Source organism: Watersipora subatra, chromosome 7, assembly GCF_963576615.1.
Source record: "Watersipora subatra chromosome 7, tzWatSuba1.1, whole genome shotgun sequence".
Lineage (NCBI taxonomy): Eukaryota > Metazoa > Bryozoa > Gymnolaemata > Cheilostomatida > Watersiporidae > Watersipora > Watersipora subatra.
In genome coordinates this window covers 53,254,293-53,398,471 of record NC_088714.1, presented here as the reverse complement: position 1 = coordinate 53,398,471, position 144,179 = coordinate 53,254,293, and the positions used below count along the sequence as shown (strand labels likewise).

Genomic DNA, 144,179 nt, shown 5'->3' with positions numbered 1-144,179 from the left:
AAAATTAAAAATTGTGGACTATCAAAGAGTTATCACATAATAAAAATGATAAAGCGAGATAAATACTAACATTGTTGTATGTGTTAGCACTTGTACCAGCCAACAGTCTAAAGGAGGTGTTCAATTATATCTGTGATAGATAAGAAAGAGACATAGAGGAACAGGACTATAAAATGTTTAGCCTACTGGACTACTCTGAAAGATTTTAGTTAAGTGGCTACAACCAAAGATGGACCCCAAAAGCTATTGTCCTTATGGTTTAGACATCAGAACTAACAGTGACTTAGAAAAATGACACGGAAAACTAAATGGGCAGGTACCACATTCACACCCAGATATGTATTCACTTTTGTTCATCTTACATAGTGAAACGGAAAATATAAACTATGTAGCACAAATGATACAAAACGAGCATCAACTAAGAAAACAGACACAAAGCGCAAAATATAGAAACAAAATATTACCAAATTCACTGACAGCTTACAGAACCCCAACATTTAATAGATTATGAGTTTGCTACTTCGACCACATTTTGTTTAATTTTCGTACATAAAACTTGATGTATAATGGCAATATACCGGGAATTGTTATTTTTAGCTATTTATCATAGTAATAAAGCTGTTCTTATTAATACCATAGATTATGAAATAAATTAAAATTGACAGGTCATTACTGAATAAACTATTTAAAAAATCAATTTTGATGATTTTCATTTATTTTTGAATGCTTTTACTATAATTTTAATATACAAATTTGATGGTTAAATCTCAACAATATATAAACAAATATTCCAGAAGCTGTTAGGTTAACAAAAGTCCTAAAGCGCTACATTGTAAAAGTAAAACATTATTTTTTGGAGGAATGGCTACAATGAATCGATGCTCTTCTATGAATATTAATTATGCAGTTACAAGTATACATGCACAATGTGTATATGCATGTACAATATACATGTATGCAATTAGTTTGGATGATTGCACAGCTACCCGGATGAGTAGATCCACAAGCTTAAAAAGTTTATGGGATTTTACCACAGCTACACATAAAAAGACTTGCATTATAACACTGTTATTGTGCTATAATTCGTAAAAGTTATATACATATAGTCATAACTTGAAAATTAGGTATACAATTTCTAAATATTTCACTAAATATAGCCTGTAAAACTTCAATGGAGTTGTTTTAATTTTCAACAGAGTAAGTTTTGCCTCGTAATTTTGATCTTGTAATTAACGAACACACAATACGTTGTACATGCATATGAAATTCATGGCAAAAGTATGGAGCTGCCTGTAAAGTCTTTACAATTTCAAACTTCAAACTGTTGTTATGCAGCTTAGAATATACGTACAATGAATATATTAGTATCATTCTAATGCTGCAAGTGTCCTCTATCTCAAAATTTTGCGTATCAACCTGCTAATTAATTAATTAAAACAATGGGCTGCCCTAGACTGGAGGTGATTACTGCAGCCTGATAGTCTCTGTACTGGATTGGCCAGCCTTTGTTGTCTATGATAAGATGATAGTGATTGGGCATTGATGCAACCAACTTTTTTTTTGGCTCTATTACTTTGTGCCAAGCTCTCACAAGGCCTTACATCAATTCTTTCTTAGTCTTGAGCTTAGTCTTGTTTAGTAAAGCTGCCAAAAGCTGCCACAGATTTTCAATTGGATTGAAATTTGGTCTCTGAGCAGTCCATGGCAGTGTGCTGACTCTCTCTTGTTGCATACACTCTTTGACTTTCTTAGCACGATGGCCGGGGGCATTGTTATACTGAAACCACTAGTCAGTTGAAACTTTTCCAAACAATGCCCAAGCATTTAGTAACATCTTACTTAGTATGGTTCTGATATACTTTCCTCCATTCATCGTGCCAAGTACAAAGTCGAGCAGTCCAACTCCTGATGTCGCCATACAGCCTCCAACCATCATTGATGCAGGGTGCTTCACCGTGGAAGTAAAACATTGTGGCTTGAAAGCTTCTCTTGGCCTTTTTCTAGCATACTGCAAACCAGATTGGTTAGTAACAGAAAAAAGTAGATTCATCAGAAAAAAGCACTCTCTTCCGCTGATCCACACTGCATGTCTTGTGTTGGACCGCTCACTTTAATCGATTGCGCCATTGTTTCTCTGTCACCAGTGGCTTTTTTCTTGCTTTGCAGCTCTTCCATCCAGCAACAATTAGGCGTCTTCTAATGGTAGATGGATGCATTTCAATATTGCTTGTACTCTGTCAGTCTCAGGTTAGTTCACTGCTAGACTTTCTATGGTCTGTCAAGGAAAGTCGCACCAGAATTCTATCTTCTCTACAAGTGCTCTTTCTTGGGCGACCAGAGTGTGGTTTATGTTTAGTAGTGCCAGTCTTGTTGAATCTCTGGATGACACCAGATACTTTTTTTCTTGAACAACCTACTCTTTTGGCAATTTCTCGCATAGAATTTCCTTCTTTAACAAGGAAAATAATGGCTGCTCGCTGTTCTGAGGTAGCTTTCAAAGGAATATGTTACTAATAAAAATAATGTACAACGTACGCACAAAATGTCAAGAATTCCTATTTTTATATCTTCAGATATAAAATATATATATATCTTCAGATCTTCAGATCTTCTATATGGTTTCAAGAGTAAGAATTTGTTTAATGACTTGTACTCACTTCCTGGTATTATTTATTAAATACTAAACTTATTTGAGTGAGAGCGCCATGTCCTTTAGGAAATTACACATGGGGAGTAAAATTTGTAACTATGCTTTAAATGACACCATTTCAAAAAGGATACTCTGAGAATTAAAATGACACCTTGCTTTGTTATATTTGAAATAGTTATCTTTATTTTATTAGGAATTGAACTCCGAGTTCATGCATATTCATAGGGCGGCTCCATACTTTTGCTCATGACTTATTATTGCACGGAAATGTCACAAAACTCTATAAAAAATCAGTTGCATACATATCACAAGTGCTGATACAAAGTATATCTGTGATAGAACAGCTATAGGATAGCATATAGGCTATTTAGCTGATGGAGCAAATATTAATTCTGAATTTAAAAAAAGAATTTCCTACACTAATTGACATCGACATTTGACTTTGGATGCATTTTAGGAGTGTCAGCCACAATATAAAATATGCACCCTGTTGCAGCTAAAAGCACAAGAGACTAATATAGAAAATTTGGAGCTGCGCGACAATTTTTTTGTAGCAAGTGAACTCATCAGCTACGAAAATTTGGGAGTAGTGCAACCACACCTTCATATCAAGTAAATACGTTCTCTTTATTCCTACAATTAAGCCACACTTTCGAAGCTCAAAAATTTGTAGCATGTAACACTAGTGTACGTTAAGGTCAATCAAACCACCCAATCCACAAATAGTGGTTTGATTGCCAGTTTATGTGTGGTAAATGTTGATAGGGTATTTTTCACCTAGTGAAAAGAGCTATTTCTGGTGGTCTCAGAAGTATGAAATTTTGGGACATGTTAGATCTCTAACCTAACTTACATATCTACACAAAAAAATCAATTTTGAAAAAATAGTCAGATAGGGTGTTTTGTTTGCTCAGGGCAATATAGTTACCTATAAGTACACTGTGAATACCTATAACTACCCTACAAGTACTATTTAGGTACCTATAAGTACACTGTAGATACTAATAAGTACAATACAGGTACCTATAAGTACAATACAGGTACCTAGAACTTTTGGGTTTAAATAGTCATACATGCAAAAAGATTTTAATTATAGCTAGACTGTCTTTGAACCAAGTTGAGCCTTTAGTTCTGACAATAACAATAATGGTAAACATGACAAGAATAATAACTATATTCATATTCAATATCAGCGAATAGACTAATTTATTCATAACAATTCAATGTTAGACATCTCTGCAACTCTATTATCTGAATATCGGTCAGATCTAAAAAAGATAACGATTTGTGAGTTTCTAGCTGCAATTCCTAACTCGGTTGCGGAATGTACACAGAAATAAATTTTGGCGCTTACAATATAACTGCACGTTGACAAGGTCGTTTCTACGAAACAACAAAACTGCTAATGCTAGTTGTACAGCGTAGTTGTAGTAGGCCGTTGTTGTAAATGGTTTTTAGTATACTCTTGAATAGAGCTTGTACATTGATAATATTATTACAAACTATTACGTATGTACTACATTGCAAAGCGGTTATTTTATATGACTACAGCAGGTTTTTGCTTGCCCACAAAACAGTTATACTTTTTCTTCTAATTACAATACAGATTAGAACCTGACTTTTCAGCAATTATAAGCCTAGCTACAAAACAGTTATATTTCTATTAAATACACATTGGAACCTGACTTTTCAGCAATTATTAGCCCAGCTACAAAACAGTTATATTTCTATTAAATACATATTGGAACCTGACTTTTCAGCAAATTTTAGCCTAGCTACAAAACAGTTATCTTATTTCAACTTCGTGGACTTGAACAGCAAGTAGGCCTATTAGTCTGGCTACATAAAAGTTTTATGACTTAATACAAACTCAAGCTTAGAGTTATGAGAAGGTATTATCATTGTATGTTTTATGTAAAAGTTATATATTATTTAGGTTTACATCGCATGTCTCAACGAAATATAATATGTACCAAATAGAAAAACCGTTGAAAAATTTGAATACACTAAGTTGCAAAATTGTATAAAGAAAAAGTACACACTGAGTACAGCTGAGTACACACTGCCTTGATGCATATTCCACTAATGCAAACAAACTGACTAGAAATACAGGATGGCTAAACTATATAAATGTATGCAACATAAAAGTTAATAAAACAGTAGTTACTACTGAATCAGGGCATCAAATAACAGGTAGTACACGATAATAGTCTGGTGTGAACAAACAATAAAATTTTGTTTTAAAACATATTGAAGATATGCCCTTTATCCGCATACATGTGTACATTGGAAAGCATAACAGGAAAACATATGTTTAGCTATGCGTAATGGATTTTTCCATACCATTATATGCGGGAGATGGCCTACTATTGTCATCTTCTGGAGTCAACTTCTTACACCATGACTCGTAAGCTTCTAGCACAGCTGGACTCAGTCTAATAAGTTGCCGACTAATGACCTGATAGTCAGAGCTACTCTCTTTAAGATAATATAAAATGGTTTCATTTACCATCTGAATACCATAATATGTTTCAGATATATGCTCCTGTCGACAATGTTTGTAATCTTCGGCTGGAACTACATTAAATACACCGTAACTAGTATGGTGTGTTTTATAGCGCTTCAGGTACTTGATTTTATAATACATAAGCTGAGCATCTAGTGAGACAGCAGGAAATTCCACAGGGTTTTCTGTAAGCTCCTTGCCATTCCAGTTGGTAGCTTCATGATCTTCTGTTGTCGTGAAACACTTCACTGCTCCTTCTCTGGTGGATTCTTCCTTGGCTATTACACAAATAAATAAATAAATAGAAAACGTTACAGACTACTCCACAAAGTTTTGATCTAGTTAACCCTTTGCTTACAAAATCCGTAAAAGCCCGAAATACGAGCATTGTCTCAGCGTACGGTTCTCGAAATAATTCGGCCTTCGATAGACCTTTTTTAAAATACAGTCAAACATGGATAACTCGGCCACGGATAGCTCAAAAACATGGTTAATTCGAATGGTTTCTTTGGTCCGTTCCCACGTAATGATAAATTACTATAGATAACTCGAACTCAACACTGTTAATTCGAACTGTTTTTTTGCCCAACGGCTACCGAAACGGTTGTTATCGCTTTAGAAAATCACTTTATTCAAAGCCATAGAGGTAAACCTCATCTTTTCGTAATTCATAAGCGTTGTTATTACCACCATCGGCAAAATAATTTTGTCAACGACTTTTCTAAAGGTTTGGTCAAATTTTATTTATACTGCTATACGATTAATAGCACGGGCTTGCCGGGTCACGCGCGCAAGGATTTTCGCCACGCACATACAAAACAAAAACAGCATGTTGTTTTGTATGTGCGTGGCAAAAATCCTTGAGCGCGTGACCCGGCTAGCCTGTGACGAATAGTTTTCCGACGTTGATTCCGTGTTGAATCAACGTCGGAATGTTGAATGTTTAAAACGTCTTAAAAATTGTTTTTATTAAACGTATACGTTGTCTTAGCTAAAAAAACTATTCATCGTTTGACCTAAACACAGAATACGTGTGTACATTCAATAAGTATCCATTCAAAAAGCGTGAGTGATATACAATGTACCGTTAAACCTCGTAAAACTTTTAATTGAACTGCCTCGGAGTGTTGCTCTTAACGAATCCCAGGTAAAGTAAGGGATTTTTCTTTGGTAACTTTTTCTTGAAGTTGCATAAACTTCAAGAAAAGTCGGCAAAATTGATCGTGGGTAAAACGCTCAAAAGAAAAAGATGTCTTTTCTTTTGAGCATTTCAACAACGATCAAGTTTTTCCAATGTCAATCTAAAAAAACGTCCTGGCAATAACATCACCTCAAACAACAAACCAATCTCAAGTGATAGAAAAATCTCTATACTTTTTCATGAAAACGTTTTAAACTTTACATTAGAAGCATTTAATTTGAAACAAGCCATTTGTGCTTTTGATTTATATTATAGTTTGTATATGTACATGTATCTACTAATAAATAAGTAAATATATGGACTTGTGACAGTGCTCTGATAACTTGAACGCTCTGATAATTCGAACACTTTTGCTCGGTCCCTTGAAGTTCGAGTTATCCATGTTTGACTGTATATTATTTATTAAAAAACAGCATTAAAATGAGTAATTTGATCAATTTCCGTTGGCTTTGTAAAACTGTTTTGAGGTTATAAATAATACCTAATACGCATGTGCAAGCAATACACTTTGCAAAGATGTGATCTTTTATGGAAATCTATTCATCATGAACGCACGCGGTTGTTCAAGCTCTGCTAAAAAAGTTTGTTTAGAGGAAGACATCGACTGGTTTGGAAATGAAGAAAAGGATATCAGGTCGGAATAATGTGGGGTAGATGATGAAAGTGAAAAATAAGATCAACAGGGTGAATTGGATTGCGAACGTGAGAGTGAAACGGCCGGCGATGAAACCGGGAGTATTTACGGATTTCAAAGAGAAGCTGACTTAAAACAAAAAAAATTACATTTTGCTGACAGCTTGGCAGGAGTAAGTTCGAATTTTTAAACAGGTAAGTATTTTTAATATTTAAAGCTTTTTATAACATCGGCCATTATAAATGTTATATTCAACGAAACAAATAAATATGGCCCCCAAAAACATTGCGATGCTTCGGAGCCTGTTGATGGTAAAGATATTTGGCGAGTTATTTATTTAGTTTTGCATATAAGTATTTTCAAAAAGCCTACTCTGTTGTCTTACTGGTCCACAATCCTTTATTATCTACGCTGATTTTTAATAAAATTAAAAATAGAAGCAAGTTTACTTTCTACTGTGCATTTTGCTGACAATTTAGAACAGCCTGCAAGCAATAGATTTTTCAAGTTAGAAGATCTTTTTGCCATGATATGCGACCGGTTATATTCTGTTTCGCTGCCTGGTAAATTCATATCTATAGATGAAAGCTTGCTGGCTTGGAAAGGACGACTTGGACAACCAGTTTCTTTGCAAACTCTTGCAAACATATGACACCGTGCAGATGCTTATCATAAACCACTTTCACAGAGTTATTGCCTCCAAAAATGTATTTGTTATCGATGTTTTATGATAGAAAGGTGGCAACATTGACACATCACAATGTTGATAGAAATATTCACAGACGAATAACTTTGCAGGGACGATTAACAGGGAATAAATGGCTGCCTGTTGAGAAATTTCTAAGCTTTCAAATGCATATTCATGTATAGCTCTATTCATGTAAGTTATAGCGAAGTTTAGGCGACATTGTCAGGCCTCCATTTTTCGCTGGTCTTTTGGGTAATGCACTGAGAATTTCGAGTGGTGCTCCCGCAATGCATCAGAGCTCATAACTCCACTTTCAATGCTCTTTGACGACCAATTTTTTTGCAAATTGTTGAGAACCTATGAATCCGTGCATGCATTATTTATACAACATTGTCAATTACCTTTATTAATTAGGAAAATACATTTGAAAATGGTGTATAAAAAAAATTAATAGCTTTAACAAATTGAGACTTTTGCTGGAAAGCATTTGCAAGCTATCTGCATAGAAAAAATATCAGCTTGTAGAGAAATTTCTCAGCTTTCCTATGCATATTAATTTATGTAACTATCAGAATAGTGATGTAAGTTACTGCAGTTTTTATGCAGTCATGCCGAAGGCTCAAATTGCCCTAGTAATTGCCTCCGTACGCTGGTATTTTCTTGGCCGTAAGCGCGCCGTAACCAAAGGGTTAAGAACATACATTAGATATATATAAAGCAGGTAATGTCCGTAGATACCAACACTATACTATTTAAAGATACCAGAATAGTATTCTCATGCTCTAGATTGGTGAACACAGTAAAATAATTTTTATGTATTATTATGATACAAATATAAAACTTGTTAGCATGTATGTGACTTACATCTTCAACCTACCTGCTTCAATAGAGAGCTTGATATCCGCCAATGCTCGACCATCTTCCTAACACAAATAAAGACAACTGGTTAAAAACGAAATTCAATGCAAAAATGTTAAAAAGTTGTTAGTTCAGGTTGAGAAAATTAAACCAAATAAGTGAGGAAGTATCTTAACATATATTTACATACAAGATATACAGATGTGCTAAATCTGCTGGGCATAGTTATTGTTTCACATACCTTTATACTTGCCAATAATTCTTTACGGTACGTGGAAGGATTTAAAGACATATCACCATCTTTTCTATTTTCTAGCTCAAACGATTCAACATATCGTTGCGCATGCTGAAAATATTAATAATATTATAAAAATGGAGATTCTTAGAATTATTCTTTAATAAGTTTACAACAACAACAATGTGCCGAATATCTAGAAAGTTCAAGATTATTGCATAACCCCCTACAAGGAATCACACTAATTTTGGTGAAAAAACATTGTGGTTAACAGTGAAAATTGACAGAATAGAACTAGGTTCCTTAGTAAGAGTTACTGTGTAGATAAATAATCCAACCAGACGTTTCCTACTGATAATTGTTGAAGTCTTGAGACCTCTACAAATGAGAGTGTCACTCACCTTGATAACATACAGTCCACAGCTTCACCTTGGTAACATACAGTCCACAGCTTACACAATCTTTCTGTTGCATAGCCGCCATCTCACTATCTGTCACAGCATAATCAGCAAACCTCTCATCAACAGAAACAAGCTTCCTGCAAATATTGTTGCTAACAGTGAGCTTTTGGATTAAACCATTTATGCTAGAATGCAAAGGCAATAACTGTTGCTTTTTGTAAGATTTACCGACAAACCTAGTGAAGAATTTCATGTTCACCTTTCTTCAATGGTCTGTTGTCCTTTGTAAGAAAGACAGTCCATTGAATGAGTTTTTCAAAGTTTCCTATCTACCAGCTGCAAACAGAGTACCATATACAACTTGTATATAAAGCTATGCAAGCTAATGCAAGTTGCATGTTATAGATACACACAGAGAAAGTATTTCCGTGCCTACAAAACAGTTATCTTATTCAAGTTACACGCTATATAAAAGATGTGCTGTTTTAAATTTTTAAAACAATTATTACAACTATGCACAGCCATGCAACACTAATTGTTCTCAAAATTAATATCTTGACATAGTCTTTTATTATAAAAGTGCAGCATAAGAATACTAACCATTAGGGAGTAGTGACTTCGCTCAGAATCATGTCTTGGTACTACAATAATGTCAGCAGGCTGGTCTAATGCGTTAGTGAGACTATCATACGTACAGAACCAAGCTATCAGGTTTATTGCAAACCTGAAAGGTACAAGAGGCATAAGCGAGGCTATGGACAAGCTAGGAGTGATCCCACTACAACAAAGAAGACAACAACAAAGAATGAGGCTACTTATGAGAGTACTAAGCAAAGAAGATATACATCCTGCACTCACAGAATCTTATGACAAGCTCATTACCATACCAACAAACTTTATACAAACCAGATCTCAAAGACACGGAGTTCCAATCACTCTACAAACAAACAGGTCGCTCTCCCACAATAGCTTTTTACCAAAGACAATACGAGACCTTAAATTGCAGACCTCTATGTAACATTAATTCATAGATTCTAATTATGAAACCAATTACTGGAACACTGTTTTACAAAGAAAAAATCCACTTGGGTCTAATTGAGGCACGCCCCTTACATCCCTAGGTGGTTTAGCGTAAAGAATCCTACGAGGTAATCATGGATTAGTAGAGCATGAAACTGAAAATAAACATTTGATGAAGATAAAAAAAAGTTAACAAATAATACAATATGGCAAAATCTTTTCTGCTCTGTTAAGCGTTGCATAATAAGTTTATAAAATACATATTTTGCTGATGTAGCAAAAATTATGATAAAATTAATCCCATGATGAACTTTTACCGCTGATTAAATGAAATAGAGATATTTGACAGCATCACGTCACATCAACTTTAGATCACAACCTCAGAAAGACATACCTTGATTGTTGATTTCGACTTGGAAATCGCCAGTTTTATGCCAACATCTACCACCTAAAATAAGTAAAATAAAATCTAAAACTTGGTCCAATATTTCTAAAGAAAATTACAATTAGACATTTAACAGACTGCACTAGAAGACACTGCTGCAACACAAACTGTCATCAAGAACATAGTTGCTTATAAAACATCTGTCTAGGATCTATTTTTAGCAGCGTAACATTTTATTAAGAACAGTAAACCTTTTTGGTATTTTTTCAATGTATTATGTTTTTATCACTCTTTTATATATATACCTTATATTTCTAGTATCTAGAATAAATCTAGGCATTTCCAGCACCAGCAAAACACCAGTAACCATTCTTTAATGCCAGTAATCATTCTTAATTTTCAAGAAGAGTTTTGACTGCAAGCATGCAGCACCATGCTGGTCCCACGATGCCGCTCGCTTTAGAAATGCAAAAAAAGAAACAAATATTGCCCGCTAGAGCAGGACGTTTAACACTGATGTCAAAGGTTTCTTTTAAAAGCTATACAAAACTATTTTCTTACGTCCATGGTACTACTGATTACATATAATCGCCAACACAGCTACACAGTTTTCAAACCGAGTTAGGAACTGCGGTCTAGAAACTCACAAATCGTTATCTTTTTTAGATCTGACCCTGAATATCAATGTGGGCAGTTTACAAGAACAATGGGTTTCTTGTTTTTTGTAGTTTTTGCTGACTTTGTTGTATTGCAGATGAGCTTCTCTATTAATCAGTTATTATCAGGTTGCATCCTGTTATATTAGTAAACATATACAAAGGCCAAATGGAAGTAATAGTAGTCAGAAACTTACTGATGTCAATAATACGTTGACATCAGTTGACTGCAGTTGGTGTTTGATAAGAACAACGAGTTCCTTATTTCTATAGTTCTTGTTGACTTTGCTGTACTGAAGATGAGCTTCTCTATTAATCAGTTATTATCAGGTTGCATCCTGTTATATTAGTAAACACATACAGAGGCCAAATGGAATTTCTTTGAAAGCAGTAGGAGTCGAAAACCTGCCGGTATGGATAAAATGTTGCATTACTTTAAAATATAATAAAATATAAGAAATATGTAGAGTGGAATTATATTTCTTTAAATAATGACAGAAACAATAATAATAATAACAACAAGGAAAGATAACTTGTTATTATTTGAACAAACAAGCTCTTATTAAGCTGTACTCTCTGCTCCGAAAAACTATGAATGACTCTTACAATTTTGAAGTCATAAAGGCTTCTATAATTTCCAGCAAATGCGTTTTTGGTATATATTTGAGTTATTTTTAGCTATAGGGTGTCTGTTCAGTAGATTATTATATCATAACTGGAATAGAATACTCCAAAATAAACTCCTAAACCTATAATGACTTGAGCGCCAATCGCAGTTCCAATAATATTCAGGATTAGAGCTTGTTTGCTTCTCTCTTTTGCTTCTTCAGCATTGCCTAGAAAAGGAGAATATTTGACTGATGATACTAAGCCAGGAGTATTAGGAAAAAACTATAATGAACATGAGAACTTAAACAACGATATTTTCAAACTCTGAGAAGTGCAATAATACAGTTTGCTGTTAAAGGAAACATTTATAGGCTGATTTGCTGACCCGCTTGACTAAAACAGGTTGAGAAAAGTCAGCATTGGTGTGCTGAGGACTGCTGCGGTTAGAGGAAAGCGTATGTGAAGCAAAACACATATATATTACTACATCATAGTTTTTATTTATTTAATGCTGTAAAAATTTTCAAAATTCTGAAACATCACTGCACTTATATAAATAAATTTAATATAAATTTTTTATATAAGTGTATATAAATAAAAATATATAATACTACATCATAGTTTCTGCATGTGTATGTAATTAATGCTTTGAAAATTTTCAAAAATTCTATTCTGAAACACCATTGTACATATAAACAACTATATTCTCTTAACTGACAACTAAAATTATAATTTATACTTACCAAATTAACATTTTCAAAACAGAAAAATCTCTGAATACCGATCACTTTTGGAAGCTATTGAAGCTTCTAAAAGGGATCTACATTGTCTTTTTACATCCTGTGCTGTATGAATATTTCGTTTTTTCCCAAAGGCAGGCATTATATCCCGCAGCATACGTATTTCCATCATTTACACTATACCACACAACTGAGTAACGCAACATACCACAACGGTTTAGCTCCTCAACTCTGCTTGACGACATGATTGCACAAATACCCAATAGAAAACAGCAAAACAAGCACATGAAGATTGACCAGCCAAGGTACGTTCTCTCATATGCAGCCGGTCGCGCTTCTATGGCAGGTTGATGTGCTGTTGGACTGGCATAAACCTTCTAAGGCCCGTAATCTGTAAACATGGGAGAATTTGAACAAGCAGTAAAGTTACAGGGACTTGAACTAAAAATATTTTAGATTTAAAGCATTATTTCTTCTAAAATAATAAAAAAAAACTTTTTTCTAAGATTTTTTTCAATATTATTGAAAAATAATTATTGTGCTTCTTTACGTAATTTAAAGTTTCACTCAGCTAGAACTGTTGATTCATTACTTATGTTTATGTAATACTACACAATATGAAAAAAAGCGTGAAGAAAGGCTAAATTTCATTACAAAATCTAAACTTGATTTTGCTAGTTTGAGCTGTAAAATTTAACCATGCTTTAAAATAAATAAAAATACTGCTTTAAAACAAGTTCAATCTTCTGATATATCGTCTAAGACCCGCCAATGTGGTTGCATATTTATATTATGAACAAAGTAGCCCTGAATTATCTGAAACTGTAGTCTTGCAGGTCTTTTAAATTATAATATATGGATGAATTCTAATCTCATCACCTTATCATGGACAACTAACCAACTGGGTTTGTAACATATTAACTAACATTTAATAAACTCCCACCTCTCTATTTCACTAAAGAGTGTTTCATTTGGTCATAGCCACAGCAGCTTACAGACTACTCCGCAAAATCCAGGTTCAAAGGTTCTCTCATATAAAAAATTATATTCTCTTAACTGAAAGCTAAAACTATAATTTTAGTTACCATGTTAAAAGTTTTATAACTAGTATAGCTTCTTAAAGTAATCTTTATTCTCTTTCTACATCCTGCTCTGTATAAATATTCTGTTCTTTCCCAAAAACATATATTACCGTAGATGGTGAACAGGTTTGTTACAAGCATAAGTGTAACAAATAAAAGCTATGTTTTTACCCCTTACAAAATACTATAAAACTAGCAAAAGTGGAGTCTCTAAATATATACAACCAGCCAATAATAACTTACCAGGTGGTGTTGATGCTTGTATTTCCATGCTTTTGTATACAAAGCATTAGCAGAAGCTATGGCAGTTGATGTACAGATGACAGTCTACCATGGTACTCATGCTCTATATATTTACTATATATGCTTATTCATGCATAGTTATTCTTAATTGGCTTATGAGTTTTGCAGTACTCAAAAGTGAAGGTCTATAGATTGGCAGTGTGTAGGCTTTTACTTACTCAAATTAGAAAAAAGGATAGAAACCTTATCTTTTGAATCCATCAAGTTCGATCAATAAGCCTTCAGCCCCTAACTTGCATGAAACTTGTTTACTAAATCTTTCATTGAGTCAAGAGTAACAATGTTTCAACCTACTATAAAAATTATGCATTAAGGGTGCTAATTTCTCGACATATGAAGTTAACTTGGTCTAATATTTGTTTTAGCTTGTCAAAACTTTTTCCACTCCCTATAAGTGAGTATCATTTAATCTCAGCATTATTTTAATAATAATAATAATTGATAATTGATTATTATGATCAACTCTTTATTAATTTACCCAAAAGAATGCGAAGCAGAAATAATTCTCTATTTGCGAGCAAGATGAAGTGCATATATATTATACAGTTTTTTCATGTTCATAATGCATATAATACAAAATGTATAAAATTTTGTAAATTTACGTAAGAATTTCCAAAAACAAAAACTGTTCAAATTTATAATTAATACATGAATTTCCTAATCTGTTCTAAAATCTTCCTGAAATCACGCCTTTGACCTTTTCAGAAGGAAAACCCAAATTATTTTTTTAAGTTTGAAAACTGTATAGTAACTGAAGTATTATTGGTTTATACCGACAAGTTTTTTACTTTTTCTGATCAATTTCACTCAATCTATAATTGTTCATGGTAACGGTAAGTTTACCAGAAGTTAAGAGAAGCGCAAGCCATTAATGTCTCTTTAACTTTTTTTGGTAATTTTTTCATACTTTTCCAAGCAAGCTTTTTTAAAAAGCAAGGTTATATGTGATTCATTTACCTAAAACCTAAAAAAGTTAAGTCAGAGTTTTCCCTTATAAATACATGTAGGTTACATGAGTGAATTAAAAAAGATCTTAGAACATATTAGGCAATTTACATGTATTTTAATTTTTGTATACCATAAAACACCCATAATATAAGCATCCCCAGAAATGATTATTTACTTTGTAAAAGTGTCTACTGTATAATTATAAAAAACTACTAAATTATTATTTAAGCTCTATTCAATACTTCTATCTAGTTTCACCATTTCATTAAAATGGTCTGTTGTAAGTTGAACATGGTAAGTATTAAACATATTTATTAAAGACTAATATTTTAATTCTTTGATTGTTTTCAGTTTTATTTGTGAGCTTCTAGATTAAGGCATATTTAGTCTTAAAACAGGTTTGTTTCAATATGAAAAAATCTTTGCACGTTTCTTTGATCTAATCGACAGATAATTTAAATTCAGCTGCTCCTGATCTTCCTCTCAATTAAGATTTTTTCAATTCACCACTAACATTATGAGACTAACCTAGCACTTCAGATAGTGAAATGCTTTGATTTGTTACATTGACAAACATGGCACATACCATCCTGTTTATAACAACTGACCTAAAATTTGCTGAGTCAAGAGTAATTACTCAATTACCACTAATCATCTGTCATGCTATATCATCTTCTCCTAATCAACTTTCCTTCAGACGCTAAATGATAAGGAAGTTTCTTGTCACTTTGACAAAATTCCGCAATGATGAGATGTTTTCCCTTTAAACCTGAGACTAAATAGAAGGCAATTAAGTTGTTTCATTCAATATTTTTTCGGAATTAGGCATGCATGGCTCACAAAATGCTTTGGGTTGCAGCTTATTGTAATTTTATAGGTTACGGTTGCTCAGTGCCTATCTCATCTAAAATCAGTAGCTATAAAATGTGTAAGCTCCCATAATTACCATTCTTGTATAGCTTTTCCTGAAAAGCAAGTATATTACTAACTGAATGACTACTATGATAGAAATAACAAGTCTTTTCTATAGCTAAAATGTCCCATACTAGCCAATAACCAATTTAGTTTATCTCGAAAATTACAAACTAGTGGTTGTCTGTGATACAATGCAATGGTATAGATGAAAGAGAAATCATCAACCATCTACATAGAATTTGAGCTCAACTGCATTAATAAAGTACATTACATATTGCATATGTATATATGAATATATATATGTATATATATTCATATATATATACAAATATAAAAAAAACTGATTCCTTACCCCGGTTAAGCCTTATGGGTGGTAGTTTCTGCTCTAACTCGGGTCTCCTACCAGAGACCTGAGAGTTTGAGCACTCGCCTCAAGATCTTCGCTGTTCTCAGTAGCGCACTTTTGTGCAACTCACCTGAGTTGATTGCTGTTGGTATTTGGGCAAGCCACATTTTATGTGCCGGTGTTATTGCGCCTAGTGCCCCAATGACTACTGGGATTACAGTTGTTCTTACATCCCAGCATTTTTCAATTTCTTCTACAACAGGGAGATATTTCTCTACTTTTTCTTTTTCTTTGCTGTCTATATTGTAGTCAATGGCTACTGCTATATCTATTACCGTAGCTCTCTTGTTCTCCTTGTCCACCACCACTATATCTGGTTGGTTTGCTAGGACATGCTTGTCAGTCCGGATGTAGAAGTCCCAGAGGATCTTAGCTCGATCATTTTCATTGACCTTACCAGGAGTTTCCCACCAGTGTTGTGGTTTATTAAGGCCATACTCGTCACATAGACTCCTATACACAACACCTGCGACATGATTATGCCGCTCAATGTATGCATTTCCTGCTAGCTGCTTGCATCCACTGATGATGTGTTGGATGGTCTCAAGTGCATCTTTGCACAGTCTGCATCTAGGATCCTCTCTAGTGTGATAGATTTTTGTTTGGAGTTGCCTTGTTGGGAGCACTTGCTCCTGGGCTGCCATAATTAGCAACTCTGTATCGGCCGTTAGGTTTCCTTTGTTCAGCCACATATATGTCTGGTGAAGATCGCCAACCTTAGATATTTGTTGGTGGTAAGCACCATGAAGAGGTTCCGTGTGCCAGTCAATTTCCTCATCATCAGGGCGAAGGTCCATTGTAAGAGCAGCCGATTGAAATTCAGCTAGAAACTTATCTGAAGTGGCCATAGAGGCTGCATAGGCTTTGATGCTTTGCTCTTCCTCCTTCACTGTCTGCTGTACACTTTTGAGTCTTCTATCGCCATCTTTCCTATCGAGATACAGTCTAGTAGTATCAGATTTTGGGTGGAATGCTCCATGCATGGTCAGCAGTTTACGAGTTGCTATATCTGTTTCCTTGATGGCTTCCTCAGTCCACTTTATTATGCCTGCTGAATATCTTATTACTGGCAGTGCGTAGGTATTTATTGCCATGACTTGGTTCTTGGCATTGAGCTGGCTCCGTAAGACCTGCCGAAGGCATTTCTTGTATTTAGCAATGGCTTTGTGACGTACCTCAGCTTCGTGGTTGATGTTGCTTTGCATAATCCTCGAGCGCGTGTACTCTTCTTCTATATTTTTGATAGTATCATTTGGCATTCTTAGGCCATCTGTGAGCATAGAATGGTTTTTCTTAAGAATTAGCCTTCCACATTTCTCAATACCGAAGGTCCTCCCGATGTCCTTGCTTTATACCTGAGTGAGGTGTATTAGCAAATCAATGTTCCTTTTTTTGTTAGCGTACAACTTGATGTCATCCATGTAGAAGAGGTGGTTTATCTTGGTGCCACTTTTAAACTGGTACACATGTTTAGTCTTTTCAACATATTGCTTAGAGGGTTCAGGCATATGCAGAAGAGCAGCAGTGATAAGAACTCACCTTGATAGATGCCTAGCTTAATTTTTACACTCGCCAGCTTTTTGCCATTAGCCTTCACTAGACAGTGATGCCCTCAAATGTTCGGGGCTGCACGCACGCTACACTCTTTGCATCAGCATGTTTCTCCCACGTCGTTCGGCATGGGCAGCCCGTTGAACCGCAAACATGCTAGAGATATGATATTGCATTTGTTCTCCTTGAACGAGGAATTCCTTGTACTGGCGAGTCATCAGCTTCTAGGGAATTTGTCTCTGCCCTTTTTAAACACCGCCCGTTGCTAATACCAGTTGAGTGGTTTAGTGAGGCTCACAGACTGCACGCGGCACACGGCGCTAACGGCCGTCGCTTAGTGAGGCGGAAAGTGAGACGAACTTGATCACTTCTAGAAAGTAAAAGTCGCAATAAGGTGGTCATAATATATACATATATTGTATATGTATATACAATGTATATATATATTGTATATATATATAAATATAAATATAAATATATATATATATATATATATATTCAGTACATTATCAATGTATACTTATAAATAAGTGTAAGTAAACCATAGATACTGTACATGTTCTCAAAGATTATACACAGTATCTATGATATACTTATCAATCTAAAGTAACTATCATTTACTTCCACATATGTGCACAGTATCTACACTATAGATACTGTTCATGGATCTATAACTACATTACACATACCTAAAAGCACACTATAGGTACATACAGTATAGATAACTACAAGTAGACTATAGTTTCCTTTGATCTTACTACAAATACTTATAATTTCACTATAGTTACTTTTAAGGACATTATAGTTACTTATAATTAAATTATAGATAGCTATAAGTACGCTATAATAGTTTCATATAAGTATTCTATATGTATACCAATAAGTACACCCTAGATTAGATACCAATGAATACACTTTAGATACCTCTAAGTACACTTTAGATACTTACTAATAGTGTCATGTGGATAGCTATAACTTCACTGTAGTTACCTATATGTACGCTATAGTTACCATAGTGCACTATAAGTGCACCATAGATACCTATAACTAAACTAGAGATATTTATAACTACACTATAGATACCAATAATTACACAATAAATAGCTAAAAGTACACTGTGGATAGTTTTAGGTACCAAAGAATTACTTATAAAAACATTATAGCTACCTATACATACAATAGTTATAAGTACACTATAGATAACTTTAAGTACACTATTATAGGTACCTATAAGTACACTATATAAGTATAAGTATACTTCTATAAATACACTATATAGAGATACCAATGAGTACGATATAGTTACCTATAAACCAATAACCTTTAGGTTTAAATAGCAATTTATATGCAAAGAGATTTGGATTATAGCTGGACTGCCTTTAAAGCAAGTTGAGCCTTCAGTTATGACTATAATAAGAATGGTGAACATGAGAAGATTAGTATTTATATTTACACATTATTATAGCAAATAGAATTGATGCATTCATTCAAAAAGTTCAAGATTATATATCTCTGCAATCATATTATCTGAATATCAATATGTGCAGTTTACAGTTAACAAGAACAACGGGTTTCTTATTTGTGTAGTTGGTGTTAAATTTGCTGTACTGCAGATATATTCTTTATTAATCAGTTATTATCAGGTTGCATCCTGTTATATTAGTAAAAATATACAGAGACCAAAAGGAAGTAGTAGTAGTTGGAAACCTGCTGGTGTAGATAATATTTTGCACTATTTTTAAATAAAAGTAAATACTAGGTAGAGTGGAGTTACATCTCTTTGAAAAATGGCAGAAACAATTTTATTAACAAGGCGAATGTTTGCTTAAGCAAACCAAGTCTGCTCTGAAAAGCTCTGAATGATTCTTACAGTTTTAAAATCATAAGAGTTTCTATAATCACCAGGAAATGTATTTATGGAATATATTCAAGTTATTTTTAGCCATAGCGTGTCAGTTTAGTACATGTAACTAGAATAATGTACTCCATAATAAGCTCCCAAAATTATAATGCCTATACTACCAATCAGTGTTCCAGCATTGTTCACGATTAGAACTTCTTTGCTTTTCTGTTTTGCTTGCTCAGCATTTCCAAAAAAAACAGAATATTTGACCGATGATACTAAAGACAGTAGTAATAAGAAGACAACTCCAATAAAAATGACAAGCTCAACACAAAACTTGCTAACTATGAAAAGCACAATAGTGCAGTTCTCTATTGAAAGAAAAGTTAAAGAAACTTGTATAAGCTGATTTGCAGACTCGCAGCCTAAAAAAGTTAGGCAAAGTTGGCATCTGTGTGCTGAAGACATTGCAGTTGGAAGCAGGTGTATGTGAAGCAAAACACATATATATTACAACATCATAGTTTCTATGTACTTAATGCTGTAGAAATTTTCAAAATTCTGAAACATCAGTGCACTTATAAAAAACTACATGCATATTTTCTTAACTGGTAACTCCAAACTAGGGTAGCTTCTATTTGTGTCTTTTAATCTCTTCTGCTATCTTATTCTGTATAAATATTTTAGTTTTTCTCAAAGGCAGACGGTATATTAACTGTTATACATAAACTATGCCATACGACTGAGGAACATAACATACGTTAATGGTTTAGTTTCATAACTTCGCATGACATGATGATTGCAACAATACCCAACGCACAACCGCAAAACAGTAAGTTGAAGATTGACCAGAACAGGTATGTTTTTGCATTTGCAGTTGACCGTACTTCTATGTCAGGTTGATATGTTGTTGGAATGGCATAAACCTTCTGAGGCTCATAATCTGTAAACATGCGAAAATATGAACAGATGGTAAAAGTTTCACCATTTGAATTAAAAATCTGTGTTTAAAAACATTATCCCTTTTAAAACAATAATAAAAACTTTATTATTATTCAGTATTATTATTCTTTTATTATTCATATTCTCTATTTTTATTGAAGACCAGTTATCGTACATTTTTATATTTTTCAAAGTTTAAGTTAGCTGGAACTGTTACTTCATTACTTGTTTTTATGTAATACTACTAGAGGAATGCCAGAGTTGCTCGGGTAACAAATAAGTGTTTGAATAGAAAAGTTATTTTTATTTAACATATACAACATTTAAAATTCTAACTTCTTAATTTTATATCATGAGTAAAGTTTTTTGTCTAGTGAAAATAAATTAGGAGACAAAATTAATTAAACAAAAAAATAAAACATTTGTAAAAGTGTTTAAATGTGAAATAACTAGGAAGTAATGGCTAGATAATCTGTTTTTTAACAGGTTATCTACGATTATCTATGATTACAACGGAAAATCGTTTGCTATTAATACAAACTAAGAAAAGTAGATAAAAATTTGATTAAGGAAATTATTGTATCAATTAATATATCTCCTAGCGTTTGAAATCGGGAAAAGGGTAAACAGCGTATAGTAAGAACCATGAATTTGCAAGAGCCTCCGTAGACTTGTGGTGGGATGATTTGCTTGCAATCATGTAGTAGCAATATTTGTGAGTTGAAACCCAGCACAATGTGCGCTTTCATTCCAAGATTTTAAAAGCTATGGCTAGACACACAAATCACAGACGACACACGTATTTTGAGGTTGATACATAGAGATTACACAAATCTTTAAAAAAATTGTGATGAGGATAGATTTAATTTTAGGAAAAAATCTAAAATTTTGCTACTTTGAGCTGTAAAATTTAGCTACGCTTTAAAATAAAAATAAAAACTGTTTTAAAACAAGTTTAACTCGCTGATATTTCACCTAAGACCTGGGAAAACTGTTGTATATTTATGTTATGAAGAAAGTAGCCCTGAATTACCTAAAACTGTAGTCTTGCAGGTCTTTTAAATTATAATATATGAATGAACTCTAATATCATCACCTTATCATAGTCAACTAACCAACAGGGTTTGTAACATTTAATAAACTCCCTTCTCTCTATATGTATTTCAATAAAGAGTGTTTCCTTTGGTCATAGCCACAGCAGCTTACAAATTGCTTTGCAATTAGCAGTTTTAAAATTTCTGTCATATAAAAAATTCTCTTAACTGATAATTGGCTCAATGGTTTTTAGTTACTGAGTTAAAAATTTCATAACTGGATTCGCTTCAAATAGTGATCTTTTTTCTCTCTTTACATCCTGCTCTGTATAAATATTATGTTCTTACCCAAAGTCAGGTGGTATTCTAAGCCTCTTACCTATAGATATATAACCTAGATTGGCCAATAATAGTTATTCCCTTCGGTTGCCTTGTCAGACTTAAATAGCACGACGTAACGTCATTGTATTGTACCTCATGCTTGACTGCACTATTGTTTACAATGGAGCTAATGAAAGGAAAGTGACAAAATTACATTTATTTTCACATAAAAACCTTCTTGGATACATAATCCAGTAAACTAAAGCAATTCTGTGATAATATCTGATAACCACCATAGATTAATATTATAGAAGCTATGAATTGTTGTACACAAACCATGAGCCATCAGGGTTTTATTTGCCACCCTTTCCTATCCCCATTCTCTTTTTTTCCCTTCTCCAAAGAAGAAGTTAGAAGGGGAATAGAGAGAAGGGGGAAATGAGAGGGTTTGGGCAAATAGCCCAACCACTTAAAGAGCCAGACCCTGGCTAGCTAAATAGACTAATATCATGCTGAACTAAACATGACTAAATGTGATGGGTATGCAAGTATGTCTTAAGTCAGAAATGAGACAGAATGATTATTTTACAGCTGGCTATATAGCTGGCTAGGTCACCAAAGCTGAAGTGTAATGATTGTATCACTAGTATCATGGATGTTACCAACTTTAATGTGAACCAAGCAACGAATTCTCTAATCACAATTAAGAATTGTGGTGGCTTGACTTTGTCTTCGCCTGTGGTGATTGAGGTTTGCAACCAGTGAGAAAGCGACGAAAGTGCTGCTTAGTAGTGCTGGATTGGTGAAAGACTTTCCCAGGCTAGCACTAATTGCCACCATGGAGAAGTTGCTGGGGTTCAACATCGTGCTATTTTTTAATTGTAATCATCAAGCTAGTAGCATAGCTCGTGAGATAGCAAGAAGATATATTTCGATTAGGGCGCATTATGAAGCTAAGAATAGAGCTGGCACGGGTAGCTCGTCTGGTCTTGACCCACTGGGTCAGAGGTGCCCGGGTCGGGCCACCCAACCCTCGGGTCTTCCTATACAAAGACACGGGTAGGTTTATGGCTAAACAACAGCGGTTGTATATCGCTTTTTAAGTGCGATTGAAATGAAGTTGCAGATAGTCCTAGCACGGAAAGACCAGGCGAAATAAAACAAGGTGAGTCAAGACTATATTTTACGTCTGCGACAATAGTCTTTTGACTATAGGTTTCACAACGTTTTTCGGCAAGAAATAATCAACATGTCGGTGGTCTGGGAGTTCATGAAGAAGCCAGTCACGAAAGGAAAATACCAAGTTATTTGTACAATATGCAAAAGCAAGCTAAAGGTTGACTTGCAACAAAATTCACATTACAGTTATTTGGTATCATAAGATTCATCATGTCTTACTCTGTTGTGTTGTAGGTGTGAAATATATGGGAATGAGATAATAAGCTCTTAAAAGCTAAAAAACGAACAGTTAATCGCAGCCACACGAGACCGCTGTAGTTTGGATTCGCTTTCCAAAACGGCTCAAATGGAACGTAGTCGTTACAGGATGGTTTCTGCTTACACTTTTATGCAACTTTATTTGTCGAAATATTTTTACAAATATACTTCACGCATTCAATAAAACCATGTCTATTGTTCTTAGGCGTCTGTTTTATCGTCATTGTAATGCTGTCACTTTTAGCACTGATATCCTATAACTTACCGTAAAAAATCGTTAAACTTTTTAACCTTAGCTCGAAGGAGTACATATCCTTGTCTGATAATCATGACAAGCCTGTTGGTCACCTGTGATAATCGAAAAGTGCTGCAAAAATTATTTTTAAGTATTGGGTCACGTGATCAGATTACGACTTGACGATTGAATAATGCCGAAACAAAACTGTAAAGTAGCGAGCATCTATATTTGATACGGACTATTCAGTAAAACCCAAAGTTTTTTCATAAACTAGTGCTACGATAAGTTTTATATTGAGCTTTTTAATGGCCTTTCAATTCATGTGAGAACATTATGTGACAAGACGATAACCAAACTGTAATGACTACGTCAGAGAAATAAACAGATTCCAATCTACGGCGGCTTTTCGTTTTTAAGCTTTTAAGAGCTTGTAATCACATTTTCGCGTATTTGGCACCTACAACACAACAGAGTAAGACATGGTGAATCTTTTGATACCAAATAACTGTAATGTGAATTTTGTTGCAAGTCAACCTTTAAGCTACAAAGAACGGTCTACCTCAATACTATTGAGGCATTTACAACGAGGGCATCCTGAAGAACTTAAAAGCGCGTCTAAGAACCTTCAATCCAGCAAATCTATTTTTATTTTAGTTTCTTTCACTAATACCAGAAGTTTTAGGGAAGTGATGGATTTTTGCTGTCCACTATGCTGGGTTATTTATTTCTATATTTGTAAAGTATTTCTTAACTAATCTCTTGTTGATTATAATAGCAGTTGAAAATATAATCTGTAATAAAAACACTAGCCAAATCATGCCATTAATCTATCACCCATTGAATAGCATTGATCCACCAATGTCTAGCCATAAATTGTAGATTGCATCTATAAACCAAGCCACAGAATATAATGATTGGTGTGATAATTGTTTCTTTTATCTTAGTTTAATGATGTCACAAAATTAGGCTGTAATAGAACTATCTCTTAAACTTAAATGAATAAAAAATTGGCGTGCTGACCCGGTCCGACCCCATCTTGGCCCTCATTACTGACCCTGAGTCTGGTCCGATCCTGCATTCCTTGGTCTCGTTGCAGCTCTAGCTAAGAAAGCCATTGATTCCATTTCCCTGATCAGATCAAAACTTCACAGGCTCATCATATTTAGTCATGTTTAGTTCAACATGATATTAGTCTTTCACCTAGCCAGGGTCTGGCTCATCGGCTGGGTTGGCTATTTGCCCCCCTCTCCTTTCCCCCTTCTCTCTTTTTCCCTTCTCACTTCTTCTTTGGAGAAGGGGAAAAGCGAGAATGGGGATAGGAGAGGGTAGCAAATAAAGCCCTGGTGGCTCATGATCTGTGTGCAACATTTCATAGCTTTTATAATATTAATCTATGGTGGTTATCATATATTATCACAGAATTGCTTTAGTTTACTAGATTATGTATACAAGAAGGTTTTTATGTGAAAAAAATTTGATTTTGTCACCTCCTAATTAGTTCCACAGTGCAGTCAAGCATGAGGTACAATACAATGACGTTGCGTCATGCTATTTACGTCTGACAGGCTTTTTCCCTATTGGCCAATCTAGGTTTATATATCTATGCTCCTACTGTACATGGTAACATGTTTGTTAAAAGCATACATGTAACAAATACACGCTATGTTTTTATTCCTTACATAATACCATACAACTAGCAAAAGCGGAGTCTTTAAATGTATACAACCAACCAATTATAACTCACCAGGTGGTGTTGATGCTTGTACCTCCATGCTTTGCTAAACAAATTGTGAGAAGCAATTTTGCCCTATACATATGTATCCACGCTTATTCACCCATAGTTGTTACAGATGACGCGCACTACGGTACTCATGCCCTATATATTCACTATCTATGCTTATTCATGCATATTGGTTTTAATTGGGTTCTCACTTTTACAGTCCTCAGAAATTAAGGTCTATAGAGTAGAAGTCTGTAGGGTTTTACTTACTCAAATTAGAGAGGAGGGTAGAAACTTTTGTCACCTGAATGATTATTTCTTGCATCATATTCCATCAAATTCAATCAATAAGCCTTAAGGGCATAATCAACCTTCACAAGCATAATATTGGTGCCATAAGGCATATTCTCATTTTATATGAAATGTTATTGAATTCTGACTCAACTTTTGCACCTTTTAGTATTAAAGATTCAACAAAATTGCAAAATAACCTTTAGGCTTTTTTATCTTTGAAACTTAAAAATGTTCATTAAAAATGTAAGCTTTGTTATTCAAATATGCAACCTTCATTTTACTTGATTTTAAATTTGATACTGATAAATGTTTCTCACAAAATGACAAGTTACCTGAAGAGATTGCCATGACTTTAAAAACACGTTCATAAGTCCACAAAGTTTTGTAAATATTTAAAAGGACTCGTATCTTCTAAGCCATGTAACGTCATTCTGCGGCTCAACGGCTTATCTAAATTAGTTTCTCTGCTATTGTGAGCTTTTAACTTGGCAAACAATAAGTGGTTTTATTGTCAAGAAACTATGCAAGAAGTAGTGTTTCATTTATTTGCATAAAATATTATATTTGTATCACTAGCTGTGAGCAGGGTATTGTCTGAGATTTATTTTACTTCTAATCAGAAAGCCCGCAACATGCATGCAGATTTTAAACTAAAATCACTACACTGTTTTCCCGACAGCATTTGATGAACACATTCATTAAGGGCAGTTGTACTTAACACATTTTGGAGTTTATTATATGGATGGATGTTGAAGAAGCTTGTCGTCTGTAATCAGAAGAAAGAGTTAAAATCAAATATTTTAGTGACTTGGAGGAAGACTTGAATCATTTGCGTGTGAAGTTTGAATGAAATTGGTCAGAAAATGTGGAAATGACAAATGTACATACAATGGCAATTTGGCTTTCTTTATACAAATAGGTTCATATTATATGTGGATGGTTGATGATTTCTCTTTCATTTATATCATTGCATTTCATCACGGATAGACACTAGTTTGTAATTCGTGAGATAAACTAAATTGGTTATTGGCTACTATGTGACATTTTAGCTATAGAACAGTTTTGTTATCCCTATCATGGTAGTGATTCAGGTAATAAGATGCTTGCTTTTTAACAAAGCTATACAAGAATGCTAGTTCTGAGAGCTTACGCATTTTATAGCTACTGATTTCAGATTAGATAGGCACTGAGCATCCATAACCTATAAAATTATAAGCTGCAACCCAAAACGTTTTATGAGCCACGCATGCATGGTTGCCAAAACATTGAATGAAACAACTTGACTTCTCTCTATTTAGTCTCAGGTTTAACTGTAAAACATCTCATCATTGCGGAATTTTATCAACATGGCAAGAAATTTCCTTTCCCTTTAGCATCTATTAGAAAGTTAATAAAAAGAAGATGATATAGCATGACAGATGATTAGTGATAGCTGAGTAGGTAATTATTCTTGATTCAGTAAATTTTAGGTCAATTTATATAAGCAGGATGGTATATGCCATGCTTGTCAATCTAACAAATCAAAGCAGTTTGCTATCTGAAGTGCTAAGTTAGCCTTGTAATGTTAGTGCTGAACTGAAGAAAACTTAATTGAGAGGAAGATCAGGAGCAGCTAAATTTAGACCATCTCTCAATCAGCTCAAAGAAACTTATAAAAAAGAGTTTCTTATATAGAAACACATCTATTTTAAAGCTAAATATGCCTTAAAACTCTGCATTATAACCAGAGCAGTGTCGTATTAGGAAAAAATAAAATAGCTCTTTGTTCAAGTAGGGCAGATCTTGATTCAGCAATTATCTTTACTGTGCTGACCGCAGACAGTTGTTGAAAGATCAACGTATATGTAGGTATTGTTATAGATCTTGGTTTACTGTTTGTAACTTTAGCATAAAAAATACACAGCAGGTGCCACTAAGGACATCATAAACTGCACTACCACTATGTAGACATAAGCATGCAACAACAAAAACCATGCAAAGAACTTCATGCATATGCAACAGTAATGACGGCAAAAACATTTTTTGCCGATAATGATTAATTTGACAGTATAATAACATCATAATGTGTGCATGTATTTACAATTAGTAACCATTCTGAGCTTTGAAGAAGTTATTGCTACGTTCTTGGTAGATGGTAACTGCTATTAATGTAGCCTTAGATAAATATTTAATAGATCTTATAAGAAAGTATCAGTATTTGTTATCATTTGTTTTTATTTTTATGCTGGAGGTAATCTGACTCTGAGGATGACTCAGGATTAAAACTGATAAAAATTGATCACGGTTTAACCGCGATCATCAGTAACCGCTCAGAAAAAAAAATGCAAAAATGTGTTTGTAATTGTTACCGCGGCGACAGTTGGTATCAGCTATTACGTTCAGATTGCAGCGTAACGTTACTTTCAATACATTATTGGTAAATATTGAAAATTTAATAAGTATGTTGGAACAGAAATGATGTTCTCCCTCAGCCTTTGTATGGCTAGATATCTATTTATTCTGTAACTAGGTGAGTGCCCGACTTTGCTCGGGTAATAAAAGTCTTTGCACATATAACAACAGTTACCATTCTAACTTTCAAAATTCATATCCTGAGAAAAGCTTTTTGTGCAGTTAAATTAAATTAACAGAAAAGATAAAATAATTGTAAAGGTTTTCAAACTTTGTCAAACAACTGTAACTTCCAAACTTCATATTTTAAGAAAAATGTTTTGTGCAGGTCAAATAAATTAAGAAACTAAATAAAACCACCATAAAAGTGTTTATATGTAAATGTGAAACAATTAGCAAGTAACAGCTACATTAAGTCTGTTTTGCTACAATTACAGTAAAATATGCTGGGTGTGTGTGTGTGTGTGTGTGTGCGTGCGTGCGTGCGTGCGTGCGTGCGTGCGTGCGTGCGTGCGTGCGTGCGTGCGTGCGTGCGTGCGTGCGTGCGTGCGTGCGTGCGTGCATGTGTGTGTGTGTGTGCGTGTGTGCATGCATGTGTGTGTGCGTGTGCGTGTGTACGTGCATGTGAGTGTGTGTGAGCGCGCGCATGCGGGCGTGTGTGTTAGTCCACCTAATAGAGCGGTCTTTCCTTTATTCCATTTGGTCGTACGGTGGAATTTATAAACAATTTATTGGTAAACCGAAACAGTCATGCTTTGCCAAAATATCTATGCCAAAATAGATTGTTTATAAATTTTGCCACAGTCGTACAAAGCCAATGGAAGGTCACGTGAGCGTTTTCGCTTAAAAAATTACCTACTAACTCTCTACTTCAAAAAAGTAAGTACTTATCATTTTATGTTGTACTGTCTATGAATCGCCACATCTACGCTAACATGTTCCTTTCCTTTTGCAGCTGAGTTACCTATATTTTTTTCTAGCTATGAGTACTACAGCTACTACAGAACTTGCACAGGTACTGCTACTGCATTTTACCTACTAAATTTCTACTTCAAAAGGGTAAGTACTTCTCAATCAATGTTGTATTGTTTATGAATTGTGACATTTCCACTACTAAAAAATGTTGCATTTGTCGTACTGTTGGAGATTGTAAACATGTTCATTTTCTTCCGCCACCGAATTACTTTAATTTTTTTCCAGCTACGAGCACTACAGTTACTACAGAAAATGCACGAGTAATGCTACTGCGTTTTCCTTACTAAATTTCTACTTTAAAAAGGTAAGTACTTATCATTCAATGTTGTATTGTCTATGAATCGCCACATCTCCACTACCCAAAAACGTTGCATTTGCCACTGGTGGTGATAGTAAACATGTTCCTTTCCTTTTGCAGCTGAGTTACCTAGATTTTTTTCCAGCTACGAGTACTGTAACTTACTACTACAGAACTTTCACGGGTACTCCAAGCTTGGGAATGGCGACGGTGAGGAAAAAGAGAGCAGCTGGTATCGACTTCCTGTCACTCTGCTTTAGCCATGGCAGCTGCACGTTGCCTGCTCAAAAGTAAGCACAAGCCGAAAACTGTTTGTTCATACACCCGACAGACAAACAAAAAATGTCGTCTATCTGCAAGTGTTGCGTTGAATTAACATTGTGTTACTGTTATGTCATGCTATGTTCTTCACGTTCTGCTATACTTACATATTATCCACATGCAGCATTTTCTAAACATATTTTTCAGTAGGCCTATATATTTTTTTTCATGCATTCGTTTTTCTTATTGTGTCTCATAAAAGGTTATCATGTTGGCATTATGTTTTATTATTGTAAGGTGCTAATGCATTGTAGACTAGCTGTAAAACACATTGCAGATTTCCGTTGTTCTTCCCAACATTATTGACATGTATGACTGCATATGCGTATGCATATTCTGATCAGGCCAACAATTTCAGTAGACTGCATATTTGGAGTTGTTTTACAGTATGACAGACAACTCTCAATAAACTTCTTGCTGTACGTGAATCTGTTCCTGTGGGCGGGTAATGTAACTAGCGGTTTAGGGCTGTGGCATCACTCGGGAATGCACATGAGACCTTTTTCACCCGGAGTGCAGTGGGAGTCTCCAGGCACAGTGCTCCGGATGAACGAATTTGCTAGTGCTAGGCGATTGATTGCAAGGCAAGTGCAAGGCGAGTGCGAGGCGATTGATTGAAAAGCGAGTGGGAGGCGAGTGCGAAGCAACTGATTGCAAAGCGATTGAGTCAGAGGCGATCAATTGCGAGTGCGAGGCAATTGATTGTGAGTGCGAGGCGATTGATTGCGAGTGCGAGGTGATTGATTGCGAGTGCAAGTCGGTTGAGTATGAGGCAATTGCAAGGTGAGTGCGAGAAGATTGCAAAGCAAGTGTGAGGCAATTTCAAGACAAGTGTGAGGCAATTGGTTGCAAGGCAATTGAGTGCGAGGCAAGTGCGAGACGATTGATTGCGAGGCGATTGATTGTGAGGCGATTGATTGCAAACTGAGTGCAAGCGCATGATTGTCAACTGTTCGGCAGGTAAAGACTGGTCGGCCAAATCGGGGAATCTGTGGCAAAAGCTCGCGATCGTTCACTGCAAATATAGACGGGTATGACAGATGCATGAATCTAGACGCATGAATCTAGAATATTTATTAGGTTTTACACACATCTACTAACATGTAGCTCTAACACACATCGCAGATTTTCATTGTTCTCCCCAACATTATTGACATGTATGACTGCATATGTGCATGCATAGTCTGATCAAGGTAACAATTTCAGTAGGCCGCATATTTAGAGTTGTTTTACAGTATGAAAGACAACTCTCAATAAACCTATTGCTGTACGTGAATCTTTTCCCATAGACGGTAATGCAGCTAGTCTATATGTATATATATAAATCTCAATGTTTGTCTGTTTTCTGTCATCTGTCTGTCGTTTGTCTGTCATCTGTCTGTCGTTTGTCTGTCATTCGTCTGTTCAGTTATTGCGATAAAGTATTAATAATTATCTTCATTAACTAATGATTAAAGCATTAAATCACCTTCGTACTAGATTTGAACTCACGGCATTCAAGTCGCAAGTCTACTAACAAGTATGCGTAGCCACATGGCTAAGCCATTTTTCTCAGAATGGTTACTCTTATCATATACTGCATATCCTATTTGCGACTGCACACGCAAAATTATCAATTATTACAGTGTGGTCACAAATTATGATGCCCATGTTATAAGATTTCTTTTCCGTACTTTATGAAACACGGTGCTTTTTTGTCCTCACCACACAAAGATGAGTTTTTTCGACTCGTTTTCTGCCATACAATATCAACAAAAGTTCATCTCGAAATTAAAATTTGCCAGTAGGTGTACTGATTACAACGAAAAAATTGCCGATATGCTATTTGCCAAGATCTCTCCCATAATGCCTGAAAGAGATATGATGCTCGCTATATGTCAGCTCAGCATTATTCGTTATAAATCGTAGTGGAAACGAAACCGAAAACAGATAAGTCATAAAATTTTAGCCTATGACAAAGTTGAAGTTTAGTTCAGTAAAATACATACTACTTGTAAAGCTTAGCTTTAAGCATGTGTTTAGTCGGCTAAATTCATTTAAGTTAAATTCAATGTTTATGTTATATGTCTGTCTCGAAGGTAAGAACTCTCTACGGTACGTACTGCACATAGTACATTGTAATGTTACATTTTAGTCCAAATGCATAACCACTAAATACACTAAAATTACTGGAGGTAACTTGTTACTAAGGTTAGCATATTGTTTTGTTACTGATTTTTAATATGTACAGTACATACATAAAATTTTGATGACTTTTACCAGAGGGTGTCCGCATTAGATAATTACTATAGGTTTCTATACCACTCTACAAAAAATTTTCACCTTATGATGCCAACTCTACAACTAATTAAATTAATATGGTTGTATACCAAATAATTGTCCATTGTGACCGTTGCAAGACAGACATTATTTAGCCATTACTTGCTAATTATTCCACAATTACATGTACATTTAAACACTTTTCTTGTTGTTTTATTTTTTTTCTTAATTTAGCTCAACTCTGCAAAACACTTTTTATGATAAAAAATTTAAACGTTACAGTTATTTTAAAAAGATTGAAAACCTTAACAGTTGTTTTATTTTTTATCTTAATTTATTTGAACTGCACAAATAAATTTTTTCTCATGATATTAGGTTATCATATATTATTAGGTTATTATGTAAGCTAATATCATGTTATTACATGATATTAGCTTACATGTGATTTTATTGGCTCGCTATAGCTCTGCTCCTGACCGGAAGCAGAGGGAAAATGCGAGACCGTGAGGGAAGATCTTCTAGACACTCTCTTACGGCTTGCAGCACGGTAAGTAAAGACGTACCTACTTTTGTCTCCTGTTAAGTAACTACTTGTTGAGAACCCACCAAACTAAAGCCTCTTTAGTTCACAATGAAGTTTGAAAGTTAGAATGGTAAATATTGTTATATATTAAATAAAAATAAGTTTTCTATGCAAAGACTTATTTATTACCCGAACAACGCCGAGCATTCAGTTAGTCTATATCATAATAAGAAAAGTGTCTGTCTGTCTGTCCAGAGCCACACCAAAAGCATTAAGAATAAAATTGACTTCTCAGGGAATTGAGCTGGGGTTCACAGTTCACTACTTCACAATTCACAGTTTGTTTCTTCAACCGCTAGCCACTAGACTACCCCATCGCAACTGTTCTTAAAGGTTGACTTGCAACAAAAATCACATTACAGTTATTCGGTATCAAAGTATTTACTATGTTTTACTCTGCTGTATTGTAGGTGCAAACTACATGTATGTGGAAATGTGATGACAAGCTCTTAAAATCTAAAAAAACAAACAATTAATTGCAGCCATCACGAAAACGCCGTAGTTTGGAATCCTTTTCCAAACGGCTCAAATGGGACGTATTTGAACGCAATTGCTTCTGTTTACAGTTTTAAGCCATTAAATTACCTCATCGCAACTGTTCTTAAACAAAAAGAAGCAATTATCTGCATGCGTTACTTGAACCAATAAAAATATGGCCCATCCTGAGCATAGTTTCGCTTTGTAAAACTTTTATCGCAATTTATTCCTAGCGACCAACCAGTTGAGCTAGACACATTGCAGATCAGAGACTTTGCTAATTTTAAATCTACGAACTAGGGGGCTTTTATTGAACAATAATACTACTGAGAGGTATTATTCACATCTTATCAATAATAATAATGCCTTAAACTGTAACAGTATTGATAAATCGTCCGACTTAAATCGTCCGATAAATCGTCCAACATGCACACAGTTTTTTCAAAAATGGCCAAAAGAATGTTCATTTGCATTTTTGGTATTTTTAAAGACATTAACTGATGTAAAATTTAATGATAGTTAATTTGATATTAAGGTATTGTTTATATACTGTGATCCAAAAGTAATGACTATTTATATGTGCTCCAGTCAAATGTTAGGCTTTACGGAATACGTAATTATGTCATTATAAAAAAATTGATTTGATAGGGAATGAGGTAATTATCTGCCCAATTACTCATGACGATTTATTGCAGAAGAGTGAAAGAGCGAGAGAGCAAGTGAGAAAGCATGGGAGAAAGAGCGAGTGCGGGAGAGAGCGAGAAAGCAAAAGAGTGAGTGAGAGAGCAAGCGAAAGAGAGAGAAACAGAATGCTAAAGAGCAAAAGAGATTGATAGAGATAAAAAAAGCAGTTTAAAGATTCAATATATTTCTGTCACCACAAGTAGCCATTTTGCGAATGGAACTCCAACTTGTTCCACCTTGTTCAAGTAGTGAGTAGTAACAAAGTTGAACATACTGACGGTCAACAGAAGCTAAATGAATAAGTATTTTGATTCTAATGTTGCATAGCATTTAAAACTTTTTATCAGTGTTCAGCGTTTATATTATTGCCTTGAGCATCACAACAAGACATGGAGACCACACACTAATCGTGTACAAGATGCCAGTGTATGGCAATCTTGACAACTAATTTTGTTTGTCTCAATACGCGGTATGAGGCTTGAGCAGAGGTTTCTATTTGTAAGTCCATAAATGACTTTCAAATTTTTATAGCATATAGGAGTGAGAATAATTGTTTAATTTCCATCATGCATTCTTAGTAATATATATTTTCATTTGGTAGCGAAATGACTAACTATATACATAATATAGGTCTTTTTTATGAAGCTATCTGAGCTTCCAGTCTTAGTCAACTTTATAAAAGTCAGATATGAGTTTAGCTGGAATTAGAGCATAGATTTCAGGAGATTTTAGATGTCTATGGAGCATCCTTACGGTCGCCCCTTTACTGTCTTTCCAAAAGGTAAGAACTTGCTCCATTGTATTTTTCAGGTTGAGTCTCCTCCAAAATAGTATTGTCTCAGTCGATACTCCTATCCTTTGTGCGAAGGCCCTCCAATCACCCCCTTCAAACACAATCATTATAAGAAAAAGCACAACTAGCAAGAATCTACAACCATTTTAAAAATGTAACTTTCTTGTCAAAAAACTCTTGATAGCAGGTTCGCTAAAATCAGTTTCTACTATTCTAAGCATTGAGGTGCGTTAACGCCAGGACGATTTATTGGAATTGCTTCAACCCTGAGATAGTTGGAGTTGGAAAATGTTCTAGTTTGTTTACGAATCGAATAAATTTTTACGAAGACTTTACATAAAACCAAATTTTATACCAAATGGAGCACCCTTTTTAACCAATAAAATACAACTCATACTATTTTTAACTTATCCTTAGGGTGAACCAGATACATCACCATTTTTCGATGTTAGTATTTTTTGGCGCTATTTCAAGATATGATTGGTCAATCACTTGTTGTACTCCAATAATGACAGCCGACAAACACGAAGAAACGCGGTATTTTAATGATCTTGTGTCAGCGACTCAGACAAAGCAGTCTTTACAACATGTAACTAACAGCCTAAAACTAAGCGCCTTCAGATGCACTGCATGTAAAACAGCCACCATGTAATCACATTAGGCCAGTTTCCGGCAGCATATCATACAAACTCTCACAAATAGTTTTCTCACTCAGCATTGATTCAAAGTCTAAACAAGCTTCTTGACACAAAATCTTAGACTCGTTAAAATTTTTACTTTTTAGATAATCATAGACATCTACAAGTTTGTTACAATTTAATTCACACATTCTTTAAAAAGTCTTTACCAAATATTAGGGTTAACATAAAGCAATGCTTTTATCATGAAAAGTGATGCAAATAAATACATACCTATTCACATATACATATCTACACGTATATACCTACATACTCAATAACAAGTTCACTCAAGTACATATAATTACACATAAACTTGTATGTACATACATACATACATACATACATACATACATACATACATACATACATACATACATACATACATACATACATACATACATACATACATACATACATACATACATACATACATACATACATACATACATACATACATACATACATACATACATAAGGCCTACATTTGTACATACACACATCTGTGATTAGATACGTACATACAAGATATACAACGGCAATTAGCAGGCTGATGAGAATGTTGAATGGCACAGAATATAAAAGGCTCTCAATTTTATGAGCTACTAAATGTCATATAGAAAGTGTACATATGGGCAAACCAGGAACTCATTCCTGTAGTCATCACACCCAATTTAACAAAGCTTTTAGTGGTTGTCTCCTATTCTTTTGTCTAGTCATTTAGAGAGAGCAACTCCTACTAACAATTTTATCCACATTTTTTTATTTGAGTTGCAATAAGATTACTGGTTAATGGTGAACTAACATTCGATACATTTGATGTCTTTGTAATATAATATAGGATATTTCATCATATGTATATATCTAAATTATGTGTATGATCTGTATATTTTAAATAATTTTTATGATTGTTTTAAATAAAAACACCTCATTAATTCTTTCAGTTTCAAACAGCTGTAAAAATTGTTCATTACCTGATTTTAACAGATAGTATAATCATACAAGATACCATGCTGTATATAATACATTCTTTTGTGACATACGTAAACAGGTCAGTTTTACCTGCATTAAACATATTATGCTGCAAGTATATGCTATCAGTATGGCCAGACCTATTTTTTATGCAAAATTTTATATGATAAAAAACAGCTAAAAGGTCATTATCTGTGTTTGTATGTTTTATCAATAATGACAGATGTAGAGATTGTTTCATTAGCTCAGATCACTGAAAAGAATGCACCCATACCACACTAAAAGAGCGGTCCAATTTACAGCTGATATAATACCAATTTGAAAGATATAACTATTTAGTAGGTTACATCAAAAATTAGAAAACGCATGCTACATATATATGTAGTATACAAAGATGTAGGCCTAAGTGATACTAAGGCCACTGTTTGTCTCTGTATTCATTGATCTCTAAACATCATAGCAAGAGTGATTTGCTAATTAGAGAAACACTCAGGTCAAAGTTCAAGGTCGGTGAAAACACTTTGTCTCACGATTGGACAATGTTAGTTTGAACCACCAATAAAAATAATCAGCATAAGATTAAAATACCTTTGTGTATCTTCATGTTTACCAATAAAACTGTTTCTAGATCTCACCCTCTCAGCACTTTAGTAAACATATACCTTGAAGAACATTGTTCAGCAAAATAGATTTTTGGTTACATGTACTTTTAGGTAAGCATTTTGTCACTTAGTTATGTTATTACAGGAGATATATATATTTTTAGGTCCACTATAGCAATATATTTTATATTGCCAACAAAGTAATACAGTATATATATCCACCAATATCCAGTGTTCAGTCATTCACGTCAGCAGTTAACAGCGTGTACTGTTTGTGGGGGACCTATAGATCACCAGTAACTTAGTGCTGCTCAGTCAGAGGAAGTATGCTAGCGGAGTATAACATTTCAAAGAGACGCCATCAAATTAAGCTTTAAAAAAGTTCAGTAAACAATTTGGAAGGCATGTTGAGCGAGCATGAATTAATTAACTGCAGTTTCATAGATTGAATGCCACTATTGTTTACTTTTAGCTGTAAAAACAAACATTATTTTAAGATTGTGGTTTGTGCTAGATCAGCGCTTATCAAATCATGCTACCAGGCGAGACTTTTCGCTAAGCTCCCAAAGTGCTCGTGCCAGCTGTTTTACAAAGGCAGTCGCCGACTTGCCAATTCTTTTCATATTTTCTTATTAGCCATGATGGCAATGTGTGTTTGCTCTTAACTGGATGGTTAGAGTCTTCCTTGTGAATAGTTTTTCTAAGAGTTGGTCATGTATTTTATATTGATTTACAGATGCTGAGGAAAGATGAACATAGATGTATTGGCCAAGAGTGAGCAGTCGTACTGACTTCAGGAAACTGAATAGTTCTATTATCAGGAAGATAAACCAGTAGCTTAAGACCATATGTGAATTTTCGCATTAGTTGTACAGCAATCGTAAATTCGAACCTCGTCAATGGCTGTCATCTGTTTAAATAATTATTGACTGCTTTTTTAACCAAAAATTATTTATGTAAAATATTTAAAATAAAAACTGCATCTTTAAAACTAACACACTTCATGGCTGCTGACAATAAAGATACCGGAAAAAATCATCCAATCACTAGGCTTCTTATTTTAAGTCTTTGGCAACTTGCCAATTCATTGACACTCTGTCTACTCGCTTTTTATGGCTGACTGATCCTTAAATTTCAGAAGAGAATCAAGTTGACTTTTCTACCAGCTTTTTTAACACACGCTATAGCATGTCACCGCATGTCAGAAAATGTCACCACAAGTCGCTGCAGCACCACAAGCTGTAATGCTAATACGCAATAGTAGAAAAGATGCAAACCTACCTGTCTTTTTTTCTAAGCTTAGTTCATTGCATACAGCTTGCTTAATTTCTGGCAATAGGTATCGGATGTGGGTGTCTCCACTTTGTTTACGTAGAGGCTGAAATACATTCTTAGTTTAATATTTGTTTACGAAGCATGCAATGCATAACAACAATGTTCACACATTGCTTACACCTAGAAAGCAAACAATGATATGAATTATTGCCGAGGCTATATAGTTACATGTGCACATATGATATACGTTCCTATCTTGATTGCCTACCATGCTTTTGGCTAGTGAATGAGTTACACGAAGAGCCAAAGCAGTGGAGTTGATATGAAGAAAGATCATAATCAGATGCCTGCAAGTTTTAACCCAGGTGAATGCAGAACCAAAAACTAATTTTCTCAGTAGCTGAGGATGCAACTCTCGTTGTCAAGACTCCCAGGAAGCTGAACAAACATAGTAATCAAAAATTAAAAGTCAAGATTTAAACTAATGGAATGTCTTTGAACTTTCTATTCGCATCTTGATGGACTCAAACAGTTGAACTCGAGTATCGTCCTTTTGTAGTAAAAAACCAACGGTACTGTGTCATAGCTAAGTTCACATAAGCCATACTGATAGAAGATACCATCACGTCATTGAGAAACTACGTTATATTAATAAGAGAGACCAACATGAACTAGCACGACAGCCGGTAAATACCAGCAAGTCATACGAGAGCACTTAGTGCAGTGAGGGTACTATGAATTAACAAGAATTCTTAGTTGCTAGGCAACGTAACTAGTAGCATGCCGGTGGAGGAAAAGATTAATAGACATACAAGGTGTCAAGGTAATTCCAATTGTAGATTTAATGAGATAGAAAGGTCTACCTTTGTTAGAGGGAAGAGCCTACCTTTCTTAGATGAAGGGGGTTTGCCGTTGTAAGAGGAAAGGGTTTACCTTTATTAGAAGAATGGGTTCCCTTAGTTAGAAGAAAAGGTCTACCTTCGTTAGAGGAAAAGGTCTAAATTTTTTAAAGGAACGAGCCTACCATTGTTAAAGGAATGGTTTCCTTTTTTTAGAGAAAAAGTATCTACCTTTGTTAGAAGAAAGGATCTACCTTTGTTAGTAGAAAAGGTCTACCTTTGTTAGAGGGAAGAGCCTACCTTTCTTAGATGAAGGGGGTTTACCGTTGTAAGAGGAAAGGGTTTACCTTTATTAGAAGAATGGGTTCCCTTAGTTAGAAGAAAAGGTCTACCTTCGTTAGAGGAAAAGGTCTAAATTTTTTAAAGGAACGAGCCTACCATTGTTAAAGGAATGGTTTCCTTTTTTTAGAGAAAAAGTATCTACCTTTGTTAGAAGAAAGGATCTACCTTTGTTAGTAGAAAAGGTCTACCTTTGTTAGTGGAAAAGGTGTGTTCTCCATCTCATGTATGATATCCATGGTGTGACTAGACTTGGATGGACGTGTGTAGCTATCAGATGGTGGTGTGCCTTTTAGCTTAGTTTGTGGAACTGGTTTTTCTGTAGACAAAATCAAATTGTTTAGCCAAGATTTAATTTTGGCTTAGCTGTTGCACACGCTTTACATGCTGTACTGGTATTTTGTCTGATTTCCACAATTATAATATATGTGAGATTAAACGTAGTCTAAGAATTACTTGTATTTTTATAATTCCATGTAGACACAGTAATAATATTACACTAACAATAATAATAAATACTAACAATAACAAAAATAATGTACTAACGGTAACAGTAATAATCATAGACTAACAATAATAATATGCTGATAATAAACATAATATACTAATAATACTACATCGGCAATAATAAAAATGTACTAACAATAATATTATATCGACCACAAAAATAATGGGCTAGCAATGATTTATGATAGTAACAATAAAAATAGTATATTAACAATAAAAATAGTATACTGACAATAATAATAACTATTATTAATAATCAGCTTAGTGAATGTTTGAAAGAAGAGAACCAACAAAGTGGATGACAATTGGTAGAGCGGTGCAAATCTTCAAGGATCTCAAAAAGGAAATGCACTACCTAATTACAGACCAACAACACGCTTGCCCTCAATGTAGAAATTGCTGACTGCAATGATCTCAGAAAGATATAGAATCACCTAAAGCACCAGAACATCATACCATGAGAACAAAAGTTCTGCAGACGTAGGAGCAATCTGTGAGAAACATAACCTTCCACACACAGAGAAATGGTATGACCATAGGGTGGAGCCAGTGGCGGAGAATGACCAAGTGAAGCTGTTATGGGACTCCAACATTCATACTGACATGATACTAGAGGCCAGGAGAGCAGATTTAATACTAATTACCAAAAAAACAACAGAGAGTAAAATTATTGAAATAGCAAACCTAGGAGACACCAGAGTAAAAAAGAAAATGATAAAAGTAGAAGTATGAAGAACTGGGATTTCCGCTTTAAAAGCTGTGGAATATCCAACAAAAAGTCATACATATAGTGATTGGAGCGCTTGGGACAATATCAAGCCAGCATATTCTATATCTGATGATGGCGCTGAACCGTCTTTTAAAATAATTCGAAAAAAGCGTTACTAGGAACTGTCCAGATTCTAAGGAAGACGTTTCGGTCGAAGGAAGTATTAAAGTGATAAACCTTTGGCTTTAAGCTAAGGCCTGATCTCACTTACTACTAACCACTGTGTTGTGAAGACAGCTTTTATAATAATAATAACAATGATAATAATATATTAACAATAATAATGCTAGTAATAGTGGGAACAACAATAATGATGACGATAATAACAACATTTGTATTATGAATGATAAGAGAAATAGCTAAAATACTAATATTTATAAATTAATAACAGTAAATATTGTAGTCTATTATGTAATGCCTTTTATTATTAAGATGATGCTATAAACAGCTGCTAGCAGTAAATCAGGGTTATGATAGGAGGTGCATGCGCGTCATGTAAAGAAATAGTCATTTCGGATGTTGTCTGCAGTGAGAAAGCTAAATTTAACAAGCTTCAGTCTGTGAAATGTCTAAAGCTCAAGCAAACTATCAGTGCAATAGTTGCATTGTAAATTCCTTTAGCCAGCGATATCAGTTACATAAACAAACCTCTGCTTTACCTATAAAGCAATAGCCTACATGCTGCCTCAGGCCATGTTGACCGAATGCATAATGACTAAATTGTATATCCAAATATCTACAGAAAAACTGACAGCATGACATAAAATGTTTTTTTAGTATTTGGCGTGTTAAAGAGGTCGAATAACCTTTGTCCAGAAATAATTAGTCATTATAAACATAAAAACATTTTGACGAGACCCTTGTATGGAGTTTTCATTAGAACCTATACAACCGATGTCAGGTATCACACACTCAGAGCTTATGTTGAGGCGAATTTGTTTTTGTTAGTGTCAACAATGTTGTAGACAAACTGCTGCCAATACAAATGATCAGTTTTTTAATGCAATTTGATCTTAAAGCTGCCTTTGGGGTTAATATTATTGCAAACAGATTAATATACTTAGATACGTTGAACGATGTTATTGGTTTGTGTCGTTGCATTTTCTGATCAATCTCTTACCTAAGAGTAGCTCTTTCTTTAGATTGCGCAGTATTCTCTGCATGTCAGCCGGAGTCTTTGCTTCTAGAGCCTCTTCTATGCTAGCCATGCTTGACAGGTTCTTTCGAACTATATGCTACAAGTAGTTAACAATAGGCAACAAGTGACAGGCATGACATGTGGCACGTTAGAAACAAGGTGCTTAGCAAACTGTCTTGTTTGCTATTCAGGCAGACACCGAACTCCTTCCACATAATCAACTCAAGTCAAGCTTTGTTTAACATGCTTTATAATGCATAGCGGAGTAACTCGCATCTTGATATTTGTTAACTTGTACTAGCAAACATATTACTAGCTACTATGTTTACACTAGCTATTGAAATCTTTTGTCATACTATATGGTCTTGATCAAAAACCCTATATGGTAAACGTCCATATAATGTAAACCTCTTTTTATGTAAACTCCACTGAAAGTAAAGAATTTATGTAATGTTTTTGCATCGAGTTATGTAAGAAATTCCACAAAATATAAGGTGTTCAGTGAGTTCTCAAACTTGATTTGAATAATGAGAGCCTCATAGCTAACCATAAAAAAACATTTTCACTCCTGTCGCACATTAGAGAAAATTATGTAAAGGAATGCCTGGGTTATTCGGGCTATCTATTATTATATTCTTTTCCTTTAACTTTATTGTGGACGTATACAACCTTTTTTCATTTTTGCAGCTTAGACCATAGTACAGAAAAAAGTATAAAAAACTATTCAAACTTTACAAAACGTAAAATTACTGTAATCATGGACCCTAAAGCTAGTGTTAATGATAAGAAGAGAGAAAGTTTTTTGATACAAACCAATAATACCACAGTTACTGCACACAACCAATAATATCACAGTTACTGCACACAACCAATAATACCACAGTTACTGCACACAACTAATAATACCACAGTTACTGCACACAACCAATAATACCACAGTTACTGCACACAACCAATAATACCACAGTTACTGCACACAACCAATAATACCACAGTTACTGTACACAACCAATAATACCACAGTTACTGCACACAACCAATAATACCACAGTTACTGCACACAACTAATAATACCACAGTTACTGTACACAACCAATAATACCACAGTTACTGCACACAACCAATAATACCACAGTTACTGTACACAACCAATAATACCACAGTTACTGTACACAACTAATAATACCACAGTTACTGCACACAACCAATAATACCACAGTTACTGCACACAACTAATAATACCACAGTTACTGCACACAACCAGTAATACCACAGTTACTGTACACAACTAATAATACCACAGTTACTGCACACAACTAATAATACCACAGTTACTGTACACAACTAATAATACCACAGTTACTGCACACAACTAATAATACCACAGTTACTGCACATTCATTAAATTAAGAAGTGATGTTTAGTTTTCTTATTTTGATGGACCAAAGGCGTGATTTTGCGAAGATATTGAAACGAATTAGGCACTTAATATGTATTTTATGCTTTATATATTGTAAAATCCCTACAACATAAAGGGTCCCAAAACGGATTATTTATGTTGCTGCCTGTCTCTTGTAAACATTTCTGTTTAGCTCATATTAAGTATATGTTTATTAATATACTATTATAGAAAGATTTAGCTAGCTATGATAATTTCTTATGTTCTCCTACCATGAGTAAGAGACTATATTAAGATACAGTTTTGTCTATAAACCTATGTCAATAATGGCTGATAAATCTATAGGTAAAAATTATAGAGTATGGCTCAGCATTATAAACTTAGCATATATTTATTTTAAATTAACTGAAGTGATAATATAAGTTTTTAATTTTAAAAGAATTTTTTCAAATTATTTAAAATTTTTTTAAAGACTATTAAAAGGTCATTAACATTTAAAAAGTTTATTTTGTAGTGTACCCATTATTCTCATTTTCTACCTAACTCATGCTTTTGTTTTTGTAAATTATCACATGGTATTTCACGACTGCAACTTCTAGCAAATTGTCAGTATTTTGGATATTCTACAAGTACTCTATTGGGTTGCTCGTGACAAAATGTCAGTAAAATGATTTAGTATGGAATGAGGTGAGTTATGAGGACTCATTTAGTGTTAACTATCTCTATAAACTTAAGGCTGGTTCACACTGTATTGCAGGGTTGTCCTCTCGGCGATTATTAGTAGACTATGTGCACCGTAAACTGATGACATCATCGAAACGGCGCGGATATGTCAAGAAACATTGCAGCTGTCAAACCTTTCCAATATTTTCTTCCACAACAGTCTGTGCAATGTACACTACTTCAACGATGGTGATTGGCTGTTGCAAGCTACTTAATCTATATTTCCCTTCATGGTATTTGCTGCGAGACTAGTATTTCATGTTTCAGAAGTTGCATGGTGTAATGCGAACACTGTGTCGGGGACTATTTGCTGATGTAAATTCAAATGAGTTTGTGCGTGAAAAATGTTATACTTGACGATCGTCGAAGTATTATGGGACTAACGCCAACCTACTGCGACATTGTGTACCAGCCTTTAGAGTTATCTTCCACCGCTGCTTTTAGCGAATTGTGTTTGACACAGTAATCCCTGCACTGAATAGCCGAAACCGAGTCTATCAAAGATTTGTAACCCACACTGAATGCGTCGGCTATAATGAAGCAAGTGTTTGATTACCCTAAACTGAAAACATTAAAATATTTATAAGGATCTCGGGCTACAACATTTACTGAGGCATCTTCGTTCATGTACTTATTCCCTGTTTATTAACTTTACTCGACTCGGTAAAGACTGGTGCACATTACATCGGCGTATGTCGGCGTTAATCCCACAATACATCGGTGATCGTCTGCGATAACATTGTTCACATTATCACAAACCCGTCTACTTTTACATCAGCAAATAGGCTATGGTATAGAGTTCTTAAATAATGTGGTCACTAAAATAATGAAATACTAGTCCCGCAGCAACTGTTATGAAAGGAAATATAGATCAAGTAATCCGTGACAGCCAATCACAGTCACCGAAGTGGTGTGCATTGCACACACTATCATGGGGGTATATTGGGCAAGTTTGAGAGCTGCAATGTTTCCCGACATATTCGCTTGGCCTTGGCGATACTGTCGGTTTACGGTGAACATAGTCGACGAATAATTGCCGATAGGCAACCCTAGCGTACAGTGTGAACCAGCCTTAAGCGTGTAGCAGTGTGTATTTCAATCAAGGCTATAAACTTGAACATTCCGAGCATACCTGCAGGTGGGGAATTCGCAAGCTCCCCAAATAGCAACCTAACAAGCAACGGCTCACAAGCACATCACAGACCCATTTCTACACATTCTGTCCCGCAATCAATGTATGGTTATACTTTGACTGTACATCGAATAACATTCATATATAAAAGTTTGATGTGTTAGTCCACTTCACATTGCTGATCAACTTTTTGAGACGACATTCTCGATATAAACTTAGAATGACCTAAATCTACATTTTCGCTGACACTTACATGTACCATGTATAAAATTTTTTAGCTGAGCTAACAATAACATTTCTACATGTTGACGGAAAACTGCATTGTTGCTTGCAAAGTTACTGATTCCACAAACCTGATAATTTAAGCTTTGCTCAGTTACTCTCGTCTCAAGGTCCTCTATTCGCTGTTCAACCATTGATCTCTTGTCTCTCCGAATGTAGAGGTCATCTACTAGCATATATATCATCTCTCTCACATACTCAGCATCTACATCTGTAAAATATGGAGGAATCAAGACCATAGAGAAATCATGACAGTAGAAGTTGACTTCTAATAGAGATTTGATCACTGGAGTGATTTTATTCAGTAGCTTGTGTTTACTAGAAGATAATAGGTCATATGACCTCCTTATAAGGTATGACATGATTGATGGTGAAATGACAAAATCACATGAGCCATTTTGTGAGCATGTCAATAGCAAATGGCACACAAGGAAAAGTATGCTATGATTAGCATTCTGTTCAAGTCAGAGCTTTTAAATACATATGCAGCTTAAAAACAATGAACTTACCCAATTTTTATAGATTTTATCAGAAAGTATCGGTATTTTTTATCATTTGTGATTGTTTTAACGTTCGAGGTTATCTGACTGCCAGAATGTTTCAAGGTTAAAATTAACAAAATTCGATTGTGGCTCAAATGTTCAGGAGAAAAATACGTGTGAAATGACATCACTAGTTGTTATTGCTGCGATAGTTGATATCGGCTATTATGTTCAAGCTGCAGTGTTACGCGTCTCTATTCTGTCGATCTCTTTGTAACTATAGATGTTATAATCAAACTTTCGCTTGACCTGAAATCTAAATCAGCTTTTAATCGCTATCAAGTTTTATTGATTTTAATTTTGACACATTCTGGCAGTTAGATCACCGCAAATATAAAAAACAATCACAAATGATAGCAAAGTACAGATACTATCTTACTAAAAATTTTGGGCAAGTTCATTTTTAACTGCAAATTTTTATCAAAAAGCAGACATGACAACAAAACTTATTCATTGGTGATCAACACAAACAGTTATGCACTCACACACATGCACACACCCACACACCATAGAAACACTATTAATCTGATGGAACCTTTTTGTAATGCAATTTAAGTAACACGTTATTTTATAAGCCAATAGCACTAGCGCATCAGCATTTTTGAGTGAATAGAAAAATATTGCATGTAATTTACTTTTGAAAAAACAAAGCAGCGCATTAGCAAAAGATCTATTTGAAAATATTTTCGCAAAAAAACCAGCTAGCCTCACATTTTAATGTAGTATAACAACGTTGAAGTTGGAATCTTGTCAGTCCAGTCAGCATAGCATAGACATACATGGAGAAGACTGTTCTAGTGGGGTTTTGTAACTTCTTTTTTACTGTTATGAATACTTGTAACTTTATACTAAACAATTTTTAACTTTAAAGTTAGCTCTAAAGACAGTAAAATTTAAGTGAATAGTAAAAATATTAGGTGTAAAATACCAGTTTTAATCATAAGTGATATTGCCTCTACAATCAAACCTCTTCATGCAAATTTTCTTAGCAGTAAGTAGGAGACACAGCTAACAGAATGCTGAAGGACTAGCTCATCAGTACAAAACAGAGTGCGATATACCATTCAACCTGGCTAGTGAAGCTATTATCTAATATTTATAATATGCTTAACATGTATATTTTATTTTTAAATATTTTATACTATTTTTAAATATTGCATACTATTTTGAAATATTTTATACTAATGTTCATTTTTACTTAATATCAATTACTCGCTATTAATTACAAATAATGCTTTATTAATATCTGTTTGATTCTACATTCTTTATCATTTTCTATTGTTTATTATACCAGTTATCAAATATTAGTTACTATATTAGTGATAATAGTTTATAATATTAATTTTAATCAACCTTTTTATAATATTTTCTACTATTATTAGTACTAATTATTTGCTATTAATCGCTGATAATACTTTATAATGTTTGTTTTATTCTATACTTTATTTTAATTCCTATTATTTATTTACATAAAATACTAGATTAATGCCTAGCGTTGTTCGGGTAATAAAAATTTATTTTGTATTAAATACTCTATTAGTACTGATGATACTCTGCAATATTCATTTTGTGCTATGTTTACTACTGTTATATTTTTAAAAGCTTTATAAAATTTTTACGTTGTCTTATACAGTATTGATCATGTTTTTGTCAAAGCGTTCAAGACTAACAACATAAATAGATGCCAATTTTATCCTCACTTGAAGCAATTACAAGCCGGCAGCATTAAAGCTCCAAATCAAAAAATTGTTATGTTACAAAACTTACTACTGTCCTCAAAGTTAACTATTGACAGCGATAGAATATCGATATTTTATATTATTTTTGGTTGTTGTCCATCTGTCTGTTTGTTTAGTTTTTCTCTTCAATCACTTTTTCTCAATTTTTATCTAGAATATTCCCAATTATTCAAAAATGTTGTAAGATGGCTGATTAGCTCAGTTGGTGAGAGTGTCAGTCTAATAAGCCGAATGTTATGGGTTCAAACCGCATATTGGTCAACATTTTCATCATCTCATTAGTTGCATGTACAGAACTTTGTGATCAAGTGAAAGTAGGTACAGCAATGCCAAAATAAAGGGCTTTGACATTCGTACTGCATTTTGTCATTGCTGACAATTTATCATTGATTCAAAAGTCACTTTTTATTAACGACATATCTGTGAGTTCTCTTAAGTGGATCCCAAATGAAGCTGACTTCAGATAAAAAGAAATACAATAAAAATTGTAACCTGTACAATGAGAGCCACTTATTTCAATGAATAAAATATATATACATAAATTATTTCTCATTTATGGATTACGAAAGCTTATGAATAGAGAGAGTGGCAGCGATCATTTAGCTTGATTTTAATGATTAAAAAAGTGCAACTAAAATTGCTTTTACCTATAGGGTCATCGACTGGCTCGAGAGGGAATTTTTCTCGATCTCGATGTGAAAGGATTTCTGGGAGTATTGTATGCAACTTTTTCCTTAGCCTCTCCACCTCAGCTGATCTCACATCCAACTCTTCACGCAACACTTTTAGCTGTTCTGTCAGTTCTTCTATTTGGGTCTGTTTTTTAGCGGCTTCCTCCTTAGCTATGTCGAGTGGTGATAACTTCTTTGCCGATTTGCTCCTTCCTCCAGCAGGCATCCTGATGGCATTCGATAAAAAACAAGGAAAAGGAAAGTGAAAAGAAACGTACTAGCAGAGGCAACTAACTTTGTTGAAAAGCAAAATTAGTTTGGAAAGAGTTTTGTTACAGTTTCACAATGAATGCTGTGGTAAAATGTAAATCATACACCCCAGCTATGTAACCTGGCAAAGTAACCTTTGACCAAATCGCTATGCATCCTAGCAATGCTTCCTAGCTGTATACCCTAGTTACATGCATACACCTCGGCTATATATCATAAATATGTACTCTAGCTATACTGATCTAACAGTGACACTTAGCCAGACACCTTAGTCATATATCTTAACCATGTACCTTAGTCTCATATCCAAGCTATATACTATATAAGCTATATAATCATGTACCCTAGTCATGCAATCTAACTCTGTTAAGGCTAATATGTATAATATTTTGAGCCGAATTTTCTCCAAATTCAGCGAACTTAGCAGAAACACAGAAGTTGCTCATTTGTCTCTAGATGGTCGTGGAAAGTACAGGAAGTACTTTGTAGCAAACTACTGCAGGCAACAAGAAGTACTTCTATACAGCAACTACATTAACAAAGTTTACTGCATTAGCTACATGTATTTACTATAATGATGTAATAGCGGTCAATGAGCAACGGAATACATAAGGAAAGCAGCGCCATTAATCAATATTCATCCATAGAAAGAGAAGCTTCACATCTGCTATGGACTTTTATCAAGTTTATTTCAATGTTAGTATTTGGCTGACTTTATAAAAATTTATTGATTCGTAAAGATATGGGAGAGGTATAGAACAACTAATACTAAACCAATCTGTTGTACCAGGCTTAAATAACGTAAGAAAATAAATTTACAGAATGCTATGGTCTGATAATGTACATTATCAGACCATAGCATTATGGTCTGATAATGTACATTATCAGACCATAATATATATATATATGTATATCTATTTTATACGTATATATTTCTCAAAGTCTGTGTGTTCGAAATCCGTCTGTCAGAAATCCGGCTATAGATCTTAAAACCTTGGAATAAATATTCCATACCGAAGAGGACTCGATCTCGGACCAAGCCGTTCACCAGTCTTACGGCTAGCCCACTAGACTACAAAAGTCGAATTGCTAGCCTGCCAATATAAGTCATTATATCAGAGCAATACCTAACTGCTTTACGTATGACGAGGGTCATAGCATAACGTCACGAAAACCTGTTCGCTCACATTTTTAAACTGCCTAATAGCAAAACTCTCACTACTTCTCATTGTTTATAAGACAAAACACTTTTCTCATGATATGTAGTTTGAAAGTTAGAATGGCAAATGTTGTTATATGTTAAATACAAATCAATTTTCTGTCCAAAGACTTTTCTGTTGCCCGGGCAACGCCGGGTGGCACAGCTAGTTGTTTATAAGACAAAACACTTTTCTCATGATATGTAGTTTGAAAGTTAGAATGGCAAATGTTGTAATGTGTTAAATACAAATCAATTTTCTGTCCAAATACTCGTCTATTACACGGGCAACGCCGGGTGGCACAGCTAGTATTATGTATATAACTTATATAGATAGGTAACATATATAGATATAGTCTGATAATATATATTATCAGACTATAGTATATATATATTTATATATATTATATATAGGTTATATATACTATGTATAACCTATATACATGTATATAGGTTATATAGATAAATATACATTATATTTAACCTATATACTTGTATATAGGTTATAAATTTAACCTATATATTTATAGGTTATACATTTAACCTATATGCTGAGCTCACAAAGCTCTATGGCATAAGCTTCAAAAATGTGTAGCCCAGACTTAGAAGCATGTAGCCTGGGATCACAGATTTTCACGCTTTGGTGTCAAGTTCAGTTTGACCTCAAGAGCCACAATGCCAAGTATTATGTGTTTAGGTAATCGCGATTTTGAATAGAAAATTTGAACTTCAAAGATCAGCTCGTGGGAACAGTACGAATGATGTATTACTTTAGTATGGCCCGCAGGTACCTGGTTTCTATAGCAGCTATCTGTTCACAGCTCATGCTATTCATGTAGGAAAATATTGACTTTTCCTAATCAACTTGAGTCAGATGCCATCTTAGATAATCTTTGATGAAGTCAAAATAGATTTCCAGAAAAAAAGTTTTATGCATTGTTGATTTGGAAGAGAGAGTAGTGTTAGGGTCGGACCAGAAATAATCTTTCTGGCAATCGAACTCCAGCCTGTCATATACAAGATGGGCCTTTTGTATAACTAGACTATTATTCCTAGCTGCATTTATATGGACTCTGGCAATAAAATGATCAACTGTACAATCACAAGCAATGCATTTACTTCAAGGAATGAACTGCGGCTGACTATAGAAGTGTACATACAATAAAGGAATGTAGACATCAAGTAATAGTGTATTCTAGAGGGTCAAACATGCATTTCCATTATTACATGATTATAATCTTCATACATCTTTTAATTCTCATAGATAAAATTCCCATAGATCTCATAATAGAACAATTCCTTAGAGGCAGACTTTTTAAAATGGAATAAAAATCAATGATTTTCGACACCTTAACTAATTTTAAAGAGTTTGTATGTAACATTGTTTCAAACTAACCCTGAAGATAAACTTAGGGGTGCAGAGCAATGAAGACTCTAGAATAGACTGGCCAAAAAGTTTCAACGTTTCTGAACAGAGAGGACAACACTCAATGCCAACATACCATATTTTCTCAATAAGATATAGTACTGGTGTGAGTAAAGGTACTTAAGAAGGAAAAGCAATTACATCAATAGCATGGATGAAAACAACTAATCAACATTCTCTATATAGACTATTTGATTAGGATGGTGATGCAACCCCTCTTTTTTGCAGTAGAGGTTTTCAACAATAAAACTGGCCACTGCATTTAAATTCAAAACTACAAACTTAGTACAAATGAACTTCAGGTATATCACACAACCCTGCGGGCGAACTCATCTCAGAGCTGTGTCATAACTCTTAACCAGACACAATGGCATCGCTGACAAATGAATGAGTCATTTATAAAAGACCAAGAAATGCGCAATTGCATATTGTTATGCATTATGATTCAGTTCTACAGCTACTAGCAGCCAGATGTTCCGCCATCAAATGTAATACCTGCTACCTAGCATTTGAGACATTGCTAGCTAGCAGTCTCAGCTTGGACTGCTAGCTAGCAATGTCCAAGTTGCTTACATCGGATGCTTCATTCGTAGACATACAGACCATATGATGGAACAAAAGCTATTCTGAGGAACACAAATTATAAGCATTACAAATACATGAAATTTGGCTATGACCTTGCACTGGGTTTGCTTACCTGGTATATATTCAAGGGTTAGCTGTCCAGGCACTGTTCCTTCTTAGTACATGCTTGTTCGCACCTTACTCCTGATCATAAGTAGGCAGTGGTTTTGAGTACTAGCCAAGCATGCCCTCTAGTTAGTATAACAGTAGCCTAGTAACAATCACCTGTATCGAAACTCTCCTATCACCTTTCAATAGTTAGCCTACTAGTTAACAACCTTCCGCTAGGTGCTATTGTTTGAGGCGGTCACTCTAGATGTCACGAAACTTAGCCTATTCAATGGTATTATTGAAATCACGCGCATAAAGGCAATTATGTACTTGGTTAATTACAAGTTACTGCTCGACTTGAATTATATAATAGAGCAATTACAGAACATCATGCGCTAAGTAGAGTTAAGATTTTAGGATAACACGAGATAATGAAAGGTTTATGTAATGCGAATGAAGTCTTAAAATTTTCCAAGCCATTTAGCTAATGGCTGATAATGGACATACGGCCTGAGAAGTGATATTCATTGATATCATGACTTTGTCATACCTAACACCAAATTCATATGTGATATGAAGCTCACCAGGGACTATGTCATATTAAAAGATGCTCTAAGTATCCTAAAACATAGAGGGAATGCTTGGCATGAGTGAAATGAGCAATTTGAGAACAATGCAGTAAACTAGTTTTTGGAATTTGTCAAATTCTTTTAGGTCTTTTCTAGTGAAATACCTACCAAGCATTTTATTACATTACCAAAATAAATGTTTGTCAGTCAGCTTTTCCATTAAGGCAGCAAAAATAAACATACATGCCTGGCACAGCTGTTTTTTTCACACGGCCTTAAATTTTGAAGGATAATTATGGCAAAAATGCTGTTGCAAGGTTAGGGAACCAACCTGTTGCAAGTACCAGAGAACACTAGACAACCTTCCGAATAACAGTTATCATTCGCTACTACTCACACTGATTGGAACCACAGGCTAAGCTCTGATCTACAGTAGTACCATGCCTAAGACTATCAGAACGGTCTCATTTTTCCTTCTACATTTCTTTTCTGCTTTACCAACCATTGCTCTGTATGAAGGCATGACGTGCATTCACAGCCATCTTCCTAACATTTATATTGTAGCCTCAATCTTTTTTCAGAATCCAGTAAATTGCTAAAATAATCTGCCACAAAGAAAACAAACGCATATTAAGCCATCTATAAACACCAATGCAATGGTGGGGTCAGTGGTAGCTCAAAAATTAGCATTAATAGCAGCCAGGAATCTGAACAGTTTTGTGGTCACCTTGGGCACCAACGAATCTCCGACCGGTTCCCAGATGGATTCAGGCAAGTATAAACATAAATAGCAAAGACGCTTCATCATAAGAAGTCATGTATTTCACATAAATAATGTTATAAAACTGTCTAGTGATCAGTGAATAATTTCTGATCCAAGCAGGGCAACTGTGCGACGCTATAATTGTGAGAAGAACAATGGGCGAGTCTGCCCAAAAAAGTAAGTTAGGTATCTACACTTGTAGAGGGTAAGTATAAAGCCAGTCAGGTGATGCTGTAGAACCGTGACTGATCTTCATTTATCCTAATCAATCTCTCATCCGCAGGTACATAGAAGCGTTTGTTAGCTAAATTTTGTGATGCAAGTAATTGTCAGATAAAGAGGAAAAACATTAAAAATCTCTGGTTGACCTGATACATAGAATAGAAATAAATGCCTAAAAGAGCAAAGTGTGCCGAGTCCAATGTGTCGTGGGAAGACAATTTGGCGAAGGCGCGAATTAATGGGCCTCATCTTCACCTGCTCTGCCAGGAATCATCAATGAAGAATGTCTGCCTGAAAAAAGATGGAGGCAACAAGCTGATCATGAAGGAGAAGAGCAAAACTATAACAGCATTAACGGTGAGAATAACTTGAAAACAGCAACCATGAAGATGTTAGGGGTTTAAGGCAAAACGGTGAGAATAAATTGAAAACAGCAACCATGAAGATGTTAGGGGTTTAAGGCAAAACGGTGAGAATAACTTGAAAACAGTAACCATGAAGATGTTAGGGGTTTTAGGCAAAAAGGTGAGAATAACTTGAAAACAGTAACCATGAAGATGTTAGGGGTTTTAGGCAAAAAAGTGGGAATAACTTGAAAACAGTAACCATGAAGATGTTAATGGTTTTAGGCAAAAAGGTGAGAATAACTTGAAAACAGTAACCTTGAAGATGTTAGGAGTTCTAGGCAAAAAGGTGACAACTCTGTTATACTGAAACAAATTGAGCCAAAATCTAAACACTAATAGAAGGTTTGAATGTTTTGCATTAGAGATGCAACCTTTTATAGAAGATCTAAAGGGGGAGAGGGAGACGGAGGCTGAGAGGGAGGGAAGGGTGGGAGAGGGGGTGGGAGAGGGGGTGGGAGAGGGGGATGGGAGAGAGGGGTGGGAGAAGGGAGAGAGAGGGGCGGGAGAGGGGGAAAGAAAGGAGTGGATAAAGGGAGAGGGGAGGAAGGGGGGAGAGGAAGGGGGGGGGGGAGAGGAAGGGGGGGGGGAGGAAGGGGGGAGAGGAAGGGGGGGAGGAAGGGGGGATGAGGGAAAGAGATGAAGATAGAGAGAATCTAGAGGGGGAGAGGGGGGGGAGAAGGGGGATGGGAAGAGAATGAGGGGGAGAAAGAGGAAAGAGAGGGGGGAAGGGAAGAGGGAAAGAGATGGAGATAAGAAAACAAGATGGAGATAGAAACGAGGTAGAGAGAGATCTAATGATGAAAATATTCGTCTCAAAATTTCATGAAACTTGTTTGCTAAGCGTATGGAGTTGTTTTGAGAGAAATGCGAGTCTTTAAAGTTTATCATCAACTATCACTGCGTTTCCATGACCCGCATAATTCGCAAATTAGAGCCAATCCGCAAGATATCCGCGTCATGGAAACGGCATAAATCCGCAAGCTATCCGCATAAATTCGCAAGCTAAGCGAGTTTTGCGATCCGCAAAACTTTATCGAATCCATCGTGCTTGCGAATCATGGAAACAGTACTTGCGATTAATGCGCATTACAATACCGTTGGCTATTACATTAAAAACATTTTCACGCTTCAGTCGTTTTTATTTCGATTTCAACAGTCTCAATGCACCAACGTTCCGAACGATCGCTGCTAAGCTAAGCTGACAAGACTGCTTAGCTATTTATAGAGTCATTAATTAGGCTAATACTTGACCTACGGGGTCAAGTGCTAGTGTTAAATCCGCATCGCCAGGTGTTCATTGAAACGCTCGATTGCTAAGTAACTCAACTTGCGGAGGATCGTTCGAATTATGTGAATCATGCGGATTAAGCGAGTCATGGAAACATAGTGTATGTGTAATATGACATTACACAATTATCTTTTGTTGATAGCAGCTGAATGCATTGGTCGACTTCAAGCGCGTGAATGGTAAATGTTGAATGGTGAACAGTTGAATTTCAAACAATGAAAGATTAGTTTCTAGACTGGGATTCACAGAGAATTAGGAGGAGCTAACTTTGTTGACTAAAATGTTCTTAGTTGAGCATGACTATAGCTTGCCACATTGAACAGACAAATCCGAATTATGGGTAAAGTCAACCACAGAAATGTGTCTATGTAGATATAGTGTATAGAAACATATGCCTCCATGAGTATTCACCGTATTCATGATACAGAAGATATGGCTCTTCCCACTTTTAGAGAGTAAGGATAAAACACTGAGGACATACTGTGGAATGGAACAGAATACAGTCATACCTTGACATACGAGTGTAGCAACATAATAGGAGAAATTTTACCTTGACATACGAGTGTACCAACATAATAGGAGAAATTTTACCTTGACATATGAGTGTACCAACATAATAGGAGAAATTTTAGAGGCGATCCACATTTTGCCTTGAATTTCGAGACAAATTTGAGGTGCGAGCATACGAGTTCTCGATGTAGCTAGGTAGCCTTGAGAGGACACGAATGAAAACGGCATCACTGGGTCTTTCTCATCGGATCAGTTTAAAGTTTTAAAAATAATGGCTAAAAGTGAAAGCGAGTCAGAAAGTGAAGCAAAAAGCGCCAAACCGGAAGAAAAAAAGTAAAAAACTTGAAACGAAAACCCAAGTAGAATGAAGTTTAGTGTAACATAAGATTAAAACATATTTTTAAGTAGGTTCAAAGTAAGCTAAGTTCATTTAAGTAGGTTCAAAGTAAGCTAAGTTCATTTAAGTAGGTTCAAAGTAAGCTAAGTTCATTTAAGATAAATTAACAGTTTGTTATGTTACGTAGTCACAAAAGTGTAGTGTACCGAAAGTGCTGCCGTCAAGCGTTTCTCAGACTGCCATTAGTTGCTACCGTCTGTCTCGAAGGTGATAACTCGGGCAGTACTATGCATAATAATGTTACATTTTATTGCAGACCATAACCATTAGTTAAGTATCTGTTACTTTGTGTCAAAATTAGGTAGTAAATTAGAACAATTAAAAACTAGTTAATTTTCCATCGTAATATCCTGTTTTTAGGTAGTTAGTTAGTTTAGGTAGTGCTCAAGTGGGCAATTCATATTTAGTTACGTTATATAGGAAAAATGATTTGAGATATGAGAGAATTGACATACGAGCTCGGTGCCGGAATGTATTAAGCTCATATGTTGAGGTATGACTGCGCTGCTTGACTGAAGTCATCACTTACATATCAATGCCGTACAAAAGTAATAAAGTGGAGGAAGAGTTATTTAACGCCGAGTTTCTCGAGGCATCTAAGACCCTTCTCCTGGTACTCCTCACGAGAGATCCAAAACGACTCTTTGTCCTTCATAATATCAGCAAGAACGGCGCCACCGAGGAAGACCATGTGCTTTCTTCTTGGGGGGTCCTCTATTCTGATCTTAAACTTCTGAAAAAACGAAAACAAAACAGACTTTAAACACGATGATAACAAGAACCATCACTGATCCAAAGTCGAACAGAGAGGGTAAAGAATACAAGCTTATTCATTACCCTTTTCGCTACTAGCCTCATGCGACTCAGAGTTGACCAGCATGCCGACCCAATTGATAGTGCAATTTGAACTTTATATAAAGAAGCAAGAAAGCTGCTATAACTTACCTTCAACTTGACATAGATCCCTAAATTAATATGCATTGAGAAGCTGAAAAAATTATCTAATTGATATCCATTGCTTGCAATTAACATGCGTATATTTCATAGCCTGTGTTGCAATTTGTTGGAGCTTAAAATGAAAGGATTTTAACATGGTCTATGAAAAAGCGAAACCACACAGGCTGGCACAGGTTTGGTACGCAAGGGCAAGTCCCTTATTACGATATTGTCTGCTATGGTACAGAAAAGATTAAGTTCTTTTGTAAAAATGATAACACAGTGAACAACTTCCTTTTAAATAAAAATTAATTTGCTCAGGTAACAAATTATAATGGTTCGACATGCTATTCTGCAAATACGAGCACGGATCAATGACAAAAGACAAATATAATTATTATGGCTATATATATATATATATATATATATATATATATATATATATATATATATATATTTGACTAGACTCAACCAACCCACCTGCAGCTTCTCAGTGTCACCCTTTAGGACCCGTTCCAAGTACAGCTGTTTAATCTCTCTTTCGAGACGAGAAGGGAGGCCGGGGTACATAGTAGAGCCACCGCTTAGGACTATGTGCTTGTAGAACTCAGGCCTAGATAATCAAGTAACAGCTGATTATTGCTGCCTCCAGTTATAGCAGCTACTTCACAGTATCACTGCACTCTTTACGGACAGAAACTCTGAGCATATAATACACCTTGACAAATGATAAAAACTACACCTAGAATACTCAAGCAGCACAGCCAGTTCCAGTTCCTGATCATACCAAGGGTGAGAAGGATTTTACTGTCAAAACTAAACTTGTTGAAAGTGGACCTTTGCAACTTAAAATGCTTTAAACAACAGTCTAGCTTGCTACGCAGACCAAGCATCTTCACAATATCTCGTACCAAGTCACTATTTTCTATCAAGTGCTTGGTTCCACATAATACCTGTGCTAGTACTACATAATACCTGTGCTAGTACTACATAATACCTGTGCTAGTACTACATAATACCTGTGCTAGTACTACATAATACCTGTGCTAGTACTAAATAATACCTGTGCTAGTACTACATAATACCTGTGCTAGTACTACATAATACCTGTGCTAGTACTACATAATGCCTGTGCTAGTACTACATAATACCTGTGCTAGTACTACATAATACTTGTGCTAGTACTACATAATACCTGTGCTAGTACTACATAATACCTGTGCTAATACTACATGAAATTAAAAGTATATATTCTCACTAATATGATTAACCAATGAGCAGTGGACATCCCTACAACCACCAATTGGCTAAATGTAGACATCGTGTCATCAGGACCCATACCAATAAAATTACCCGGTGAAGTGTACCCTTTCAAATTATTTTTGCTCAATGCAACTAATAAAGTCACAAAAAACAAGCAGATCAAACTACCTACCATAAGTATAGTTATAATCGTGGAACTAGATTACATTACACACCCTAAATCTTTTGGGCAGTCAACGAAATCACGACAATTTTCAAATTAGACATGACCACATGGAAATTACAACATTATAAAAAGCGCTTTCAATAAAGTTCATTGCCAGGCTAAGTAAGGTGCCAGGAGTTGGTCGACCCTTGTGATAACCATGAAGGAACAAGCCTGCGCCTACCTGGTGTCAATGTCCGCAGCCTGAATTGTATTAAAGAGAAGCTCAGCTATGCCAACACTGTCGACGTTAATGAGATGAGGTTGAAAGAGGGCCTCTGGAGCTCCAAACCTCTCACCTCCTACTTTGATAGTCCTACCATCTGGCAACTGCAAGAGAGCGAGCGGTGCACAAGTGAATTAATTGGTTAAAAGAAAATCGCACGAAGTGTTAGTACCTGAGAAGAATTATCTTTTGAAAGATCTGAAAGTTTACTTTGTGAGCAAAGAAATCAACAGTTACTCTAAATCTGTGGTTGTTTTCTTCATGTGGTTTAGACAACTCCTAGTGTAACTGTTTTTATGCTTTTAATTTTTAATTATGTTAATTTGGTGCTTTTCATATTTGTATATGACCCTGCCAATATACTAAATATTTTCAGGTGACAAACTTCTGCAGTTTTAATGCTTATAAACACAGACAACTTTACATAAACATGTTCCAATACAATCCAAAAACAACACTATGAAAAATGGCCATTTCAATTTTTCCTCATAAACTTTGATATACAGTAGACGCTCATACAACGTAAATGATCTGTTCCGAGACTGTTTATGTTATAGCGATTTTACGTCATACAGAGCGTTAAATACAAGTAAACTGCCTGGCCAATTCCATAATCTTGCCAAACTCATTCATTTGGCCCTTCAAATATAAAAAACTAAACCTAACTTTTTAATTTAATGACTGCACCGTAAGTGTGATATGGTTTGCATCAACAACTTGTCTCTTTTTTTTTCTCACTCTAACTTGGTTTAGGGTCCAGGAGTATAGTAATTTAACGTTAAGTTAAGGGGAGCACACACCTTCAATGTCACTTTTAAATTGATGTTTTCACATTTTGTTATAGAAAGCAAGGTATGTTGGAAAGAAAGACATGGAGTGACATTCAGATTGGTAGACTGACACTCTAAGACCTGCACCAAAAAACAGTCTTCAAGTATTTCTGAATAATTATGCAGATAGTTATTCTCTTTCCTTTATCAATGCACCTGATGATCTCTCATGGTGAACTAGACTGCCAGCGTACTAGTATGTATGATAGAGATATGCCTACACGATGTTTTTTTCTACCATGTGCGACAAGAGAGAAAACGATATTGTCAAGGGTAGCTATAGGACTGGCTATTCAAATTGAATTTGAGAACTTCACCGACTTTCCACTTTTTGTTATATAAAATTTCTTACAAAATATGAGGCAAAAGGCTTCACATAAATTTTTACGTTATGGGAGTTTACTTATAAAATGTCTACCTTGTAGGAGCGTCTATTGGTCGACTGCATTAACAACAAAAGAATTACCTTTTAAAATCAAATAATACCTTTGAAAATTTGTATTTCAAAACCACTTTTGCTGCAAGAATAATAACTCAACTTGCTTGGTACTCTTTTACAAAACATCTACATGTAGGCCTACTATAGCGACTATGAACTATTTTGTAGATCTGAAGTAACAAGCACTTTGATGTGTAACACGACACTTGAAACTATAATTAATAGCTTTTCATTACTTTAAAATATTCTATACTTTTGCTCGTGTAAAAAAAAATGAGTGCCTTTTACTTTTCATAGCAGAAACAGTTGAAAGGCAATTAAAGGAAGTAGGAAATTGGCAATCTATGCATTTTTTGGAAATGGCGAGGGAGCAGTAAATTTTAATCAGATGCAATTTTCTCCTATAATCGGCCGGCTTCTTTGCCTGTGAGTATAAAGGCAAGTCAACAACAAGCAAGATTAATCAACTATCTACTTGCCTAATTGTAAAACACATGTAATGTTATTATTAGATTCATTTCTTAGACCCAAATTGTTGGCAGAACTTTGTGTACAATAGGCAAACATTCACTTCATCAACCGAATTGGCTGACAACATAATTATTAATGCGTTGTTATTGAACTTAAGTTTTTAAGTATTGCTAAGAAAATCAAGTTTATTTTGTACTGCTGTCTATCACAAATATTACATCGGCGCTGCAATACCTCCATAGTCAGCAAAGTTAATTACTACATGATTTCAAAAGAGTGTTTTATCAGATTTGTTTAAATGGTAACAAAACAGCACATGCATAACTTTCAATTTTTAGCTGCATTACGAATCTGAAAACAGCCTTTTTCAATTTCTCGCTATAGACTCATATAGGAAGTAATTGTAAGCAGCAGTAAAAAGGTACAGTTGACAGTATCTGGCATATCGTTGCATAGAGAACGGATCGGAGCAAATTTCCTAAAATAAAAAACAATCACAATAAAAATGCCCTGCCTTAAAATTTGTGAAATTCTTTTGCCAGACAACTGATACAGTTTGTGATTTCGAATTTGACTTCCTACTGTTTGAAAGTAAACCAAGGCTATGTCCCCAGCCAAGTTTGTTATTCAAGTTGTTTAGTGAAAAGTGAAAGATTATCAGAGTTGTTTTCTCTTGAAATAAAAATACTCTAGGAAAATTAGCTTCGCTACTTACTGTGTATGACTCGACTAGGACTGTAGTTTCTAAAGCTAACTTTTCCTCTTGTTCAATATCATAGGCTACATATGCCAACTGTTCCTTCATCATCCTGATGGTCTCAAAGTCAGCTGAGTGATTGAAGGCGTATCCCCGGAGCAGAAGGAGCTGTGAGAAAGAGAGATGTCAACAAGAGGTTATATATACAAAAACAGTCATCTGTACACAGCATCTGGTGGTGGTACGAAGCATAAGAGACTGACACTGAACTATCTTGGCAGACATTTCTGTGAATCGCGAGCTTATATTAAGGTAACGCAGCACAGCTCTGCAAAAAATTCTTTGTGTATTATGGACAAAAAAATTTTTTCAGAAGAGGATCTTGCGATTTAGAGCAGATTTGAGGAATAAGGAGTTGTCCTACTTTAAAATATGGGAACTATTGTATATGAGACGTATATATAATACTATTATATTATATGATGCACCGCATCCACACAAAAAATACATGACACCATGGAACTACCATAGCCTCTGTACTTCTAGCTTTCCAGTCATAACTCTAGGCAATGACTAATGAGAATGTTAAAAATATTGCTGAATTTTTAGACTTGAAAGATGCGCAACATTTTTTATCATTAAAATGATGCAAAAAATTATGTTATCAACTTCCAAGAGTAGTTTTTTTTAGCATTTGTTCCTCATACAACATGTCCAACGAAGGGTCCATCAACTCAAAAAATCGGTAACATGCAAACATTTTTTTTATTCCGACTCAAGAAAACAGATCGCTTCATGACAGCTACTATGATCCTTCTGTTAGGACGGTAATATTTTCCTACCAAACTCCAACTAGAGAATTGCTTGTTAGAGTGGAGACTAGACTGCATGAGTTGATTTGGCAAGGGGAGAGAGAGCACTTTGGGTCACATGACCTTCCGGCCACCACCAACCTAAACTTGCTGCTCACAGGTCAGGTGTTCCGGACCGCTAGGTCATGTCTAATTCCTGGCCGTACAGGAAGCCTATAGTAGCTATAATTCCATGACGGACATAATATTTTTTACAAAGTGTGATGGAGATGAAAAATGTGACAGAGATGCACTCAAAAACTTCCAATTGTGTTAGCCTCATGCTAAAATATTCACTTCAGAATAATTGTGAATACGGACAGTGGGCAGCATTTTTATAGGTCCTTCTTGTCAATGATAAGCATCTATGGAGAACACTTGCTATCTCATTCTGAACAACACAGACACAGGACACTAAAAGCTAGGCATAGTCTAATAGCTGTCATAAAAATTTGAAGCTTGGACAAATGTTATCCATGAATAGAAGCGCCAATTAGGCAGCCTGTTTATCTCGCCCACCAAGCACAAATAAATCAGCAGGAAACCATAAATTACAGGCCTACTGCCTCTAATGAACCGTATTTAGCTAGTCATAAGTTGGGTCGGAAATAGGAAAATGAGATGTAATAGGTACAAAAGATAGGATCAGCAAGTCTGTACACAAAAAAACATTGTAAACCCTTTTTATTTTGTGATCCAAAAACTGATTTTGTTGATTAGTAGGTAGGCGCTATAAAGTTGTGTCTCTTTAGAACACTTCAATATGCATTTCCTTACATTCATACATTCTCCAATGCGCATAAATGCATAGACAGGTCATACATATCACATCTAGGTACAACTAGTATACTTGTCAATATCAACCTACCGGTATATAGCATATACTTAGTAATTATTAGTAATAATCTATATGCTATGAAACAAAAGTTGTATGCAGCGACATAGAAAAACCTACTAGTAAAACTGAATTAAACACCTGATTCCTCATGCTGTTTCAGCTCATAACAATGGCCTAAACTGATTTGCTTGTTCATCTTTTGGACAGTAAAAAAGCGAAACTATTGGAGTTTGAGCCAAAGTCATCAGGTTTTTTCGGATGACTTTCCCACTTGTAGAAGTCATTGACAGACAAAACTAGTCAAGAAACATTCCTTTCGAAATCTAGTTTTCAATCTAAGAGGCTCTCTTAGTCTTAGACTAATATCTCTATTTTATTTACCTGAATCACTCTAATTTAAGTTTTTAATGAAAAGGCAAGGTAAAAAGTAACAAAAGATCATCGAGTGTGCTTGTTTATTGTGCACTCACAATCCTTAGAGATAGCCTATTCTATGACCAGGATAAGTTCTAATATACAGCTGCACACATTCGTGTACACATTAAAGGCTACAGAATAATGGTTTTAGAGTGCTTAGGTTGCAAAGTGAATGCGCTTAACAACAGCACAGCAGCACAGGCTAGGCTTAGAACAATTTTACAAGCAGTTTGTTCTAGATAACTAGTAGCCGTAGGAGTTTCTAAAAACAGTCAGTTTCCTCAGACAATTACACTAGGGAGGTCTTCTGGGTTATCTGGATAGATTACATGAGATAGCACACAATATGAGTAAGTACACAAAAGAGCCCTGTATGTCTGATAACATCATCAGCGAGTGTAACACCATATCAGCTGTAGTCATAGGGTAACTCTCATTGAGAAAAACAGCCAAATGTAATATAATAAAATGTAATAATAGTATATATACTATTATTACGTGGCCATGGAGCAGTGCTAGAAATGCGCTAGCTGTGGAGGGAGCTACAGGAAAATAAATTTTTCAGGACGGTTCCGAACTAAGCTGGCTTGTACTAAAACAGGTGTCAACACTGGTGGACCGCTCAAGGCTGGTCCACACTATATCGCCACGTCAGCGTTAATCCCATAATGGTTCGGTGATCGTCTGGAATAACAGTATTTACACTATTACAAACCCATCCACATTTACCTCAGCAAATAGTCTGTGGCATAGTGTTCTCATACAATGCGGTAAGTAAAACTAGCAAATACTCATAATTTAAGGTAACTGAGAGTTGTGGCAACTATAATAAAGCAAATGTGGGCCCATATTCATTTGATCATTTGCCAAAATTAGATGACGTTGAGAAAAAAACTTCAGAAAGCTGCTTGATAAATTTAGAAGTACCCTAACAAAAACCTAATTAAAAGCTTGTTTCACAGAGGCAACATTTCAGTATACATAAAAACTTCCATTATAATCATATGAAGAATAAAATGAACTCTCAATTCTAATGTCAAGTTAAGGAAACCCTCGGCAACAATTATACGACAAACGTTTACCAAAGGACTGCTGCAGATCAAGACAGTATTTTCGTTTAAGACTTATGTCGCAAAACTACATAAACGTTAGCAGCAGACATGCTTAATCATATGTCCTTTGCAGGGTCGGCTCGGTTTAAACCAATGGTTTAAACCGAGCGGTTTGAAAAATAGAAACGATAGAAATGCAATTATATGTAATTATCAGCTGTGAAAGTTTATGTAGGACACAGTAGTAAATTGATGGCAGAGCTCAAGTTGAAACTACATAAAATCCTAGCCCAACAATGAATTGGTGAATTTCGTTTTCAATTGCTTTTATCAAGTGATATAATTATCTCTGCAATGATGAAATATAAAAATCCAATCAACATCTCTAATAATGAATGGATACTTTCTCAAGTCTGGCCAGTGAGAAAGGATTGCTTATAATTAGAAATTAAAACAATAAAATCTTTTTGGGCAAAAGCTTTAAGTTTGCAAACTAATATTTCATTTATTCGGCACAAGCCAAAATAGTTGGAGTACTAGAATTCAGTTTATCAAGTTTTTTGCGTTTTGAAAAGTTAAAGTTGTGTCCAAGTTTCTAACAGGCCTAGCAAACAGGATCCCGTTTGGCAGTTTTTCACTCGAACTGCAAAAGGCAAAGGTTTTAAGGCAAAATGTAATAGGTGTGCTGTTGTAACGCAAGGTCACGCAGATAGGCTTGAAGCTCACATAGCAAAATGTCAAGCTGAAAACACCAATTTAGACAGTGATGCTAGTATTCAGGTGATAGAAGTTGAGTCACCAGCCACTGCTCCAAACAGTAGCAATGCATCTACATTATGCTCTACCCTACACTACCACACGACTAAACACTTGGATTAAAAATTCCTACTTATACATAGAGCTGTATGTAAAATAATCACTTTATGTCATAAGATTTCTGCTCTGTATTTCATCAATCATGTTTGATTTAAGACTCATTCCAAAATTTCCATGTTTTCTCTTTTTTCCCATAACAACACGAGCAGTACCATTTTTAACTGATGATTTCAAATATGCATGTTCAATACTCAATCATGCAGCTATAGTAAGTGATGTTAATTAGACTTAAAATTGCAAAAACCTTGGTACAAATATAAAAAAAAAAAAAAAACCGGTTTAAACCAAAAAACCTGGTTTTTTGGTTTAAACTGTGGTTTTTTCCAACGCTGGTCCTTTGCCATGTTAACCATTAACCTGTTAGCTGATCTTCACCCTAAATTCATGTCTACAAAAACACAGTGATGGGAGATCATATGACACAGATGTGACCACTAGTAACTGCAGAAATGAATGAGAATGGTGCTACAGAATAGTTAAACACTGTCGATAATAGACACCAACTCACTTCAATGAAGAATACAAACAAACCCAAACAGATTGGATATGATAGTATTGAAGCCCAAACAGATTGGATATGATAGTAATGAAGCCCAAACAGATTGGATATGATAGTATTGAAGCCCAAACAGATTGGATATGATAGTATTGAAGCCCAAACAGATTGGATATGATAGTATTGAAGCTCAAATAGAGAGAAAAGAAGATGCAATAAAAAAGTTCAGATCAAACCATTTACTTCGATCGTCAGCTTTTATGTAAATGCATAAACTTGTACTCAATAAAGACAGAAAAAACTTGTTCGAGATGAATGAGAAAAAACTTACCTTGATGAGGTAGCGTGTGATGTCTCTACCGGCGATATCAAGCCTTCTTGTGAGATGAGGCAAAGCGAAGCCTTCATACACCGGACATATGTGAGTGACACCATCACCACTGTCCACCACAACACCTGTGAGCAGCCCTTGTGCATAGAGGGTTAGCACTGCCTGGATAGCTATGTAGACACCAGAGAAACCATATTTCTCAAACATGACCTGCAACAAAACAACAAGCAATAGCTTAACAGAACCCATACTGTAGTGGCTGAAACAACCGCCACAAGCAGACATCGTTGACTAGTTATTGTACTTCTGATACAGCAAGTTGAGGTGTACATTGGTTGGAAGAGTTATAGTGATTTTTTCGCAAAAGCATGATTATGTTGACAAACTACATCAACTCTGTAGCGAGGTTAGGTTAATGCTTAGACAGAGCGGTCCTTGAGAGCGCCATTGCAATATTGTATGCAATTCTAGAAGGATACAAGTATCTCGACTGCGCAAAACAACCGCATATTTTGAATAGTTGTCCCGTAGCAGATAGTGTGAACCAGTCACAAAGATGAATGTAGGTACCCGCAGGTAGATGTTTCACACTAAGTCTGACACCAAAGTAAGTACAGATGCTTTCAACTTGCTAGTTAAATAACATGAGTGATGGTATAACACGCTGATGTCTGTTGTGAAAGCTTTCGCATCACCCTTACTTTGTCCTTTCGCGCCACCCATCACCCTTCTGTCTCGAGCAAACTTTTTGATCATTGGAAAGTTACAAGAAATCCATTGTGCTAACTATTTTGTCATGTTAGCAAAATATGAAAAGATCTTAGAAAGGAAACATTGGGGAATAACTTTACTGACAATATACACAGCACAGATATTACATATCATGATGTCAACCTGATGCATAGCAATAAACAGCCTAATGCTTTCAACGAAATGTGATAAACGAGATGCAATAACCACAGTAGTAAATGTTTCTTACTAGCACATAGCTAATAATTGTAGAACTATCGTAATTCTCCTCCAACTGCCAGCGGTATGAGAATGGAATCACAACACCCTATATTTGCCAATATGCACACCTCCTACCCGCAGGAAATCTTTACTGTTGAGTTTAGCCAATGTGATATTCATTTCTACTACATGAGCAATTATAATGCATTACAATTACAATTATAATATTATACAATTATAATATTATATATTATAATATTATACAATTATAATGCATAACCTGAACACTTGATGATTAATTTACACAAAATTTTAATAGATTTTATTAGAGAGTATCAGTATTTCTCTATGGTTTGCGATTGTTTCTGATGTTTGATATGATCTGAGTGCCATGATGGTTCGAAATGAAAAACTTTATCGCGGTTAAAAGGCTCAGAAGGAAAAATACATGCAAAATGACACCACTAGTTGATATCGTTGCTATAGTAGATAATGGTTATTGCTTTTAAGTAGCAGCATTACGCGTCTCTATTCTGTCGGTCTCTTTGCAACTATAGATGTTATAATTGTACCTTCACTCGATCTGAGCGTTTTAACCATGATGAAGTTTTGTCAATTTTAATCTTGAAACATCCTGGCAGTCAGATCACCTCAGATATCAAACACAGTCGCAGATGATAGAAAAATATCAATACTGATAAAATCTACAATATTGTCCAAGTTCACTTTTAGGTTATAAAAATCCCAGTATGAAACAGCGTTTTCTGCCATATGATTGCCTGACAAGCCAAATTCAGACAATCTGGAGAATAAAGACATTCATTGGTAAGATCTTTCAAGTGTATAAAATGTCAAGAACTTGCTAAAATCGGAGGCCTATGAAGAGCTCTCACCTCAACCATCTTCTCCCTGTTCTTGTTTGGGTTCATAGGGGGCTCAGTAAGAAGGATCTTGCATTCCTTGGGATCAACGTTAAGTTTTTCCTCACCAAATGTGTAATCCCAAATGTGTAGCATGTCTTCCCAACTTCTTACTATTCCATTATCCATTGGATAGTTGACCTAGCGGAAGGAACAAATGAAAGAAAAATTTGATGTTTTTAAAACTTAGAAACAGTCTATGTAGAAGAGGCAACAAACTTGTAAAAAAATGAAGGAATGGCACCAATTGGTCCAGTGAACAGAAAACGTTACAAAATCAAACATAAAACAGCCACAACCCATTTCTGCACCACATTATGCTTTTTATGATTTTAATCGGACAACAAATTTAATCCTAAAATATTTCAGCATCACTGCTCCAGCCTTTTCATCGCTCATGCAGAATAACGAAAAGGCAAACAGGCAACTGTGAATGCAATTAACAGACTAGATACAACTAGGAAACATCTAGAAAAAACTGATACTGATATTTTGGGCCACTTCTGATTTACTCAGATGTCACACGCCATTAGTTTCTCCTAATTTTTGCAATGAAGGCGCTATATTATTAGCGTTTAGACAAAAGAAACTAGAGACTTGGCGGTAAGTCTGTCAACACAATACAGAGCATGAGCGGCGGTCTCATCTAATAACTCCCTTTCTTCACTGTAGACTGAGTTTTCATAAAACTTATTAGCCGCTACTTTTTTCTGACGATTTGAGCCATGGCTCAAATCGTGCATCAAAGCTGCATGGATGCAGCTTATATAAAGGTGCGGCTATTCTGTGGCTTTTTCTTTCACTGCTAGGGCACATTAACCAGAATCTCCGGTTAGTGTGTCTCTAGCGGTGATGGAAAAAGCGAAACAATGCCTCACAGTACTGTTCCGTTAGGCACTGGGTTAAAAAGTGTCGGTTAATACGAAACAGTGCCGTTAGGCACTGTTCCGTTTTAAACAGCAAAGTTGCCGCCGCGTTAAAAAGCACCGACCTGTGTTCTGCGGCCTATACAAAGGTGCGGCCTATGTATTGTTTTATTATCATTTTTTGGAAAATAAAGCAGATGCGGCTTATATAGGGGTGCGGTTTATAGTCCGAAAAGTACGGTAGTAAGTCAAAAGAAATTAGGGTCTTTAAAGCGTTATAAAGTTGAAAAAGAGTATTTCCCATGAAAAGTAAATGCATAAGGTTGTTGTATATTTAACTTTCGTCTTCATCGAATAAGCCAAGCGCTGCAGAAGATCTTGTCAAACCAACGGTTTTTGGAAACCATGAAATATGTGAGTCAACTTGTCTATTTAATCTGAGGATATCATTGTTGAATGATAAACTTGTGAAAATACCTATCAGTTTTTAAGACTAAATCAGAACTGATCACTGGCATGCATACAACTTATGTACAGCAGCAGCAAACAATTTTTGGATGACTTATAAAACAGCCATAAGCATTGCAGAGCTGCAAAGTGCAAATGCTGTTTCCACAGAGAAAGAAAAAGCATTCTGCAATCAGCAGAGCCAAATCATTGCAAAACTTAGAATCCAACCCTTCAGAGATCTGTCATAAAGATAAAAACAGCCTCAGAACGGAAATTCAATAAACGTTGACTGATAAAACTGAATGGTGACTAGAAAACTGTAAGCAGAGTCTGTAACTTAGTCATAGCTTACCAAACACAGTTAAAAATTGAAGAGTAGATAAGCCATTCATTAACAACCTACCTCCAACATTGAGCGTAGTTTTGAAGCATCATCTCCAACCATAAGATCTTTGATTTGTATGTCTCCGACTTTGGTGGTAGACCTGATGACTGGTCGACCAACGAGAGATGGAAATATATGAGCAGGAAAATTTGAGCCAGCAAATCCACATTTTACAAACTGAAAATATCAGAAACTATTTCGTGTATGTATAACAGCAAACACGCTAGCTCAGCAAAATCAGAAGCAGTTTGACTAGAGGTAAACGCAGTTTGATTTATGCTTACCACTACATCCAAATACAACGCGGCGTACAGACGCGGCGTACAGACGCGGCGTACAGACGCGGCGTACAGACGCGGCGTACAGACGCGGCGTACAGACGCGGCGTACAGACGCGGCGTACAGACGCGGCGTACAGACGCGGCGTACAGACGCGGCGTACAGACGCGGCGTACAGACGCGGCGTACAGACGCGGCGTACAGACGCGGCGTACAGACGCGGCGTACAGACGCGGCGTACAGACGCGGCGTACAGACGCGGCGTACAGACGCGGCGTACAGACGCGGCGTACAGACGCGGCGTACAGACATGCACGCGCAGCAATTTTTTCACATATATACTGTCAAACATGGATAACTCGAACTTCACGGGACCTAGCGAAAGTGTTCGAGTTATCAGAGCGTTCAGGTTATCAGAGCACTGTCACAAGTCCAGGTATTTATTTATTTGTAGATACATGTATATATACAAACTATAATATAAATCAAAAGCATAAATGGCCTGTTTCGAATTAAATGCTTCTAATGTAAGTTTAAAATTTTTTTATCAAAAAGTATAGATTTTTCTATCTCTTGAGATTGGTTTGTTGTTTGAAGTGATGTTATTGCGAGGACGTTTTTTAGATTAAAATTGGCAAAACTTGATCGCTGTTGAAATGCTCAGAAGAAAAGACATCTTTTTCTTTTGAGCGTTTTAACCAAGATTAATTTTGCAGACTTTTTTTAAAGTTTATGCGAAGATTACCTCACATTTCCTTGCTTCCGAAGGGCCATCGCTAAGCGGATGTTTGGTAAAAATCAAAGTTCACAAAACCTTTGGAAAAGTCGTAGACAAAAATATTTTGCCGATGATGGTAATAACGATGCTTATGAACTACGAAAAGTTGAGGTTTACCTCTATGGCTTGGAATAAAGTGATTTTCTAAAGCGATAACAACCGTTTCGGCAGCCATTGGGCAAAAAATTGTTCGAGTTTACCAATTTGAGGTCGAGTTATCTAAAGCAATTTATCATTACGTGGGAACGGACCAAAAAGCATTCGAGTTAACCATGTGTTCGAGCTATCCGAGGGCGAGTTATCTGTTTAACTGTATATATATATATAAAATGCATATAATATTATTAGTTTGAATGATTTATTCTTTGGAGAATAAACTGACAAAACTATGTACATATATATAATATTATATATACATACAATAATACCTCCATTATTATATACAGTTTACATATAGTTTTATATGTAATACTATATATAACATATTATATATAATAGCATAATTAATATTATGAACAAAATATTATATATATAACAGTATAGGTAATATAATATAAAATATTATACAAACATAATTACAAAATGAATAAATAATAAATACTAACTACATAATACTACTACATAATAAATACATAATTATTCACACTTCACCATGGATAATGAAGCTTGACAATATAAATAACAAGTTTTATTTATTGTTATACATTATTTTGTGAAATAATTTGATAACAAAATTGTTGCTTCACACAAATTTGGGACATTTCAGTATGAATAATGCACCTTGTTAGCATATATCTTTGAATGTAAATGGGGAAACAAACAACGGTAAGCAAAGAATATGAAATGCAGATATACTTGACTAAAATACAGTTTTGTATGTGACAATAAAATGATACAAAAAATAGTTGCAGTTTTAACAAATTATTTGTTTATTTAAATAAGATAACTTCTGGTGAATAATATTTCCAATACACAAATAACTAGTGGCAAAAATATTCTTCCTGATTTAATAACATAAAAGATTGCGATGAGATTATTTTAAACAATTTTAGGAAATTTATTTATGCTGTCTGATTATTTGAAAAGACGAACTGGCAAATGTGTATAATATCAACCCTTGAAAAACTAAGAGAAAAATCATGGGTTAGCTAGCAAAAGAATCAAAAGAATTCAGCATGTCAAATGTTCTCAATTCTATTCGTTCACACATGAGATAGTGTTCGCACTCGCGAACAATGAAGACAGGGTGAATGGTGGTAAGTCAATACAGGTTCTACATTTGTTTGCAAAATACTTTCTTTCAAAGAGTCTAAAACTCAGAGATGGACACTTCAGTTAACATGCTTGCTCAAGTAAGCCATAAGGCTCATTTCGCAAATGAATTGAAAAGAATCGATTCCCTGGTATCTCTTACTTACTGTAGAATTGTATAGACTCGGAGCATCTTACCAGTAAAGATTGAATCTTTACTGTCAAAATAGAGGAATTAACTTGATTCTCCGATTTCAATAAGCAAAATGGCTCGAGTCAAAATGCACCAATGTTTTCCTTAATCACTGAGTTGACAGAACATCCATTATGAACAGTGATGTCCTAAGTTGCCCAATCTGTTATTGACGTGCGCAAAAGCAAAGATTTCAGTGCAGTCAAATGTTGCCAGCAGCAGTTTTTTACAACACATCAATATCACTGCATATATTTTATTGGTCAATAATATGTAATACACACCAACATAATATAGCTCTATGGGTTGTCTGTGCCCTGACAATAAGCTTATGTATTTACAAGCTTTATAATTGCTCGCGAATACATGTATTGTTCATTTTTCGGAAAGCCTTCATAACGACTTGCCTTTGTATGTTTACAAAAACATCGCTCATGGATCGAAGTGTTAACAGATCCACCCAAAAACTTTGCCATAACACATTTAGGAAGTATATCATTTTGCCAAAAATGAACCAGCTACATTACGTAGCTTTTTTCACTCACAAAACAGTATAAAATTGCAGGTTCAGTCTTTTTTAAATTTCCAGCTTAGGATGAATGAAAAGAAATAATGCAAACAGTGACCTAAACGTATTTTTGCCAGTGAAATTCTTCAGCATTATATCAAATATATTTTTGACTACTACATTTTTATATTTGATAATGTGTGTTTGCGTTTAGGTCAAACTGCAAAAAAACGATAATATTTCCTTTTGCACCCGGTTTCACTAAATTCCAAAATAGTAAACATTCCTTTTGGTTTTCAAATGCATAGATTTTTGTGCAGATCTTTTTGCTGATTTAAAAAACTACAAATTGATGTTATAGGACATTGTATGACAGAAACTCGGCTTTTACACCAATATTACTGAGTGTTATTACAATATTAGCCTACTGCCAGCAAAAAATGGTAGGCAAGACTTAATTCCACCGGAAAAACAATAAAACCCCTAGTGAAACAGTATATATTTGCTATAAAACCAGTCAAAAACACTGAGCTCATGTGTGTAGCTAAATTAGTGATCATGCGTTATTGTTATTTCGGTATATTGTCATAGGTCAATTTTTGTAAGAACTTATTTTGATTATTTGAGAGAATTGACTTGAATCGAGACATTGAATTTAGGATAGCTTCAAGGTTGACTTGCAACAGAATTCACATTACAGTTATTTGGTATCAAAAGATTCGCAATGTCGTACCCTGTTGTGTTGTATGTGCCAAATATGTAGAAATGTGATTACAAGCTCTTAATAGCTCAAAAACGAAAAGTCGCCGTAGATTGGAATCTGTTTTTATCTGACGCAGTCATTATAGTTTGGTTATTGTCTTGTCACGTGATGTAAATGCACATAAATGTACGATGTGTAAAAATAAGAATAAACCCATTGACGATAAAGCCGACAAACCAGCTCTTGTCCAACGAATAGGCAGTTGTTGCAATGAATATCTACGAAAGTAGATTGCGTTTTACCGGATACTAACTAACACATCTCCTTTGAAACGTGTTAACTAAAAAAACATTTCATCCTATGGCAGCCAGCCATCAGGGAAGGAAAGAGTGACGTGAGGGTAAAAGGTGAAGGAAAAGCTTACGACGACTGTGCGAGATACACCGTCGCAAAAAGCTTAATTCTGTTTGGCAAAAGGATTAAGTCGCAATGCTAGACATATACCCTATAAACCGTACAACACACCGCTGCTTTAGTAATAAGTTTACGTAAAGTGAAAAAATTCAAAGTCTTATTAATTAAAGGTTTGGTAGTACCAACAAGTAAAGAATATACAAGACAAAGTTCCGGCTTTTCACTTCCTAGTTCATGAATAAAATATTGATCAAAGGGTAGATTCAAAAATTATTAAAACAGCTGGAGTAGCTAGTATGTAAAACTTAAACATACAAGAAAAAATACAATACAAACCCCTGTTCCGTTATCACAAACTACAATCTGTTTTCCATGGCTATCCATCCCGATGATAGCGGATAGATCAGGATAAAACCCAGAAACTATATGAAAATGTAGAAGTTTTGCGACCTTGACATTGCAAATGACAGAGGCAATACCGTATTCAAAGATGAATCGCTAATGTAGCTCGTGTTTATGAAAATAAATAGTTATTTCCGTGCAAAGTTCCTTGCAATCGGGTAAGCGTCTGCGCCTCCGCATTCTTTGCAGGTGTTCACAGCGCATGTCACGGAATCGGGTAAACAATTTGCATTACTTCACCAATTATGTAACTGTTTACGCCTAATCAGATTAGTTAGATTGTACCAAAATACGTTAGTGAGGCAACAATTAGCATAGTGGATATTTTTTTGCAAAATTTACACTTAGCCTAAATTGCTGGCAACTTGTATTAGTGCTTTTCCTCACACTTTACGCGTTGATGCCTTTCGCCAAATATGACCCTATAACTTTTGATGTGGCTATTAACTAGTATAATGCAGCATCATTTAGACACTTGAGTAAAGAAAAAAACGCAAAATTTTATTTGTTACCCGATAAACTGCTCTATTCACAAGATTTCGAGCCGTGTACTTCGATAGAACTGTCACTTGTTCAGCTTTCTTGCACAGAATGGCAAATTTAGCAAATTTGATCTAAGACATGCTTTCAGGTTTGGAACGAAGGCTGTATCGGTCTAAACACTAACTGTACTGTTTTGAACCAAATGTCAGACCATCTACCTTAGACCAAAAGCTGACTTAACTAGCTTGAATTGAATCATGGCTATCTGTCTCTCCACAAATGTGCTCAATAAAACTTTTGAAGTGCTAAACATTCACTCACTTTAGCAATGTGGGCGCATTGCTAGACTTTTGACTATTAGATTCCTTTTGCGGTTACGAACTTTACTGGTTCGATGTAAGTGTCAACTTTATTTATCTTTACTTTAATGACGCCACACGACAACCGTGAAGTCTAAAATAAAACAGGGCAACTAAAAATAGAACGAAGTAGTCTTAATTAGCAAGCGTAAAACAATGTAACATTATTTGACAGAAATGAAATGATACAAATTGATACATATTATAATAGGGAACAGTGGTAAATACCTTTTGCCTCCTGTAGTTTCCTTTGATTATAAAACAAGCTCCAGTGATTTGCTTACAACATTAAGACTGGTTCGATTTTACTAAACTGGCTGACTGGGTGACCGGCTAGAAGCAAGTTACAAAAATCGCATGCCATCAACACAGATATCGCGTCATTGGCTGACAGAAATGGCCCCACAAACGCAAACCAATCTCACGGCAGCCCACCGATTCAAACCAAGCCATCAGTAACTGATATGCTACCAAGGCAGCCTGAAGGCTGAAACAAGCAACAATTGTATCTAACATTTTATAAACTGCATAGGAAGTACACATAATCCTTACACTCCCACCAAATTTACACTATAAATTTCAAAAGTTACAAGGTACGCTGAGGCGTTTACCTACTCTATATGACAGGACAGGAACCAAGTTGTGCATACATTGATAATTAGAAGCATAAAAGCTAAAATAATATACACAGCATACATGAATATGAAAACAAACTAAACACAGAATGCGCAAGCTGCATTATACATAACCAAATATTTACAAAAGCTTAACCAGTTTCTGAACTGGTCTCTGAAGCACAGTAGATTTCTCTATAGGTTTGCCTTTGCTATCCAGCATTTTTGTGGCTACCTTTACCGTTGCCTTTCTCACGAGACCGTCTTGTCCATGAAAAACTTCTTCGATAACTGCCAGTCTCCAACAGTTCCTAGGCTGATCTGATTCCACAATCATAACTATGTCTCCTTTCAAATTACCTTGTGATGTTGTCCATTTCTGTCGCTTCGTTACGTTGTCCAAATATTCCACCTTCCAGCAGTTCCAGAAATCTTCAGCAATGGCCTGAACCTTTTTCCATCGCCATTTGCAATACCTTTCCTCACTGTCAAAGTCTCCAGGAGGGGGAGGTGTTGACTCAACTTTTCCTGTCAGTAATACATTTGGAGTCAGTGGCACCTCTTCCTGATTGTTGAGGTGCATGGTAGAGAGAGGTCGGTGGTTTACGATAGATGCAACTTCGAAAAGGATCGTTCTGAGTGATGCTGTATCTATTTGACCTTGATATTTCGACATGGCTTGATTTAACACGGAATGCACAGTTCTGATCTGGCGCTCCCACACTCCACCTTGGTGACTAGCTGTAAGAGTTGTGGTGATGAACTCTATACGTCTGTTGATGAGATACCTTTTCGCTTCCTCATTAGTCATTGTTGTGAACTGTCTGTTCATCTCATTTATTCCTCCGATAAAATTCGTGCCGTGATTGCAGTATATTCTCTTGACAGAGCCTCTGATAGCTAGGAAACATCTAAGGGCATTTATGAATGCGTCTGTGGTGAGATTATCAACCACTTCAATGTGTATGGCTCGACTATAGAAGCAAGTGAACAGCAAGCCATAACGCTTGAGCATTGTACGCCGTTCTTTTACCGTGAAAGTCCCAGAACAGTCGATTCCAGTCATAGTGAAGGGTGGTGTTTGTTGTAGTCTATCTTCTGGTAATTCGCCCATCTGCTGCTGCATGGAGCTTCCTCTCAACTCTTTGCACACCATACAATTTTTTACAATGTCTTTGGTTATCCTTGTGCCTGAGATCACCCAGTACCCACTTTGTCTCACCATGTTGAGGGTGTAACCCATGCCTAGGTGAGCTTTGTTATGGACATCTCTAATGAGTAACTTGGCTAGATGACAATTCTTAGGAACAATTATAGGATGCTTTTCTTCAAAGCTCAGAGTTGTTGATTTCGTAGCCCTCCCACCAATCCGAAGTATGCCTTTCTTGTCAATGTAAGGATTGAGACCGATAATGCTACTAGCGGCGGGTCATTTTTGTCCTTTATGTAGTGCATCCAATTCTGTCCAGAAGTGCTTTCTTTGTGTAATCTTTATGACCAATTGCTCTGCATCTTCCAGCTGTGTCACTGTGGGGGTAGAGATCGCACACCATGATTTCTTCCGTGCAATCTGTTGCAGATATGCGAAAGACGTTATTAGTCTTTTTAGGCTGCTGAACTTGGGGAGTTTATCATATATTGCCGTACTATACTGAGTTTTGGTCAACTTGGCCTCTTTAATTTTCTTTACCTCAGGGTCATCGTCTGCGATACACTTGGCTAATTTGCGGTCATTTTGCAGTCTACTCTGTATGTTACGCTGCATGAGAAACGTGGGTCCAGTAAACCACATAGAATTTGGTAGCTTACTGCAATCTAGGCCTCTCGAGGCAATGTCAGCGGGATTTTCAGAGCTGCTAACATGGTGCCATTGTTCAGCTTTAGTTGTCATCTTTATTTCACGCACTCTATTCACCACATAAACATGAAACTTCTTCTCGTTAGATAGGTATGCTAGAACAATCTCTGAGTCCGTCCAGAAATGCTCTTGGTTAACTTTGATATTGAGCTCTTTTTTCAGAATAGAGTGCAGCTGAGTGGCCACAACTGCACCTTGAAGCTCCAAGTGTGGCACTGTAACGATGCCTTTACTAGGAACGACTGGATTTTGCCAAAAGCAAACATGTGTGCACTTTACCATTTATATCTATCAGTCTCATATAAGAACAAGCTCCTATCCCACTAAGGCTTGCATCACAAAAGTGGTGAAGCTCTGCTTGTGCAGTGGGTCCAAAGTCAGTCGGTTTGATGCATCGTGGTATAAGCGCATCATTTAGGCTGCCTAACTAATTCACCCATTCTTTCCATGGCTGAATCATACCAGGTGGAATCTCTTTGTTCCAGTCGTCATCTACTTTGTTGATTTTCTGCAAGATATTCTTTCCTTTTAGAGAGAATGGAGCCAAAAAACCTAACGGGTCATATAGCTGGCTTACAGTTGACAGCACTCCTCTCCGTGTCATAGGCTTTGGTTGAAACTCCTTGGCTGTAAATTTCAATACATCTTCTTTCATCGGCCATTCTAGGCCTAGCGTTCTTTGAGTGAGGAAGCATCCATTGTACAAATCTACATCTTTGACTGATCTCTCTGATTCAGGTATTCCTTTCAGTACTTGTGCATTATTTGAAACAAATTTGTGCAGTCTCAAGTTTCCCTTTTGACAAAGTTTTCGCGAACTTTCAATGAGCTCAAGCGCTTCTTCCACTGTAGGTACGCTTGTAATGCCGTCGTCTACGTAAAAGTTTTTTTGAATAAATTGAGAAGCCGTAGGGTAGGTTTTTTATGACTTTCTGCTAGTGTTTGAAGGCCATAGGTTGCCACTGCTGGCGATGAAGTAGCCCCAAACAAGTGGACTGTCATACGATACTGTTTTATCTCTCTGCTGTTTCCAAACCAAAGGAATCGCAAGTAGTTTCTATCATCTGCGTTGACTTGGAAGTTATAGAACATCTTCTCAACGTTGCATGCTATTGCCACAGGCTCTTCTCTAAATCTCAACAATATTCCCAGCATGTTGTTAAAAAGATCTGGGCCCTGCAGTAGGTGATCGTTCAGTGATGTGCCGTCGAACTTTGCGCTGCAGTCGAAGACCACCCTTATCTTGTTTTTCTTCGGATGCACAACGGCAAAATGGGGGATGTACCACACTTCGCCTGTACAGATTTTCTCTCCTGATGAAAGAACCTCTTCAGCATGACCTTTTTCTATCAAATCAGCCATGGATGTTGTGTATTCCTTGCGGAATGTTTCATTTGTACCAAACTTCTTCAAACCCATCAGCCTTTTTTCGGCCTGCACTTTGTTGTTGGGCATGATCGGTCGTTGTCTAAATGGCAGTGGCATCTCATATGATCCATTTTCTCTGCTGAGAGCCTTTTCATGTATTATATTCATGAATTTCATGTCTTCTTGTGAGATCAATGTGGTTTCATCATGATCCTTAAAGCACACTGATGTGGCGTTGACTTAAGTCTTTTGATTCAGTTTGCCTTCAACTGTTGTTAGCTGTTCTTTCCCACCTAAAACTGTCCATCCCAGAATGGTTCGTTGCGCAAATGGTTGTCCCTTGTCTCCTGGTATACATCCCAGAGGCTCAAAAGCTTCTACACAGTCCGCGCCTATCAACATACCCATTGGTATATCTAAAGGAGGGGGCAGTTTATGGGCGTGTTCTTTGAGATGGGGTAGATGTTGAACATTGACACTGTTGGGTATTTGTTGACCACTATACAAAAGCTCGCTCCATTCATACGCTTCTAGGGTTGTAGACTCAATCTGCTGGTAACCCCGGATTCGCAAATTGCTGTACCTTTTCACCCAATCTGTAGTTTCACCCGTAAGGGTGCTAATAGTTACTGTTTCGGTAGAATAAGCTGGCTTAACAATGTGAGCGATTTCTTTACTGAGATAGGACGAATCGGATTGTGTGTCCAGCATAGCGTAAATGAGGGTTTCTTCAGAAGGATTTTGTAAGGTTGATACGTACACAGGTATAACCATGCTTAGCATCATCTTTCCAGCCCTAGTTGTCTTTGTAGTTAGTTTCCTTGTTTCTTCCTTTGGAAGTGCTCCTTTCTCTACCACTTTTGTTTCTTCTTTCTCTGGTGGATTACCAGCGGACTTCCTAGGTTTCCATTCGAACTGATTCTTATGGAATACAGTTGGATGCCGTTTAGTGCAGCTCTTACAGGTAGCCTTTTGAGGACACTGCTTCGATTGATGACCTGTGTCTAAACATCCATAGCGCAGCCTGTTTCCTTTCACAAACGCATCCTCATCTTCATCAGATAACTTAGCTAGGGAAAAACACTCTGTTGTGAGGTGAATTTTCTTGCAATATTTACATTGCTCTTTCGCCTTAGCTGACAATGTAGTAGTAAAAACTTTAGTGTTGGAGCTAGGTGCTGTTTTCTGTTTGCGTGGGTTATCTCTATTCCCACCCAAAATTTTCATTAGAGGTTCGTCCATTACTTCTGCTTGATCTACCACGAAATGTACGAACTCTGCAAATGTGGGGTAGCGGTACTCATCTTGCCTGCGCTCTTTTACTTTTCTTGCCCAGTTCCTGATCATCCAGTCTGGAAGTTTTGCAGCCATTTTTTCATTTTCTTGACTAAGATCAAGGGACTGTAGCTCCGGAACATCTGACATTGCTGCCCTCAAGTGTGACAGGAAATCAGCGTAATCCCGTAGCGCTTTCGCGTCTTTTGCACCTACTCGCGGCCATTCATCAAGCTTTTTTTGCAGTGCTCTGTTAACAGTATGCTTACTTCCAAACCTCTCTTTTAGGTCACATCTTGCTGCTTTGTATGCAGCTTCTGTGTTGGTCATCAAATGCCCACTGATAGCATCTTTTGCTTTACCCGTCACAAATTTTTTCAAATATCGAAGTGGTTCTTTTCCAACAAGTCCCTCTGACTCAATGTAGGCCTTGAAATCCTGTTCCCAACCTTGGAAGTTGATAGGATTGCCGTCATAGATTGTTGGCGCTGGTGTTGAACGCTTGGTTGCCTTCATAGCAGTTACCAGACTTTGTGTCAACTCCCTTACAGCACTCATGCCATCATCTTGTCTTTGAATGGGCATCCTTCCATCTTGATTGGTGACTGTAGCTCCTTGTATAGGTGTAAGTTGAGGTGGTTGATGCGACAAAACTTCATCGAAGTTATTCCTTTGTCGTTCGAAAGCTAAACTATGTAACTGTGAGTGTCGCTTATGTGAGAAAACTTCCTCAGAGTTATCCCTTTGGGGATCCAGAACAGAACTTCTCCGTTGAGAGCCTACCGAAGTGGACAACTCTTTGGAATGGCTGAAGGCCCTCCGTTGTGTTGCTGCTCTGTCAGCTTTCTTGCTTTCATAGATTCTATTCTGCTCTTCAAGTTCTTCCTTCATTTTCGCTACTGATTCTTCCAGTCTTGTGATCTCTTGCTCTTCTGCTATTTCTTCAGCCTTGGTATCCATTAATAGCTTTATTCTGGCATTTACTTGGTCTTTTAGTACAGAAACTTCTTCCATATACTCATCAAATTGTTTTGAGATGGACAAATAAACTTTATTATCAGAAAGTTCATATAACTCATCATACAGCTCATTGACATATTGTACAGCTGCATCAACTGTTTCGAGTGTGTTATTTGCAACATCAAGCCCTGTGAGCTGCTCAAAATTGTTATATACTGTGTCAAAATACATTTGGTCCTTGTTAATCTGCTTGTACAGAGCAGTATTTAATTCCAAGCACTTGTTTTGTTTGGCCACACTGCTTAGCGTTTTGGTTCTAGTTGATTTCCTAACACTAACCTCAATGTTTGAGACACTCTCAGAAACTGGGCTATGTACAGCATTAGACGCAGAAAGTATACTGTCATTTACTAAATCAGCATCTGCTGATTGGCTTTCAGCAGGCTCTGATTCGCTCTCTGACATTATTGACGGTCAAAAATAAGGCATACAGTAAAATATGAAACTACTAAGGCTATATGTCTATGCTCGAGTGAGCTTCAAAGCCTAGCTACCTGGTGAAAGCAAACCAAAACTGCAAGCTAACACCCAAACGTGAACAGCAGTGAGACTGGATGTGCAGGGGACCAGTCTGTCAGCCAAAATGACGCGCGATACCAGTGAAAACTAAGTATTAGAAATTTCCACTGCCTTGAATTATACACACAGTCAGCCTGTTTAGTTTACAAACAGATGAAAAGAAAAACGGTGTGAAAGCAAAAGTTATTTTTACAAAAAGGCTATGGAGGAAAGGTATGCTAAAACTGTAAACCTTTTAATATAATTTATCCAGAATTAACTAGAGCAGTATTCCTTTCTAGTTAGCGATGAACAACAGTGAATATTGAATACACGCATATACAGTTTGACCAGACCATACAATATGATGACACAAGCAAAAGCACAACGCGTTTACTTAGCTGTGATGTTGACCTCTGTTCGTTGACTTGGAATTGTTTAGCCGATAATAGCCTTGGGGTCGAAAATGTTAAGGAATAATAAAGTTAACTGTCTCCGAGTATTTCCTTAGCGAATGTAACAAATGGGGTTGTGTCTCTGTAACTTAGTTGGCTGATATTCTTTTAGCTTTCGGTTACTTGGTAGATTAACTGTAGACTTCAGTTCTGTTGAATGACTTTGTTGCAAACGGATTGCATAACTCTTAAACGAACTTTAATCTTTGCTCCAGTCTTTAGCGGAGAAAGACTTCACTTTAGCAATGTGGGAGCATTGCTAGACTTTTGACTATTAGATTCCTTTTGCGATTACGAACTTTACTGGTTCGATGTAAGTGTCAACTTTATTTATCCTTACTTTAATGACGCCACACGACAACCGTGAAGTCTAAAATAAAACAGTGCAACTAAAAATAGAACGAAGTAGTCTTAATTAGCAAGCGTAACACAATGTAACATTATTTGACAGAAAAGAAATGATACAAATTGATACATATTATAATAGGGAACAGTGGTAAATACCTTTTGCCTCCTGTAGTTTTCTTTGATTATAAAACAAGCTCCAGTGATTTGCTTACAACATTAAGACTGGTTCGATTTTACTAAACTGGCTGACTGGGTGACCGGCTAGAAGCAAGTTACAAAAATCGTATGCCATCAACACAGATATCGCGTCATTGGCTGACAGAAATGGCCCCACAAACGCAAACCAATCACACGGCAGCCCACCGATTCAAACCAAGCCATCAGTAACTGATATGCTACCAAGGCAGCCTGAAGGCTGAAACAAGCTAAAATTGTATCTAACATTTTATAAACTGCATAGGAAGTACACATAATCCTTACACTCACTTTGCCTGGTAACCTTTGAAAACTAAAATTTGAGTGTTTCATTGCAAAGGTGTGGCATATGAGAACATTCTATGATTACGTAATTCAATAACATCAATTCGGAACACTCGTGTGCTAGGATTGTTTAAAGATATGAATGCAGTGTATATAGACCTGTCGTCGACCACCGCGAGCGTTATATGACTGCAGCTATGTGTATCGAAATATCTTGCTTTACTACCTTAAACAGAAAACAAATATAACGAGTGTTGTAAGCTTAATAAAATGTTATCATAAAATGGTCACCGCCAATGGTCTGTGACCTGACAGACTGTTAACAAGCCTCCATGATGTTACAGAATCTTTTTTTTATTTTTGTTGTGATGAGGCCTTCGACTCCTCTCAAAAGTATTCACCTTTTAAGGTGAATACTTTTGAGAGTGTCTCATTTTTGAGGATATCTCAGTTTTGGTGAATACTGTTGGGGATGTTGCACATTCGGTACTGTGGGACATCTTCACATACCCTCCCATCTCTCAGGCTGACCTTGTTTGCTTTCTGCAAGCATGGCGAGGCCTTGCTCAGAGCCAGCTGAAACTTCTGCAGTTGTACAGATCAGGGTTAAAGTAATCTCTTTGAAATAACTTGTCTGATGCTTCGTTTTGAATTTTTATTAATGACCCTTTTCAGTGCCACCACTTTGAGCCCAATTTATGTTTCTTGGTTCTTGATGTTTATTTTTGCTGTACATATTGTAATGCATCATAAACGCTTGTACAGTTTTGCCTCTCCAATTGATTTAGTTATGGTTTGCTGACTTATACCACGTGTCAAAGGTAATGACGTGATAAACCTGATGCTGTCTCAAACTATACATGACTGTTGCTGTGAGTTATTCTCTTAGGCTACAGCTTATTAAAAACAACCAGTATTTCCAGTTTTTTATACTAGGCATTCTGCCAACTTCAATTAAAATTGACAGCAACTCAAAACACATTGATTCCTTAGACCTTATACCAATAAAGATTTACAAACAATAATGATAATTATGTGTGAAAATATGTAGGCCAAATTTAATCAGTAGAGATGGCCATTTGTATGTGCAGTGAATATAAGCATATAAAAATACGTCTGAGCGGAACTGATATTAATTATTTCTCCCAGGTTCCATGACAGCTATTCTCTTTAGTTGCAACCGTTGCATAACGTTGCATAGAATGTTCCTTTGAGACAACCGGCTTCATAGATAAAGAAGCGCAAGTTTTTTGTCGATGGCCTGCAAGATGCTACCAATATGACATGAACTGTTTTCATAGTACAACACAAGAAAACTGAGACGTTGTCCTCTTTTCTCTGCGCACTTGATGATGTCTCACAAAACAGCAGACTAATATTAATTCTTGAGTAGGTTCAATAGATGTGCAATCAAGCTTCGCACAAGGTATTTTCAACTCTGACCAAAGTTTAGTTCGCATCAGTGCTTTCAAAATAGCCCTTTTCAGGGTGACTTCTTGTCAGAGACCCTTTCCATCATTTAGTAATGATTACCTCAAACATAAGCATGTTATATTGTATAGGCCTGACTTTGGTAGCTGGGTCTGCTTTACCACACTAACAGGTGGATGTAACCTTAACTCCTGGTACACCTTATCTGAGGCCTGTCTGATGCGCCCAAAGGGTCAGGCCAGTCCATGACAAGTATTCAGCAGTCAGGCTTACTCAGAACCCAAATTATCCTGCCCTCTGTTTCTCTATAGTCGACTAGTCTAGGTCTACTAGCAGCTTGCTTTAGGGCCTGATCTCTTATGCCATTGCATATTTGATCAAGTCTAGTTGAAGGGTAGACCAATCCCTAGCCTTATAGATCCACCCCGGCAGTTCTGTCTTGTGTTGGATCGAAGCTTGCTCTCTACAATCTTTAAGCCACCTAGACAGGCGTCAACTGGATCAGTTCTTTTAAGTATAGTTATTCCGTTTATTATGATAATCTTGAGTACATGTGTATAACAGCATAAAATGGTACCAAGCGCGCCAGTGCAACTCGTGCACTGGCTGATATAGCAGTGTTGACTCTGCCCACTGTTCTATCTATGCCCATTAAACGAAAATCTTTTGATACATACGTGACCTAAGTAATGGATAATATACAAAGATTTACATAAGTGCATGCAGGCAAGCTCGGGCATGCTACCCTATTATTCTACACAAGAGTCTAACTATAATGGATACAATATATGAGCAGCAAATAACGAGTACACAATACGCCAGTTCTCCACAATATATCAATAATGCAAGCGATCATATTGCATTTTTCATAGTTATAAATGCCTAGTATACATGGTGCTTTGTTTTTAACTTTGTCATTTCTCAAACAATTATTAGTTGTATGTCTCCATGAGTACCTCAGTATTTGTGCTACAACCAGGCTCTTCCCACTTTCTCATTCATGCAAGCGATACTTCTTTGCACCTTTTTTCGTTTTTTTTTAGATCAATGCTAATGAAATACAGCTCTTTATACCAAAATGCCACTGAAGCCTCATTTAAAAAACATTGCTAGACTGGTGGATATGTAATGTTGAAATGGTCATAATGTTTTAAAGCCTATTGCGCTCACAAATACTTTAAATGCTAAAGTGGCATAGTTACAAATGGAGCATAGGCAAGTCGATATCAAAGTAGGTTTTTGTACAGCTCTTGATATGAGATCTATACACCATTATTTCAAAATTTTACCTTGTACCTTTTATGTGTTACATTGTTCAAAGCTAAATTGAGAAAAAACATCTAATATACAATCTATTAGGCCTTCATTTGTAAGTGGCATGCTGGTACCTTCTTTGACTGAAATCAGTTAAAACAAAATAGCGTCAGTTGTTTGTATTAGAAACTGTTGGGCACTGACTGGGTAAAGTTACCGATAGATGCTTGAGCTGAATGAGTCTCAATGAAGTGTAGCAAGCCTAAACAGGCTGTTCTAGGCAGTATCTTATTCTACAAATCAAAAAGGTTGAACTTACGAAAGAATAGTAGTACAAGTGTGTTTCTCGATCAAATGCTAAACAATTATAGATTGATTGAATAGATTAATAAATTTCATGAGGCAATAAGTGACATAAATAATAAAGCATAGAAGAGTCGCAGTAAAGTGTTTAGGGCGTCTTTATTTGTCATATTTTATTCAGGATTTTTGATTTGATCATTTTTGATCAAAATGGGCTTTTGAGCAAAAGATAATCTAGTATTGAACTGTTACCTCATCTCCTTAAGTTTTCACAAGTCTTTTTGTTTACCACTTTCTTTATTACAACTAAAGTGTGAAGAGTTCACCAGCCACAAGCTGCTCGGTCAGTGTTGAGGGTATAAAACCGCTCAATTGTTTTGCCATATATGTTTTGTCTCAGATGACTGCCCTGATCTAAAACAACATCTTCTGGTTTTTTGTTTGAATTTTTGCTTCAACAAGCAATTTTTTCTTGATGCATTGAGCTTTTAATAGTTGGTTTATTGACCTGTTTCCATGCACGATGGGCAACCTACAGAAGTTTGAGCAATGTGCATTGTAAGTCACTTTCCTCATCTATGGTCTGAAAGTGGTAGAACATCAAAAACGTTTGTGTAATGATCGTTTAAGTTACATACAGTTATTTGTTTCATTGGTTAAGACATTGTTGGAGTGTAAGGTAGGAAAATGAGGCTAGGCACTTTTAACTAATGAGCAGAAGTGTGGTTAAAAAATTAGTCAAGAAAAATACATTTCCTCAAAAAAGTCTGTTGTGATCTACTTTTTTGATTTAGTTTATACTTTACAGCAATCTTCTTTATGTTGAAATTCTTTTCTTGGAATTTCTACAGAACGCCGCCTTCTGGCTGTTGCTAACATTTTCTCCTCAGCAGTGTAATCTTTAGCAAAATGTGGCATTTTGTAAAAGCATTTGTCAAAATTATCTGGTTTATCTTGTTATCTTTAGGTTTTACTAAACCTGAAGATTTCAATGAAAGACATGTCAATGAATGTGAAACCTTTGGCTATAAGAAATTAGGAGTTCACAACTCCAGCTTTTTTCTTCGTAATTTGTAATGGGATGTCATGGCGGTTGTTGGAGTTGTCTAATTAATATCGTTTGCAGAAAAAGTAATCTGTATATATAACAGAGAGTATGAAAATGGCTAGGAAATGGTCAATTTTAGTACAATTCAATTCCCCCCCCCCCTATAATCGTTCTTCATCTTTGCCGTGAGTATAAGGGAAGTCAACAACACACAAAATGAATCAGCTATATGCTTGCCTAACTGGAGAACTCGCGAAGAATTCAATGTTACAATTTTCATCATGTTTTACACGCAAAAGAGTTTGCAGAACTTTGCATACAATAGGCCAATACTTGAATTGAAAACAAACTTAGCTGACAACGTGTAGTTTAGAATGTGAAGTAGTTTGTCAGTTGAGTTATGTTCATCTTCAAAAGGTCATTGCAGACCAGCGTACTCAGTCTTTTTTCAGGCATGTTGACAAGCTCATTATGTGGTTCAGGTTGCAAGTTTGTCAGTTGTATGCCCCTATGTGCTGGGTTGGATTATCTTTTTCAATGGTCATCCTCATTGCTTCCTTTTGACTGCGAACTGTTTTCACGGGAGTTATCTTGATTTTGAAGTCTCATAGTTTTCCCATTGGTCTAGCCAACTTCGATTGATTTGGTTCCATGAAGCATCAGCAATCCATTTCTTCTTCCATATAAACTCCCTCAATTTGTGTTTTTGATTTGACACTTTTTTCTCTTTGTTTTACAAGAGATGCTGAAAAGTTGAATGTCAGAATAATTTAGATTGTCAGTGGCATAGTAGTGAGATTAGGATACTCTATACTAAGTTAGTGTCATTGTCAGGCGCACAGCTAGCATGGTAGTAAGATCAATTAAGATCTGAATACATGTGAAAAACTAGCAATGAAACCATGGACCACAAAATTTCGTCTTTGAGTAAAAGCATTGATCATGTCAACACTGGCACATATTTTGCAGCACAATGTAAATTTTCTAAAAGGAATGTGAAATGTCACATTCTGGGAGCAATTCCTGGAACATGGTTGTAAGGTATATGTACAAGCAGGTTTATATCGATGTTTGATGGCATATAATAAACTCTGCTTTCTAATACACGCTGCTTTCTGTCGCTCACTAAGCTATTTTTGTTGTTGTATCTTAGTGTGCGACTATCTCTCTGTTTGCTTGTGGCTCTACCTTATCTGTAGTTGCTCCATACTCTATCCTGTCTTAGATATAAAACTATTTTACTATGCTTACGTGTAGTATTTATTTTCATCATAGCAGCATGTGAAATTTAATGTGAGAAAATCTAAAGACTAGAAAGTTCCAAATTTATTATATGATAAAAATTATCTAATTTGTAGTCGGCAGCATGAAGAGATTAACTTAAGACATTATTCTTGATTTATCCAAACTTAATCTTCAAGTTTTCATCACTATTTAGTGCTCTCTTTAGACTGAAAAATGAATTCAAGTGAAATCACTCTATCTTTCATTTTTTATTTTAATATTTTTAACATTGATAACTTTGGTGTTTTAGTTCTTTAGTTTCAACAACTTCATAAGTTTTACTAATCCCTTTATAAAAAAGTATGTATCTGCTATGGAGCAGTATTTCGTTAAAATCGTTAAGACTTTTTATCACAATGGCAAAACATCTTAATTATACTTTTCGGGCCATTTGAGAGCTTTCATTTTTTAATGAAAGTCAAGTCTTCTAAAACCTTCACATGTCTGCATTACCTTGAAAGCCTGACCTAAAATCCTTACTTTGTATTTATAATGTTAGTCTTTGTTAATAAAACTTCACTATACGTTAACAACTTTGGGCGGTAGTAAAGTTAATTATAACGTTAAAAATTATTTTAAGGCAAGTTTCTCAAACCTTTCCTTAAACGCTGATTCATTGTAATTTCAGTGAAAGGTTAAAAGAGTCGGACTCCATGAAGGGTAGTTTGGTGGAAACATTATTAATATCTTCTAAGGTAGAGTTACGAGTAGGAGTTTAGTTTCAGAGAATGTGTTCATGAGTGACTCATCTTAGTAAAAACAAAAACTAATTTCAGTGCTTAATTTGCTGCAAATAATATTGCCATGAGCAGTTTTCTTACATGAGTGAGTTCTACTCGTATGAAATTTACGTTTATGAAATCTCGTTGATTTACGAGATAAAAGATTGTTTGACATGGTGTAGGCATCATGGGATCCCTCATTTGTAGCACATACAGTAAGAATACAATTTATGTGGATAAAAGGTATTTTTCTCTTATCTAATTACAGTTCGCTGTAATTTTCATGTCCTAGTTTTAGATGGTAAAACTTCTCATCTGAATTAAATATCATCCTTCAAGTGTTCTAAGGCCATAGCTGATGAGGTCCTTTGTAGGTCTGATAGTGACAGTTCTTTGCGTAGTCATGCTTTCAGCGCTTTTCCTCAGTCTGCTTGGTTTATGGTTTAGTTTGCTGTATGATGTCTATGTGTTACATCTATTAATAGTTTGCTGTATGATGTCTATGTGTTACATCTATTAATAGTCTACTGTAGGATGCCTGTGTGTTACATCTGTTCATAGTTTGCTGTATGATGTCTATGTGTTACATCTGTTCATAGTTTGCTGTATGATGTCTATGTGTTACATCTGTTCATAGTTTGCTGTATGATGTCTATGTGTTACATCTGTTCATAGTTTGCTGTATGATGTCTATGTATTACATCTATTAATCTCTTTGTAATCAATAGCTGCTGCTTTGTATTAGATATATTCAGCAGCAATTAGAAATATTATTTTAGTTATTAAAAATGATGATTTTTGTTACTAAGTTTTAGTTGTCTTATATATGTGTACTAGCTGGGCTACCTGGTGTTGCCCGGGTAATAAAAAAGCCTTTTTGGACAGAAAATGGATTTGTATTTAACAAATAACAACATTTGCCTTTCTAACTTTCAAACTACATTTCATGAGAAAAGTGTTTTGTCTTATAAACAATGAGAGTTACCTGCCACTTGCTATTAGCCTGGCACATTTCCAATGAAAAATTTGATTATGTTTAATAATGTGAGCCAACAGCTTCGCGTGACGTTATGCTATGACCATGCATCGTATACAAAGCAGTTAGGTATTCGCTTTCATATAATGACTTATATCAGAATGCTAGCAACTCAATCTTGCTCGTCTAACGGGTATGGCGTCGAACTGGTGAACAGTAGGTCTAAGATAAAATCTTTGGTACGATTCTTTATTCCAAGATTTTAATACCTATAGCCGGAATAGCACACAGATAATTCCACATACACACATACTTTGAGAAATATATATATAGATGTACTCAGACTCCCTAGTCTCTTGTAGAAGACTCGAGTTTGATTAGATATTACCACCCTACTTGGGTGAACACGGGTGAGGAAATAATTTTTCATACATACAGGTATATGTCGTTTCAAAGAAATTAAAAACTTGACGAGTTTTATTTATAAATATGCATCATGTATATATAATATATATTATATATAACATATACATGAAAACCATATTACAATCGATTGTAAACCATAAGAAACAATATTGTACTGCAATAAATCTTTAGTCACTATGACTTATAAATATATACGTATATATATATATATATATATATATGCGGTCTACATAGGTCTATACACGTATATTTATATAAGTATATATATATAAATATATCTATAAATGTATATATACATACACACATATGTATACACATATATATAAACATATATGCGTATAGACCTAAACTTGATTGGAATGTCAAATTTTTCTGCACAAAATTTGTTTAGACAGTTATATTAATAAATATTTATATAAATGAATAATTTTATAAAAAATAGATTTATTTGTAGACTAAAACTAATCTAGGAAGTCAAATGTTCCTTCATTACAAATCTGTTTCGCGTTGTAGCACATCTGATATCTTTGTATGAAATTTCAAATAAAGACACCTGATGAGCGACACTGCAAAACAGATTTGTAGCGAGAAAAAATCGGCTTTCTAGATAAGTTTTAGTCTAAACGATTGCTCCACTTAATACTATTAGTTTAGAGTTCTTTTATAGCTTTCACCTTATCATGTTTAGTCATAGAATTACTTCCGAACATAATCGTATGATAACCAGCTACGTACTTATATGCATATATATGTTTTTATTAAGTTAGATAAATACATTCTCAATATATGCCTGCAGAAAGGAACTTTAAAAATGTAAAAACGCTATCTAAAGTGGGTAATCTTAGACCATCTGCAGGTGTATAACTTACCGGCAGTTGGAATGTGTTAAACATGGCCGAACAGTTGGTAGCTCATAACAGACACGAATAATACTATAGCCTGTGCTTGTCTAGTCTCATATGGTCACATGGAGCTCATACTCTAAACATCATTATTGTAGACACTCAATTAGTCTCCAATGGATGTGGTGGTTGTGGGAAGCTGTAATGTCGATCTCATCAGGTATGTTATAAAATAAACTGCATCTGAGCATTTTTAAGCAACATCTTCATGTATTCAAGCTAGTATTGTGACCATTACGGAAAAAGCATAACTGCGCATTGATAAGTACTCACTGATGTCCAGATGTAAAATGAATTGCAGTTGCAGTAAATTTTGCCTGAATATCTACGTAGTTGCATTAGCAGTGCAGCAGTAAACATGTCACAACCATGCAGTATAATTACATTGCGTACTTTCACTTCTGTACAGGACATAGAATACGTGCGGTAGGGGAGAGTGGGGCACGTTGCAACGAGGAACATGTTGAAACACACCTTAATTTTCTTGTTTGCATCATATTGAATTCTTAACACACTAAAGAGCTTTCTAGGTCATCCTATGAGATATGTTGATTGCGTAAAATGAAAATAACTGAAATTTAGGCGAGCCATGATTTTGTAAAATTTATTGGTAATTTTTGCTCTTTAATTTTTATATCAAAATTTAGAATATTGCATACCTTCTTGGTACATCATCTCATGTTGAAAAAAGTCAGTGGAGGCAGCTATAGACAAGTTCTCTTCACAATGCACCCACCAACTTCATGATGTTACATCATCTTGAGTCGGCATGAACATTATGGTTACTCAGAGTCATTTGGGGCATGTTGAGACACAAAGGGTATGTGGCAAGTTTCAACATGTTTGAATGATGAAAATAAAAACATATAACGATAAACAACAAAGATAAAAACGCTTATTTAGTGCACCAAAGTATAATACACACATGGTTACTGGTTTTAAAATTAGTCTCAACGTGACATAGACCTGCGTAATCAAAATTAAAAACAATCATCTGCTGATTAATACTACAGCATTTTTTAATGAGCAGTAAGTAGTATTTATGCAGTGGCGGTATTACCTACTGTGTAATGCTGGATACAGTGGGAGCTTTTACATTAAACTGTACATACATGCACAGCACATTTTCATGAATCATTTAATCAAGTATTGAATTGACTTTGAAGCCATCACAACACAATTACATGATGTGAATGCCACTTTTTCAATGTCCTGACACAGCCCAGCTTGTATAAATTTAAACAAATGAGGATTGTCGGTATTAAAGATGTTAATACATATGAAGCATTGCAAAACTCGGCAATTAAAATGTAACATTGTCAGCAGTTCAACATTTCTTCGCATGAAAAATCATGGCGGCAACTACAAATATTGCTGCCTAAATCAAAGCATGAAGAATTTATTACCATATGTACATGTAAAGTTATTATAAAGCTTGCTTTACAATAACTTGAAAAGTCTCTTCTAAAATTTATATATCATGGATGTAAGTTTTTTATTGCTTGAGTTCATATTCCTTATATACAATAGGTAGAAATGGGCCAGTAGTAATGTGTGGCTGAAATGTGCAGGAGTTGCTTGCTCTTTACCTCATGTTAAGTAAAAAGCTAAAAAACGAAACAGCTCAAATTTTTATATTTTGTTAATCTTCTGTACCCTAATAGGAGCTGTGTCTGTCTGTATGTCCGAACCAGAGTCAAAAGGTTAAAAGATTGCTTTGTGCTGGACTAGAACTCATGGCATTCAGTTTGGTAGAACGACGTTCTAATACTTGTGCCAATCAACCTTGTTGTAACATTTCAGAATAAATGTGCTGGTAGTTACTCTCTGTACTTTATCGACACACCTGACGATCACTCACAGCTTCTAGACTGCTAGAGTACGAGTAGTAATGATGTCGAATAGCTACATGAAATTGCTTGAAAAGTGTTGGCTAAACTTTCAATGAACAGGTCGCCATTCACCTAGTGTAACGTGGTAATGCTTTCGTATGCTGTTTTAATGCTAATTGCTTTGGAAATAATTACGCTTTGCTACTCAAATCATTCTCGAGTATAATGCCAAGAAACCATGACAAATTATTTGCCGAGTCTATGGCCAAACCTATCATAAATTTGCGGTAATCTGTATATATAAATCTCAGTCTGTCATTTGGTGTGTCCAGCTATAGCTATTAAAATTTAGGAAAGAAATATCCACTTCATGCTGGATTTGATCTCGGAACCTCTCGATGGCCAGGCGATAATCTTACCAATTAAGCGACACGAGATGCAATGATTGCATTAGGCGCTATGAGTCACTATGTCAGTTAAAATACGGATAATACTCTGCATTACGCAACATCACTAAAGCTTGCTCTCACGGCTCTTATTAGTAAGTTTAGCAATATGTTTACTAACTTTATCAAATTAGCCATTGTCAATGTGCCAGGCTAATGGCAAGTGGTAGGCAACTACATTACAGGTCACTGTTTTAATACCCGTGCAATGCCAGGTATTTGGCTACTGTAAGCATATTCTTTTAATAAACCTGCTTGTAGCTACATTGATCACTTGCCGCAAAAAGGGGAGACGATTCATGGCTCTAAATTTAAGATGGGGTTTGGAGGTAAAGGTGCTAATCAGTGTGTTACTGCTGCCAAGCTTGGAGCAAAGACAGCCATGGTTGCAAAGGTTTGTACCAAATTTCTTATTCTCATGTAATGACTGACACTTACAGCGTATTAGCAAATCTTTGGGAGAGGAAATTGTGGGTACTTTCATTATATCATTTGCATCAAATAAGTTCTTCAAATCAAGCCATATTTGTTCAGGGCATATTTTTCTATACAATGACGCTTGCTGGTTACTCCTTTGGTAACCTATAATAAAGGTCGCTGCATGGATGCTTGAGCCAGATGGTTGAGTTGTTGAATGGGTTTCCTTGTCCCATAATTGCTTCAACCTTGAAGCTGCTTTTTCTCAGCACTTTCTCTGTGTCAATATCCTTATGATCGCTTGCATTATGTACCGATAGACCGTTTTGTTTGTGTTTCTCTTGTGATAGTCGACCGATCTTATTGGTTTCATTTCTCTAACAATTGTATGGAGAATACGCTACAGTAATTCTTCGCCTTTTTTTAGTTAACCAGTATCTCTGAGAAACTGAAGGGCTGGAAATAAAAACTAATTTTAAAAACACTTTTTTTATTAAATTTAAGCATTTTTTTAGGTTTATTAGATAATTTTGAGAGTCGTGGGTATCTAAGAAGCGCGGTGAAGAACGTCACAAGCGTGTTGCGCGTTTACATTTCGCGTAGCCTAAAAAAAATAACGATCTGCTACGGCTTGTAGCGCAATGGAGCTCACGGAGGGATTTCACTGACCTAGAGAATGAGTGAGATGTGCGTATGTTGTGTATTTTATTTTTCTACTTTTTTATTTTTATGGGTAGTTTTGACCCCGTGATGTACCAAAGCCATGAAAGGTGAACCGCCAAGCATCAGGGCTTACTATATTTAGAAGTTATACTATCGCATGACTAAAGCTTGGCTGTGCAACTAATGATGTCACTTGAATCCTTAAGTTCATATACGACCAAACACGAGCGAAGCGATTGTTTGGGAGCTTTATAATAAATGCATATGCGCACACAACTCGCGAAAATTATTCACGAACGGCCGTCACAAACCCTTGTGCCCAAATCTCGTCAACAAATTTAACCATTTTTCTATGGAGTCGTTCAAGTATAATAACGATACAAAAAACATATAAACCTATTTAAATGTTTTCAAGTCTTTGAAATTTGTAAACAGTATCCTAAAACTAACCCGTCTGATCGGATTATACATAAATCGACAGATTAATTTGGCCTAAATTCGCCATTAAAACTTGACCAGCCTTTTTTATCCAAAATTAAGATCGGCCAACAAAACGCCGATAAGGCCGTGCGACAGAGAGTAGAACCATTAAGTCGTGCGCATTTCACGAAAAAAACATGCACATTTCACCAGTTTATGGCATTGTCCAATTGCCGAAGGTTACTCTAATTAACGTAGAAGTACTGAAAAGTAATCGTTTCTTTTTTGCCGATTTCAAAGTAACCGACATTTTGGACACTTATGAGGACTGCTTTAGTATTCCAACTGATGTCCAAAGCAGTGAAAGTCAAGGAAATGACGATGATATTTTTCTAACGATTCTTATAAGATTATTACAGTATTTAATTATAACAATATTTATCCGATTTTATAAGATTATTATAAGATTTAATTATAAGAATAATTATTTGAATTTACAAGATCAAAGTATATAGTGACCGATGTTGGGCAATATGTTACTGTTATTATTTTTCTAAATAATTTTGTTAAATAGATTTTCTAAAAATCTAGATAAATATCACAATTTCTTGATATTGGTTGCTATGACGTTTTGAAATGTAAACAAAATTGTGCATTGGTTTTCGTTTCTCAAACTTTAACACCAGTTTTTTCAAAACTATGTTTTCGCACTAATGGTAAACATGCATTCAGTTTATTGACCATAAAATCTACTGTAATTAAGCTGGAATCAAATGATTTTTTTAAAATAACTGAGAATTTCCTCCTTCTGCTAGTGTAGTTAACTCTAAATCTCACAAACCCGACTTAATCATGGTGTCTGTGATCATGACCCATTTCTTCACTTTGGTTACAGATCGCTGTCAAAACCATTCTGCATTCAACACAACCAACTTTCAAACTGTGTATATTTCACAGCAGCTTGCCATTTTACTTCTAATATTGCATTTCTTCTATTGCAGGGGAGAGATATAAACACATGTTTAATCTTTTCCTTTCATTATTGCTGTTTGTTGGACATAATAACACCCACTACATTACAGCTACCATTGCAGCTACCATTGCAGTTATCCTATTGCATTGCAGTGCCATTTGACTGCTAATATTGCATTTCTCAACAAGCAGTACCCTTTCGTTTTTCCAATATCACTTTGGTCGTGGGTTGTATGACAGGGGAATTTCTATTAAACTAGATTAACTATCACACATTCATGTTTGTATTATATGTTTACTCAATTTGAACTGAGAAAAAAGTGATAAATAGAGGTCTATGCAAAGCAGGTGCTTATATATACTCTGCTGATGAAATGCTGGCCATGATTAAAGTAAGACAGATTTGAATACTCTAGTTAGAACCTTTACTAGTTAAAATACTACCTCTTTAACAAGATAAGCTAAACTACATCCAAGTGAACAAAAGAAAATTTTTTATCAAAAGATTGTTACGCAAAGACTATGTCTATTTACCCCATTGTCTTGCAAACGTAAAACAGACAAGTATGGGGAGGTCAGCCACTCTCTCACTATTATGCAGGAGGATTCCATCAATAAATATTGTTATCAGAGTAGGGGGTTTTTGGCCTTGACATTGAAAAATAGTTCAGCTCTGCTACAAAAGTAAAGCAGTTCTATCAAGCTAGAGCAGAAGCGCTGTGAGAAATATTCAATCCTGTTCCATGAACTCAGACTAATCGGTGCACCATGTTTACACTATTCATTCAATATTGTTAGCAATTTGTTTTGAGCATGTTGCAAATTTCACATTTGAGGCATCGTCCGCAAATGGAGTTCGTCATGGGTCACTCATTCTTGATATTAATTGTTAAATGTAATGCAAGTTTTATTTTAGGTTGGTGTAGACCCCTATGGAACAGGTTTTGTGGAGGAATTCAATCGTCTCCAAGTGAATACAGGTAAAAGTTAAGATCGAGCGACATCTTTATGAGGGCTACATCAACTGTGATTACCTCTATGGTAAACACATTACCATAGAGGTAATGTGATTACCTATATGGTTATGTGTTTACCATAGAGGTAATGTGATTACCTCTATGGTAAGCGCATAACCATCATACTCTTAACCAAACCTAAGAATTATTAGAGACTAGCACCCTGGCAGTCTGGTGCGTTGTGAGAGATCATCAGGTGTAATAACTATATGCACAATTATTCCAGAACATGGCAAAGTGCAGGTGGTAGGAACTTAGTCGACTAAGCTAAAAATTGCGAGGTCAAATGTTGTCGAAAGCAGTTTATTTTTTCCTAACCTCCAACTGTGGCTATGGAGGGACACACGGACCCAGCTTTTATTATAGTAAAGATTTTGTTTTACCTTTTTAATTAAACTATGAAATGTGATGACTCTGAAAATTAATTACTAATTGCGGTCTGGCAATGCCTTTGCTACCTTCTGGCAAAAACAAGGTGATCTTCAACAAATTTCATTTTTCAAAAGATATTAGAATATAAAACATGCAATTTCTTGTATGAACGTAAAATATGAAAGGTTTAAACTGCCCATTTTGTTTGACTGAGTTTTTGTTTAATAATGTTCGAATCCATCTTTCCAATAGTTTTTTGAGATTGCTAAAAAGTGTTGCTTTACACCCAGATAACCCTATGTAGTGGGTAGCATGGAGTTTGCCCTTATGGAAGATAATTTAACAATGCTTCTCAGCGACTTATGCTTGTAAATTCGTAAAGCTCCACATGCTAACCACGCAATGACCCTATTGAGATATGAATCCGCATTATCCTATACTAAAAAGCAAAGTGGATGTTTTTATTTGAACTTTTAGCATTACAATTTTAGCTAGTATTTGCTAATATGCATATGGATGGCAGTTTTCTTTTTGTCAAAAAGAATTGCTTTGAAACAGGTTGGTCTACATTGACCTATAATTGACACTCAGTAAAATGATCAAATGGAAAGCAAACAGTGGCTATTCATTTTAAGAGTTTTCCTACCACATTAAAATGTTTTTGTGTTAGTCTAATATCTGTATCAATAACCGCACTTGTCATTGTGTCTGTCTGTTAGTCTCCATAAACACTATGCGTCTCCACATTTTTTGTCTTATGTCGTCCAAACTTCACGCGCATGTGATCCATGCCTTTCGCCAGTTTTCTAAAAATATTTTGTCTCAAAACTGTCCGTTCCCTGAGAACCACCAGCCTCTTAAACACCAACCTGCTGCCTATTTGGGTGAAAATGAAAGACATCCTAGACAACGCCAGGCTTAGTGTGAGACTTATTTAAAATATGATAATAACTTTTCTTCCAATGACTGACAATAACTCTCCAACAATAGCTAGTAAAACTAAGTGTTAAACGCAGTATTGCAGTTGATTCAAGAGCAGCGACGGTAAATGTTAAAAACACAAAACAGTAACTACGCATCATTAATATAAAATACTAAATAAATGCCTAGAATTGCACGGGTATTAAAAAGTTTTTACACAGACAATGTGTTTTTAAGCAGCATATACATTTACCATTCCAACTCTTAAATGAAAGTGTTTGTTTCTGTTTGGACTATAAGTTTAATTAAGTTTATGCTATATATATATTTATAGCATTTTGGGAAAACTGAGCACGTATTTTTTTAGTATACTGGCAGTCCTGTGCCCCATTAATGATTAACATATGTAATAAGTATGCCCACAATTATTCCTTATTATGGCATGGTGGCATAGTGGTTGTCTGCAAAATCGATGTTTTCGAGTTCAATTCCAGTTCGATTCCAGTGCATATTTTATCGCCACAACTAGGCATACGACAGGCAAACAAACACTTATATTAATATATAGAAGTGTTTATGGTATGTCTGTTGTATGTCCAGTTGTAGTAATAAAATAAGCATGCCTGCAGCACTTTTTTCCATTAGAAATGAAAAACCGCTTCTTTACCCAAAGAATTTGAGTACCTTAGGCTAGTCTAAATCTATATATATACAAATCTCAGTGTTTGTTTGTTTATCATTTGAGTGTCCAGTTATAGCCATAAAGTTTTAGGAATGAAAAATTCATTTTGTACTAAAATTGAACTCGGAACCTCCAGTCCTGCAGACAAGCAGACTATCCATTACACTACATGTCCAACTGACCATACTAATAAATGATTGTGCACATACTTGTGCACTTGCCAGTCTTCGATGCCAATTAGTTAAAACAGCACACTTCATTTTTCAGCTAGCAGGCTTGAGAATCGTGATTGCGTGAGAGATCATGCCGCAACCTTTTTTTCTAACACTGGCTCAAGTTATAATAGTAGCTCTTATTATAGTAGATTTAGACTAGCTCAAGTTACTAGCTTAAACCATAACTGTCACGTACAACTTTTATCGTATTCACTAGGTAAGTCAGACACGCTGATTCCGATTTTGTACTCAAAATAAAGATTAGTCCACTTTCAGATTAATGAAGGCTTTTTTACAACGTTTTACTATCGATTTCGAAAACAACACGATCGGCACAACAAGCTCCGCCCATAAATACGTGACGTAACCTAGCTTTTTAGGAACAGAAGTTACGTAGGGATGTTTAGACCGATTTAGAATAATAGAGATGGGTGTTTTAAAATCCATTAATATCTAAATTCAGCCTTAAAAATAATCTCAATCTTTTCTGAAAGGTAGATAAGCTATTTAACATTGCATATTTAAAAAGCGTGATAACAACGTTAGCTTGTGATAAAACCGCGCTTTTTGAGCTCATTTTTCTCGGCGTTCAGCCTATTTAAACATTATGTAACAAGCTACGAGCAATTTTAAATAGTTTATATACCTTTCATAAAAGACTGCGATTATTTTACAGGCTGGATTTAGATAATAATGGATTTTAAGACACCCATCTCTATTCTTCTAAATCGGACTAAACATTCCTAACTTCCGTTCCTGAAAAAGCTAGGTTTCGTCACATATTTATGGGCGGAGCTTGTAATGCCAATTGTGTTGTTTTCGAAACGGACATTGAAACGCTTTAAAAAAGCTTAAATGACTTTGAAGGTTAGTGGACCAATCTTTATTTTTAGTACAAAATCGGAATCAGCGTGGCTGATTTACCTAGTAAATACGATAAAAGTTGTACGTGACAGTTATGGTTCAAGTTACTGAAATTTATTGGGTAAAAAAACTTGGCCAGTTAAAATTAAATTTTTATGCAAAAGCGTTCTTATTACCCATATAATGCCAGGCATGCAACTATTACTGTAATGAGCGCCATGCTTATAATTGTGTTTATACTTTTTAGGTTATGCGTCATAATCACACAATCATGATCTTCAAGCCTGCTCGTAGTAACCAATAATATTTTTGCTAGCGCTTTAAGCATGCGTATTTTAAACAGTGTAGTAAGTATATGCACAGTTATTCTATAGTATTGCAAGTAGGCTGTGTGCTGTAGTTGATCAATACACTTGTTGGCAGAACCGAGGTTGCGAATTCAGTTCCAGTTCAAAGTGGTTTTATTATTCCTAAAACTTTATCGCTTTAACTGGACATATGAACAACAGACGCTCACATATATATGTATTGATTGACTATGATATAGTAACATTCTTATGAACTAATGATCGTTGGTCAGACATTGATCGTACATCAACCAATTTGTTGTGCTGCTCAGTGCTTGGCAGCACTTTTGAGTACTCTACACTCTGTCACTAAAAGGTAACCTAGTAATTATGTATGATCAAGTGTTGGTTTGCTGCCTGTCTGGCAGCTAGTGTTTACCAAAAAGGCTCTAGTAGTCTGATAATCTTTTTGGCATTTTTCTCTTGTTGAATGTTCTTACAGATTCTGTGCAATTGCTAATTAATGTGTCGTCATTCCAGGTTTGCAAGCACTGATTAAACGAATATTGCTAAACGTTTTTTATTTAATAGCATATCACAATAAGTTGATTCTATTTATTAAGAAAAAAGTGTGAGGTTTTATTTAAGTGGATGATACAACTTTACCTCTACATAGTTAGTTTGGCTGATTTTAGGGCCCAATATGATAAGAGTTATTGTTGTATAAATAAAAAAATTTTAATTTTGGTTATTTTAATATCATTCATTTTGAACTTAAATGATTTGTTAGCAACTGGCAATTATTTTGCTAATAGATGCCATTTAATGGAACCTTTACTCATTGCTATGTCGGTGTGGGCTTCTACACATCCTAAATTAAAGCATGTTCACTTTATGATGTGGTTTTTTGTCAGACTATATATTAAACACCGAAAAGGCCTCGACAGGTGTGGCACCCTGTTTGGTTGGACAAAATGGAGAGAGCGCGATTGTGATAGTCAGTGGTGCTAATTTGCTCCTTACTCCACAAGATGTAGATGCTGCTGAGAGGCTAATACAAAGTGCAAAGGTCATGGTATGTCAGCTAGAGATAACAGCTGCTAGCACTATGGAAGCCTTACGACTTGCTAAAAAGCATGGCGGTAAGTGACATGTACGCGCATAGGCTACATGTTTTTTTTTCAAAATGAGAATCGTTGACCTTTTTCTGTATGCCACGACCTTTTTTGAATTTTTGCAGTGATATTTTTACCTGCTCATAGAGGTTAAGGTATTTAGGGCCAAATAGCAAGAAATCTTAACCTTGCGGAGCCTAAAGATCTTATTAAGCGAGTGAAATTTTTTTCCTGCTGGTTTTGATTTGTTTAAAGGCTCAGAAAAAAATATTCAATTTTTTTTTTTTTTAATTTTAGATTTGTAATGACTTTAAAATGTGTCAATTTTAACACGTTGGGCTACGGAGGGTTCAATTTAAAATATTTTAATAATATGTGACGAACTTAGCAAGGATGTAAAAACAAATATAGTAACTATTAAAACAGAATTAAAAAATTTCTTTAAATAAAATTATTCAAAAAGTTACAAATGATTGTCAAAGTCACATAATGGAACCACTCAAGGCAGTTTCTTTCTTCGTTTAGACAAAAACGAACATCACATTTTTCACACTGAATGTTGCTTTGCCCTTCAGTACACTGGTTGCACTGTCCTCTGTTCTCAGCCATTATAGGCCAGTGATGACAGCCGTCCTGCTTTATCTCTTTGCATGGTGCCTTGTTGGCACGCCTACGTGAAACTGCTACACCTGGCTGATCATCTGCGGCACCTCCAGTAGCTTTGATGAGGCTGCTGGTGACAATTGACTGAAAACGGCGTCTGCCCATAACCTCTTTTGTTGGTATTGCCAGTAATTTGCAATCACGGCGGTAGAGTAGCCAGGCATTGATGATAGCAACTGTCACAAAATTTTAGAAGATGCACGTGTTCCATCTCCGTGATCTCATGAGATGAGAATTTTATGTTTTCCCAAAAGAAATCAAGCTAATCCACACCTCCCATATTATTATTTTACTTTTTGATAATTGCTGGCATTGGTACAGTCAAGTGTTCTTTTCTTTTTTGTCCCAGCGTATTGCTTCAGTAAGAGGCTCGATTCTAGTCATGGTAGAAAGCATAGAAACAGCCCGGTTGTCGAAAAAGCGTACTTTCACTATTTTGCGGGTAAAGATATTAGAGGCTTATTTGTAGTTTAGTTAAAAAAAATAAATTTCGAAAATAAACTAGTTGACCACCATTTACTACTACTAGTAAAGCATTATTATTACATTTCTAAAAAAAATCCTGTTCACAACTCAATGACAATAACATTCCACTGAAACCCATTTTGTTATTTTTAACACACAAATATATTGAATTGAATAACTGTGTTGTTCAAGTATTTACCACCAATCTGTTGGCAATAATGCAAAAATTGAATGTTCTGTTTGTGTAATTCCATAATTGTTCAAATTTTACTAACCATGCAACCTTCCAAAATTTGGCACATATCAAGCTACTTTACACCATGCTTGCCATACAGTTTGAAGCTATATGGGAATCGACAGGAAACCACAATTCGCAACCAACCAATCAAAATTTTTGGCTTTAGTGGTAAAGATAACACATTGGGCTTTAAGGGATAATATAGAGTTAGCAAATCGGTGCATATGAAAGCCATTTATGATTTCAACAAGTTTGATGTGTTAAATGTAACACAAGGAGCTCCGCAGGGTTTTAAGTTTTAAGGTTTAGAGTAAGGATGCAATGCGGAGTAACACTGGTAATATTACCTTTATTGGATGTTAGGCTATTATATGTAAGCCAAGTGCTGCATTTGCTATTCTATGGTAATCTACCCGCTATGTTTATTCGCTCACCTCTAATTCTCATCAGATTCACGTCGTTCAACTTTTTATCAGCGGAGACTGATTTGGGTCCGTAGGTCCAGCAAATATCATCACAGAGAGAAGCAACACCTATTTTGCATCTTGCCGTTTTTGCTGCATTTAAGCCAACTAATGGTTATTGTTTTTTCACAGTGACAACCATTTTTAATCCTGCTCCTAAAGCAGACGATTTGGATGAGGAAATATACTCGCTGTGTGATGTCTTCTGTCCTAACGAAACTGAGGTAAGCATGAGCATATCTTGATAACTGACCTCACTTCCAGTTCTGGTTGAAGTTAAATTTTTTCAAGTTCACATGGCAAATCTCATTTTCTATTTCGTGACACCAACATACTACATCCACAGTCATGTGTTTCAGTTTAGGAACTTTCTGTTACTACAACCTTCAATTGACTATCCCGACCCCTCTGCAATACTATTAGATTACCAACTTTTAAAAGCATTTTTGTTCAGCTCACTCAATAATTTCTAATTTCTGTCTTCTCATTTTTGTTTTGGCATGTAACAAAAAGATCATACTGTTGGCTATAAAAGTTATACATAAGATGCATGGGATTTATCAAGCAGTGAGGCATCCTGCAGCTGGTATTGTACCTGCAGCTGGTATTGTACCTGCAGCTGGTATTGTACCTGCAGCTGGTATTGTACCTGCAGCTGGTATTTTACCTGCAGCTGGTATTGTGACATTTACTGATTTGGTATGATTTGACGTATTCGTACTGATGAAACATTATAACCTTGACCTTGCCATAAGGAGGAATTGATTTGGTTCGTTAGCAAAGTTGTTTTGTTGTGAATGGATGAAAGATCATGTTGGGTTATGTTCAGGTGAAGTACTCTGCTAACAGCATGCTGTTAAGTAAATTGTTTTATGTAAACTCACCAAATTTCAGGTTATTTGAAGCAGCTGTTTTGTAACTTGCTAAAATGTACACGTCCATGCATCCTCGATCATCGCTAGAAATATGACTGCAGTCGATATAGAGGTATTATTGATAGAGTTAGACAGTGTAAAACTATTAAGAATTGTAAATATTATTTATATATTATATATATTATTTATATATGTTTATATATAACGTATTAACAATAAGAAATGAAAGAATTAGTAACATTATAATTAAATTATTATATAATATGCTATATTATTAATCTTAATAAAGTTGTTAAAGGTTGACTTGCAACAAAGTTCACATTACAGTTATTTGGTATCGAAAGATTCACCATTTCTTACTCTGTTGTGTTGTAGGTGCCAAATGTGTGGAAGAGTGATCACAAGCTCTTAAATGCTCAAAAACGAACAGTTAATCGCCGTCATCACGAAACCGCTGTAGATCGGAATCAGTTTGTTACTCTGACGTAGTCAATCCATTTATTGTTTTGACACGTGATGTTCTCACGTGAATTGAAAGGCCAATAAAAAGCTCAATATAAAACTTCTCATAGCATTAGTTTATGACAAACTCTTCGGGTTTTACCGAAGAGCTCTTACCAAATATAGATGCTCGCTAATTTACAGTTTTGTTTCAGCTTGGTCTAATCGTCTAGCCTAATCTGATCATGTGACCCATACTTCCTGCCAAACAGCGCGAATAATTTCTGCAGCATTTTTCGACTATCACAGGTGACCAACAGTCTCGTCATGTTTATCAGAGGATGATATGCACTTCTTCGAGCTGAGGTAGAAAAATTAAACGAATTTTTACGGTAGGTTTTGAGATATCAGTGCTCAAAATGACAGCATTACAATGATGATGAGATAGGCGTGTAAGAACAATAGACATGGTTTTATTGAATGCATTAAGTATATTTGTGAAGATATTTCGACGAATGAGGTTGCATGAAAGTGTAAACAGAAGCCATCTTGTTCAAGTACGTCCCATTTGAGCCGTTTTAGAAAGAGATTCTAATCTACGGCAGTTTTGTGATGGCGGCGATTGACTGTTCGTTTTTTAACTTTTAAGAGCTTTTGATCACATTTCCACATATTTTGCACCTACAACACAACAGAGTAAGACATGGTGACTCTTTTGATTCCAAATAACTGTAATGTGAATTTTGTGGCAAGTAAACCTTTAACATTATTTCTGTAAAGTTGAAGTAATCCGCCATATCTGAACAATAGAGTTATTTGCAATTATAGTTATAGGTAAAACTGCTGGCGATAAAAGAAAACCAAATTATTTAATGCTAAGACAATAGAGAATAAAAGAATCATCTCTAGTGAACCATCAACATCACTGCTGGTAATAGAGTTATAATAGTTTTACTAGAACTCACTTGTCAAGTTACTCGCAATTTATTAGCACTTGAACTGTATCCGATCTTACAGAAACAGAAACTATAACAATTCCTTAATGGTCCTGTTGAATCATATGCAGATAAAGCATTTGTTTAACATCAGGTTGTTAACTACGGTCTTTTGTATAGAATCACCAATTTTCTAGTCATATGAACCATTAGTCTTCGTGTAATCAGCTGAATGTACACGCATACTTGGTCACAGCTTGAAAAGCAACTACCCTTTCAACCAGTCATTTGATAAACTATAAAAAGAATTTCCACTATTGTTAAAGATAGCTGAACATTGAATCAATGGAGTTCAACCAGAGTACATTTAGGACATACATTAAAACGATTGCGCAAAAACTGCTTGCTGAGTTTCTAACTATATTGACTAAAACTAACTCATCATCGAGGCAGAGAAATGGTTACTTTCATTTGCATCATATCTGATCATTTTTAATAACAACAGTGAGTTCACAAACTTGTAAATAATAAAATACTTCAGCGGTGTGTCTGTGTTCGGTGCCTTTATAAATGCACCACAGAGATGTTGTGCATATACTGCTAGCAAAAGGTGTTAGCCTTAGAAAGAGATTGTCATTGGTTGAAGCGTTTAGTAACTTTGACTATTAGTTTATAAACAAGAATGTACAATTATTTTTTACTGTTTGAGACCGTAGTTCGTTGTCAAGCCATTTTAAAATACGCGTGTAAATTTTTATTAATTGCAAAAAATTTATGCTTTACATGGCATGCAATTGGGCAAATCTGCATCAAAGACTGTTAATTTATGGTGTTAACGGAATGTTTCACCTTAACATTTCCCCAACATGACCCTTAAAATAAAGTAAATAAAATAAAAATAATTTAGTTTCCTGTTAGGTTGCAGATTCACCTGTGACATCAGTGGAAGAAGCAGGGGAAGCCGCTGTTAGCTATCTGGATAAAGGCTGCAAGATCGTCATAGTGACACTCGGAGAGAAAGGTTGTGTCTACGCAACACAAGATGATAGGACGGTGAGACGCGTTCCCTGTGAACAAGTCGAGGCCATCGATACAACGGTGAGTTGAATTCTACTTGCCTAGCAGTTCTCACATTACTGATCCAAGGGCATTGCAGGGATCCAGCTCGTCATCTGTCCAACCATTGTTGTTGGTATGTTTGAATTAGATGGTGTTGGTTCAGTTTTTGTAAGGACATCTCATTGGCCCATTGTGCTAAGTACTCTTGACTGTTTTTTCAATTCTCGGTATTTTTCTGTTCTTTTGGAAAAAATCTATTCTTCATTGATTTCTTAAATAAATGAATAATGGCATCATTTATAAAGAATTGTCTGTATAGTAGACACTCCTACAATGTAATTTCCGCATGACTTGAAAAAATTATGTAAAGTTTTGGCTTCGTACTACGTAAAAAATGCCAAATAGCGTAAAGAGTCAAATAGGTTTAAGCTCTCAATTTTGATTTGAATAACGATATACTTGTAGTTGGCCTTAAAATTACTGGCGACAAATGTTCACTTTGCGAAACACATGTACAGAAAGTGACCACTAACACGTTTTTCAAGCTGTATGAATCATTTTTATTCTCTTTTTTCTACTACAAAAAGGGTTTTTACTGGTTGGTTGATTTGATAATTTACACTAGTTTATAAACAGTTAACTTATATGATATTGTCTGATTGGCAGAGAAACTTCTAAGGCTTTAAGAAATGGCTCGATTTATTTCAATTTTCATCAAAAATCAACAATTCAATTCCCAGTTCTTTTGCATCTTGTGTCATATAAGATTTGATTCAATTCACAATTCATCGCAAAACATCACAACTCAATTTTTTAGCTATCCTAACTTCATTGACTGAATTCAATTCTCCCAAACAACCAAAATCATTTCTCTATCAATTCTCACCAAAATTGAATTATGACAATATACCAAAATAACAATAACACACAATCACTAATTTAGCTACACACTTTAATTCATGTTTTTGACTGTTTTTGCAGCAAATATCAACTATTTCACTAGGGATTTCATTGCTTTTAAGTGGAAGTAAGTCATGTCTACCATTTTTTGCTGGCATTCACTCGGTAATTTTGCTGTAAAAGAAGAGTTTCTGTAATATAAATTCAATTTAACAGATGCCTTAAATATTGTAGACAAGTCCAACTCTGTTGTTATCAATAAATTAACATAGTTGTTGATTATACTAAAAATTTCAGAAGGATTCACTTCTCACATTTACAAAAGTCTTAAACATGTCGATTCATTCCAGTTTTTTATTGTCATGAACTATGTCTCTTTATGATTTGTGTAAAGCTCATATTTATGGCGCATACGGTTGAACAATTGATTAAACTGTATTCTGATTTTAATCACAGGGTGCGGGTGATTGCTTCGTCGGATCATTGGCATATTTTATGGCTCGAGAGAAAGATTTACCTTTGGATGAGATGATCAAACGAGCGTCATATGTGGCTACTGTGTCCGTGCGGCGAGAAGGGACGCAGAGTAGCTATCCCACACTCGAGGAGTTACCCGCTTGGGTCTTCTCATCAGACTGACCTTCTATTAATGCTTGTGATCTCACAATAGAATTGTTTTGCGGTGCTCACTCTAGTCTTTGATTTTTTCAGAACTATGCACAATCACCAAATCATATGAATTATTCTCTATTTTTTGCTAGGATTTATGGGTAGCTATTTTTATCCATGAGGACTGAATTCGTGTTGCGAGTGACACGTCTTCTACCTCCATTTGCTTCAATACATTTTACTTTTTTTATTTCTATGTTATATTTTTTCTAAAAGATATAACATTGGCCACAGCAAATCTTCGCTCACCTATGTGTTTATTTGAGTGCTATAGCTATTACATTCAGGGAGTAGTGGATGTTTTCTTATTGGTGAACAATTATTTATGCCTTTCCTTCATATGCTGAGGATACCGCTAAGCAAGACATTTACAGTTGCTGGCTACTTGCACCAAGGGTCAACTTTCATAATAGTAATTACAAACTTAACAACGAAGCATAACCTCCACTAACGGAAGACACCGAATACAAGATTTCCAAATTATAAAATGACTTTTCATGGAAGGATTGCTCTGAATAACAAAATATCCTAAATACAAAAGTCTGATGATTTAAAAGCGGCCTGCTGGCCATTTAAGCGGATAGGCAGCTTAGTTCGAAGGACGTGCTTGCGAGCCCTTTTCCATTGACTGACGCCCAGCAACTTCCTCTCATCTCATTGGCCCATTAGTTTCCGCGAATTTGTGTGATGTGTCTCACTCAGTTTCAACTGCTTGCGAAAGTCAGTCAACTGGTTTTGGCTTAGCCTAGTCAGCCAACGCTAAAGTAAGCAAACATACCATTCAGTTTGTTTTGTTATTTCTACAAATATTTTTCTAGCACATTTTTAAGGTAGAATAATACCTACTTACAAATTTTTTTTACATAACTTTCTCCTTACGAAATGGATTTCAGGATGAACTAATTTTTTAATGGATTTAAGTTTGTACGGTACATTTATGAATCAACCACTGAATGCCTGGCGTTGAAAATAATAAAATAATCACACAATAAATTTGAGTAACTTACCTGGTACGCTAATAAAGGTAAACTTACCTTAATTAAAACTATTGTCATGGTTGCAGACGGCCTAATAAGTGTTCCGTTACGCGTAACTGTCGACCGTTTTAGCTTTGAGCGTGAGTATTTTAACCAATGTAATGAATATCATGCCTTTGTTGACTGCTATGCTCAATTGAACACCTAGTTTGATGGTTAAGCTAACCGCTTCTAGATCTGGATTTTCCGAGACCAAATCCAATGCAGCCCGGATTTTTCATTCGCTAGATTATAACTGGACACAAACATGTAAACAAGCAGACAAACAAACACCGAGATTTATATATACGGAATAAGGCCAACCATTGACAGAGCGTTACACACTTTATGTAATGTTTGCTGCAATCGTATTGGACCAATAAACCCTTCTGAATCCTTGCTGCAACAAATGTTTGATTAGCCATTGTTTGTTAAGGTGTCTACTGCAATTTGCAAACAAATTCACACTTATTTTTCTCACAAAGTATCACAGCCTGAACCCTTTGAAGGGCATAGATTTTTATATCTAGACACCTATCTGCTTTTGGGAAAAATTGCAACACGGTGCAATTACGCAATACGGTGCTCTGAGACATTAATCAGCAAGTCAGGTATTATTTATACAACTTGGCATTCCACGCACCATGAGAGATCGTCAGCAGTAATCAGTTTTCATATAATTAACTCTTTCGGTACCCAATTAATTTATTTAATGGGACATAGTTACATATTTGGTAAAACCTAATATTTGACAGGGGAGCATACAAAAAACAATAACTTTTAAACTACATGATTTATACACAATATTTTGTCACCAAATTGTTCATCATAAAATTTTTGCATCAGCTGACTCCGTGAAACATACCACAAATGCTTTGCAAAATGAGAGGAACACTTGTTCTGCCATTTTCGAAAAGACTCAGCATGTCCGAGTCGTATGACTGATCACTATAAATCAGTACAGTGCTGTACAGTATAAATATACTATACAGTTTACTAAATGTAGATGTAAAATAAATAGCAAGTATGTAAACTACGAAATGTCGATGCAGCGTATATATTTTAGTAACGTATTTAATCAGTACAAAAGTCGTCAAATTTTAAGTTTGAGATAAAGTAATACCTTCAACAAAAAAGACGAAAAGCATTGCATTGCATATACTTGGGTCCCACAATATTTTTGAACAGAGGCATCGTAGCACAAGGGCATAAATCTAAAATAATTAGCACGGGCATGGGTGCCGTGCATGGGTGCCATGTATCACTACGCCGTTTTAGGTCAGTGGTAGAGTGTCAGAATAAGAAACTTGTCGATGCATTCGTCGTGAGTACAAATCTATCAGAAGGCAAAATTTTACTATCAACATTTTAATAGCTATAGCCGGAATGACAGACATATGACACACTTTGAGAAATATATATATAGATTTATTAATTTAATATTTAATGTATTAAGTATAGTTATTGTGCATGTACTCTTATCAGATTGGTTTAAGCTTTTGAGACGGTCTTCGGATTGGTTTTCGGATATTCTACATTAGATTAAGTAGAATGTCATCATTGCATATTTTCAATGCAATGTAAGCTTCCCACAAAATTTTTGGAATCTCCTTATACCGTAGAGCAGGATTGTCAGCTTGTACCCTTTATCAGGCTGGCAGTTGTTATGTTGGAGTCAAGTCTATATTGTCCTTATTCAGTTATGCAGATGTTCCAAATGACGCACTGGTGTAATTTCACCCACTTGCTAACACCTGCCAACTTCAACCATTACATTATGGTCATATGTGAAGTCTGCGAGGAACTTCTTTTACTTATCCGGTTACAGAGTGATGAAAAGGAGGTAATTATGTTCTCTTTGAAATTTGATCTCTAATATTTTATAGTTTATTTTTCTTGCTGGTAAGTATACACTTTGAAAAATAGAATCAATTTGCATCAATCTATTGTAATTATTAGATGCATCCTGTGGCTCAAATATAAAACCATCTTGTTGTTGATTTTTTAAGCAGCCGCAAAGTTCTGTATGATGGCTGTGCAATGCACTAGCTTTTGTTATGCTAAAGCTTGTTAAGTTAGATCAGCTGTAGGTTTCATCATAAAGGTTAGACTTATCCACTAGATTTATTTTAGAGCCTGCCTGACCATCCATTACATCTCTGCTTCCGCAAAAAGCACTACACCTTATATCGAACACCAACACCTAACCAATTTTCATTATAAAACAGGTTAAGCAACAAAAAGTGGTGTTTTTTTCAATACACATAATTTACTTTACTATTTTTTTGTCTCATAGTCTATTTTGTTTTAAATGACATTGAAAGTTAATATAATTAAGTAATAATTAATAGGTCAATAAAGTTAATATATAATTATACACTTTGTAACTCAGAGCTGTTTTCTCTTTTCTAGGTTATGTGAGAGTTGCCAATCATGCGCTCATCCAGAGGTTTGCTTGTTTCATGCAATCGTAAAACTTTTTACCAACTGGTCATTGGAATACTCCTTTTTCTCATTTTCATCATAGTAGGCCAGTTGGAGTGGAATGGTTACAACTTCCTACTAAAGATAACCAATACCTATAATGGAAAAAAATCGACACAACTTCAGGTAAATAATCGTTTATAAACCAGTGCTCAGTAAATAAGTGGGATCTTGATTGAAGACAAAGAAATCTTGTTTTGTTGACATTCAATGTTGGCAGTCAGAAGTCTAATATGTACCTCCACAGTGGACAGGATAGTAAAATACTTTTTAATTGTAGTCCACCACGTTGTGTCAATCTCGACATATGCAGTTTATTTCTTGTAAAGTGTTTGTTGGTTGATATGCTAGAGCTGGTCTTTATCACAATGAGTTGTCATAAGCCATGGTTGGACGTTGGAAAAAAGATTGGAACACACTGGATTCAAACTTGGACATTTGGACTAGTAGTTAGGTGCACTACCATTTGCACCATCTGCATTTCTCAATAGTTGAGCAAATGGACTTTACACATGATGATCTCTCATGCCAGTGTACTAGTGTCTTGCTAGTACTAGTGTCTTGCTAGTAATTCCATAATAGCACACGGTAATTTGTTTTAAGTTGTCAGAGAGCTCAAAAGGTTAATAATAAATATTACAGACAACTAAATATAACATTAAACCAAATGCGTTTTTTATGATGATATATAAAATGTAAAAACAAAACAAATTATATGCAAAAAACTAAATTAGTGCAGTAATAATCAATAAAAAGTATTATTATTGTCACATTATCTTTATATGAACTACAGACAAAGGAAGGTTTAGTCTAGGAGAGATAGGTGTGTGGATAGAGGTACTGATGTACGTGTTGGCTTACTCTAACTCAGACTATGTGAACGTGAGCAAGCATAATTTATTCATATTTTGTGTTTTTATCTTTGTGGCTGGCTGTATATATTTTCTTTAATTATCACGCCCAGTTTCTTCAGTTTTTTTTTATCATTTATTTTCTTTGCCTCCATATACTTTCCTCTTCACAAATGTATATTACTGTGTAAAGACTATCGTGAGCTGAGTTTCTGCCGTGATATTTCACATTAATTGACAAGGATATATACTGTAGCTATGCTTACTGTTAGTGTGTAGAAGTCATTTTACATCAATTGACAAAGATACGCTGTAACTATGTTTACTATTGGTGTGTATGAGCCATTTTTTATCAATTTACAAGGATATATACTGTACCTATGATAGTACTAGTATGTAGAAGTCATTTTCATGAAGCTTGATAGGAAAGCTGATGAAATAAAAGCAGAGAAAGACAAAAGGTGAAGAAATGCAGTACATTGTAAATAGCCTATACGTATGGAATGACGGCTAAAAGGGTGGAGAGTTTGATATCGCCGGATTTGCCTAACGACAGTGTTCAAAGTATAAGGCTCTAGTAGGCAATGTATAAAAGGGTAGTGACTGGCACACTGTACTTCACAAAAATAGCCTGCCAGTACCACAAACAAAAGGTTGAAACATCTGAATCTTTTAACAAAAAGATATGACCTTTGAGTTACTTCAGTTTACATAAGTAGCTCAGAACTTCATTCATAGGTAACAATTTGTCTCGACAAGGGAGACAAGGGATTGTAGAGCTACTTAGTGATGTGGCTCAATCAGCTTTAATAAAAGGTCAAACTTTTATTTTTTTGACAATATCGCTACGTTTTTTTTCAATTTTTAAGCTGAATTCTTCGAATGGTTCTCATTTGTTCTTTCTCTACCTACAATGCTGTGTGAGATCAACTGGACCTCTTTGTTGGAAAACTAAAATGCTCATTTACAACATTGTTACTCATTGCGAAATTTTCAACAGCCATAAAATGTACATTGAATTAATCCTCATTTTGTCCCGATTTTATGTATGTGACTCGAAAAAGCAAACAAAAATTTATATGGTGTGATCATAACTGTACAGATTGCTATCTTCAACCATTATGAAAAGAAAATGCTCATAATTCAAAGAAATAATATTACAGCTTTTTGGTTTACAAATTTGAAATCAAGTAAAAATATAGATTAATTTAATACATAATTTATGGTTATTTACTAAATTCATGAGTAACAATGTTGCAAATAAAAATTTTAGTTTTCTAACAAAAAGGTCCAGTTTATTTCGCCGCAATATTTTTGTTGTAAGATTCTGTCACATAACGATGTCTCGTGATAGCTTTCTCAATCTCTCATCTCAGTACAAAAATTAGATTTGTTTGAGTACCAGAGGCGAGTTGTTGTTGAAATGCTTTTTTGAATTAGATAATAGATTGACCAGATGCCTAAAATAACAGAATTTTCTAAAAATAATTCGTAAAGTGTAAATCGTTTCTTTTCAAAATTGATGCCCAAACTGGAGTACAAATGTGCCTTAAATTATTTGAGCTTCACCCAAAGCTCTCTGATCTGTTGGAATGTGAAATTTAGTCTAAGAACCTGTGCATTTTGTTCTCCTGATTCTCTAACCAGTATATATCTTAAAATGAGTTGGTGCTATTGTAAAGAGGTTGGAAAACTCTCATCCTATTCTTGTAATTAACTTTAAAAACTATAATGCTTTATCTGAAGCAATGCACTGTTTACCAGGTTGTATACAAAGACTTGTCAAACTGCTCAAAGCCTGTGTACCTTCGCACCTACAGAGCGCATTGTTGGGTAGAATGTAAAGCAAACAAAGTCTGCACCCCTGAACCATCCGTAAATGAGATTACTTCAGGACAGTAAGTGATTTATTTCAACAAACTGAACTGTTTATTTTTAACTGAATTAGGTGTAATTGACAAAGATTTTGCCTGAAAAAATTGGTCTGGTTCCAGTTAGCAGAATACAGCAGTAGAGTTCAATGTAACAGTTAAAATTCAAACAGAGATTGGGAGACTATCCCTTGAAAAGCGCCACCAAGATTAAGTAGAATGTCGTCATTGCATATTTTAAACCCATGAATGATCTGGTACCATCGGTACAAACTATCGGTATAGTATGGACCATTGCTTATTATTTACATTAAAGATAGATCGTAGGTTGGCGCATGCGGGACACAAAAGTCTGTGCAATGATATGAAACTCTCATTTCAATCTCTGATCAGAATGGCCATCACCTTATTTTAATGCATTGAAACAGACCCTTAAAGACACTAAAGTTATTCTAACCCTAAACAGTAATAGTAAAATGATAGCCTGTGTCTCTATTATTTTCAGTGCGGTACTTCTTTGCTTTGCCAACCTCCATACCATAGCCATGAGGAAATCAGGAACAATGGACTTTAACAAATGGATCAAGCGTGACTTTGGAGTAGGGCGAACCCAGCAGGTGCGCAGTTTAGTCTGGCAGGTGCTGCCTCTCATTGCATGGTTCAGCTATTCTCAGGGGATTTTAAGCAGTCAGAGTCAGCAACTGCTTCAATTTCAAAGTGAATATTTTTGAAGATCCGGTAATAGCTGATTTCATGCTATTAGTCATTTGGAAACGAGAGCAGTCATGGTTCCGTGGCTAGGGCACGCGCGTATGATGAGTGGGTCAGTGGTTGCGTCACAGAAGGACCATCGGTGGTGTTAGAAAGGCATCCAACACAATTTTTCTTGTGCTTCAACCAGCTATCCCACCAGTATTAGCACAACAGGGACCCTACCGAATCGGAAAGCTAGTAAAAGCTGAAGTCATTCATTTAGGAAAGCTTAAATCCTAGCTACCATATATTAAGAATTGTATTATTATTTCACTTGTGTAAACAACTGGTTTTATAAAAGATAATTTTAATTTTTCAGTGTTTAAGATCCACTTCCTTTTTGCATCGCATTTTAAAGTTGGTACAAAATTAGTTATAATGTACCATACCGTGCGTTCTCTCTTTTTATGAAATAAATATTTAAATACATGTTTCAGCCAGTTATTCAGACAATATTTACTATAATTGTAAAGAAGCTACGGTTATAGAGTTGGAAAAATGATTGCATTATGCGGGATTTCAACTTTCGACATTCTTCTTGTTTGGCTGACACTAAGACCTGCACCAATCGATCTTCTAACAGCATGTCAAAATAATTATACAGATCGTTATTCTCTTTGCTTTATCAGCTCACCTGACGATTTCTCACAGCAATCGAGAGTGTCAGCGCATTAGACAGCTTACAGTCTTGTAAGGTTACATAAAGGATTGCATATAAAATACTGACTCAATAAGTTTTTCTGTAATTGTATGTTTTAAATCTTTGTTTATGTTTGATTACTTACAATTTCAGGACTATACAGTAGACCCACACGCTTGTCCAGTTGAATCATTCAAACACTTGGAAATGGTTGCACCAGCGAACAAGGATGGCTATTATTTTAATGGTGGCCCAGGTTAGTGTTTGACTTCTGTGATTTTTAGCCACTTTTGTTGACTTCAGGCATATGTACAATTACAAATAATGCAGCTGTATAAATTATTAGCTAAATCCTAATAATTTATACAGTTGCATTAATTGTACGCAACTGTATAACTTACCGTTGCATACAAATAATGCAACTGTTATTGTTGCATTATTTGTATGCAACAATAATGCAAATATTGTGAAATGTTTGCATTATTGTTGCATACAAAAAATGAAACCTTACTTTATTATTGTAACGTAAAATGTTACTGCTGCACACATAAACGTGGTATTATTATCACTTCATTCAAGCTCGAGCTGTAGGAATTGTAAGAGCATCAACTGCACTGATGTCATAAACAGTCAATCAAACACTTGAGGAAGTCTGGGTGTTTCATGTGACTAAAAAGACTTCTGATTAATGCTTTTCTTTTGAACTGCATTGTTGCTGTACTGTAAGGCTACCTGCAAACTTGCTGTGAAAAAATCTTTTTATTCCACAAAAAATTACACAATTTTTGCCAATGACAACTTCTGGGTAGTAAATTACTGCAATTTTTTGTTTGCATCCTTGGGAAATAAATTTTATTGTTTAGCATTAAAACCTGCATTACATGTCTAGGTGGTCAGAAAAATAGTGTAAAATGGTACAGATAACATGTTTTTATGAAACAAAATCTTAATAAAAATAATTAAATATTTTTAAATATAAGACCAACCATTAGCAAACTTCTACCATGTAATCATCTAGCAATGGTTGGCACACTATAGCACTTCTGCAGATAATCATCATTTGCAGGATTAACATAAACAGACTTAAGGCAATCACTGCGTGTCCATTCTTCAAGTGCGTTGTGAGTTGCATTAACTAAGCCAGGATGCTTGATCACAGCTGATCGCAAAGTTGAATTTTCTTACCTCCTTTCCAGGAAGAGTTTATCAATGTATTATCGGTTTGAATCTATCAGCAGTGTTTATGATGTCAAATAGTAGTCACACAGCGAATGCCTTCACATAAATTTTGTGAAATGAAATGGCGTAGGATGCGTTCGGATTTTACCATTTCTATAATTCGGAGTGGAAGCAACTCCGAACCCACTCGAAAAATGACAATGCGGTGATAGTCGGAGACTAATGCTAGTTGATCGTTGATGTCAAATTGTTTCTGCAGGCAACTTGGTGAGTAGTGAGACTTTGGCTAGAAATGGAACACACGTGACACTAGCTACTAGCATGCAATATCTGGGATTTATGGCTACCCCAGCTACCCGTTTCTATGGCCAACTGAGAAACCCTGCTGACAGGCATGTTTTAAGGGGTACTTTCATAGGCGAACACTTGTGAACTGTGTGTTCAGTGTGTATTGCTTGTGAGATCACCGCTACATTCACCATGATGTTGCTTTAGCTCAGATTGAGCCTTTTAGGAAAATTCCATTCGCAAATCGTGCGCTTATTGCAAAGCTGCCAAAAAAAATTACTTTCGTTAATAATTAATCTATTGGCTAATCTGCTACTAATTTAGAATTCATAGAAAAATGACCTTTGTTTATAAAAAACCTGGTAAAAACATCAGGAGAAAACAAGTAACTAAATTAGCTAAAGGTTGGTTCACACTATATCGCCGAATGTTAGCGTTGATCCCACAATACTTCGGTGATCGTCTGTGATAACACTGTTCACACTATCACAAACCCATTAGCGTTTACATCAGTGAATAGTTTGAGACATAGGATTTCATTATACAGTGTTGTCACTAAAACAATGAAGTACTAGTCCCACAGCAACTATTATGAAAGATAATAGAGATTAAGCAATTTGCAACAGCCAGTGACTATTGCCAAAGTGGTGCACAGACTATCTTAGCTGCAGAGCAAAAAATCAGGAACGTTTGCGAGATCAGCTGCAATGTTTCTTGACAAACGCGTGTTGCAATGATGGCGGTTTACAGTGCACATAGTTGATGAGTAATCACCGAGAGGACAACTCCGACATGCAGCAGTGTAGTGGGAATCAGCTTTACGGTATACCACAAGTCCAAGGCTAATGAGAAGTTGTCTTGCTTTTATAGAAACAGATAGAAAGCATTGGCACGCATGATCAGCTTTTCTAGATCCTGTTGCATCTGCATGTTTCCTCTTGCTAGTGTAACCGTTTTTTTAACACAGCTGATTTTTGGAAGGAAATCACCAATCCTCTTGCATGTTTAGTAATGCTATTTCCAGAGTAATGTCAGGTAATAAACAGCCCGCAGGCCCCTTTCTATTGGCCAGTGTTTTTAATTATAGAGGAATGGGAAGTAAGCAACTGCGTGTATTTGATAGACACGCTAGAACTAATACGTCTTTTCAGCTTCATTGGATCAGTTTATTCTCCTTGGCTAGTGCTGGTTGCAGTGAAAGTGCGATATGTGCAACATTGCGATAACTCTTTGTGCATCTAATAAAATGAAAAAAATCATTGGCAATATCTTTTTATTTCATTGGTCCATGCAAAGTGAGCATCAGCATTCTTAAAAATGTACTAGTTGCTTTCAGGCACACCTATGAGCAAAAAGCGTATTGCTGAATTCATTGGGCAGTTGCCAATTTTTAAGGAGCAAATCTTTGACTTTTTTAGTTATGCATACGACTTGTAACAACCAGTATGTAAATCTTCTCAGGCAAATGTTGTTCATTGCTATTATATTTTAGAGCGATATCATATCTCTTCCACTGGCACAAGATAAATGTCATCTTCCCTGACATGGCTCTCAAAGACATTGATGCACCATATATAGATCAGATCTTCAGAGAAGGTATTGCCCAAGTAATGCAGTGCATTGATTCTACCGGGGAGGTGCCATGCGCATTCCTGTATAATGGCCGAGCAGGAACCGTGTTTGTAAGTATTGTATGCAGTCGTTAACAGTTTACTTAGAGCGGTGGCTGTTAACCTGAGTTTGATTGAACCTTATGGGGGCAATGGGGCGGTTTCAAGGGTTCGATAGAGGTCTCTTAAAGGCAACAGCAGAAGTCACACTGATTTGCAAGGTCATGTATTTACGAAGAGATCTGTAATTTGTTAAGAGATGTAGCAGTATATTGATTTTGTTCTTTAAGCACAGTTGTGTTAGTGCAGTAAAACATATACCTGTATATGTGAAAAAAATTGTGTACAATCTATATATGTAGCTCTCAAATTCTGTCATCATTCGATCTGTCCTGCAAGTTATTAAAATTTAAAAAGATGAGTGATTTGCTGCGTGCTGAATTTGATCTCAGAACCTTTCATTCACCAAGCGATAACCTAACCAATTAAGCTATGCAAGATGCTATAGATTCATTAGGTGATATGATTCGTTATCTAGGTTAAATTACGCATAGCACTCTGGATTACGCAACGTCACTAAAGCTTGCTCTCATGGCTCTTATTAGTAAGTTTAGCAATACGGTTAGTAGTATACTCAAATTAGTCGTTGGCGATGTGTCAGGCTAATGGCAAGTGGCAGGCAACTACATTCCCTGCCACTGTTTATAAGCTGTTTTTTAATACCTGTGCAATGCCGAGCATTTGGCTAGTTTTAATAAAAAAAGGTTTGGTGAAAGGACATATGAAGCTAAAAAGTTCAGTATGGCCATTGAGGATAAGAACCACTGCTTGCAGCATAAACAGATAAATTGAAAATATTTTGTGAAGTTTACAAACCTTGCTGTAAATAGGTAAGTAGGCTTGTTGTAAATTCACTTTTATGTTTTGTAGAGTTTATCATGCAAGAATCCCTATTTAAATAAGCAATATTCAGTCAGATTTGTAACACAGATTTGCGTTGACTTTCGACTGCGTTATGTTCAGACCGGCAGGTCATAAGCTAGTCCGGATACAAGTTAAACCATTAAATATAATATTATTCATACAACACTTTGAACTTATTTTTATTGTAGGCTATTATATATAGTGTATATTAAGGTTATGATACTGAAAAAAATCTTATAATCTTTGGCTATGTTGTATAGTATTATTTAATCTTTTTATACTGTAACTTTGTCATACTTTTTTGATGAAACGTAGCCTAAGCTTAACGCTGTTTAGCATATTGGGCATGCACGGGCTGAATAAATCCAATTGTCTGTAAGCTGTTTTGTTATTATCCTTTATATAATGTAATACAACTTATTATTATATAATTTATTTTCAAAGCATACTTTTTATGTTTACTGTAGCAAACAATCCTATTGACACTAGATTACTGCATAGGCTAAACATGTTTACTGTTACTTTAGAATCTGGCTGCATAAAATATTTGTAGATTTACTGCATTTGAGTTGTAATCAAAAACATCTCAGCCAACATAAAAGTTGAAAAAATTTGCTTTAAACAAAAATTAAAGAATCTTATCTTGTACTTGTGCTAGGTTGTCGATCGTTTGTGTCTAGAGTGAGAGTAGGGGTAGGGGCTTCTTTCATTAAGCTACTAAATGTTTTTGAATGGTTTGATGCAGCATAGTTTACTGATGCAATGATCGGTGTATCTACTCACTAATTTACTGCACATTAGACATTATAAAAATATTATTAACTAGTATTCTGGTAGAGATTCTAAATTGTAATAACTACCTGCAGTTTTTCCAAAAGGTGGCACACAAGGAAGTTTATTGGCATAACATAGGTGTTAGAGTGTTGGTCCACCACGCTGAATGTAGCAAGTTCGAATCCTGTATAATACAACATTTTTGTAACATCTAATTATAGCTTCATATGTACAGATGGGAAAGACATGGCTTTTATTATAATACCGACTAGTACTTTTGACAGTCCCGATCACCGTGAGAGATCATCATGAGTAATCAGTATGTTAATAATCATCCTGCGAAGTGATAAGGTTGACAAGTAGTGTAATGGTTAGTGCGCCCGCCTGTAAAACGACGAGCTTGAGTTCAATTGCCATGCGAGGAACTTTTTTCCCTAACGGTGTTACCGCAGGGACCAAACTGATGGCAGGTAATGTTGTTGCCTGCCAATGTGCCATTAGCCTGGCACATTACCAATGGCTAATTTGAGCAAGCTAGCATCCTTATGGCTAAACTTACTAACAAGAGCCCTGAGAGCAAGCTTTAGTGGTGTTGCATGTAATTCAGTCACTATGTGTATTTTAATTTAGATAGCACTTTATGAATCTATGCATCCTGCGTAGCTCCATTGGTTAGGTAGTTATCTGGAGAATGGGAGGTTCTGAGATCAAATCTTCTGCGATACTGGCTCTTCATTTCAAGATTTTAATAGCTGCAGCTGGGCAGACCAAATCCCAGACGGAATCACAGTCACTGAGATTTAAATGTATATAGGCTAGCCCAAATGATCAAAGAAACTCGTGATTTTATTATTTTCGTACTTGCTCAGAGCTCCTCATGGTTTGTATGGTTATCGATTTGCTACAAAAGCAAATAACCTGTTAAACACAAATATTGCTGGTTATTAAATTACTGTTACAAGCATGGATTATATTTATTAGCTGGTAGAAGCTCTAGCAAAGTGAAGTTTCTGTGAAAACAAAATAAATAACATAACGTGGATTAAAAAGGAGTAAAGATATCATGAGACCTACTCGCTATAGTCCTGTTAGCTCTGGCCAAGGTTATTATTATACAAATAATCCTGTTGATAGGTTTTCATGAATGTTTTATTACCACACAGGAGCTGATCGCCCATAGCATGTATGTAGTGTACATTGACGAAGCCTTCAAGTTTATTCCACGGGAACAGTTCCTCTTTAAAACCACAGACGAGTACAGCAGCGATACAGTAAGTGGTTGTCTCAACAACTCGACTTGGTGAACACTTACTTTCCTTCATAAGCCATTTACTCAACCAACAATGATTGTCCTTTGGCTTATTTACAAACCGAATGATTCACGTTTTTGATATTGATATGCAGGATTTATTTTTTCGCATACATGCTTTTTATCTTGCAAGATCATCTGTAGCTAGGGGTTTAAAACTCCTGACCTGTGAACAACAGGTTAGGTTTAATTCCTATAAAGGTCACTGGTGACATCAAGGTCATCCTGTTCTCTGTGCCAACCATGAAGGGTAGATGAACTCTAGTGGAATAACTGCAAGAGCTTTAAGTATTCTCAATAAAGAATTGCTATTATATTCAGTGTAAGTAAGCATGTTTTCAGCCATGTGAGCTCAGACATGCCTAGATATGATCACTGAGCGAAAGTTAGTGTGACAATGATCAATGTTGGGGTGGCTATGTTTAGTTAAGGTGATTGGTTCAACTCGCTTCACCTGAACAAGGAAGGCAATAGACATCAGAGTACGCGAACAGAGATATAGTACTACAATAAACAACAAAGCACATTATTGGTGTCGAGTGTGTTTTTTCATGTTAACACAACTCTAAGTACTTGAATGGGTTCAACATGCATGAACAATAGAGCACAACTCTAAATCACTGTCATACTTCTCAGAGGCTGTGCGATTGTTTTGCCATAGTTCAGCAGCCCACACCTAGCTTCTGATCATAGCTTACGCAAGCAGATATTGTACTCTACATACTGGGAAAAGCCGACAACAGATTCTTCTGCTTGTTCTGTCAATCCATACTCATTATGGATGATGTGCTGATAATTTTAAGTTTTTTATCTCAAAACCATTGACGAGTTCTTTCGCAGAGTTTAAAATGGATCACTATCTCTTTACAAGCCCATGAGTAGATAATTACTAGGTTTTCATACAGCTATGGTGGAATGACAACTGGGTGCACCAGTGCCAAAGTGGTACACTGGGGTGACAAGCAAGTCATGTTTATATGGGGTGCTATAGTAGAGTGATGGTTGTGTGACGACTTATGGTGAAATGAGAATGCAAGACCGATGCGCTTGCACAAGTGCGATGCCATTGGTCGCTAAGGTCGTTTCAATGATACAAACACAGCACATCGCATAGATGTTTTACACCCAAACAGTGACACTGATTAATGACAGAATGAGAGCGACATGTCTGTTTCCATGATGATATTGCATCATCATATGATGGTGTGTCACTACACTGTCACTGTTTGGAAACTTAGCACATGATGAGCAAATTATAACACTTAGCTGCCACCTTTGCAAGCTAAATAAAGTATTTCGATATTTTATAAAGATGCCTAGAAGTTAGAAACAGTTTTTATTCTTTTCAAATCAGAGTAAACACTTTTATATTATCAGACAAAACTCACAGTTGGTAGTTAGACACGCTAGGATTCCGTATTGCGGATTTTTATTGGCTACAAGAGTTATTACCAAACTTAATAAAACCTTTCATGAAAACTAATGCTGAGAGGCTCAGGAATTCCGTTTGTGAGAGCAAAAAGACTGGAATGCTTTTAAATTATTTTCACCAACCAAATATGCATGATGCCATAGTATTTATTCTCTCAGCATTAATATAACCTGCGATTTGACCTCACATTACTCTATGTGACATATAAGTAACAACAGTTCAATAGAGTTGCTCCACCATAAATATGCATCTAAGTGGAAAACCTCTATTTAGACTTGAATGAGTAATCTGTTAGCTACACAACCATACCAAATTTAAATACTACAAGTCACGTGGTCTGAGGGCCATTTTTATTTAGCTCCCTCAAAATTTCAAGTAGCTTGTTTAGCACACCAAAACTATCAAGCTGGATATGTATGTCAATGTATGTCACTTAATAAAAATCTTGTGTAATAATATAACAACTCAGTTTCAGCTTTTATATGCTAAAACATAGGCGCAAATTGATGTACATTGAAGTGGTACATCCAATACCCTACTTATAAATAGATATTAGCTTTATTTACACCGGTCAAGGCCGTTTAAAGCACATTAGACCATGAGACAAAACACAAAAAATAGTAAAGTAAATTATGTGTATTAAAAAAAGAATTATTTTTGCCTAACACCGTTCTACAATGTAAATTAGCAAGTTGTTGGCGTCTGGTATAAGGTATTGCAGCTCTTTAGAAGAAGTAGAGATGTAATGAATGGTCAGGCAGATTGGAGATATGATTTGAGTATTTTAAACAGTAAATATTTAGAAACACATTTAGCTTCTCAGTATTAAGAGCATTTAGACACAGGTAGTAACTATCCATAACAGGTAGGAAAGCATCACCTTTGAAAGCATTCTAATCAGTTGCTTAATTTTCAGTCTGAATACTGCAGGGTTTAGTGCATGTATGCAGTTCATGATTGTTTTTAACAGATAGCAGTCATGAGGAGAGTAACTGAAGATTTCTACCAGATTCCATTTCCAAATGAAATGATTAGTGCGTTGGAGAAAAGGAGAAACGTGGGCAGCAAGAACCCAGTGTGGAACTCTACTCTGCGAATGCTGGATGCATTTTTTGAACCTTACAACGTGAGACTAGCACAGTTGCTGGGTGATGATAAATGGTTATTTCCTGTAGAGAGGTAGTTGTCTGCTTCTCATTCGCATAACTAATCACTGATATTTAACACATGGGCTTTGACTAATTTTTTCGATGCGTTGTGTCAAAAGGGCATATATATAATTTACATATATACAAACATATATATTTACTGCAGTTAAAAGATTCACATGAAAAACTCAAACATAGTTTAAAACTCAATATGCACAATTTTCTCATTAGCATTTAGAGGTATTAGAATGTCAGCTAGCCTTCTCATTGGCTAATGTTCCTTTTGTTTGATTGTCATTGGCTAGTTCTGTATCGATGGACTCCCTCATCCTTTTGGCCTTTCTTTCTGCTAGTGTTTCTTCGATAGTTCGTCGGTCTTGCTTGTTTTCCAATTTCACTATCAAACGAAGAAAACAACAATAAGCAAAAAGCAGCATGAATACAAATCAAAAGAAAAAGTTTTTACAATGTATTAAATAGCTTTATTGCAACAACCCACACATAGAATTTTCTCTTAATTTGTGGTAGTCATTATTACTGGTCTTTTGGTAGCACATATTTAAAAATTTATTTTATCTGTATGGTCTCACATCATGTGGGTTAATTGAATCATGTAGGAATTTCTTCACACAATTTCCAAATTTTAATGACAAATGTTAAACGTATTGGGTGTCCGTTTAGCAGTTCCTAAAAATTATATTCTACTTTAAACAAATAAATTTACCACAAGGAACAGCCCATTTATAATGTAATATCAAAACTAAATATTTGTGGTAGTATTGAGTCTTTTCAATTCGCCAATATCCAATCATCATCCAGATAAATATCTAACTAACAAGAACGCTTTGGCTGGTGAACATCTCCAGCTATTTAACACTAACCTCTCGAATTATACATTAACATGCTTATGGAGACTAGTTGAGATTCAGACACATGTTATACCACTATATGCATTACTCAGGCCTCTCACTTTTAACACAAATGGTGACTTTTATCTTGTTTGAATTATGACTGATTTGTAATTTTGTGTAGCTGTGTATACATATTGTTTTAACACCCACAGTTACTTTTTTTACTCGGATTATAGCAGATTTAGAATTTTTATAGCTATGTGTATGTTAGAGAATATTTTTGATGAAAAATGAGATGTTTTAACGTTGTGGATCGAGCGAAGTTTTACACCTTACTCATATGAAGCTGCTACTCTCCTCAGGCCATCTAACTTTTGTTCCTTGACATTTGATGCTTTCATTATTATTTTGGGAGTATACAGCACATATTTTGAGCCAAGCATTTTCACATTATCTCAGCAATACACATCTTCCTTATCAAATGATAGAGGGCTTTAGAGCCAATAATTGTAAGTACATCATATCTAAGGCTTTTGGTTGTTATTTTATCAATTTTTTCAACCTTATTTTCATGCTCGCTGGTTGTATATGTACATACGCAAATATGTAGATGATTACGCATGTACGCATTCGCAGACCTGAAAATTTGTTCTCAAAGCTATTATATGACTCACCACGCTTTAATGTATATTTCAAGGTACAATCAGTAAATGAAATTGTAGTCAGTTAACACTCGCTCTACCATTATTATACTAATACTGGTCCACACTTTGAACCTAACCTTGTATATACACGCAGGTCCCCTGACCCTAGACCATATCTCCATCAACTATGAAAGTGTTTAAATTGTAAAATTCCTTTGGAACTGAATATCATATTGAAGCTCCATGCATGTAGAACTTCATTAAAACCAAAAATAAAATAGAGTTAATAGTTTTTTTTCAGACTCTTTCAAAGAAGTGATGTTTCAGAGGTAACTGAAGAAACATAATAATTTATGTATACCGAGTCTGATGAAGTGTAGAGGTTTGTTACAAATAGAAAAACCAATAGCTTTAGTTAAAAGCTCCGGTTGCTGAGGAGAAGCTCTTTAGCTTGGTCTATTTCGATCCTTCATAACCAACAAATTTCAACCAATGTCATTAAAACCTATTTTCATTTTTCGGTCAGTTCGAAGCGCCCTTAGTATTTTGGTGATAATTCAAGAAGTAATAGCCCAATCGGCTTAAAATGTTTAAATTATACCAAAAACGTAATATGCACAAAGCAAATTATAAACATTCATCATCCTAGGTAAACCAGAAGTATGGAAAAACAGTGCGAAACTACCCAGTCGAGCTTAAGGCCCGTGCACACTATCGCTCAAATCAACGTTTAGCTGTGCGATGGACTGCAACGATGAGCTGTTTTTATGTCATCACCAAAGATAAAGTGTACACACTATGAGCAATTAGCTCTAGGTGATCGCTAACCAGCAACCAATTAAAAATTATGAAATCGCATTGGTGATATCGCAGGTCCTATTGTTATCTTTTAGTTACCTGATTATGCAATTCATCATGAGCGTAGCTCTTCGCCAGGCTTTCGAATATGAATTGACAACAATCTTCACAATGGTTGATGTTGGATCCGATGCAGTCAAAAAACAGCCGATCAAGATGCTAACAGTTGCGATAATCGGTGTCAAAGTTCAACATGTTGAAAGTCCATCGCCGCTAGCAACAATTACGTTGGTCGCTCATCGCAAAATGACATCATAGCAGCCCATTGTTGCGGTCAATCGTACAGCTAATCGTCGATTTGAACGATAGTGTGCACGGGCCTTTACTCTGGCCTAATCAAGTGGAAAAATCATTTCGCTTTGTCCCAAATGTCAGTGTCAAGATAAATTAGAATTAATCACAAAATAACGATGTTCATTGTCAGACAGAAATTTTTTTTAACCTTTTTGATCCATGTGTTTTCACGAGAAACACGAAAACTATACAGAAAAATTAAGACAGCATTTAGTTGTTACCACTAAGATTAGTAGATATGGCAAAAGATAAACAAGAGTATTCTAAAAGGGAAATGTCACCAACGCATCACATTTAGCTATTTGATCTGAACAGGTCAAACTGTTTTGAACATTGAAATAAAACCCATGAAATTATGTTTATAACAATTTGTCTAGTTGTAGCTGCAAATGTTTTAACTTTTACCCAGAAAACAATACAAACTCATATCTTTACTAAATTAGCAAAGTTTAAAAAAACTTTTATTACTTAAATATGTAAATATTATATACACAGATATACAAATTTTGCATATTTATATTTTTCTAGTACACAGTAAGAATGAATGAATGTGAATTATTTTTGTACAAAATAGACATTTAACAGATGCTATAGAGCTACTAGAGCCTTTATAGTTTGTGTGAAGCGACTCTCACTCTATGCAGTGTGAGTGAGAAGTTTATACAAACCAGTTAATTTGCAGTTTAAAGCAAGTCGGAATAGAACCAATATAGATAGCAGACAATTTCAACCATAACTCAGTCTCTATTAAAAATCAGCTACAAATATAGATGTGTGAATGATCATATTAAACAGGATATCTTTAGAAGTCTCCGGTATTGAGTTGCAAGTATGTAAAGGCATGTGATTTTTAAAAAACGCATTATGTGAACTTCAGGTACATTTGGTAGCTGATCGGTTACAGCTTTCTATGCCGAAAGTGTTGAAGGCTGCACCACCAAGTTAGCTTACAATCCTCAATTCTGAGGCTAAGTTACCAACCAGAGACAAGGGTGATAAAGAACATACATGTACATAGCTTATTCTGATTTTACCTGAAACAATATGAATTTCAGTTGCTTATTATCAGACACAAAATGCACTTAACCCACCGTATCCAGATGGAAAATTAAATAGAATATTTTGTAGTTCACTTCAATTTACACCAATTTGCTTCTATATTTTACAATATAAAAACTAAAATGGCATTTTATATTATTACAGTAGTTTACACTATAGCACTATCAAATTACCTAGAATGATGCTTCCAGCTTGATAGTCCAGGTGTGCTCAACAATTTACTTAAAATTTTGAGGTGACTAAACAAAAATGGCTCTTAGATCACATGACTTGTAGTAAAGCATTTAAATTTGGTATCATTGTGTAGCTAACAGATTACTCTTTCACGTCAAAGTAGAGGCTTTTCACTTGAATGCATATTCATGACAGGGCAACTCTACAAATCTTTAGTCATATATATGTCAAATGGGTTACTAGAGGGTTTAAAAGTGAGGTTTCACTTAAAAGCAATCGCTATGTTAACATGGTTATTGGAATGTGCAATGAAAAACTACACAGCTATAATCATAGCTGATCAAGTTTCTGTATTAGCGCTGCTTTTAAACAAGAGTGAATAACTCCTAATATGAACACCATTGTTTACTTAGGCATGTTATATATGAGTAAAAAATAATGAGTGGCTGTAGTTGGATAATGCATTACATCAAAAATACTAATAGGTACTTTATCCATATATTTGTGTGTGCTATGCGTGATCAAACTTAGTGGAAGCAAGATCTAAACAGAGAGAATAACTCCTGATAGAAACAATTGTTCAACTAAGGATGTTATTGAAATCTGATGCATACCGTTGCCATATTGTTTATTAACAGAGATGTCCTGTGCCCCAGTCTTGCCTACTTCCATACTAACAAGGTGACTGTACTTCATCTGGTAGTTAGTCTTAGGCGCAGGCCCGGCCTTGCTTGGTATCCTCCGCTCCTTTTCCATCTGCAAAAGAATTCGGGCGCTAACAGCCATAATGACAAACCATTGCTAAATACATCATGAATTATGATGACTTACCAGTACGAAAATATTATATGCAAACCTCGACATTTGTATTTAATTTGGTCTAATATTCGCTTTAAATGTTAAAACCATCAACGATGACAAATATTCTTATGCAAATATAATGTATCTTGTTTAATTTTTTTCGCATTCCAGATGCAGAGTTAAATATTGCATTTTACATAATATTACAAATATTATAATATTACATAATATTACAATGTTTTACAAATATTACGTTTTACATACATATTTCATTTGAAAAATTTCATGATAAAACATCCACTAGTAAAGGCCCCACTGCACACACATAAGTAAACTACTCAGATTTAAAAGAAAGCTGCGGCTGTCAGGAAGTTGCATTCATCATGCTGAACACATAACAATCTACGTAAAAAGCAGATATTATGCGATCCTTGGCACCAGCAATGATTTTTTGTGAGCCTTGAACAACAATGATAAATATTTTAAGTAATCGCAAATAACATATAGAAAAAAAAACGCAAAAAAACAAAAGTAAAAACATACCATATTGTATCAAGGTATATAATCCTATCTCGAATATAAGCCAGAAACCTTAATTTGTTAAACTTGTTTGCATTCTAGATAGCTTATATGCAGAAGTGTATGGTGAATTGGATAAAAAACTACCGTAAACCCTCTGTTTGAATGCCATGACACTGTTTTTCAAGCCTTCTATAGTGATGGTCAAATAGAGGTGGCATTCAAATAAGGGTGGCGTTAAATTAGAGGTTTTACAGTAAACTAATAATGTATTTATCAGTAAAAAAATGTCTTTATAGTTATTTTACTTTAGAGACATATGCACAGAAGTGTAGACACCACAATGTGGAGGTTTGGTGGGAGAATGAAATCAATGCTGAACAGGTATGTTTATACTACCTTAAGATATTTTGTATAATTTCTAAACATAATTTTCAATTCGACCAACATTTTTATTTTTGCTTGCAAAACTAATTTCTCAAAAAGTTTTGGAACCATTGAAAATTATCTCCCATGTTGAGACAAATATTAGCTCCAATTTCATGCTGAATGATAAACAATTTGTAGGCCTAAGTAGAAGTTTGACTTGGTTGGTGAAAAAGAAATGAAATTTAGCAGAACGTACTATCTAAAGCACTGAATAGGTGAGAGCTTCATGTCATGAACAACAGGGGAGATGACTTGACATAACTACCTAGATCACCAGGTAGATCTACCTGGTTCTTATGAAAAATACATAAGGCGCATCAGTTTTGCTCATATCTGACCATTTGGAACACAGGCTAGAATATCAGGTCAGCTGATGACAATCTGGATTAAGTAATGATTCAGCCCTAAAACCACAAGCCAATGAGGGTGGGTCATCTCTTACCTCCCTCTTCTGTTTTATTTCAAGGGACTTCTCCTCTGACCACTCGCCCCCACTCCTCAACACCGCCAACTCATCATCACTAGGTGCTGACTCCTGCAAACATGTTCAATGCATCATATAGAGATCCTACCGAAGCTCGTCTCAGTAATGTAGCTTGCAGCCTTCGCTTTGTGCAGTTTTTAAACATCTATTTGTATTCAAAAATAGTACGACAGACATCACAATTCAGACAAATAGCAAAGTTTCAGCTGTTTTTACAGGACAGTTGACCACAAAGAATATGGTGCAACTAGCACAAAAACAAATAAAATATGCAGACCAACATCCCTATACAAATTTAATTCAGTCCACAACTTATATTCAGATGTTGGAACAAATATTTTTTGTTTATATTTATTTATTATATTTTATAAGTTTATATTGTAATCGGTTTTAAAGTTTACAATGTATGGTAACTCTTTAAGTGCTACAGATAATCACACATAACCATACAACAAACAAACCTACTATATAAAGGAAAAAACTCTGTCTGTCTGTTTGTCTGATTGGAGTTTGTTAGTGCAATACTCTTCAACCACTACATTCATCACACAGAAATTTCTCTAATCAGCTTTTTAGTCAAATAGAGAACTTTATTGCTCGGTATCCGTTACAATTCTATGTTCTCCTGTTTCGCTATTCTATTAAATGCTGCTGTTTGCGGTGAAAAAAGAATCTTTTATCACATGGTGCGCCAAGCGAAGTTCGTAAATACGCACGAAGGGTTTTCATTAAATGGTTAATCATTCACTTGACACCATATATAGCAATGCCTAAGTTGGAGCACAATCATAGAGGTCGGTGTCAATTGCATAGAGTATTTGCACAGTGAAATAATTATAGAAGCTGTCAGGAAGTTGCATTTGTCGCAGTGAACGCATTGCAAGTTACATAAAAAGCAGATTGGATGCAGTTCCTGACACCAGCAATGTGTCACATATGTCTCAAATTTGTGAGTCTCTGATCACGCCCTGGAAAAGTATGTTGAGTTGTCTAGCTTTTGGCCATAATACGCAGCTTACAGTAATGCGCTAAAGAAAATCATGGCCAACTAAACAAACCTGCTTCTAAAACATCACGATTTCAACGAGCCATTACCATCAACGAGCCAAATCCAATTGAATTTTACCTTGTCTTGGTAAAGGCAGCTTTGGACTAGTAAACCTTTAGATCTTAACTTGAGTAGGTTACAGGATTAGTTTAAATATTATAACACTTTTGTTTGCAGCTGGTGAGGGTTTGTACAATCTGGTCTTTACCATCATTATTATAATAAGAGGCGTTCCAAGGTACCAAGGAATCTTTTATCCCGATCTTGAACCAAGGGTTAGGGATCGGGATAAAAGATTCCATGATACAGGGCTTGAACTTCTGACATTCAGCGTAGTAGAACGACAGTGTAAATCCTGCACCAACCGACTGCCTGGTGGACTTTCAGATTAATTGTACACATAATTGAGTATTTGTGTAGCATGAAACAAGGGTTTTTTGCGTGTAAAATAAAACTGAACTTTTAGAAGTTGCCACACCATTAGACAGACAATTCTCAAAATACATAATTAAATATTGACCCGTTATATGTTACGCTGCTGTAATCAGGTAAATCAGTTTCCATGTACACAATCATATTTGCTGTAATGTGAATCCTATCCATCCCTCTGTCCAAAGCCACAGTTGGAGGTTGAGAAAAAGATTGAATCATGCAGGATTCGAACCCATGACATTCTGCTTCGTGTCTGGCTACCTACCACCCTTGCCAATGTGTTTAGAACGCACATACGTATTTTCTGTGCTTTATGGGCACCCATGACGATCTCTCACTGTACACTGAACTGCCAGGATGCCAGATGTACATAAAACACGCATTTTACTAAATTGCTGTACAAACTATTGTCTATGAATTTGGCCTATTTGTGTATTATAAACTACATGTATGTCTATTTGGTCAAACCTTCAAACAGTAAGAGCAGTGATTATGAGCATAAATATACATGAACATATACGTTGTGGACACCAAAAGCCCGATCATAACACGCGATGAGAAAGTGTGATATATATCAAGCTGAGAGAGACAAACTCAACTATTTTAAGCATGAGCAATTATTTCTGTCAGTTCACTCAGCAATAAACTGATGTCAGTATTACCCTAGGACACTTATATTTCGCTAGTATTTAGTTTCGTGAGTAGCATACAGAGTAAAATTTCGCTGCAACTTAATTTTGCAGCTCTGATGAGTGCAAAAATATAGTGATGTGAAAATAAATGCAGTGGAACAAACATAATTAGATTAATCCGATTCAGTTCACCGATAAGAAAAAAATTTCAATTTGGGACTAGTTTGTAATTGTAAACTGCAGGTAGAATGGTGTGGGTGAGATAGATAATGCAATTTGATCGCTTGCTGCCATTTGTTTCTTGAACTATCAATGAACAAAGCTATTTAATTTCGCATTTTCGTTCGTTCGTTATGATAGTTTAGTTTCGCACATGAATCTTTCGCGAGAGGATGACTCCGCGAAAACGCAAAAGTTAGATGAGGCGAATACATAAGTGTCCTAGGGTATATAGCGGCTCATTTTACATGTAAGGGTTGACAACTTCTTACAGCAGAAATAAGATGGTCTCGTTGCAATGAGAAAAATCAAGATGATGGCAGAGTAAAAGCAGTTTTTCCAGCATAAAATAATTCATTGGACAATTATATTCCTGCTTAAAGTTCCACTTCAGATAGTATATGCTGCAAGCTTGTGCAAATACCTCTGAAACTTCAGTGTTTACTGACGAATTTAAAAATCTATGACCTTAATAATATGAACATGTCAAGACTATTCATACAGTAGGTATCCTTTAAATGTACCAAGAAAACTGTTTAATTTAATCACATACTATTAACTATACAATTACATGCCATTTTGACACATTGGCAAAAATCTATTTAATATAATGTTGAAGTTGATCCCTTTTAAAGACAAGAGTAAAAAACTATCAATTACATAACAATTTCTAAAGAGTTACATGTATATGTAGTCATGGTCAAAAGTATTACCACCCCTGCCTTTGTTACCTAATCCATTTAGCAAAAAGTTGGACTAACTTTGAGCAGACTTTACTTACTGCATAATATATTTAAGTCATGCATATTGCGCATCATTATAAAACTGAGAATCAAATCTTTCTAATGAGATTGAAACTTCTAACAATAAAAACATTTTCACTACAGAATTGACTTCAGAGATTGGCTCCAGAATTTGCTCCAAAAATCTCTGGTTGTACATGCCCCCAGAACCGGCTGGGACAGTTTTTATTTTAGATAAATGTTTTTAAAGGATAGAATATCTTCAGAGGAATTATTTGATAAGTATATTGTGTTTTTGGTGGCACAGAGTGGAGGTAAAAGAGCAAAAACCTAAATGATCACAAAATTATGGGGGGGGGTGTTAATACTTTTTGCTATGGCTGTATATCATCCGCAATACAACTAGTACTCTGTGAGTCTCGTGTGCCGGGAGAGATAATCAGGCATGTCAATAAAACACAGGGTATAAATATGTGCACAATTATTCAGAAATATAAGAGAAATTGGTTGATTGGTGTAATCGTGTTGCAGCATCAGTTTACCAATGTGAATGTCGCGAGTTCAAATCCGGTATGAAGCATTCTTTTACCCCGACCTCTAACACTAGCTTCAGACAACCACAGCCCTTATTATAGTAAATATTGCTAATACCTTTTTCCAAACAATCACATGTCTGTCTACCTCTTCTTCTCCAAATGAAAAGGCAACGAGTCCAGCATCATCAGTGATCTCTCGTCTACACAGCAACACAAACATATAAGCATCAGTGATCTCTCGTCTACACAGCAACACAAGCATATAAACATCAGTGATCTCTAGTCTACACAACAACACAAACATATAAACATCAGTGATCTCTCGTCTACACAGCAACACAAACATATAAGCATCAGTGATCTCTCGTCTACACAGCAACACAAACATATAAGCATCAGTGATCTCTCATCCACACAACAACACAAACATATAAGCATCAGTGATCTCTCGTCTACACAGCAACACAAACATATAAGCATCAGTGATCTCTCGTCTACACAGCAACACAAACATATAAGCATCAGTGATCTCTCGTCTACACAGCAGCACAAACATATAAGCATCAGTGATCTCTCATCTACACAGCAACACAAACATATAAGCATCAGTGATCTCTCATCTACACAACAACACAAACATATAAGCATCAGTGATCTCTCGTCTACACAGCAACACAAACATATAAGCATCAGTGATCTCTCGTCTACACAGCAACACAAACATATAAGCATCAGTGATCTCTCATCTACACAGCAACACAAACATATAAGCATCAGTGATCTCTCGTCTACACAGCAGCACAAACATACAAGCATCAGTGATCTCTCGTCTACACAGCAACACAAGCGTATAAGCAAAAGGAATGAAAGTTGAAGTGTTTTTTCTCAAATTATTGACTGTGCATACAGTATCAGCAATATTGATTTGCATTAGAGTGAAAAAAACACGTTGGTTGAATAATAAAGAGCTCGATATGTAACAAATAATGGCATGTTTGGTAAGAGAGATAACTAGGAGATCATTACTCCTCAGAGGTAGTTAATACATCTTCTATAACCTTCTACTTCATGAATATTTCGAAGTCAAAAAGTATCTCCCATTTAAGTAATATATTATGGGTGTTTACAAATCTGCTCAGCTCAATACAGGTATGGAATGCGGTACATAGGCTATACATAGCCTACAATAGACAAGGAGAAGATAGAACACATTACATAGACTATACATAGATTATTTAATAGGACATGAAGATATTCATTAAGTAGATGGAACACAGTACATAGACTATGCATATATTATACAATAGACATGGAGATATTCATTAAGTAAATGGAACACAGTACATAGACTATGCATATATTATGCAATAGACATGAATATATTCACGAAGGAGATAGAATACAATACATACACAACTATAAAACCTCTGTAACAGCCAGTGTTCAGTGCTTTCAGTTCAGGACGATTTGAGAAGAATGTGATTGGTTGTTTTGAACTGAACAACATTGTATGCACAAATGAAAATAAGCCACGTGTACCTTATTTTCATAGTATGTCAATAAAAAAGTTTCATTGCATGAATGAAAGTTTTTATATAATTTTCCGTTATATATCAACAGAAACATCAGTTTTCAGAGTCAGAAAGTACGTACATTATAGATCTGTCTACACTTTGCATTGGCTCAAATTTTAGCTTTCCGGCATCTGCATCTCTGATGAAGCTTTCAATCCTGGCTTTCATCTGTAAGTGACTCAGATAGTGCCAGTTATGCACTTAAGACATACATGAACAGAGGAAGAGCATCATAATACTTGTCATGCTGACAGCAACAGCAATGATTATAATGGAAACAAACATGAGGACAATAAGAAATGGTGACTGCTTAGAATATATGTTGCTCCCATTGTGTTTTTAGAGCTAGATGTGTTTCTAGATATTTACTGTTCAAAATACTCAAACCATGTCTCCAATCTGTCTGACCATCCATTATCTTTCTAATTTACCAAAAACCACTACACCTTAAACCAGACATCAACACCTTGCGTATTTACATTATAGAACAGAATTATGCAAAGACAGCTTTTTTCAATACACATGAATTACTTTGCTATTTTCGTTTTTGTCTCCTGGTCTAAATTGCTTTAAATAGTGTAAATAAAGTTAATGACTATCTATCCCTATTCACGTGTAGAAGAAAACACTGCAAAACACAAGCAGTGGCGGTAGTTATTAGCTCTGCAAATAGCTAACTAAAAAGAGCATTTACTACATATTATCACATGTAAAATAATATTAACTCTATCTAAAACTGGTAGGCTTAAAGCAAAACTGAACACTCTATGGCAAGTCTACAAGAGAGTACCTTAGATCTGAATGTATACTCTAGTATAGAATATACAGTCTACAAGAGAGTACCTTAGCTTTGAAATATACTCTAGTACAGAATATATAGTCTATAAGAGAGTACCTTAGCTCTGAATGTATACTCTAGTACAGAATATATAGTCTATAAGAGAGTACCTTAGCTCTGAACTTATACTCTAGTACAGAATATATAGTCTACAAGAGGGTACCTTAGATCTGAATGTATACTCTAGTATAGGATATATAGTCTACAAGAGAGTACCTTAGCTCTGAATGTATACTCTAGTACAGAATATATAGTCTACAAGAGGGTACCTTAGATCTGAATGTATACTCTAGTATAGGATATATAGTCTACAAGAGAGTACCTTAGCTTTGAATATATACTCTAGTACAGAATATATAGTCTTCAAGAGAGTACCTTAGATCTGAATGTATACTCTAGTATAGAATATACAGTCTACAAGAGAGTACCTTAGCTTTGAAATACACTCTAGTACAGAATATATAGTCTATAAGAGAGTACCTTAGATCTGAATGTATACTCTAGTATAGGATATATAGTCTACAAGAGAGTACCTTAGCTCTGAATGTATACTCTAGTACAGAATATATAGTCTACAAGAGGGTACCTTAGATCTGAATGTATACTCTAGTATAGGATATATAGTCTACAAGAGAGTACCTTAGCTTTGAATATATACTCTAGTACAGAATATATAGTCTATAAGAGGGTACCTTAGATCTGAATGTATACTCTAGTATAGGATATATAGTCTACAAGAGAGTACCTTAGCTCTGAATGTATACTCTAGTACAGAATATATAGTCTACAAGAGGGTACCTTAGATCTGAATGTATACTCTAGTATAGGATATATAGTCTACAAGAGAGTACCTTAGCTTTGAATATATACTCTAGTACAGAATATATAGTCTTCAAGAGAGTACCTTAGATCTGAATGTATACTCTAGTATAGAATATACAGTCTACAAGAGAGTACCTTAGCTTTGAAATACACTCTAGTACAGAATATATAGTCTATAAGAGAGTACCTTAGATCTGAATGTATATTCTAGTACAGAATATAGTTTACAAGAGAGTACCTTAGCTTTGAATTTATACTCTAGTACAGAATATATAGTCTACAAGAGAATACCTTAGCTCTGAATGTATATTCTAGTACAGAATATAGTTTACAAGAGAGTACCTTAGCTCTGAATGTATACTCTAGTACAGAATATAGTTTACAAGAGAGTACCTTAGCTCTGAATGTATACCCAGCACAGACTATATAGTCTACAAGAGAGTACCTTAGATCTGAATGTATACTCTAGTACAGAATATATAGTCTACAAGAGAGTACCTTAGCTCTGAATGTATATTCTAGTACAGAATATAGTTTACAAGAGAGTACCTTAGCTCTGAATGTATACCCAGCACAGACTATATAGTCTACAAGAGAGTACCTTAGATCTGAATGTATACTTTAGTATAGAATATATAGTCTACAAGAGAGTACCTTAGCTTTGAATATATACTCTAGTACAGAATATATAATCTATAAGAGAGTACCTTAGATCTGAATATATACCCAGCACAGACTATATAGACTACAAGAGAGTACCTTAGATCTAAATATATACCCAGCACAGACTATAGTCTACAAGAGAGTACCTTAGATCTGAACGTATACTCTAGTAAAGTATATAGTCTACAAAATGAATACCTTAGCTCTGAATGCCAGGATCCGTTTGTCTTCATGCTGCTTCCACTTCTCCATTTGTAGCTTTCTTTCTGAATAAACACCAATTCAAAAATACATTCATTCACTTGGTGCTAATTTTTGGACAAATGGTATGGGGAGTAAACACTCAACTGGTAACTCCGTGAGACATATTGATGAACCACATTGGTTACACCTTAGATCTTCCACAGCTAACACAAAATCTGTTAAGCAAATACAGGTTTTTGCAGCTATTCGGGTCGTATTTTGGAGTGTTTGTGTAGGTTAAATTGTTGAATGAAACTTTCTTGGTTAGTACAAATGCAGAACTGGTTAGCTTCTAGCATTGGATTCAGTCAAAACTAGCAGAATGCAAAAGCATTACAATCCATTACAATTTTTTAAACTATTTTTGCATAAATGATCAATCAAATGCATGTGTTGGATTAATTTTAGATGTTTGAGCATCAAGCTCCTGTGGTTTTATGAATGTGTTTCTTTAAAAACAGATACTTCTAACGATATTGCAATATTGCAACCGGAAATTTACTAAACATCGTATCTCGAGATGCTGTAACTAGCTTAATGAAAGATCTTTCACTTGTAAAAACATCGTTGCTGTGGCTTTAGTGTTCATAGTATACACTCAACTAGAAAAATATGTGTACTATGTAACTGCAAGACAACTAGCGCCTAGTACAAATATATGTGGCGTATTAAAATCTGTAGGCTTACATGTCTGATAAGCTGAGACAATTATTATCTCAGCTTATTATTAATTATTTCAATTTTTATTAATTCAATTTAAAGATGAAAGTTATTTTATCTGTGAGCGATCACTACCACAAAGAATCCAGATGTTTTGTGCTTGTAATTGACTATTGTGTGATTAGAACTGATCAATAAATGATCACTATTAGCAGTCAGCTGTGATTCTCACAACTCAGAGCGCTCTGCAGTTTACAAAAATCACTCAGAGAGAGATGACTTATCATTTCAGTGTAAAATAAAGTTTGGTATGTTTGAATTTCTAAAGTTTTTAAATCTAGTTATCTCCAACTAGCATTGAACAGCATCCTGTTATTACAATCTTTTTATATTTGCAAGTGTGCTTGATTAAATGATAACTTTCATTTCGTTGGTAGTTAGAAAATAATATAGGGCATTCTAGGCTATAAATAACTTTCAGTTTTATCGAAGAGATTTTGTTGATTGCAAACATTTAACATACCTTGAGTTTAACGCGCGTTGTTGTCGAATTAGGTAGGGGAGGGTGGGGCCCGTTGCAACAAAAAATGAATTTTTGGCTACAAAGTTTTACTAAAATATTGGAGTATAATTTAAATAATCGCATAGGATACAGAAATATGATTTGCAAATGTACGCCAAATGCCAACTCTGCTGGATGAGTACTTTGGAAAGTATCCCAAAAGTACTAATTGCATAATTGGTGTGTCAATGTGCCCTGGTAGGGGGTACGTTGAATTACCTTATGGGGCACGTTGAAACATCCTTGTATTTCACAGTAAACTTTAGTTTTACATACCTGCATGGGTTTTTTAAAATTTTTTTATTTTCAGTCAAACAATTCAGAGTTCCACTGATTATCTGAGCAAGAAAAACTTGAGAAGAGTTGGGGCTGAACTTTAGAACGCTGTGTACAACAAACAAACTTCCACAGTACAACAAAAAATATGTAAATTTTGATCTAAAGATCAAACTTTTCTTCCTATAGATTAGCATTTGCAGTCATGACATCAATATTGTCCAGAAATTTAAGGGTTCAAAGCTTTAATGCTACTCGAGCTGTTCCCCTCCAAGCAAATAAAAAAACAAGTTTGAGACTATTGCAACTTGCCCCTCTATTTCTATCATTAAAACATGTTGCAACTTGTCCCAGACTTTTTGTGTTTCAACGTGCCCAAATGACTCTGAGTAACCAAAATGTTCATCTCAACTCAGGATGATGTAACATCATGAAGTTTGTGGGTGCGTTGTGAAGAGAACATGTCTATAGCTGCCCCCACTGACTTTTGTTAACATAGGATGATGTATAAAGAAGATATGCAATTCTCTAAATTTGGATATAAAAATAAAAGAGCAACAATTTACCAGTAAATTTTACAAAATCCTGGCTCACTTAAATTGCTGTTCTTTTCATTTCATACAATCAAGATATATCATAAGATGACATAAGAAGCTCTTTAGTTAGTGAAGTAAGAGTTCAAAATGATGTAAACGAGCAAGAGATTGGAAGCGTGTTACAACGTGCCCTGCGTTGCAACGTGCCCCGCTCTTCCCTATTTGCTAGGTGAAATGAAATTGCAAATTGGTAACGCGTTCGTATTAAAAAAACTAAAAACATTGGAACAGACTTACTGCGTTACTTACTAGCTGGCAGAATCGCGTAATTCAGATTTGCCATGCTGCCAAATGAGGTATTTAAAAAAAGACAGTGGTTACGAATCATACAGACACAAAAAGTAATTTCAGTTGCTTTTGAGCAGACAAATAGTATACCTTTAACACGTTTTCTTTCTGCATCGGTACTTGTAATTGGAGGTTTGTCCATTGAGTTCATTATTGAGCCAAGCAAATCCATTACGACAATGCGTTTATTTACACAAATCTGAGCTCACTTCTCTAGAGTAATAGCTAAAATGGGTTCGCCTTTTAACTATGAAAATCCCATTGGGCCTTTCATCAATGCGGCCATAGACCTACTAACTATAGTACGACTATTAACTTTTTGCCGTATAACTTATAAAGGTTTTACTATAAAGTGGACAAAGGATAAAATAAAAAGGATAAAGTAAAACCTATAAACTAAAACAAAGTAAAACTATTAGTATGGTTAATAGGTCTATGGTTGCCGCACCAAGGACTTTCTTATCATCGGTGGTCCAGTGTCGTATAGGGATAGTATAGTGTCGTATTATAGTGCCCCTATACGACACTGCAGTGGTCTGGAACGCGCCCTATTGTAATTACTCGTTTTATCATTCTATTGTAGATCGAAATTCTTACTTTTACATTTAATGAGTCAGGTCAGTACATAACCGTTGTTTACCGCAATTGCCATGAGTCGGTATAAAAACCTACGCTATTGTTTAATTTTCCGTCTCCTGAAACCGTCATGACCGTTGGTTTAGTTTGTTCAAAATTCTATTGTTTGGTTAACTTGGGTTTTACAAAGGCCTCAAGTTTATGAATAGCAATAGCTTATTGCAAAGCTTTTTAGAAGCTCAATTGTATAAAGTGGTTTATTAACGTACATGTGTTTTTTCAACCCATGGATATATTTGCAATTGACTAGGTTTTTTTCTCGAATGTTTATTTTGCTACTATACCAATTATGCTGTATTACATAAGCTATAATTGGTACATTTGATTGGTTCATAATGGAATACAGGTTTGTAATATGAAAAGGCTTATATAACGCTTGAAAGCGTTCTATTAAAACAAGGGCACGTTTATTTAGTGCGCCAAAATATAATACACACATGGTTACTGGTCTTAAAAGTAGTCTCAACGTAACATAGACCTGTGTAATCAAAAGTAAAAACAATCATCTGCTGTGTAATTTGTAGTGCATGCAATTGCTTATGCTAATGAAAAGCATTCTCTCGCATGATTCCTTGTTTAGTTACCGTTTGTTTTTCACTTTTCTTGATTTCGTCCGTATAAGCATACGCATTGGCAACAATACTTGTAGTAGCACAATGGGTTACATAAAACATGTCTGTATCATGTCCAGGTATTATGAAAACGAATATTGGCACCTTTGAAAAGACCTTGGCCATCAGTGGTAAACCAAGCAACAAATGTTTCTTTTTAAAACATTAAAAATGCATGATTTTTTAACAGTTTCTGATTCAATGTGGTGTTCTTATAAAAATTGTATAGCTCTATTATTAGGTTAGCTTTTTTAAAGGCATTTAAATGTCACACTGATCACATTTAGTAAGCATATTAAACAAGTTACTACCAGAGAGAGAGAGGCACTCCCGTTAAACCGCTTGCTCAAACGAGCCTTCAGGCTCATCACACAAATGAATTGAATCTATTCTCTGGTATTTTTCACTTACTGTAGAATGGAATTGACTCAACACATCCTACCAGTAAGAATTGATTTGAATCGACTATTTGCCGTCATCATGGACAAATTGACTCGATTCTTTATTTTCAAGAAGCAAAACGACGCGATTCAAAATGCACCAGTGCTTTCCTTTACTATTTCTGCTTCTATGATTATTACTGTGCTGATGGAAAGTCCATCTTGGACAGTATATTTTAAGTAATCCAATATAGTATTTGATCTTCAACAAAGCGAAGATGTCAGTGCAGTCCACTGTTGCTAGTCGCACACGATTCCACAAGACCTCGATATCACTGTGTCTATTTTATTGGTCGATAATATGTATTACGCGCTAATATATTATAGCTCTACGGTTTGCCTGTGCACTGGTAATAAGCTTATGCAGTTTTTATTGTGATGCAGTAATTTTGTTACGCACAAATATATGTACGTGCTAGTCATCTAAAAAGGTATATTTATTTTTATGCTTATATTGTTATGCTTATATTTATTGTTTTGTCTTTATGAATACTGAATACTTGCCGTAACTCTTTCCCTACCGAAAGTCTTTATAATGGCTCGCCTATACAAAAACATTGATCACGAATCCGAGTTAGCAGATCCCCAAAACCGTTGCCACAATAAATTCAAGATGTTGAGATAATTTTTCCAAATAAAGACAATTCAGTTAGTTTTTCACTCACTCAAAAGTCAATGCATAATATATCGGTTTCCAATTTCCTTCAACTTCTGGTTTAGAAAGGATAGTTGAAAACATTGTAACGAAGACATATTTTTGCCAGTGAGATTCTTTAACACTGGACCTGAGGTATTTCCGACCACTACATTTTTATATTAGAAGTGTGTTGTTATAGCTGAAATAAATGGATGACGGTTTTATTATTAAAAGCGATTATATTTTACCAACACAATATCACGTACCCCAGAAGTCTGAAAGACATGATTTGGCATAACGATTTTGCAGTCCATAAAATAATATAGTAACTCTGTTTTGTACTTGAAGCACATTATATTACAAGAGGGTGTGTGTCTGTGTTTTGGTCAAACTTCAAAGACAATAGCATTTTTCTTTTGCAGCTGGTTTTGCTAAACTACCAAAAATGTTAAACGTTCCTTTTGTTTGTCAAATACATTGATTCTTGTGGAGAATTTCTTCTTAATTCGAAAAAAATTTGATTTAAAATTTTTTGACAGAAACTCGAGCTTTTACAACAAAAATGCCGAGTGCGTGTCAGCAAACAATTCTCGTCATGACCCAATTCCATCTGAATTTCATGAAATGAAATTCATAGTGAAAGAGATAGTGTTTGCTGTTTACAAACAGTCATGGGACTGAGCTAATGCGTGTAGATAAGTTAGCGATTGTGGTTTATTATTCTTCTGATATACTGCCATAAGTCAATTTTAGATAAGACTTGATAGAGAATTTATTTTGTCTATTTAGGATAATTTAATTGAATTGATTCATTAAAGTTAGGTTAGCTAAATTATTTAGAATTTGGAAGAACTGGGGTGTTTTGCAGTGAATTGTAAAATTGAATTGTAAAATTGAATTGATTCTTACAAGGCCTATGATGCAAAATAATTAAGAATTAAATTGTTAATATTTTGATGAGAATTGAATTGAGTCATTTTTTAAAGCCTTATAAACATCTCTGGTTACCACCAAGATGATTGTTAGACTACTTGCCTCTTTTACCACAAAAATAGGTCACATAAGAAAAATCATTTCTTTAAATCATCTTTGTGTTTTTGAAAGTTGTAATGCTGCTGAGGAATTTTCATAACTCTTAGTTTTACATACTGTTATAATTACATTCTATATGTGTTATGTTATTATTTTTCCAAAAGACCAGAATAATAATGTTGCACAATACAATAGCTGTTGTGTTTAGCAAGGGGTTTCAGTATTCCAATTCTCACAACTAGTTTTGTAAATAATTTTGTGACCCATGCATACCCTACTGAATACTTACAGGTGCAATAGTGTCTCAGTTAACGGACGCTGTTAGCTGGCAATAGGTTGAATTATTTGCTGAAATTGTTTAAAAGTTTGTAACTACTAATTCTGACTATTAGCTGGCAATAGGTAGAATTATCTGCTGAAATTTTTTTTAAAGTTAGTAACTGCCATTTCTTAGCTTAACAATTTTGAAAAACAAGCAGAATCAGGTTCCAAATTTAGTTTCTTGTT

The 144,179-nt window shown here is 35.4% G+C and overlaps 7 protein-coding genes across 8 annotated transcripts; 1 reads left to right on the top strand and 6 right to left on the bottom strand.

Moving 5' to 3' along the window:
* Positions 1-34,002: 34,002 nt before the first annotated feature.
* Positions 34,003-51,681, bottom strand: LOC137400159 (uncharacterized). The gene is made up of 7 exons (XM_068086475.1): positions 51,576-51,681; positions 47,981-48,231; positions 45,124-45,263; positions 41,499-41,613; positions 39,294-39,421; positions 37,931-38,027; positions 34,003-34,489 (listed from the first exon to the last, which is right to left on the bottom strand). The coding sequence occupies exons 2-7, from the start codon at positions 48,228-48,230 to the stop codon at positions 34,269-34,271; spliced, it is 951 nt and encodes a 316-aa protein (XP_067942576.1). The 5' UTR covers position 48,231; positions 51,576-51,681; the 3' UTR covers positions 34,003-34,268.
* A 1,261-nt stretch (positions 51,682-52,942) lies between these two features.
* Positions 52,943-73,815, bottom strand: LOC137401121 (actin-related protein 2-A). Its single transcript, XM_068087488.1, has 9 exons — positions 73,692-73,815; positions 69,248-69,406; positions 67,502-67,669; positions 65,658-65,867; positions 60,815-60,964; positions 58,318-58,463; positions 57,146-57,278; positions 56,259-56,462; positions 52,943-53,418 (listed from the first exon to the last, which is right to left on the bottom strand). Exons 1-8 carry the CDS (start codon positions 73,737-73,739, stop codon positions 56,298-56,300), a joined length of 1,179 nt encoding a protein of 392 aa, XP_067943589.1. The 5' UTR covers positions 73,740-73,815; the 3' UTR covers positions 52,943-53,418; positions 56,259-56,297.
* Positions 73,816-73,942: 127 nt separating this feature from the next.
* Positions 73,943-108,154, top strand: LOC137399422 (ribokinase-like). Of its 2 annotated transcripts, XM_068085526.1 has the most exons (9): positions 73,949-73,974; positions 87,521-87,592; positions 90,960-91,021; positions 93,401-93,533; positions 96,528-96,591; positions 100,883-101,110; positions 103,046-103,137; positions 106,083-106,262; positions 107,580-108,154. In XM_068085526.1, exons 3-9 carry the CDS (start codon positions 90,978-90,980, stop codon positions 107,760-107,762), a joined length of 924 nt encoding a protein of 307 aa, XP_067941627.1. In that variant the 5' UTR covers positions 73,949-73,974; positions 87,521-87,592; positions 90,960-90,977; the 3' UTR covers positions 107,763-108,154. The 2 variants fall into 2 exon arrangements, with proteins under 2 accessions (XP_067941626.1, XP_067941627.1); XM_068085525.1 differs by lacking the exon at positions 87,521-87,592 and having other exon boundaries at positions 73,943-73,974.
* LOC137400894 (uncharacterized) lies at positions 75,356-76,456 on the bottom strand. The gene has a single exon (XM_068087235.1). It carries the CDS (start codon positions 76,454-76,456, stop codon positions 75,356-75,358), a length of 1,101 nt encoding a protein of 366 aa, XP_067943336.1.
* Positions 76,643-77,353, bottom strand: LOC137400893 (uncharacterized). Its single transcript, XM_068087233.1, has one exon. The coding sequence runs from the start codon at positions 77,351-77,353 to the stop codon at positions 76,643-76,645; it is 711 nt and encodes a 236-aa protein (XP_067943334.1).
* Positions 77,945-78,616, bottom strand: LOC137400892 (uncharacterized). The gene has a single exon (XM_068087232.1). The coding sequence runs from the start codon at positions 78,614-78,616 to the stop codon at positions 77,945-77,947; it is 672 nt and encodes a 223-aa protein (XP_067943333.1).
* Positions 108,155-124,206: 16,052 nt separating the features above from the next.
* On the bottom strand, positions 124,207-140,530 carry LOC137400236 (sperm-associated antigen 7 homolog). The gene is made up of 7 exons (XM_068086566.1): positions 140,407-140,530; positions 137,890-137,957; positions 135,448-135,536; positions 133,910-133,994; positions 130,143-130,235; positions 128,566-128,707; positions 124,207-124,468 (listed from the first exon to the last, which is right to left on the bottom strand). Exons 1-7 carry the CDS (start codon positions 140,486-140,488, stop codon positions 124,323-124,325), a joined length of 705 nt encoding a protein of 234 aa, XP_067942667.1. The 5' UTR covers positions 140,489-140,530; the 3' UTR covers positions 124,207-124,322.
* Positions 140,531-144,179: the final 3,649 nt, after the last annotated feature.

What these genes read in the sequence shown, in the direction of transcription:
- LOC137400159 (XM_068086475.1), bottom strand. Translation starts at nt 48,230, where the DNA reads ATGCCTGCTGGAGGAAGGAGCAAATCGGCAAAGAAGTTATCACCACTC. An exon ending in GCCAGTCGATGACCCTATAG is followed by an intron (nt 45,264 to 47,980) that starts GTAAAAGCAATT and finishes CATATTTTACAG; the next exon opens with ATGTAGATGCTGAGTATGTG. An exon ending in AAAGAAAGAGCTACTCTTAG is followed by an intron (nt 39,422 to 41,498) that starts GTAAGAGATTGA and finishes TTTTGTCTACAG; the next exon opens with AAAAACCAGTTCCACAAACT.
- LOC137401121 (XM_068087488.1), bottom strand. Translation starts at nt 73,739, where the DNA reads ATGGATAGCCATGGAAAACAGATTGTAGTTTGTGATAACGGAACAGGG. An exon ending in AACTACGCTCAATGTTGGAG is followed by an intron (nt 67,670 to 69,247) that starts GTAGGTTGTTAA and finishes TCCTTCCGCTAG; the next exon opens with GTCAACTATCCAATGGATAA. An exon ending in GCTGCGGACATTGACACCAG is followed by an intron (nt 57,279 to 58,317) that starts GTAGGCGCAGGC and finishes TTGATTATCTAG; the next exon opens with GCCTGAGTTCTACAAGCACA.
- LOC137400894 (XM_068087235.1), bottom strand. Translation starts at nt 76,456, where the DNA reads ATGGGTTACACCCTCAACATGGTGAGACAAAGTGGGTACTGGGTGATC.
- LOC137400893 (XM_068087233.1), bottom strand. Translation starts at nt 77,353, where the DNA reads ATGGTAAAGTGCACACATGTTTGCTTTTGGCAAAATCCAGTCGTTCCT.
- LOC137400892 (XM_068087232.1), bottom strand. Translation starts at nt 78,616, where the DNA reads ATGAAATTCATGAATATAATACATGAAAAGGCTCTCAGCAGAGAAAAT.
- LOC137399422 (XM_068085525.1), top strand. Translation starts at nt 90,978, where the DNA reads ATGGATGTGGTGGTTGTGGGAAGCTGTAATGTCGATCTCATCAG. An exon ending in TGTAATGTCGATCTCATCAG is followed by an intron (nt 91,022 to 93,400) that starts GTATGTTATAAA and finishes ACCTGCTTGTAG; the next exon opens with CTACATTGATCACTTGCCGC. An exon ending in AGACAGCCATGGTTGCAAAG is followed by an intron (nt 93,534 to 96,527) that starts GTTTGTACCAAA and finishes GTTTTATTTTAG; the next exon opens with GTTGGTGTAGACCCCTATGG.
- LOC137400236 (XM_068086566.1), bottom strand. Translation starts at nt 140,488, where the DNA reads ATGGATTTGCTTGGCTCAATAATGAACTCAATGGACAAACCTCCAATT. An exon ending in TCCTGGCATTCAGAGCTAAG is followed by an intron (nt 135,537 to 137,889) that starts GTATTCATTTTG and finishes AGTCACTTACAG; the next exon opens with ATGAAAGCCAGGATTGAAAG. An exon ending in AAATAAAACAGAAGAGGGAG is followed by an intron (nt 128,708 to 130,142) that starts GTAAGAGATGAC and finishes ATTCTTTTGCAG; the next exon opens with ATGGAAAAGGAGCGGAGGAT.